Source organism: Crocodylus siamensis, chromosome 2, assembly GCF_052110815.1.
Source record: "Crocodylus siamensis isolate JL-2025a chromosome 2, ASM5211081v1, whole genome shotgun sequence".
Lineage (NCBI taxonomy): Eukaryota > Metazoa > Chordata > Crocodylia > Crocodylidae > Crocodylus > Crocodylus siamensis.
Window position 1 is genome coordinate 226,345,028 of NC_143396.1, and position 121,896 is coordinate 226,466,923.

At 44.5% G+C, this 121,896-nt stretch overlaps 1 protein-coding gene across 1 annotated transcript; it reads right to left on the reverse strand.

Annotated features, from left to right (window-relative positions):
- Window positions 1-4,716: 4,716 nt before the first annotated feature.
- On the reverse strand, window positions 4,717-121,281 carry MAP3K9 (mitogen-activated protein kinase kinase kinase 9). The gene is made up of 11 exons (XM_090033255.1): window positions 120,777-121,281; window positions 114,158-114,571; window positions 67,561-67,741; window positions 47,616-47,764; window positions 42,921-43,096; window positions 37,971-38,211; window positions 35,630-35,752; window positions 33,849-34,002; window positions 19,782-19,894; window positions 18,246-19,058; window positions 4,717-14,916 (listed from the first exon to the last, which is right to left on the reverse strand). The coding sequence occupies exons 1-11, from the start codon at window positions 121,129-121,131 to the stop codon at window positions 14,435-14,437; spliced, it is 3,201 nt and encodes a 1,066-aa protein (XP_089889381.1). The 5' UTR covers window positions 121,132-121,281; the 3' UTR covers window positions 4,717-14,434.
- Window positions 121,282-121,896: the final 615 nt, after the last annotated feature.

Genomic DNA, 121,896 nt, shown 5'->3' on the forward strand with positions numbered 1-121,896 from the left:
TAAACCTCCTGTCATATGGTAAGTGGCCTCGTTTCCACTGCATTCTCTGCATTAGATAGGGATAACGTTGACGCACAGGTTCAGAGCCATTCATACTCAGAGACACAGTGGGATCAAAGTTCATGGCAACAACTCCCCAAATCTGCAGCAAATAGTGTTACCATGGAATTTACCATAAAATCTTAAATTCCATGGTAACACTAATTTGTTCTAATATCACAAACTATACTTCATTACTGTTCAGTATAGCCTGACCCCTACCCTAAACCAACCCAGGTGCATAGAGACAGGGCTCATATTTGGAGAATACTCAGTGATGCAAAACTAATCTATAACTATTTTGAGGATGGGGTTTTGGTCATGCTTGTCAGCACTCTGGCTTCTGTTTCCATAGTGCTGCCCCGGCAACTTCACCCAGGAAGAAAAGAGCCACTGGCTGAGTTAAGCCCATCAACTGCCCCACAAATGCATAAGCTGCTGTAGCATCACTGCTGAATTGACAAGGTTAACATTTGTGGCTCCTCACACTCGTTGGCTGCAAGTGGGGCACCACTTTAGCTCCTTGATTCCTGCTGGCTCTAAAGAACACTGCAGGGAACATGTTTTGTAATCCAATTAACTGCTAATTGTAGGAAAAGCCAGAAGCCAGAGGCAGGTCCCAACAAGCAAGGACACAAAACATCAGTTTGCAGCTAAACTCAACAGCACCCTTGAAACATGACAGATTCCACAGCCTTGGACTCAGAGTTCACAAGCCCTCAAAGTGGGATGCACAGAACCCTCTTAACTAGTGGAGCTAGTAGTACAGATTGTCTGCAGCCTCAGGCCACACTACTGGTTTGCATTTACATGTTTAAAATGATCTTGCCAAACAAATGGGCTAAATGCTTTATTTTAAAATTAAAATTAAGCAGCCAGAGAATAGCTTTTGTGGTGAGGGATAAATTCCACAGCAATTTTTGCAATTCTACAGTCACAAAGCAGAGCTCAGGTTATATTAAATAAGAGGATCATGTATCTCTAAATTGGAACGCCATCAGTCAATCCCATCTTTTTGCATTCTGTTTGCATATTTTGTTGATGAATTTGCTCCTTATTAATTAATAAGGACTTAACTGAAGTAAATCACGGGCCATATAATAAGGATCCAGATTAAGCAGTTCTAAGAGGCACTCAATGTGTCGGAACATAATAGCAAGCTTCCATCAGAAAATGCAGAATCTCTCAAGTGTATTATATATACATAAAAATGCAGGAACATATCTTCCTCTGTGACCTCACTGCTTCATCCTGCAGCACATTATTACTGGAATGTCTTCCAAGATTCCAATACCTTTCTGCTCTGGTTGACAAGCCAATCCATGGCAGAGAAGGAACAAATCATTGTGATAAAAGGAATATTTTATCAAAGCCTTACCAAAAAACGTAAGACCAAACATCTTGCAGGCTCGGAAAATATTGAGGTAACCTTCTGGATTCTAGCTTCCTAGTTCTGATTTTCTCCAATCTATCCAGGACCAAAAGTGCCAAGAATACTATGACAAGAGTTTCACAGTCAAACAGAAGCCAGGAGAAAATCTCACAGAGGACCTGTTGGCATAATATCCAGTTTTGTAAGAAGTTGAGACTGGCTTTATGCACTGCTCTTTACACATCCTTTCACAGCATCTGATGAGGTAAATCCTAGTCCATGAAAGCTTTTCATATCTGCGTAAACGTATATGCATGCACACACGCAGTCTGTAAGGTCCAAATCTACTCTGTCTTCAAATAAATGTCCTGATTTCTATATTCTTAATGAGACATTTGCATCACTGCTTGCAACAGTAGTTCTACCTGTGGCAGTAGGGAAAATGACAGTTAGCTTGTAGCTAACTTTAAACTGGCCATGCCTGTGAGTGAGCCTTGGTTGAGCTATTGTAACACTTGTTCAGCTTAATTCACTCCAGTGCTTTTCTAAAGCCTATAAACTCCCTAAAACTGATATCAGCTTACACAGCCACAAGATCTTTCAAGCAAACATATCATGCCACTATTATTTTTTTCCTAGGCACAGTGGATACTGCATTGAGACAGTCTTTCTAGCCTCCCTCCACATGTAAAAAGGGTTAAACATGTCAAAATTTCATTGAAAAGCAGATTAGTGTTATGTTATTAGCTGAGTGTATATCAGAGGAGTAAGTCTAGGCTCTTTCTCCTTAATCTTCTTAGACTTGGAAAGGCTACTGAAGAGTTTCTCAAAGGAATGTGGTATTCTTTTAAATGAACAATTAAAAACATTAGTCTAGCATGCACCAGCTGCTGGCTGTTCTGAAGATGTAAAAGCCACCAAAGAAGCAAAGGAAAATCTTTTCCTGATCCTGTCCAGAATATAGCCAAAGCACCATGTATGGAAGAACTGAGCTCTGGAGCACCTCCCTGGTATACATGCAAAAATACATTTATTGCTCAGCCACAAAGTATCCCACAAGGACCATGCTTTTGTGTTGGTGGGCTGCAGTGGTGCCACAGGTGAGCTGCAAGGATTGATATGGCGCAAGGTGGGGGAATGTCAGCTGATCTCACCTTCAAGTGTTTCCACAGTGTCAGATAGCATTATGCTCACACACTGCTGTTTTGTATGCTTCACAAGCTTAGATAATGCTAATTAGGCCAAGCACAGTGACACTATCCTAGCCACACTACTTTCTGTTTGGAAGCTATCATATGCAGAGCTAGCTTGGGTAACTGCATTGCATTGCCTAGTGCAGGGGTTTTAAACCTTTTTTAATCAGGGTACCCCTGGCAGCCCTCTTTTTAATAAGTGTACACCTGGGGGGCGCGGGGGGGGCGAGTGGCCAGATGCGGGGTGGGGGTGGGGAGGAGGAGGGAGTGGCAAGCAGCCAGACGCAGAACAGGGGGAGGGGCATTGTGAGCAGCCAGATGTGGAGCAGGGGCATGGCAAGTGGTAAAGTGGCAGCAGTGCAACTTCTGTGCACATCTGCGTGGCCCTGCTTTCACCCCACCCCAGCCCTGCTCCTGCAAGGCAGAGGTGCAGAGCAGCAGCACTCCATCCCCACCCACCCCCGCATACCTTTCGAAGTACCCTCAGGGAGAAGTGTACCCCTGGTTGACAACCCCTGGCCAACTGCAAACATAGTATTGTACTCATAGCTGCTAGGCCAGGTACAGATATTACATTTTTACCAGTATAAGGGATTGGAAACTGGTCTATAGCAAAACAGAAGTTTGGTAAACACAGACTGATTTAAAAATGGTGGAACCTGGTCTAAAATGTGCCCCTCCCACCAAAGGGTGAATGTTTGTTCTGTTCACTATTGATCTAAACTACATTGCTTACATAAAACTGTGCAACTCAGATTGATCCTGCCTTAGGGGTTTTGAATGTCTGTACCTAGCCCTATAGTGGTTCTAGTTCTGGAGCTTAAGATGGGCTGTGAAATCAAAAAGGCTGAGAAGCACTGCCCTAGGGTACTAATTCTGTATGTAACTTGGTATCTCCACTGAACTCAGGCTTTTATCTGTAGTGTGCACTCAGTAATAGCTTTTGCCTTCTACAGACCTGGACAAATTTTTATCTTCACTTTAAAATTCAGATTTTTGCTGCTACAGTCCCTATTTTTGCTTCTACAGTCTGTGCGAGTCTCACTCCATTTTTCTCTACAATCTGTATTCCTTATTAGGATTACATCTCCCATGATGGTCCAAGGCTCTTCCTGGGGACTGCTGATAGTGCTTCATAGCAGATACATGGCTACAATACATTATATACATTTCAGTTTTATACACAAGCCACTTTTCTGTCTAAAAATCCACCAGCTTCAACAAAAAATGTGAGCAGTACTACCTTCTCCATTATTGAGCTAAGCAGTAAATCTCTTTATGCATTACTTGGCTACTGTGCATCCCTATTTGTATAGTTTGAAGATTTTTCAGTTCTCTTTTTTATTGCACTCCTAACACTATGGAAATACACTTTTGCTTTAGGGGTTTGGGAAATAGGACTGTCTACAAGACATATCAGTGCATCTCCATGAATTAAACTGAGGAAGAAAGTTGTATGAAATGCTTCCTTTCAGTCGAGCAAGCTGCCAGCCTGCAAACCAAGGCATAAACCTGGAATCAAAACCACATTACTTTGGCTCTTGCACTATGAGATAGCAAATGACATAGGTTCTTGAAAGGTTGCTGTGCACTAGCAGTTTCTGACAGGCTCAGTGAAATGGCATGAATTCAAAATACATTTGTTAAAGTGAATTTAAAAGGCTATTTGTCATCCTGTTTAAAGTGGGTAGCTGCATTAGCCTTTCAAGTTTTGGACATCTATTAGATTTATATTTTGACTTGGGTCATAAGTAGAATGAAGAGTAGGATGAACCTAGCCTAGTACTGCATGAACATTTGCTTTAGTAAAAACACCATACAGCTAAACGATTTGATCAAAAGGTAGCTAAAGGCTGGGTTAGCAGATGAGTTTTGAATGTTGGGATTGTAATGCATTGGATTTACAGAGCTCTGAGAGAGGCCAACAGCAGAACAGCAGGGAGAATTGCAGGTCATATTTGAGATGTACTGGCAGAGGTATGTATGTGAGCTTGTACAGACATTGCTAGGCTTCAATCCAGCACTGTCAGTTGTCTACTGTCATCAATTCCAAAAGCCTATTCAAAACTATTTGAAAAACTGAAACAAAAACTCAAACCTAAAATCAAGGACTCTTGTAACAGTTTTATTCAAGTCTGTGTGCTCTAGTGTTGAGACAAGGCCTAGATCAGCATTACACTGTAATACAATAATTTTAGCCATTGAACCAAGCCTGCTTGGCATCCTTGGTTTACAATTTACAGTACATCCAAAAGAAAGCAAAGAGAAAAACAAAATAACTCATCAACTTTAATCAGCTCTTTGCTTCATTTAAATATTGTTCTATAACATAGAATAACTTAAGACAAAAAAGAATCATAATCCAAGATACACATAATACATTGACATGGAACAGAGAAAAGAGATACAGTAGATTATGCACAAGAGTAATTGGTTGATGTGTTAGCTACAGTGAAACAAACTAGACATTAATATAATTTAACTATTTTTTAAGCCCCAAAGGATCAGAGGCAACAGCTGTGTCACAAATAAAGCTGTTTAAAAAATAAATCCAGGCTAATTTTCCCCTAGACTCACTGTTGATTAGAAGCTAAAGGAGGGCTCCCACAAATCGCTTAATTGAATATGGTATTATTACACACAAAATGAAAATTTGGTGGCCTCAATTATTTTATTTAACTCTGTGGGGAAATTCCCATTTGCAGTTTTCATTGCTTTGCTGCTGCAAAATGTATCATGGACTTTGGGCAAAAGGCCTCTCCCAGTGACAAATTAGTGAAGATCCTGGGTGTGAGAGAAACCCACAGTGAAGTCTTCAAACTGCAGAGAGAAGGGTGTCCAGGTTCCTCCATTCCCATTGTCTCCAACAGGAGGGGGAAAAAAAGTTCTCATCTCAAACAGCTGGACACAGAAGCACAGTCTTACAGAACTGAAATCTCTTTGCCTGATTCTGTTCTGTTCACTCCAGTTTAATGACTTTACTCCAGAGCACTGTATCAGAGCAGAATCAGGTCACTAAGATTTTTGCTGTTGACTTTAACAGAAGCAAGAGCAAACCTGCAGTCAAGAGATGAGGCAAAATGAAGAGATGTTCTTCATAAAAAGGGGGAGTTGAGGGGAAATATATTCCCTGGCTAAGCAGGAAATGAAGTCTCAAAGCACAGAAGAAACAGTACTTAAAAAGGACAAGTAATTTCTCTGACAAACCCTCATCTCATAAACACTCATACTCTACATATAAGGTACAGAAACTTTGCTTTACACATAAAGCTATTCAACAGTGAAGTCAAGCAAAACATTTCAGTTGCACCAGGCCCATCTTTACATATGAATGGAAATAATATGCAACAGCCCAGATAATAATGAGCTGGACCAGCAGCAGAGGAATTGAAAAGGGGACACAAGAACCTGATTAACATCTGACCAGCAGATAATGAATGTTGCTGAGCTTATCAGTCCTATCCTTGATAGCCAGGACAAGTGGTTTTTTTGCACAGGGAGAAAAAAAAACCTGAGCCAAAGTCTCAGGGCTGTTGACACTTACACAGAGAAAGAAGTGTACACCCAATGCTTCACTGCTCACAACCCGCTGGCACAGAAGTAGTGTCTCCTGTTCTGGCAAGAGAAACCATCACTTCCAGAAAATCCTGTTTACAGTAAGCACTAGCAGCTAAAGGGGTATCAGCAGGTCACTAAAATCACCACAAACAAGCTAGGAAGTGAAGAAAGGAGCCACCTTCCTAGGGCATGTGTGGCTACCTTACCATTATACTTGTCAAAGCAAGGCAGTCTGGTCCTGTACTGCTATCCTGTATAAGAGGACAAGCTTCTAAACATTTGGGTGTCCAAAAGTTGAGCTTTCGTCTCCTACAGACCTGGTCAGGTTTCAGGGTGGGCACGTGGGGAGGGGGCTGAGAGGGGAGAATAAGGAGCAATTGCAACTGCAATCATGCAGCAACCAGAAGTCACCAGTCTCTGTGCCCCAGGTGCCTGGCTGCAACCCTAAGCTACTGCATACACTTAACTTCCACAGACTTCAATAAGACTAAAGTGTGTGCTTAAATGTTTTGCTCAATGGGGACAGATTTAAACATGTGCTTAAGTGTTTTATTGGATCAGGGCCCACTGACTACCTTTGTGTCTATACAGACAGTTAGTAACCAAAAATCAGAGGAATGACTGTCTTCTAAATCAGCTTTTTACCTGGATGTTCCCCACTTCAAATGATTTGTTATTGGGATGGTGTCTCTGACAGGAAAAATTGTCTGCTGCTGCCATAAACTATACTATATAAATCCACAGGTAAGCAGGCTTAGTCTTCTTGATGCTCAGCCAAACCAGGGCCTGTCTTGGAATACTCATCCCGACCCCAAGAATGAAATACTGTTAATTTCTGGATCAATTACAACTGCAATATGTATTTCAGCCCTTAAATAAGGCTACCAGTCCCAAAGGGCAGTGGTGTCTATTGATGTCAGGGGTTGTACATATCTTCCTGCAGGAACCCATTTTAAGAAGAATGCCTTTCACTTGGAAAAGCATGGTTCAAATTCAGCTACCACATGTTGGCTTGGTGTACTAGCTAACCTCTTTCATGAAGCTGCTTTATCCCCAGACCCTATCATTCAAAAATGTTCTATAAGTTATGGCTACCAAGATAGCTTTGAAAACAGGTCTGGGGCATAAGTGATGTAGCAGCATCTCACCTGTGTTTGCAGAGCTTGGGGAGGGGGGGGGGAAGAAGTTCTGAGAAGTATTACCTGCACCATCCAGATGCAAAAGGCAACACTGCTCATACTTAAAGCATTAGCTATTTGCTGCTCATAAATACACATGAAAAAGAAGGGTCTTGTACACAAATTACTGTGTGCAACAGCTCACTTTGGATCTGAAGAGACCAAGATTGGGAATATTTTGTATTTCTTCACAAATAAGGAGCCAGAATTAAGTAGCTAAGGAGCCCTTCAAAGACGAAGGTAAGTTCAAATAGCTCATGGGGCCTAGGAACCCCAGCGAGAAATGTTCAGAAGTCATAGGTATTTTGGATATTTTTGAGGAACCATTAAACAAAACACAAGGATCTGAGAAAATGCATGCAACTATTCTGAACATGTGCTGACAAACATGTTTTAGGTCTGTGGAGTTTACTTTGTAACTGGAGCCAGGAGAAATATCAGCACACCCCAAAAACTAATTCTGACCCTTGCTGCAAAGTCACAGACTTAGGGAGGCATCAGGACATAGCTGGGGCATTTTTCTCCCCCTAGGGCCCAGCTCCCTCTTCTTTCTGCCTCGAGATGAGAAGCAAATAAATCTGTTCTTGGGAAGGTCCTAAATAGGAGATTAAAATCTCTGCAGATAAACAAGCTGAGCTATGGAAGAGGAGGTGCACACCATTCCCAAATGCTATATACAGAGAACACTAAGGCCAGTCCTTGCTCACATCTTAGCAACCAGTGCTTAAAATTAGCATGAGTACAGCACTGCAAAATCATGCTGTATAGGTGCAAAGTGTGTGGAGTACAGTTTGTCTGAGTGCAGCTGTACTGGAAACTAACAGCCTAATGTAGACAAAACCTTAAAAAAGCATTTCTGGGTTGTAGGGATATGTCCTAGCATTAGACTATTTTACAAAGCGTCAAAGGAAGCAGGCCTAACAGTGTCCCCCTATGGACATGATTTAGATTCCAATTTCCTATTTGTCCAGGTGACCCACCAACTGCAACTGAAATAGGTGAAATTAAACAAAAGTCCACTTCAAACCACCATTATAAATCCAGTGTTTTGTGCATACATAATACACCATACCTTCCTAATGGTTGCTGAACTGGGCCACCTGCTAATTGTGGGCACTCAGATACTACAGTGACAAAAACATTAGGTAGATTAAGAGACTAGTATTGTATGCAGAAAATGTGTTCATGGCTGTGTGAAGTTCTGGTTAGAAGTTAGCCGGCTAGCATTGTTTTAACCTGTACATTTATGTATCTTCATTGTGAACAGCAATAATTATCATCACAGATGGTAGGACTAAGGGTAATCAGCTCCCCCAGAAAGAGCTGAATCTGTAATAAAAGCGTATTCTATGTGTTGAACGTTTATGATAAACTCTGGCAATTATTTGCTGTGATGAAATGAGTTTGTTTTTTTTTTTTTACACACATGCATGTACACACATACTCTTGTGTTTCCAAATACACTTATATAAGTATATGTACCCCACTTCATGCTTATTTTGCAATCAAGCAATTAATTTTGGGTCAGTTCTTAATATTATTAAAAGTGAGTTACATGGTTAAAAACCATGATAATTTTGAGGCTCTAGTAATGGCAAAAGCAACTTAAATCCTAACATAAGCACATACATTCTGTTTTATTCAAGTCTATAATGCAAAATATCTGAGACCAAATATAATGTTTTTCTATCTCTGCTTTATAGCCCATACTACTCTGTTGCTCACTAGTGCAGTTTTCATCCAACCCACTTTTGTTTCTTGCACTGAGCCCTATATATGAGAAAGCAAAAAAAACCCCACCTAACTCTCTTTAAAGATACAGCTTTGCCACAAACTAGAAAGTAATCGGTAACTTCCACCTGCTTCTTATAATAGCAAACATGATCATTTCCTTGTTAATTTGTCTTCCTTTATCTCACCTCTATGTTTTTCCTACCTCCCTTTCCTTTTCAAAAATCCCTACTCGGGAATGTCTTCAGATGTAGGGGTTATCTATTACGAGCTTGCAGAGTTACCCCATACCCGTTTTGGGCCCCAAAGGATTATCCTAATACCAATAAATAATAACAAACAAACACATGAAGATGAGGGATATATATATATATTTCTCATTTCAGTGGCATGACTGTGTGTGTGTGTGTATGTGTATATATATATATATATATATACACACACATATACACACACACACACACACACACACACACACTGAAATGAGAAACTCTCACCACAGTCACAGAGAAGATTATGTGCACTGTTCAGTAAATAAGAAAGTATAATATCTACAAGGCAAGTATTGGATCCGACATGCTTAAAATTACACACAGTACTGAAAACCAGTGTAAGTCCTTTCAAAAATAAAAACCTAGACAACAGGTGTGTGAAATAAAAAAAATACCTTGAGATGCAGGATGCACCTAAAACACACAGCATGTGCTCTTTGGAGCACACAAATTAGCCCAAGGAATCCACACTCAGTAGAAAAGTAATGCATTTGGGACCAAAAGATGATGAGAAATCTCTTCCCTGTTCTGAGAGCTGAGCTTCTCTTATCTATACCCAGAGCAGCTGTGGCAAAGATTCCCCAGAGAAGGAAAAAAAGGGAAATCTTATTACAGAGCTTCTAAGAAAGCATTATGGTTTTCTGGTCACTGCAGAAAACCATAGACAGCCTGTGACTGACTTTTTTTTTTTTTTAAATAAAAATAAAGTAGATATAATTTGTTTTCTAAAAAGTCACACTCATCTCTCACAGGACTGGCAAGACTGCTGAGAACAGCTGAACACAAGAGAAGACAGAAGTTAAAGTACACTGCAACCGCAGCACATAGCATATTACTACAACACTTAAAATCAACCGCATTTAGTCTCCCAGTTTCATAAAATACACAAAGTGAAAAAATAAGAGCTGAGACTGCTGGATACTTGGGACTGCAGGAAAATGTCAATGGCCTCCCCCCGCCTCCCCACCAACACCTACACTTTTGTGAAAATGTTCTTCTTACTAACAAGCTCCAATATTGTACAGTAATGACCCCAAACACTGAAGAACATTAGAGCAACAATACATGTTTTAATTAATTCTAGTATGGGTGGGGGACAGCATATTGCCCACCATGGCCATCCAAGGGCCCACCATAAATCTTTATTACATCACTCATTTGTTGCCGTTCAAAAACAGAAAGGATTTAAAAAGCAAAACAGCAAGTCAAATTACTCTTTATCACCTCAGTGTCCTCACAATGAGGATTCATAAATTTCCACAAACCCTGACGTGGTCTAGTTTCCCCGCTTGCAACTGTGCTGCGGGCTTACATTCTCACTAGTGGCAATCTCCCTTGGGAAGCATATCTTGTAAGTGACCCTCAGTAAAGTTTGAATTGGTCACTCCTGTTCTACTACAATACTGTAAGTCTGTATTTAAAAGGGTATTCTGCGTGTTGAAGATTTATGATAAACTCTGACAATTATCTGCTATGATGAAATGCGTTCGCTTGTTTTTCACACATGCAGGCGCATACACACTTGTGTGTGCTTCCAAATACACTTGTATGAGTATATGTTCCCCACTTCATGTTTATTTTGCAATCAAGCAATTAATTTGTGGTCAGTTCTTAATATTATTAAAAGTGAGTTACACTTTTAATGGGGAAGGAAATCAATTATTTTTAGAACAGTGTAAGACCAGGATCAGTGTTTTTCTTCATTTACTAACACAATATTGGGTTTTTAATTTGTGCAGAAAAAATGAAAGGTAAAAGAAAAACATAAAAATTGCCTCTGCCTTCCTGTCTCCTTGTGGTTCTTAGCATTTGGTACTTCCTTCTGAAGTGTAGGGAATCAACAACCTGAACAATGGACAACAAAAAACTTCAGGGCGATACAACAGGGTGATGGAGTTCTTCCAGTTCTTAATTCAGCAACCCACATCTCCAATTTCATATATTATAATGCTATAAAATAGTGAGTGTGTGTAAGGAAAGAGAAAAAGTGCATGAGATTCACAAAAACAAAACAAAACACAGAAGATGCTTTGAAAATGTCAATCAATTCCTACATGACAATTAAAAAAAGTGGAGGGGAGATTCTTGGAAACATTCTTTGCAGCACTTGCTGCTGCTATGGGAAACATCAAAATTTTCCTTTTCTCCTTCCTGGACTCCACAACATTTTACACCTGAACAATTTTTTACTCCAGTCTTTTGGCATCATTTTTTTTTATGGCTGAGGGGAAATTAATTGTGGTCTTTCCCCTCCTTTGCTTGGCCTGCAGCATGTGTATTACTCAAATACCAAAGAACTAATATATTTATAAGAACAGCAGTTTTCTATAAAGATGCTCTGCCTCTCTCTCTCAGTCTTCAACAACACTATTACGGTGATACAGTACTACTCTGCTACTTTTAATACTGAGAACAAACTCACTCTGCAAAATGCAGAAAATCATGATCAGAAATATTACTGGGGATTGGTGTTTTTCCAGCAGTTTAGCATCTAATGAATGGCAGTGAAGCATACCCTGGAGATCTGGGGCACCCCAGCTACTAGCAAGTGGGAGAAAGAGCAGATTAGCAGAGGAAATAAATTAATTGAGAATGAGAGAAAGAGAGGGATATGAAAAGATTAGGGAACAGGAACAAAGTTAGGACCTTGGCTTAAATAAGATACCTTTTCTTGTGGCCTTCAGGCTTGAACTGTGCCCACTGACTCCAATGACAGCAGGCCCTGAAGATTACATTCCTGACTTACTAGCATTGTCAGGATGAGGCATTCACTGTGGCAGCATGTTAAAAATGACTCTCCAGGGTGAAGACATTTGATCTGATCCTTGATGCACCTTCATCTATCCTTCCCAACTCCTTTTTCTGTAAAATCATACAGTTAGTGCTAATGACAGATGCCCTATTGAGAGTGCTGGCTACCTTTGATTAACAAGAAAACTGCACACCATCTTCACCAAGGAACAATTACCTTCTGGGGTACAGGAAGTTCCCTCTCCATGGCCCATTCAAACTTTAGCCACCATAAGGAGGCAATGCAATACATTAGAATATATTAGAATAAATTAATTTGTGTTTTCTATGTATTTATAGACTTTGGCTTACTAAGTATTGGACAATGACTCTTTAGCTCACTTCACAAAGGCCAGTCAATTATCAGCTCAAATAATTTTCTCTCTACAAACCTGGGCTGAGTTGAGCCAATAGCTAAGAGATGCAATATCCCATTATATCATCTACCTGGATAGCAACATAGATGATTTTTGGGACAATGTTCCTTTCTAGACTTTTTGCTCTGCAACTTTTTAAATGACTGGTATTATACTTCAGGTGGACAACTCATCCTCTTCTGATGGATGTAACTTCTTCAGGAGAGATCACAAAATGGATCATTTTAACCTCCAGTCACTACCCTTTTTGCACAGCTTCCTATTAGAAACCTTCAGTTTGTTTCTACAGAGTAACTGAAATTAATTATATGGTTTCTTTTTTTATAGTCTCCAAAGCAAAAAAAACAAAGATGGACAGAGATGAGTTGAGATGAGGCAGAGGGAATGCTTGCAAAACTGAAAAGATTAGTCTGTACCCATTGAACACAGTAAGTGCCAAAACTTCAGAGTTCCTTTTTTAAAATAAATACCTTATCCCTAAACTCTAAGGTCTTGTCTATCCTTGCATACTATTTACCCAGTAGCAGCAATGGGGGCAAGAGCACTGATGTTAACAATGGAGCATGCAATGACAGACAGGAGCAAGCAGTTTTGCTACTAGCAAGGGTTCATGAAATGGTTGTAAAAAAAAAAACCCTTTGTCCCTTATACACTAAGGATAAAGAGAATTGCAAACATAGACACACCTTAGTTTTGTGATCTACTCCAGGATAGGGATTTCTATTACTATGAAGCTAGAAGTCTTCCTAGACATTTAACAGCAATAAATGTTTTATGATTTATAATCCCTAGTAAAGTCATGGTGCCTTCCATCCAAGTACTCAACTACTATGTATACATCATAAATGCCTCAACCCCCCAGCCTGTGAGGTAGGTATTAATCAGTGTTACTTAAAAATGGGGAAAACTAGGAAGGAACAGGTTAAATGATTTGCCCAAAGTTACATGGTGAGGCACTGAACTAAAATAGAACCTAGAAGTTCCAATTGCCATTGCTATGAGCCAACCATTAGACAACGTTGCCTTCAATTTACACGTTCGAAATAAGGGTCAAACTGTGCATCAAAACAGTGTGGGGTATTAAGCCATGGGGCCACTCCCTTGTAAAACAGGAGAAAATTAAAAAAGGGCTAGGGAGGAAGGTGCAAGGCAACAGATACAACAACTTGTTTCTGCAACCCAGCACATCTTAAGAAGGAAAGTCCTTCAGCACTCTTCCCAGGTTGGGGCAGAGCTTGAATATGAACCTTGGATATGGAGAAAGATGGCGGTCTCTGGAACTAAATCTTAAACAATAAGAAAGTGGGGACAATCAACCATGCCATACCCTCTTCACTGCTATCAAAGCAGGGGTGCATCTTGTATCTGTCTGCATGAATCAATGCCTGTGAGCGCACACAGGCCAGGTACTGTGTTCCAGCAGCAGGGGAGTGGTGATTCCTAGAGCAACCCAGCAGTAAGAATAAGTTTCAGTGAAGGTGACCTCTCCAAATATTTACCATTTGTCCCTCCTGACGAGCCTGGGGAAAACATCAAACACTGGCATCTGCTGTGGTGTAATACTTGGGTTTTCAAAATACCAGTTCATAGTGGGGTTCTGATATACTGCATGTATCAAGTTCTACATGGACAATAAACAAAGACTTTGATTGGATAATTTTTGCTTACTGCAGTTTCAAACTGCAACAAAAAACAAGGAAGACTACAGAAAAACCCCACGGCAAAAGTCAGCAGCTTTGAGTTGCCAAGTTACATTGAACTTCAGACATAAATCGGGCAACGAGACAACACATTTTCAGTAGAGGCAGCACCATGATATGATCTCAGTAGCATCCCTCCACTTCATCTGTCTTCAAAGTGCATTCTCAGTGCAAAAAGTAGAATTGAATCTAAAGGGGCTTACCGCCCCCTAATGGATTTCATGCTAAGACCAGAACTCTTGTTTGAGTTCATATGCTGCAGTGTTATGTGTGTCAAGTTCACCTCTGCATAGCGGAATAGTGCTGTCCTGGCTCTGCCCCTCAGCGTCTATGTCCAACAGTGTTCGCTCCTCTACAGAAAGACCCACCTGGAAAGGAAGCAGAGCAGGAAGTCCTGGCCTCTCCTCTACAGTGCTGCTACTACTGGCAAAACAGGAGTCCAGGTTGCTTGGGGTATCAGTACTTGAACTATTGGCAGAGGATTCACCCCTGGCATGGCTGGGTGACACAAACCACCAGGGGTCAAGCCGCTGCCGATTGGCTGAAGGACGTGGTCTGGGCAGGAACTCCAAAGTCTTGGGTCTTTCCAGCGTAGAGTCCTCCTGTGCATTCCAGCGTCTTGGGGTTGGAGGAAAGACAAGGTTGGGGTCTGGCAGACGGGGAACCTCATTACGATCTCGGCTAGGACTGGGGGTTTTTAATGCTCCTATCCAAAAGAGAGAAAGACAGCAGAAACATGAATTAGTTGCAGCAAATAAATGACTCCAGCTCATCTGATTTTACTGTATGTAGAAAGTAAATGAATATCTAAAAACAGAAGGTTTGCACTCAAAATTCGAAATCCACTGAACTTTAAGCTTTAACGCTGTATTATTTTGAAATGAGGGATCAGTCTCTTGGCTTCTGTACAGCTTGCGACAGGCTAATGAGATGCATTTGCTTCACTGCCAGATTATGAGCAGAGCACAAAGGTTAAGGGAGTAATCTCTGTCATTTCCGGACTTTTGGCTGTTTCACTCTACAGTTTCTCTACAGATTATAATCAATGTAATCTCTCGTCATAATGATGATGTATACGGCCAAGCATCCCAAAACAGATTTTATTTATCAGTAAATGAAGTTCTCCAACTAGCTAATCCAAAATATTAAAAAATGTTGCAGGAGTTTTAAAGACAGGGTGCCCAACTGGTAATGCATACTCCTATCAGTGTACCAAATGAAGAGAAATTGTATAGTTTGACATGTCTTTGTACAAAAACGTGCAGTGCAGGCTACAAGAAGCTCCCCTTCACAATGTCTGCAGTCATTCTTCTCTCCAGTACCCAATCCACATTTTTGAAGGGCAGTGGCCAATGTGCATTTCTGTTGTCTAGAAAGATGTGATGCTGGACAGAGACTTTGGTTTCAGAATCTATAGTCTGACGACCTACAACTGAAAAGGAAGGAGGGATAGAAACAGCAGACTTAAATGGCGTTACACATCATTTGATAAGTGTTGGATCCACCTAGGGTAGTTCAACACAATGAGATGGGTAATGAGGATGCAGCCATCGTCTCACAGATGTGGTGGGGTATACCCAGGATCCTTCCAAGTGGCTACTCTTCCCTTTAAATAGCTTGTATCACCTCAAGAGAGGCAGGCATCATACTGGGTGTCTCACATGCGTTACAAGGAGCTTATGTATCCTTATATTAACTGATGAACCCTTTCAATACCTTAGTCAACACTTTTCTTTCCAAGACTACTTCACTATTCATTAAAATCTCAGAAATTCAAAAATTCCACATCCACACATGCTTCTCTATCTGATTCTTCTTTTTTAATTTACCTTTTAATTTTCCACAAGGACTGTTTTTATAAACATGAATGATTGCAATAACCCATGTCTCATTACTGACTATAGTTCAACAGAAAAAAAACTGCACACTGCCAGACCCTTAACCTATCTGCATAGGAAAAACTTAGGGCTTAGCCTCAACACATGAACTTTGGTGTATAACTTATAGCAGTTTTGTAGTCCGGCATTCTGAGCAGAGAAGCCATCAGCTCTCCCAGATATCCACTCCAGTAGGCACTATTACAAAACCTGACCACTAGATGGCAGAAACATTGAAAATGCCTTTTTGCAGACCCAAGGGTTACCCTAGAGTAAAAATGGAAACACAGGGCACCTATACACATGCTCTGGTGTGGGGAGTGGGGTGTTTGAATTACAGCAGCTCTCAGGAGCCACTCTAATTAAAATGCCCGCAGGGTCTCGTGTATTTAGCTCTCTGCCTTTCAAAATGGTGGTGGGGGTGCTATAACTAAAGCTCATTCAATGAGCTGCAGTTGAAGTGCTCCCCCTGCCATTTTGAAATGCAGGAACACTTCAGCATGCTTGAGCATTCTGATTAGGAGTAAAAATGCAAACACAGGACACCTATACACGTGATTAGGACTTTCTAGTCAAAATGTGTCAGAGCACATGTAAAAGAGCCCAGAAAGTCTAATTTCCCCTTTGAATTCTTCCAGGGGCAACTGCATACTGGATTTCTATAAGTTACACTGGCATGGAGTGCTATGTTATAGATGTATTCATTGTGTCCCAGCATAAGATTGAGTTATCAGTCATCAAATCAGAGTACAACTCTCAATCCTAGTCTTTCTTCCTGAACTGATATTTTGGGTATATTGTGGAGGCCAATGAAGGACTGGAGGAACAGAAAATCTTGCAATGCTCAGCATGATCCTTCTGACCAATGAAGATATAGAAGTGGAATTGGCACATTTCAAAAACAGCCTCAGGCCTGTTCTTCTCTGGATTCTAGACTAGGGATGTTCAACCTGTGGCCCACAAAGTCACTGCATCTGGCCGGCAGGGCTCCCCATAGGTCAAAATATTTGGCAGCAGGGGAGTGGTGTCGATAATTATGGCCACCCTCCCCCCGCCAAATCCCCAAACCCCAATACCTGCATGACAGGTCAGAGTCACGCTATGCTTCCTTCCCCCACGGGGCTGAGCCATGGTTCTGCTTCTGGATCAGGGCCCGCGCATGCCCCCGCTTCCCTCCTTGTGGGGCGGGGTTGGGGCCTGACCATGCCCCCCTCCTTGCAGGGCCAAGCCATGACTTCTTCCCTCCTGTTGGGCTTGGGCCATGCTCCCTTCCCCCTGCGGGGCTGGGTTGGATCCTGGATGTGCCTTCTTTACTCCTGTTGGGGGCCTAGCCATACCACTTCCCTTGCAGGACCAGCTAGAGACTGGCCACACACCGCTTTCCTCACAGGACTGGGCCACATCCCTTCCCTCCCTGTGGGGTTGGGGCTGGGCCATGCCTCCTTCCCCAGCAGAGATGGGCCATATCTCCTTCCCCTGCAGGGCTGAGCCATGCCTCCTTCCCTCCCACTGGTGCCCATGCCTCCTTCCCCTCATGGGGCCAGGTTGGGGCCTAGCCACATCCCCTTTCCCACCCCATGCCAGGCCATGCCCCCTTTCCTTTCCTCTCCAAAGGGCCAGGCCATGCTCCAATCCCCTGCAGGGCTGTGTTGAGCCCAGCCTGCATCCCCCTCACCCCCAACCTCTGTACAGCCAGATGGTGCCCACACTCGATCAGGAGCACAAGCTGGATCTGGCACATGGGCAGACTGGGTACTACCAATCAGTCCTGCTGGGCAAAACGGTTGGGCACCACTGTTCTAGACTAAAGGTTGGACTGAAGGTGCAAGAGTGAGATAACTGAACACTTGTGGCAGAAGTGGAATCCTTGGGAACAAATACGAGAAACATTTCTTTGCCAACTACTTTTTGCCTAAAAACAGCAAGCTAAGACACAGAGAACTCATGCAACTTCCCCAAAGTCTCATAGGGAGTCAGTGGCAATATTGCATGGGAAGCAATCAGTGTATTTCAATTAATTTTTTATGTAAAGATTGCACTTAAGGGTCCTTGGCATGGACCAGCCATTGTGCTAGGTGCTGTACTAACAGAATATTAATTTGTTTACTTTGTCTGGCACTTATCCTAATGATAGCAAAGAAAAATATAAGAAACTTACCTACTCCCAATGCTCCTGTTAAACAGTTACTGGAAGGGCATCCATTAGCAGGGCACCCATTGGCAACCAGTCCAGCTGCTCTGATGGCTCCATCAGAGGGAGTCCGCCTGTGTCCTTGCTGGGTATGGGAAGAAAGAGTCACATGCGTTGGAGTCAGAGACTGGTTACGGTCTTGCTTGAACCTCTCAATCTGGACATTGACCAGTGGGTTGCTAATTACTGGTAAAGGAGCCTTGACTGTCACAGGGCTGACAGGCATTTCATATACCACAATCTCATCACTGTCTGAACGCAGTAGGGACCGGGTAGAGTTACATTCAGAAATAGAAGACAGGGAAAGAAGGGTCAGGGAGGTGGATGGCTCGCCCAGCAATAACATGGGCTCATCCTTCTTGAACAGCTTCCGGGAAGGTGGGCTGGTGCTCCTGCGTGGGCGTCCAGCCCGCTGGAAAATACTTTCCCGCTTCTTCTTCTCCTCCTTGAGTGGTTCTGGTTCCTCCTCAGTCAGCAACTGACACTTGCCTGCTTCCAGCAGGTCAAAGCCTAGCCCTGCAGCAGCCAGTACTGCCCCACAGCCAAGCAAGGCAACCTCATACCGCTTATGCTGAGAGCCACCCCGTTTGAGGCTGTTTGTGGGGGTGAGCTGGGGGGTGCTTGTGGCAGAGTTCACAGGTGTGGATTCCTCATTGGCATCACTAGATGGGCCATCCCAGTCTTCGTTCTTCTGGAATGGGATGCAGAGGTATGATGGGCTGGGCCCAGGCGAGTGGTGCACTTTGCTCTCTCCATTAGCACATTCGTTGTCTTCATCTTCTGCAAAGCAAATGGAAAGTGTGTTTTAGACTGGCATAACTTTTTCACTGAAGAATATGGGATAATTACAAAATGTCTTATAAACATAAATGGTGTTTTTGCTCTGATTCTTTCTCCTTCGTATGCATTGCAATCTCATCTAAAGCACCAATTGTACAACCATAGCCAAATGCCAATAGTTTCTTCTCTCTAACATAGCTAATCAAAGATGGCATGTAGCTGGATTTAAACTCTCAAAGCTGATGCAAGCTAAAAATCACTGCAAAAATGAAGACCAGATGAGTCACATAATTCTCATCCCAGCTGGAACTGAACAACACATAAGGACATGGCCAGAAAAGGGAGAAACGATAAGGAGCCCTCCTACAATATTTCTGGTAAGTAAAAGTATAGTCAGTCCCCATGCTGCCATGCTCCCATATCAATTCCAAAATTCCAACATCAATTATCAATATTTTTACCAGGGAAGATCACACTAAGTGTAAGAAGTTCAGAGCTTCCACAGAGAACAGCATGACAGCTGAGAGGCTTGGAGAGACTCTGTGAGCAGCAGTAGCAGAAAGTGAGGGATGAACACATACAGAATATCCAAAAGGAGAAGGAAAGCTACTTATAGAAATACAGTGAAATAGAAAAGTCACCAAAATGAAGAAATCCTGGGGAGGAACAGAGAGGCTCACTCAAATGTGTGCAGAGGCAGTGGTGAAGGTGACTCGCTCTTACCCATCTCAGCTAGGCTTGTGAATCCTGGAAAGGCAGCTGCTGTTCTCTGGACCTTCCCAAGGTTTGGGGCACTGGATGACCACTGCTTGTATCCTTCCACTAGAGCCTTCAGGCTGGAAAAGAAAGACAGGAAAAATACAGCACCCATAAGAAACTTCCCTTTTCTTCTGTGTTTACATTTAGTGCTACTCCATTTTGAGCTGTGAGTATGGGACCCTCCATATCAGTTTAGATCAAGATAATGTCTTCCTCAGCCAGACATTTTACAATAATATATTTCTAATAAAGAAAAACACAGAAAGGGTCTCTCCTAATGTACTACAACATGGCAGGCACAGGGACCTCTGCTGTGAGCTAGAGCTCTTTATTGAGGCAGAAAGTTACAAAGTACCATTTTTGAAGGATGGAAGCTAGAGAAACTAAGCAAAACTTTCAGGTCTCTTACTAAAATGCTTGTTGTTGTTATTTCATAGTAGGTGTGATGATAAACTGTGAATAAAAAAAATGAATTGTCACCAAGAATATTTCAATGCAAAACACAAGGCAATACAGAAAATCACTGGCATGAAATAGGATGTGTCAAGTCATGACTTCTTTGTCCATTTAAAAATTTCCCCCTAAACATAGTTTTAAAGCAACTATTTAATGGTAGTAGTAGTTATATATATAGACCTGAGGTCACTGCGGGACCCCTGGCACGGCTTTACAAGCACTCATGGTGCTCTGGTGTGGTGCCAGAGGACTGGAAGAGGAGCCAATATGGTTCCCATCTTCAAAAAAAGGAGGAAGGAGGACCTGGAAAACTATAGGCCAGTTAGTCTTACCTCAATCCTGGGTAAGCTTTTTGAGAGAATTATCCTGGCACACACCCACGAGGGGCCAGCAGGAGAGATTATGCTTAGGGGCAACCAACACAGGTTCATTAGCGGCAGGTCCTGTCAGACCAACCTGGTGGCCTTCTACGACCAGGTCACCAAATCCTTAAATGCAGGGGTAGCAGTGGACGTAGCCTTTCTGAACTTTAGGAAGGCCTTCAACACTGTCTCTCACCCCATTCTCATTAAAAAACTGGGGGACTGTGGTGTTGACACCTACAGAGTCAAATGGGTCGCCAACTGGCTGGAGGGTTGCACCCAGAGAGTGGTGGTGGACGGGTCATTTTCGACCTGGAGGGATGTGGGCAGTGGGGTTCCCCAGGGCTCGGTCCTCAGGCCCGCACTGTTCAACATCGTCATCAGTGACTTGGACAAGGGGGTAAAAAGCACCCTGTTCAAATTTGTAGATGACACTAAGATGTGGCGGGATGTGGGCACACTAGAAGGGAGGAATAGGCTGCAATCGGACCTAGACAGGTAACAGGGGTGGGCGGATAAGAATAGGATGGGATTCAACACTGACAAGTGCAAGGTGATGCACCTGGGGAGGAAGAACCAGGAGCATACCTACAGGCTGGGGAACTCCCTTCTCGTTGGTGCAGAGGTAGAAAAGGTTCTTGGAGTCATCATTGATTCCAAGATGAACATGAGCCAGCAGTCAGGAAGGCCAGCCGCACCTTGTCACGCATCCACAGACACATCTCAAGCAGATCCAAGGAGGTAATCCTCCCCCTTCTATGCGACACTGGTCAGGCCACAGCTGGAGTACTGCGTCTAGTTCTGGGCGCCGTATTTCAAGAGGGATGTGGACAATGTGGAGAGGGGCCAGAGGAGGGCCACTCACATGATCAGGGGGCAGCAGGGCAGGCCCTACAAGGACAGGCTACAGGACCTGAACCTGTTCAGCCTCCGCAAGAGAAGGCTGAGGGGGGATCTAGTGGCCTGTTACAAACTAGTTAGAGGGGACCAGCAGGCATTGGGGGAGTCCCTGTTCCCCCAAGCACTACCAGGAGTGACAAGAAATAATGGTCACAAGCTGGCAGAGGGTAGATTCAGACTAGATATCAGGAGGTGCTACTTCACTGTCAGGGCAGCTAGGATCTGGAACCAACTTCCAAGAGGCTAAACACCCTGGGGGTGTTTAAGAGGAGGTTAGATGAACACCTTGCTGGGGTCGTTTGACCCCAGTACTCTTTCCTGCCATGGCAGCGGGTCGGACTTGATGATCTGCTCAGGTCCCTTCTGACCCTACTAACTATGAAACATGGTACACCCTGGAATGATTACGTTAACATGAGAATAGCCAATGCAACCTTACAACCTGCAACTTATTTTCTCTTGCCTATGGGCAGAACTAATTTTACCTGGGGAAACTAACTCAAAATAACCTACTTGGGGGAATTTCTGAAACTGAACTTTTTGTGGCTTAAGCCCAGCCCTTTTGTCCACCTATATATGCTGATGCTCAGTGGTTACCTCCTTGCGCAACTGTCTAGTCAGTACAAATGTCAGTACCTTGACTAACAACACTTTTTGGCATGCCAGCAGTCAGGAAGGGTACGGCCACCCATTAACTGCTTTGTTATCTGGTCTTAGATATCTGAAACAGCTCTTTCCACACCATTAAATAAACCCATCACAGCTTTGGTGGAAAGCTATGACATAGCAAGGCAAATCATACACTGAAAGAAGAAATCTAGTCACTGTCATACATCAAGCTCAGCAGCCTCACTGTATTACAAGTCTAAGGATTGTGACCTTTTAAGAGACTCCTATGATGGTTGGGTAGAACTGACTGTTAGCAGTGGGTCAGAAGCAATGGCTCCAAACAGTTGCATTATGGAGGTGTCTCCTAGTTATCCCTCTCTTTTAATTTATTTATGAATGAACACCAACTTGTTCCTGAAAGCTAATTATGGCTCCTCAGCTGAACCCATAAATAACACAGAATGTCATTATCTGACCTTACCTGGGCCTGGGAAAAGTATCTTAATAGTTATTGAATGAGTTGGTAAAGCTGGTGTGTACCCAGTTCTGTTGCTGACCTGTATGATCTTGGGGAAGTGACATAACCTTTCCGTGCTAATTTCTCCAAAATGGGACTGGGGATAATGACCTACATCTCTGAGTTCTCATGAGGTTCAATTATTGCTATAGACACAGGGCACTTCTACAGCAATTCTATTCCAGGATTTTGAAAATATTAGTATTATAGATTTTCTTGTGCAGGTGTGCACACTTTATTTAATCTCCAGCTAACTAGAATGCCCTCTCCTCGTCACTGAACAGAAGATTGCATTATTGAAGCAAAGTTACAAGTCTATATTTGCTGCTGCATGTAAATCAGACTAACTGTAGTTAGTCTTCTCAGCCTCTTGAAGGCTCAGATCACCCCGGGCTTAGTTGGCTACCACTGTATCTCCTGTAACCTAGTTACATTCCCCTCCTCACCCCCATCCCTCTAATGCCAGTCTCTCGCTTGTGCGATATGCATTTCCCTACCAGCTTTGTCACCTTTTTTGGATTCACAATCTAAACATTTACTAATAAAAGTCCATCTATTCTTATCAGTTTAATTGATGAAAAGACGGAGCTTCCACCAGGTGCACCTAGCATTCTATTGTGCCCTCTGCAGCACCAAATACAAGGCCCTGAAGCTCCTGAAGAACCACCACAAGGGATGCAAAGGCCACGGAGCCAAGAGGAGACCTGGCACGCTGGTGAGGTCCACCGCCCCGGACCGTCAGACCCAGGCCACGGTGCGAAGACCCACCAGACCGACCACCCAGCCAACAACCACACTGAACCAGACCTCCAGGGACACCCTGACGGAGGGGCCTGCCCCAGGGACGCCACCATGCAGGTCTACGCCCAGGGATCCTCGACCAAACGTGACACCCCGACCAGGCAGCCCTCCTCCCAGACCCCCGCAGCCATCCGATGCTCCTGATCCACTGAGGATCCCAGAGCCACCCAGAGGAACCGAGCTGCTGGGAGCTTCCCAGCTCCCAAGTGTGCCAGGATCTCCAGGTGCAGAGCCCTCTCCACAGCAGAGGATGCCCACCCCATGGCAAACCCTCTGGCTGGAGGAGCTCTCCCAGACTACCACCCACGAGGCCTTTGAGGCTTCAGTGGCCCAGCTCACAGAGGAGCTCTCGGCAGCCGCCTGGCCCAGCCAACCCCAGAGGGGCAACAGCAATGGACTGATGACACGATGAGAGCACAGACTGCAGCCACAGAGGCGACCCAGGCGCCAGCGCTATGACCCAGCGGCAGCCTCCCGGATCCAGAAGCTGCACTGGGCCAACCGTCCCAAGGTGGTGAGAGAGATCCTGGAGGGACCCTTGGCTTCTGCCAGGTTCCCCAGGAGACTCTGTTTAATTATTTCAGCAGGGTCTTCAACCCCCCAGCAGAAGCCGCTGTCCCGTGCCCTGTGACTGTCGAAGCGCTGACCCCCATCCCCCTGGCAGAGGGGTTCGAGGATGCCTTCATACCACAGGAAGTGGAAGCCTGCCTCAAGAGGACCAGGGACACCGCCCCTGGCAGGGACGGTATCACGTACAGTCTCCTCAAAAAATGCAACCCAGGCTGCCTTGTTCTTTCTGTTCAACAGGTGCTAAGAGTTCCAGCACATGCACGCCATCTGGAAGAGGGCCATGACAGTCCTCATCCACAAGAAGGGAGACCTGACCGACCTGGGCAACTGGAGACCGATTGCCCTATGCTCCACCATCACCAAGCTGTACGCCAGCTGCCTAGCAGCCCGCATCACTGACTAGGTAGTGACCAACGGGGCTGTCAGTCGGAGCCAGAAGGGCTTCATGTCAATGGAGGGCTGCTATGAGCATAACTTTGCCCTCCAGATAGCCCTGGACAACGCACGGAGGACGAGGAAGCAGTGTGCCGTGGCTGGACATCTCCAGTGTCTTCAGCTCCGTACCCCACCACCACATCTTCGGCACCCTCCGCAAGCTGGGCCTACCAGACGGTGTCATCGACTTAGTGCAGAAGCTCTACCATGGATGCACCATGACCATCTGCACCACCAACAGAGAGACCATGGAGATCCCCATCCAGTTGGTGGTGAGACAGGCTGCCCCCTCAGCCCCATCATCTTCAATTTAGCCATGGAACCACTCCTTTGGGCCGTGGCAGGCAGCCCTGGCGGGCTCAACCTGTACAGCCAGAAGTTGAGCATCCTGGCCTACGCCAATGACATTGTTCTCCTCGCCCCCGACACCACCCAGCTGAAGCAGATGCTGGACATGATGTCTGAGGTGGCCAGGTGGATGGGCCTGCGCTTCAACGTCGCCAAGTGCACCTCCCTGCACATCAACAGCAGGCAGAAGAGCTGTGTCCTGGACTCCACCCTCACAATCAAGGGCCAGGTGATGACGCACCTGCGTGACAGCAAGGCCTACTGCCACCTGGGGATGCCCACCGGCCACCAGGCCAAGCAGACGCCGGAAGAGACCATCAACAGGATTGTGCAGGACACCCACAAACTGGACTCGCCCCTGCTGGCCCCCTGGCAGAAGAGAGACGTGGTGAACACCTTCCTCATGCACTGTGTTGCGTTTATCCTGAGAGGCTCAGCAGTCCCCAAGATCCTCCCTCAAGAAGGCGGATGCCGAGATCTGGTGGCTGCTCAAGAAATGGCTGCACCTGCCACTAAGGGCAAACAATGAAGTCCTGAACATCCCCCACCGGCAGGGAGGTGCCAATGTCCCCCACATGGGAGACCTCTGCGACATCGCAGTGGTCACCCACGCCTTCCACCTCCTGACCTGCCTGGACGCCACAGTAAGTATCATCACTGCCAGCGCCCTCGAGGAGACCACCCGCAAGAGGATCTCGAGACAGCCGACAGGACACAACTTGGCCACCTTCCTCAGTGGCTCGTTGGAGGGCGAGTTCGGCAGAGATGGCAGACACTTTGCCTCACTGTGGAGCCGAGCCCACACTGCCACGTGCCGCCTCAGGAAACTCATCAGCTGTGCCTGGACCTGGACTGAGGAGTGCCGGGAGCTGCGAGTCTCCCTGCAACCAGCCCCACATGCCGACTGCATCACCTTGATGCCCCGCACGAGGACCTTTCTGGAGAGGTTCCTGAAGGACGTTGTCCAAAACAAGTACGCCAATGACCTGAGGGCCAAACCTGACCAAGGCAAAGTCTTTGATGTCACCTCGAAGTGGGACTCCAGCACATCAGGAGGTGCTACTTCACGGTCAGGGCAGCTAGGGTCTGGAACCAACTTCCAAGAGAAGTGGTGCAGGCTCCTACCCTGGTGGTTTTTAAGAGGAGGTTAGATGAACATCTTGCTGGGGTCATTTGACCCCAATATTCATTCCTGCCATGGCAGGGGATCGGACTAGATGATCTGCTCAGGTCCCTTCCGACCCTAGAAACCATGAAATCACTTCGTGTCCAGTGGGAACTTCACATGCTTTGCGGACTGGCACTTCCTCCACCATGCCCGCCTCAACTGCCTGCCTCTCAACAGGGCCGTCTGCTTCGGCCACTGGGACAAGAGATGCCGACGGTGCAGCTATGCAGTAGAGACCCTCCCCCACACGCTGTGCAGCTGCAAGCCGCACACCAGAGCCTGGCAGCTCCGCCACAATGCTGTCCAGGACCGTCTGGTGAGGGCCATCCTGACCACAGCAGGGGAGATCTCCATGAACCACACACACTGTCTCGGGCTGTGAGAGGCAGATGTGACCTGACATCGCCATCATGAATGAAGAGGCCAAGAAGGTTGTGATCATGGATGTAACCATCCCCTCTGAGAACCGGCGCCAAGCTGTCATGGACGCCCAGGCTTGCAAGCCAGAGAAGTACTCCCTGCTGGCCAACATCCTGAGGTGCCGTGGCTACAATGTGACGGTTGACACGCTCATCGTGGGAATGCTTGGAGCCTGGGACCCCAGCAACGAGAGCATCCTGCGTTCCTGCCACATCTTCCACCACTACACCAAGCGGATGCACTGCCTCATGGTGTCTGACACCATCTGTTGCTCCTGTGACATCTACATGGAACATATCATGGGCCACCACCAGTATTCCAACCCCATGAGATGAATCGCCGCCAGACCAGATCTAGAGGGGACCGCCTGAATCCCACCTCTGCACCAGATGGACTTTAACCTTGAGAGGATTCTTCAGCAACGGATGACCATGCTCCACCAAGAGAGGACCCCCACAATGAGACTCTATATGGACTGAGACACTTTCTTTGAACCACTTCCTCCACCATTGCGGACCATTGTAATGGGTTTGTGTGCATCCATCCTCTTTCTCTCTCAGCGTCACGAACCCCCTCCCTCCCTTTCCTCCTCCGCCTCCCCCCACCCTGGGCTTAGTTGGCTAACATTGTATCTCTTTGTAACCTAGTTGTGTTCCCCTCCTCACCCCCATCCCCCTAATGTTAGTGCCTCACTCGGGCGATATGCATTTCCCTACAGGCTTTGTCATCTTTTTTTGGATTCACAATCCTAAACATTTACTAATAAAAGTCGATCTGTATTACCCTGAAGCCATTAATATCTCCAATGCACAGGAATGTGTTTTAAGTTGCACTAAAAGCAGCCTGTACCAATCTCATTTGTTTTGAGAGATCATCATTTTCCCTACATTAATCATTCTAAAATGTGTGCTATATAGTATCCTGCACTTATATCCAGCCTGCATAGCACTGACTCTTACTTTCCAATGGAAGACCTCAATATAACTTGATAAGAAGGGTGTGGCCTGGCCATCTGTAAAAAGGCAAAATTTTGTGTCATGCTTCATTCATCCAACATGCTCTGTAGTTATGTGGCAACCATATCCTTGTAACTTTAGTTACATTTAAGTGTCCCAGACATAAATTTCTAGAAAAAGTCCCACAGAAAAGGAGACCAATAAAAGGCGGATACAGGTGGTAACTGCAAGGAAAGAGCAGTGGCACTGTGCTCACCCTAAGGTTAAATGAAAAGGTCTCTAACGACATACATAAATGACAATTAGGAGGTTTTTCTCTCTCTCTCAAACTGTAAAAATGTGGGTTAGATTGTCAATGTGCAGTTAGTAAAAAGCATACATGGTGAACAATGCACAATGTACGCTCAACTTCTCTTTAAAGCAAAATATCCATAACGATTAAAAGGGTATCTTCAGATGTCCTTCATGACATAGCAGGATATCAATTTCTGCTTCTCTATGGCATCTTGCTAGACAGTGTTTCCCCTCACAAAAAAAGCATAGAATGAAGGTTCAATGGCACTAACAAAGAGAGTTTCACTTCGAAGGTCAAGATGAGGAGAGGTCTGTATAATTCTATGACTGCTAAATTTGACATGGGGTCATAAGATTATCTTCTCATCCTTTCATTCTTCACCATTCATTCTTCTTTCCCCTCAATCAGAACCACTGCAACCAAATGTTCTTGCAAGACTAACAAGGAGAATGCTGTACATTACAAAGGCCAGTAGGGTGCACTTGAAAGCCATTCAATATACATCTTCCACTCTTACAGCACAACACTGAATCAGTTATACTCTGCTTGAGGTAAGAACAACTGGAGTCATACTTGAAAGCACTAAAAGCCAAGCTACCGGTTCACCCTAACAGTATTAACTATTCATTTGGAAAGCTGTGGATTTTTCAGTAGTCCAATTTGGGCTGATTAATCGGCAGGGTGTCCTTGTGTTTATTGAGTTAGATACTAGAGTTAGTAAGTTTTTTCTCCTCATCCACCTTCCCCAACAAAAAGCCTACTGCCATTTCCTAGGGATTTGAGAGTTGATGATACTTCATTTTGTCAGCAAATTGCCAAAGTATAATTAAATCCTTAAGTAACCTTTCATCTGTAGAGGGCTTCTCCAAGAGCATGCTGTCCCTTCACGCTATGCTGAAGCATTAATACAGTCCTGACTCAAATAGAAGACAGCCTGTTACTGAATCTCCAGTGGCACTTCCTATGGCACCAATTTTCTACTAATCAGGCTCAGCCCTTCTTGGCTCATGAGATCTGAAGAGATGACGGCTCAGAAGCCTGTGGCTACCAATCCATGCATGTTACCTTTAGTACAACACTACATTAAAATCATAAACACTAACCCAAATGCTGATGTAAAATATCTATCTTCAGGCAAAAACAAAATTTCCCATACCACTTGTATCACCAGACTAAGCCCGTGTCAGTGTTTTCTCTGATTTGGGTCTGAAAGGGATAGGGGAGTATTTCACATGCAAGAAATGAAGGGCACTTTTACACATGCTCCAGGAGTGGGAGAGGTGGCACTTTAACTACAGCGGCTCCAAGAGTTGCTCTAATTAAAGTGCCACTGCATCTTCTGTATCAGTGGCCCCATACTTAAAAATGGCTTGTTTGACAGGCTTTAGTTCAAGGGCCCCACTGCGTTTTTTAAGCATGGGGACACTGATACACAAGACGCAGGAGGTTACTGGAGCATGGCAATTGCCACGCTTCAGCAGACTATTAATCGAGTTTGCTCCAACACGCTGGAATCTCAGCATGTCAGAACAGCCTCTGCAGCTGTGTAGAGGTGCCCAATGGGCTTCCAAAATACTTCTAGATTAATTATCACAGTATCACAGCAAAAATGTCATGACACTGGTCGAAGATACAGTCAGCCTTCATCTGTTGCTGATGGTTCAGTTTATCAACCTGTTGTTACTGAATGTTGCATATCACTGGAAGCTGTAGACAAGCTTTAGAAGGGCAAAGGTCTCCATGGAAACCCTGGCCCCATGCTATCACAGCGCAACTGCTTCTGGGGTCTCCATGGAAACTAGCCCCACTAAGCAGGCCGGGACTGCCTGGAAATGGAGTCTACTGCTGGCTGGATCTGGCCCCCGGACCGGACTATGTCTGCCCCCGTGTTACAGTGAAATTGTAGCCATGATGGTCCAGGAATTGAGATGCAATGTTTTTGGAGGTGATACCATTTTATTGATCCAGTGTATGAATGAACACATTTGAAAGCTTATCTGACTTTATCCCAAATATGCAGTTGGTCCACTAAAAGATATCACCAAAAAATCCTTGTCAAATCCTTGGAAGAGAAATGTTCCCACTGTCCCTACAGAAGGACCAAAGATCAAATGGTCCACAGAGACTAAACTACATTCTCTTGTAATGACCATCTTGAAACACATTGATAAGGCAGTGGGGAGGTAGTTTCCAGTCACTATCCATGCCGTCTCTGTAAATAAAGGAATTCATTTTCCGGAGTATCTGTATTTACTCTATAAAAGACAAGGCTTTTGCTCACTCATTTAACATGGGGGAAAAAGCCCCTTGCCTTGCAATCGAGCATTGGGGTAGGGAGGCAGCAACAGGGACAGGAAGCTGCTGCAGCTAAAACTGGAGCCACCGCTGAAGCTGCAGCCTGCCTCCCCTGCTGCCTCTGCATGCCCTGCCACTCCTTCCCCAAATCCCCTAGTCTCACCCCCTCTTCCCCTGCCACTTATCCCTCTCTCTCCCCCTCTGCTGCACTCCTTACCTTTGCTCCCCCATTGGGAGACTCCATACCTGCTGCAGCCTGGGGCATGGAGCACTGCTGTAGCCTGGCTCTGTGGCTGCAGCCTGGCCCCATAGCAGCAGCACAGAGCTGGCACTGCTGCTCCAGTCCCATTCTGTAGCAGCTGGGGGGAATGAGTAGGGGGTAAACAGGGATAGGAAGAAGGGGGGGGGTGACCTGAGGCTTTGGGTGGCAGAAACGGCATGGAGAAAGGGAGAACAGGGGAGTGACGAACTGGGGCAGTCTAAGGCTGTGGGGGTGGGGGAAGCAGGCAAAGTGGGGGTGTAGTAAGGAGCTCCTGTGGACACAACCAGGCACCCCATTTGGTGGAGCAGTACCCAGCCACCTTTTCTGGCCCCCTATCCTGACCCCCTTTCTTTTTCTCACCAGCCATGCCTTTATGTTAATTGAAATATTTTTTGACAGGCTGTCTTTAAAGAATCTTATCTCCCTATCCTGTCCCCCAGCCCTGAGTCTGATAAGGCTGCATAGGGCTTTGCCTCTTCTCTCTTTCTCTTGTCCCTGCCCTTATTGCAAGGGGGTGGATCACCAGCCCTGCTGGGCTGTAGTCCATCTTAGTCCTCCTCCTTTTTGTCTAGGCTCCGAGAGTCCAAGTTCTGGTCTCTGAGCCCCCAAAAACTTAAAGGTAAGTCCAAAAAAAAAGGAAACACAAAAAAAATGTGTGTGTGCTGGGTCTGATGTTCTGTGGCCTCCTTGCCTGCCCTTGCTGCCACCATGGTCCATTGGGTGTTACTATTGTCATGGGCAGGAAAAAAAGGGATAAGAAAAAAGAGCAGCCAACAGACCCACACTGGGCTCTCAAGAGCCTGTGGCCCTGGCTGTGCTCCACCTTCCTGGGCTCCTCTGGTGTCACCAGTTCTTACTCTGGGCACACTCAGCCAACACTCAGGGCTCCTCAAAGGTGAACATAAAACCACCTTTCAGTTTTTTGTACCCCCTTCCTAGGACCTTCCAAGACCCCACAAAAAAGGCAAAAAAAGAAAAGAAAGTTCTCAGTATTTTGTGGGTGCTTGTTCCTCTGCTCTGGGTTCACAGAAGTGCTTCCTTTCAGGCATCAGCTCTCCTGGCTGGATGGGTTTCTGCCCTTGCCTCTCTGCGGGGCTCTGTCTCCCTCCGCCTCCATGGCCACTCATCTTCCTCTGGCCTGGGCAGAGTTGTATCACACAGCCCCACCCACATGGACACCTGACTGGGCTTCCCACTCCCGAGGTGCAGGTATGCTCAATCTCTTGATCTCTTCTCCCAGCTCTGCAAGTGTAAGCCCCTGGCCTGGCCACATCCTTTCTCCAGGTCTCTGCTTCCCTTCTCTACTGCCAGCTGCTTGCCCTGCTCCTGTCCAGCTGGGGCGTCTGTTGACGGCCTGTGTCTTTTCCATCCCCCGCTATTTTGGCTGGGTCCCTCCTTACAGCAGGCAATCATTCCCTTTTCTAAGCTACAATGGTTCTGGTCTTAAAGGAACCCTGCTGCCTTTCCTCCCCTGGCCCCCTCTTCTCTGTAACAGGGGAGTAAGTGGATGGGTGGGGACAGGTAGCAGGGGGCAAGCTGCCTGCCTCTCTCACTGCCTGCTCCTTACTATCCCCCACATGCCCTATCATGTTCTACCTTCTATTGCGTCCCACAACCTGTCCCCCACTGCCAGCCCCATTACTGCCCCCTCATCACCTCTTCCCCACCACCTGCAGTAATGGGGAGAGACAAATTTAACAAGATCGTCCAATAATTAGATTCCATATGTGGAAAATTAAAATAAATTTATAAATTTGCCATATGTAGAATCTAATTATTGGGGAGATCACCTTGTCATCCTTGTATTTGGGTATATATGGTAATATAACAACATCTTTCACTTGTATTTAAATCCATGGGGAGGGAAATGTTGTAAGTGCCTAGGCCTTTTGCTGGAAATTAGAGAGACTATCCACCTTTTCTACCCTTACCACTGCAAAACCACATGAAAGGATAGGGCAGGTCAGTTCCTTAAAGTGAAGTTAATTTTACCTGTTCACTTTAAAACTGAGATGTTGTCTGCCTGTTCATATCTTTCCACATGGATTCAGTAAGGTCATGGCATCATGCAGAGCAAGATCTAGAAAATAATGATTGTTTTGCTGACTGGGCAATGCATATATGATGAGTTGCTGCTGCTCTCAGAGTATCCCAGACTGACAGACTATTCAGGGGGAAGAGGGCTGCAATAAGCTGTACTGACTCAAATTACACGTTGCCCATCATTGGTATTATCTTTTTAGTTATTTATTTTGGCACAAATCTTGAGGTTTGCTTGAGGAAGGCCAGAAAGAAACTGAAAAGTACTCTGCAAGCTTTGCCCACAGGATTGTGCCACTGCCCATTAATCCTGGCTAGTAACATTCTTGCTGTTCCAGTTGCCAACCCCCTCCCTCCACCCCCCTACCCCCCTACTTTCTGCCAGTGCATCTTGAACCTTACTTCCTCCATCACACCTGTAACTTTTTCCACAAAGGAAAAAGCACTGAGTTTATATGATGATGTATTACAGTGAAATTCAACATCATCAGTAATGTTCCTGTTTAATTCAAATTTATATAAAGCCAGTCATGGAAAGACAGTGTGATTCTTTACCCTTCTGAAGCCCTGGCTCCTTGCAGGGGTACCAGCATGGTCCAGAGTCGGGGCACAGCCACAACCCACAGCCTGCATGCCCCTGCCTGGAGCATGCAGGCTCCAGATCACAACTATGCCCTGGCTCTAGACAACGCATTCACTATGGAAAGATCCCAGCCCAGCTGGGAATCCGGCCACTGGCTGGATCTGCCATTTTGCCCACCCCTGCTCTAACACAAAGATTTGACAGACAGACAGATTAATTATAGGTGAGCTATATCCTGTGATATTTTCCCCTCTACCAATCTGGGCTGCATTTGAACTAGCAATCTAAACGTGAAGGCCTCCCAACTTATGAAACATATGGCCGGCCCCTCCTTTCTTTTAATCATGTAATTAAAAATATACTCTAAGCTTTGAAGCAGCACTGTAACAGTGCCAAGGTTAAGATCCAGGTACACAATACTTACAGAAGACTGTAGCTAAAGAGTAAGAGTCAACATCATTTCTGCAAGAAAGTTCCCCCAAGGATTCATTTACTGAAAGAATATGCATACTTTTTAAAGGCTGAAAAGAAGCCTCTGTGTGGTTGTTCCAGGCTCTATTTAATAACATCACATAACAGAAGAAAATAAGTATATGAAGAGTATATAAATGAAGGAGGACGAGAAACAAGGCATATTCAGAAATTGGATAATAATTCCCTACAGAAAGTTAAGGTTCAATACCAAGAGAAATTAGACAACATCCACAAGTTACTACTTGTGAAACAGTTTTCCAAAGTTATATAGAAGATGCCTCATTGTTTAAAACTAGAATGAACAAAGCACTGGAAACCTTACCAGAGGGAATGGTCCTGCACAGAAACCCTGAAGATGGAGTGTGTGCTACTTTACATATTTTCTTCTCTCTCTAATGTCTATGACACTATGAATAAACATGCCATCTCAAAAGTACAGTAGGCCTGCAGGCCAGTGGGCAGGATTTCTGCCAGGCAGCCTTCCTGAGAAGTTCTCTCAGCAGTTTTAATGGTTGGAAGACTTTACCTTCTCCCACTTACCCATCTTCTCCTGCAGCTAACTCCTTGTGACAAAGGGAACTTGGTCCCCACGTGCGGCCTTTCTTTTTATGGCCTCTCTTCTCTTCCTCCTCTCCTTCCTCCTTCTGAAGGACAGAGCTGCGCCCCCAGGTTTTACTGCTTTCGCAAGGTGTCACTATAGAAACCAATAAGAGAAGAAATGTGGGCATACGGGGCAGAAAAAACCCCCCAAGATGCTGTGTATGCTTTCTGAATTGCAATGCAGCATTCTTTCAGCATAGGTGAGAAGAGGAGCAAGGCAAAATGCTATAGTTTTCAAGGAAATTCATGATTAAACTTACTACTTAACCATCTACCTGAAGAACGTGAAATGCACACCAGCATGTGAGACTTAGTATCACACATTCTAGCATCACAACACCCATGTCAGGCAAGTAAGTGTTATTACTACATTTTTAGAGGGGGAAAATCAGGGACAGAAAGATTATACAACTTGCGTATGGTGACAAGAAATCTGTAGCAGAGTAGAAAATAAAGCACAGACCCAAAAACAATATGGCAAAGGCAACAGCCACGTAAATTCTCTGCATACTGTCCTTCTACCATGCTTCAACTCTGAATCAAAAACGATACCTCTAGAAATGAGAACAAGGCAGATCTTCACATCCTATTTAATCCTCAATATCTCCTTGGAAACTACTAATATACACAACTAAAGGTACCTGTACACACCATAGGTTTTAATCCTCATTAAATTAAATAGGTTTATAAAAGTTAAATGGGCATTGCACCTGTGTTTACACACACTAGGTTTTCAAATGAAATAAGCCTTGGAGCATCACATCTGTGTTTATATACACTAGGTTTTAAAACAAATTAAGGTGGGTCCCTGGCCAATGCTGCAGGAGAGTGGGACACTCCAGCACTGTTCCCTACCCCCTGGCCTAGGACCCTCCACTCACTCCATGCCCGTGTCCTGCTATGCAGCTGTGGCAGCAGGGAGCTGGCAAATCACACAAGAAAAAAAAAAGAAAAAACCAGAAGTAATTTGAAAGTGAAACCAATTCAAAAGGATGAACTACAAAAAAGTCACATCACTATCTGGTAGACAAAGAGGCTCACTACATGTCTTGAGTGCCTTTGTGTTTGCATGCAATGAATCCATGAACGAGATGATTTCATTCCTGGCAAGCCAAACTAAACTACATCCAAGGAGTTTTAGTTTAATGCACAAGAAAGACTTTCAAAGCATTAGGAAATTCCACTTGTGCAAACAGACATGCAGTTGCAGTGTATCAAAGGGCAAAAATTGTGGCCTGTACATAAGCCTTGGAAGCTCAAACCCATACCAGCCACTAAGCCATATTGCTCATTAACTCAGATTTTCTTCATTTCCTGACTGCTTATTTGGAAATCCCATTCCCATATCAATTACCATTATTTTCTTGCATGCTATCTACCAAACAAATTTCTCTTTCAGCCAAGCAGCCTGTCCACTCCAGAAAACCTGTCTGAAGTCACAGACCAAATCTGTAAGTTTAGCTATAACAAATATTTTGTTTCCCATAGGAATACTTTTCCAATGTGATCAATTAGCAAGCTCTCAGGAACATGAGTAAGGAAAGTTCAGTCCTTAAGGGAAATAAACAACCCTTTTTTTCCACCTCATTCCCATATATCATGAGGCAGCCTCATTTAGGAAGGCTTATACAGGTCTTGCCCTAAGGCAGCACCCCAGGACTTTACTGCTGCTGAACATATTGTAAATTCTCCAGGTTTAATGATTATAGCAAACTCCTTACACTGGATGGCCCGGAGCCTGGGAATGATGGTAGGACTAGCCGGGGGACTGGAGCAGCTACTGATCAAGCTTTTCCTTTTGTCCATGGTTGGAGATGCTTGCACGGTGAATTTATGCTGGAAATCTGTTTGAACACACACATGCACACAAATAGGTTAAAATATTAATGAAATAAACAAGCAAAAAACCCTCCAAAGTATTTCATTTTTGGTAGTATCTTTGAAAAATGACAACAGCTTCAGAGATCTAATTCTCAGCTCATAGGTAGAAGTGTATTTTTTCAAGTACACAACCATCCAATCTTTTCAGTCCCCAAGTTTGTAATTATGCCACCTGATATACATCATACAAGCTTATGTACGGAAACATATGTCTATCAGGTGGCTAAATTTTATGTCTACATATAAGCCTGAAAGCTTGTCTCCTATCTGCCCCAACAATATGAGTTGATCCAATGAAAGATATTATCTCACCTCACAAATGTTACTTCTTTCATCTCCCCGGACCATCACAACTACATCAATAACACTACTCCTGTATCTGTTTTTGAAAGTGAAAACCTTGTCATTTTATTTCCCAAAAAGCCTTATAGGACAAGCAAAAACTCCAGCAACAAATATGTAAAACCCTAAAGAGAGTACTATTAACAAGTAATATAAACTAAAAGTACTCTCCACAACTACCTTAGGCGACATAGAAAATAGTGCAGTGTGTGTTAAGAAACATTTCAAAAAGCCAAAAACCCTGGGCAAATTAAACAGGAATAAACATAGTTTTCAGTTTCTTGCCAACTTTGACCTGTCCAGTCTAGTCACACATATAGTACCCACACCTCTCATTGTGGATGCGTTACTTATATTTGACAACCATCTTGCTCTCGTAACTGTCTCCAGTTGCTGACCGATTGTATTACACTTTCGTTAGAAGTGTGCGAAGCCGGCCCTATTCCATTCGGATTCAGATGCAGGCTGAATCAGGGACAGTGATTCAATTCTTTGATTTGGATCACTGTCCCTGATTCAATTCGGCCAAATCCAAATCTGAAGATTCAATGCTGATTTGGAGAATCAGTGATTTGGACACAGTCACATATTTAAAAGTTTTTTTCTACATACATTGAGGTACCAGATGTGGCTCGTGATCGCTGCAATGCTGGGGCAGATGGAGCATCCCACAGGAGTGAGGGGGGGGCTCTCCATGTGCTCAGCAGCAAACCCAGAAGCAGACCGGAAGTACTTCCCATTCACTTCCAGGTCTGCCAGGGAGCGCATTGGGGGTTCCCCCTTGTGCTCCCCCCTGGCTCAGCGATCAGCCACAGGGGGATCCCGGGTGCCCCCCCAGACCTAGGAGGCACCAGCCACCAAGCTGGAGGGGTGCAGGGGGCCCCCCAGCGTGCTGCCTGGAGGACCAAGAAGTGGACAATAAATGCTTCTCATCCACTTCCAGGTCTGCTGCTAAGTGTGCTTGGGAGCCCCCCATACTTCTGTAGGACACTCCATGTGCCCCAGCATCACAGCATTCATAAGCCCCAACCTAGAGTTATGTAGAAAAAACATTTAAAGCTGTCTCTATGTCCGAACTGATTTGGAGAGTTCTGATTCAATTTGGAGAGATTAAAGGGTCTCCTGATTCGATTTGGAGATTCAGCCACCGAAACGGGCTGAATCTCCGTTGAATCAAGTCAGGGACCGAAGCTTCGCATAGCCCTAATTTTCATCTATCCTGAAAGAATAGAACTAAAATCTAAGTCTACCTTAATTTCTGTACAAACATTCATTAGTAGTTCATCTTCTTTAACTGCCTGAGGCGACCCTTAGAGTTGCAAGGTAATTTCCAAATCTAAGTTTCCACAAACAGTAGGGCAATGGCAGCTCTTGTGATCCTATGTACATTTAAAATCATCTTTATTTAACTCTAAGACTATTCCAGAGTATGTTGCCACCGTTTTCAAGTATTTTCCTTAACAAAATAGAGCATTTGGAATATTGCAGTACTGATTGTTGCCATGATGAGATCTTGCTTTTTACAGCAAACCTCCTTGATACCACCATCTGGCTTGGGACCACGCAAAGGGTAACATTCTCTAGCATGTCACATGTTTTTCCAGGTGCATTTTTCACTTTGGACCTCTCGGCAGTGTTATTCACTGTATCCTCTTGCTGCCATTTTCCAAACTTTTCTGTAGCCACTGGCCTTTAATTCTTTGATGCCAAGGGGGTTGGAATTTCTCAGAGCACATCAGGTGACCAGCAGCATTTAACACAAAAGCCATAGGCATAAAGGAGATCTCAGATTCACTGGCCAGTTCAGTAGCACCCATCTGGCACTGCAGCACCACTGACCTGAAGGGAGGCTGATATGATTGCCATCCTTCAGCTTGAGTCGGTGCTTCTTGAACTTTCCCATGCGTTTCTTCACCCGAGGCTTCTCCTGGCACAACTGGTGGATGATGATGTTGAGCTCTCTTTCCAGGATGTCGATTTCACGTTCTGCTAGCTCCTGCTCCCGCCGCCGCAACAGCTCCTCATGGTTCTTTTGCTGGACTGCAGCACGGGTCAGCTCCTCCTCCCATGTACGTAGCTCCTGCAGGGAGATGAGGGAAGAAGAGGAGGAAAAAATTGATAGGCTACAATCAGGCATTCTGGCTCAGATCAATATACCTTTGAGGGCAAACAAAACTGACAGTGGTTTGTATCTACCTCATTTCTGTACCCTTGTTCACAGGCCCAGAGTGAAGTGATGCAAAGACTGAACTTCCCTCTGCCCCCTTCAAAATTCTCCTTCCAGTGCAGGTTGTCCACTCTCTGGTTGGGCAGTGTGGGAAAAGCTTGTTCTACTGCTGACCAGACACATCAGCCAGCGACTGATCAGAAGGCTTCTGTTTCTAGAGGGGTCAGCCAGGCATCTTTCCAACAGCAATACATTTATTTAAAATGAGACAAAATTCTATCTTTGACAGGCTACGAATCAGCGTTCCTTTCAACTAGTATAAAACACTTCAGATAAAGCTCTTGTTACATTACAAATGCTTAAATTAGAGAAAAATCTTTCAAGAAACAAAGAAAATTGAAGACTAGAGTATGTTTCAGACATGAGCCTGCTCTGTCTCTTAAGCCTGAGGCTGACTGTAGGACTGGATATCTGACCTGACCTTTCAAGTCTGACTAGCATCATGACCTTAAAGGTGTCAGAGAATAAGTCTCAGTAAAATAAATTGTCTGCAAAATGATAGTACGTTCAGATTTTCCAAATCAGGGAAGAAGAGGGAGATAAACCTAGAAACATCTAGAAATCAAGGAAGACAGACAGAGGTGACAGGGAAGGAGACCAAGGAAAGGGGAGCTGATTTGTCAGTATATCCATCTACTTGTTCTCCTGCCCAAATCAGCATCTGCATTTATTTCATAAGGAGTTTCAAAAAAGTCTAAAAATAATGCTATCTCAGGCCACATAAGATCTAGGAAATCAGCTATACCACAAATAAAAAAAAAAATAATCAAGGGAAGGGAGTGTTTGTTCTGTCTTTTTTTTTTAAGCCCCCTTTAAACTGAGGTCATTCCTACCAATCTGTGCCAGAAGTATACTCCTGTACACATACAGAAGTTAAAATGAACTTTTCAACCTTTTCCTTGCCGATTAAGTGATTTGACGGAAAGTAATTAATAGAGATTTCAAAATCCACTGCTCTTCTCACTGCACTCCTTCCTTCCTATCACAAGACAAACACATTCAGAAACCAGAGTATGTAACTACAGTCGGTCAATTTCACTCCAGGAGGTAAAATTTGGAGAGATTAAAGTTAAACTCCTTACAATCTGAAAGCATTCTGTTAAGTAGGTTTCTTGAAACAGATTTTTGTAACTTCACTGTTTTCTGTGATACAGTTTGATACACTTTATTTAAAAGGGAAATAGTCTTAATATAGTATTTTTCCTTAATGTTGCAGAGAAATGTTACTATTACTCATGTAATGGTAGTACCCAGAGGCTATACTTGGGGAGTGTCACATTTCTAACACAGTGAACTATGCCTAGTTAGACAGTCCCTGCTTCAAAGAAATTACCAATGTAATAAAATGTAAAAACCCATACATTTATCTATCCCAACCATGCAGTTTGTCCAAAAAAATACATCACTCACAAAAATCCTTGCCTGTATATATAAATTATTTTTTCTTTATCATCAATGTTGCTCGCTTGTTGTTTGCTCATCATCACTCACTTGGACACTGATAAAAATCAGACTACAACCTCTTTCCTTTTCTGCTTCTGGACAGGGTAGCTTTCTGGTTTTCCTGTACTATTCTGACATTGTTGTACTGAGGGACAACACAGCACTGAAGCAAGAGGCCTATAGGAAGACAGTTAATTAAACAACAAAATCCTGAAGGCAATTCTATTCAAATTAAGATTTTTGTTTGTTTGTTTATTTAAAACTCCTTTTGTTTCCTACTTCTTAAATCTAACTTTTGCTCCTAAAACAAGTTGATTTTTAAATGCCAGTTTAGTTTTAGGCAAACTCATTGCTCCCTTAACCATAATTAGGGTAATATTCTGGAATCATTCCATTGCCTTCCTTCTCTCTTTTTAAAAATTGAACATTGTATGCAGACGTTCCCCAAGGGCAGTATCAGAGTATCTTCAGGTCATGCTTTCTTTCCACAGCAGGTATAAAGGAAAAAGACTTCAGCCCTATTCATTGAACTCCAGGCATTGGGCACTAATATTCCCCATCCTTCTAGCCCTGTGCTGACTTCATTTCCAACTGCAGTTTACTTGCTATCCCCCAAGACTGTTTCTATATCTGACTGCTGCTACCCACAATCACCCACTAGCTTCCTTACAATTATGAAAGGCTGCTGGTGTGTTCCAGGAAAATTACTGAGAGGGTGGAGGGACAAACGGGGCAACTGTTTTGATCATTTCAGCTGTGGCAGAGACAAAATAAAAAGTATAGGGTGGGAAACCCAAAGCATCTGTGCTTTTCGTTTCTCTGACCAATCTTCAGTTTCAGTTACAGAGTTCCAGCTATGAGGAGAGGGCATATGAGGATACAGCTGCTTCTACCCAAACTTCTTCTGGTTTCTCCAATGGTTATTCCCTTTTTTGTCTTTATTGCTGCTCTTACAACATAAGACTCTTTCCACAGACTAGAAAGACAAAAGTTTAAAGACTCTGTGTGTCACATTTTCATCACTAACACAGTAGGCCATACAGTGGTTGTGGTCAAATCTAGTATATTTCAAGCTCACATGACCACCTCACAAAAAAGCCTAGAACAGCCCTACAAAAAAGCCTAGTGTGGTACTAACTAAATCAGTCCAGTAAGAAACTAATATGATCTGCAACAGAGAGGTAAATACTTTCACTGGCATGACTAGGTTAAGAAAAATTTAAAACATACATATACAGACATTTGGAAAGGTTCTAATTTATATATAAGGACGGAAGCTGTGTCTAAGCACTTGGAGGAGGAGAAGGCGATTAGGAACAGAGACTATAGATTCAACAAGGGCAAGTCATGCCTTATCAACCTGATTGCTTTCTGTGATGAGATGACTGGCTTTGTGAATGTGGGGAGCCCAGTAGATGCGATATACCTCAACTTTAGCAAGGCTTTTGATATGGTCTCCCCAACATTCTCACAAGAAAGCAAAGGAAATATGGGCTGGATGAATGGACTGTAAGGTAGACAGAAAACTGGCTGGATCATCAGGGTCAGAGGGTACTGGTCAATGTCTCAATGTTTAGTTGGCAGCCGGTATCAAGTGGCGTGTCCCAGAGGTCAGTCCTGGGGCCAGTTTTGTTCAATATTTTCATCTATGACCTGGAAGGTGGGATAGAGTGCACCCTTAGCAAGTTTCCAAATGACAGCAAGCAGGGGGAGTAGTAGATATACTGGAAGGTAGGACTAGGATTCAGAGAGACCTTGACAAATTGGAGGATTGGACCAAAAGAAATCTCATGACCTTCAGTAAGGAGAAGTGCAAAGTCCTGCAAGTAGGACAGAACAATCCCATGCACCAGTACAGGCTGGGGACTGACTGGATAAACAGCAGCTCTGCAGAAAAGGACCTGGGAGTTACAGTGGACAGTAAGCTAAATATGAGCCAACAGTGTGCTCTTGTTGCAAAGAAAGCTAATGGCATACTAGGCTGCATTAGCAGAGGCACTGCCAGCAGATCAAGGGAAGTGATTATTTCCCTCTATTCAGCACTGGTGAGGCCACACATCTAGAGCAGTGTGTCCAATTTTGGGCTCCTCATCACAGAAAGGATGTAGACAAATTGAAGAGAGTCCAGAAGAGGGCAACAAAAATGGTGAGGGGACTGGGACACATGTCTTATGAGGAAAAACTGAGGGAACTGGGCTTATTTAATCTGGAGAAGAGAAGACTGAGAGGGGATTTAATAGCAACCTTCAACTACCCAAAGGGGGGTTCCAAAAAGGATTGAACTAGACTGTCCTGTGGTGGCAGATGAGAGAACAAGGGGCAATGGTCTCAAGTTGCAGCAAGGGAAGTTTAGGTTAGATATTAGGAAAACTTTCTCACTAGGAGGGTAGTAAAATACTGGAACAAGTTACCCAGAGAGATCGTGGACTCTCCATCCTTGCAGGTTTTTAAGACCCGGCTAGAAAAAACCTTGGCTGGGATGATCCAGTTGCGGACGGTCCCGCTTTTTACAGCTGGGGATGGTCCAAGGGGTTGAACTAGATAACCTCCTGAGGTCCTTTCCAACCCTAATTTTCTGTAATTCTGTGATTTTAAGCCTCATTCCATAAGTAGAATCAAACTGAGCTAGCGACACTGTGCTCCAGTTTTTATGCTTTAAATTAAAGTCTGACCCTTATGCTTGTGATTCCAGGATTGAAGCATGAATGTGGCCTAACCAATACCGTGATGTTTGCTCGAGTTTGAAGATGGTATGAAATAATGGAGAGGTATGATGCACCTCTTCCATTTTACCTGGATATTAACGCCGAATCCTAACAATAGTTTATCAGGATTATTAATTAGTTCACTGCTGATTGACATATAAAACAATGGAACAGAACTTTCATGAAGACATTCTGCTCAATAGGTAACTGGAGTTTCATTTTGGTGTTAAAAATCAACAGAATTTAGGTTATAAATAAAACATAAAACACTTCCGTCTGTTTTCTTTGTAGTTAAGCAGCTATAGACACATATTAAAACTTTCAAGAAAACATCAGATAAAGTATACTTAGGCTGTAAAATTGGACAAGATTACAGACCAAAATAGCCTGTGGGGAATGTATTCCCCTGTTTACCTTTTCTTTGGCCCTAAGTTGGTCAAACATCTCTTGGATCTCATGTTTCCAGTCTTCTTGCAAGGAGTGGAAAGAATCTTTGGGCATTTCAAAGAAGCCAGACTCCTCTATGGTGGTGAGTTGGTCTAAGATATTGGCAAAAGATGGCCGTGAGTGTGGGTCAGAGTTCCAACAATCTAGAACAAGACAAAGGCAGACAAATGTTGAATACCAGAATTAATAATGAGGGTTGAGATGATGCAAGTAGGGAAAATAAATACTTCCTATTATTTATGTTACCCTGCCTCTTCATTTTCACACTTGCCCTTTATCTAGCACAATTAGGCCATGAACTGTTTAGACAGTAGGTACATGAAATAAATGAGACTGACCTGTTTTTTATCGAAAACTACATTTCCAAATCTGTTAAAAACATTGCATACATTTTCTAAATGCTTTAGTTTAAATTGTAAATGCTTATGCATTTCACTGTTTGATGAGTAGGAGCGGCATCAGCCCAGCTAGTGCAAATTTCTTTTGCATATAGCTCTTAACACTATGTTTTTATAGTTAACTCATCTAAAAAGTAGAACTTAGGTTAGCCTGAGTATCTCTGGCTACACTGCAAAGGAGTGCACAAGTTACCAGATACTCACTGGTGCTTTATTCTCACATGTATGTCTCTGGAATATCTGAAGCATATCTCACAGTTCTTTGTGCTTCAGTGGTAAGAATTTGCACACACCCCCATTCTCCTCCACCGTTAGCGGCACCTCCTTTCCCTTCCCATTCCCTACTCCTCCTCCTGCCACTGCTGCTGTCCCTAGTTGATCTGGGTATGAAGGAGGCTCCAGATCACCTCCTGCACCACTCCAGTTAGGTAGCAGAAGGAGCTGGGCTCAGCCAGGGGCTGTAGGCAGGTTCTTCCACCCTGCCCAGCTCCCACAGCGCTCTCTGCCAGCCTGGCAGTGGGCTCAAGGACAGGAAGCCTGACTGTCACTGCCCCTGTTGCCCCTGGCTAAGCCCAGCTCCCTGTGCAACCTAGCTGAAGTGGTGCAGAAGTGGCTCTGGAGGCATGGAACAGCAGCAGTGGTGAGTGGGAGAGAAGGGGCCATGCACAGAGGGAAAGAGGCGGGGAATACCAAGAGCAAAGGGAGGGGGATTCCTATCCAATGCAGGGACTTTAAAAAGTCCCCAGCTGCTGCTCCCACAGTGTGGTCTACCTGCGCCAGTAGAGGGTGTAACTTGGGAATGTGGGAGTAAAACAACCTCTGCAGCACTACACCCATACCACACTTAAAAAACCCTGGATTAGCCCACACGGGGGCCAGAAACTGTTAGCTAGAAAATCAGGTTTAATGGAATTCCAAGTTATAAAAGTATGAAGAGCATACTAAAAAACTACACTTGTTAAATGGCAGCTTTGGAAAGTCTTAAGAAGTGAAACCTAGCTATTCAACTGCTTCACCTCACCCTTATGTCTACCTTCAACAGATGTCAATTTATCACTGTGTATTATTTCCTAGTGCTCCCCTTTATAGGTTTCTTTTGCCTAAATTGTATCCTATTCTTTTGACTACTGCAGAACTCCTGCAGAACTCCTGCACGCCAGAATCTGATAATCAATTAGATAAGAAATGCCTATCCAGAAACTTAGAGAAACAACTTCATCCACCCAAATAACAAGGCTGTAATATAAAGGGCCTGTATCTATATAACCAAACATCCCTTCTAACCAGTAGCTGGTGGGGCTGAAACACAGCCTATTGCATAGCCAAAAGGAGTTAAGAATATTTGTAGGACATTCTTAAAAATTATTTATAAGATATTTCTGGAATAAAGTATTATTTCAAAAATTCCCTTTGGATTCACAGGATACCATTGGCCAAATTTATCCTTGCCGTAAATGTCACCTGCATGAATCACTGTATGGATGAACTTGAGCTCGGATATCTTTACACATTTGATTCTTTAGGATTTTCATTTTGCATGATTTAACCATCCTGATTTTGATACTATTGGGATTCTTTGTTCAGGATTCTGAGATTGCGTGCATCATGATGTTGTTATCTCAAAATCTGATCCAATCCTAACAATGACACAAGAAGGAAAAACAGTTTTTATGACTTCCAAGTTGCTTCTCCTATATAAAAATGTTTAGAAATGCTTTGGAGAAACCCTGCTGCTGACCAATTAGTGGCAATAGGCAATACAGATAGATTTTTCAGTAGCATAATCCCTGTCCTTCTACCCCAGGTTTTAAGCATGGCAAAGAAAACATGACCCAGCATAAAACAAAGTGCTGCAATCAGCCAAACGCATGAATGACTAAAAAGGATAACTATGCAGGTGGCCTATAGCATTTATTTTCCCAGGCCTAGATCTGCTATTATTTCCTCTAATGAGGACAGTTGTAATATACAAATCTTTTCTATGAAGAGGGCAAGTTCAGCTTTGCCACCTCAGCAAAGGCCACCAGAGCAGTAATTCAAAAGCAAAATCAACACTCGGGGAACTAGAGTTCACCATGAACAGAAATGGCATTTTTGGTAAACAGTTTTGGTGAAGGGGAAAAACAAGAATTGTTTTGCTTTAATCCCTTTTAATCCTTCCTCCTCCCCCCCCTCCCTCCCATATAAAGATAGGCATTCAAAAGTGGAATGGACAATCACTCCATGTTTGGGGGTTCAAATTAGGTATATGCTTTTACATAACCCTCCACAGTTTTAGAAGATGCTATTTCCAACCTCATCAACATTCATGTTGCTTTATTTTAAGAAACACTGAATTACTTCTTTTTGGAAGCCTTGCCATTGTGAACTGCACTGAAAACAGCTGTTCACTGTCATATCAGTAGCTCTTTTTGACAGAGTTTACTGCATCATGCTGTTTGTGCTGTATGCTTATATAGTAGTCAGACAGAATGCCCTTTGTTTCATAGTGTTCTCTTATGCCTCTCATGAAGGGATCTGTGAACAAACTGCCCTGTTTCATCCTTACTGGCTTTCAGCATATATTTACACTAGCCCCCAGCACGATATACATCCATCTGCCAAGGTGTTCCCAGTTTCATAATAAGATGGTTACTGAAGGTTATATATTTATAGTAGAGTAAATCTGTATGTTGGACCTTTAGCTACCTGGGGGTTAGTGATCTTATGGATCAGTGTTTTAGGAAAAGACTGCCAGAATTTTAGACTTTTAATTGAATCTTATAATCTATCTCAGGGGTTGGCAACCTACAGACTCTGGGCTGGATCTGGCTTGTAGAACCATGGAACGTGGCCCAGAGATGTGGGGTGTCGGTAGCATTCAGCAGGGTGGAGTGCTTCAGCTATGGGTGCTTTCCCAGTACTGCTGCAGAGACAAATATGGGCTGTGGATGGGTCCCAGCACTTGCCCCTGATCCACAGTGAGTCATTCTGGCCCACAGCCAGAAAAGATCACCTACCCCTGACCTATATCAAAGGATAATTATGGGAGTCAGACCACATCAGCCAAATTTACCAACCCTGTCACAAACTCACTGCAAAATCCTGATCATGTCACTGTTATTCTACGCCTCAGTTTCCTTTTCTGTAAAGTGAGAAGTAAAGTACTAATGGCAGACTCTAAGAAGATCACAAGGTTTAATTCTTTAATATGGGAAAAGATGTTGAGACCCTCAGTTATAAAGACACTGCAGCAAAAAAAAAAGACAAAACATTCTATTGACAAAGTATTAGGAAACAGGTCAGATCAACTGGCTCAGGGGACATACAAAGAGCTAGAAAGAGAGAGGGTCAATTACCTCCTTTATGCTCCACAAGGTAATTCATTAGTTCATTGTTAAAACTATAATGGTTCATTAGCTCCTATGACTGCATTTGGTACTTTTATTAATAAATGTAATTTATCTTTGGACATGGATTATGCAAAAAAGAAAATCAATGTCTGATTGAGCCTATGAAGCTTTCTGTGATATAGCCATGTTTAAAATCTCTTCTGAAAAAGTGAGTACTACCCTATCAACGAACATAAATCAACTATTTCCCTGTCACTGCAGTGACAAGGCATTAGCAGTACCCTCATCTTCCGTGATTTTATTTGTAGCAGGTTATAAGGTGCTCTTGGTGTTTAGGGTGCAGTGTTCATTGCTAATTAGAATCACGGTGCAAAGCAGGTTTGCTTTTAATAACTGGCAATTCTGATAATTGGATACAAATTAAAAAGTCTGTGTGGACATCATAACCATGCATGCTCAGTAGTCACCAGCTGTTGCATGGTAGCCAGGCCGTCTAAAGCGCGCGCACACACACACACACACACACACACACACGATTCCAATAGCCAGCAGAAAAAATAGCTTATATGCACATAGTATGGGTTCAGATTTTGACGCTAATAACCAGATGAGCTTGAGGTAAAAATGCAGAACCAGAATATGATTTCAATCATCTCTAAATTTAGATGTAGAGTTTTGGTGTGAATTCACCTCCATTGTTCAAATACAATGAAGACTAAAAAGACAACAAGAGCTCCCTATGCTCTTCATAAATGCTCCTGTTAAAGCAGCTTTCATTTCTGAAGCCTATTGGCTTTACAGTAGTCATGGCAGTTTGTTAGTCTCACTTCCGCAAAAGCATGCTTCGCTCATTAAAGCCATCTAGATTCTGTGATCAGAAGTGTATGAGAAATAATATATATACCGTCTTCCTTGCTCCTATCTAGTCTTACCTTCCATGAGTTTGGCAAAAGGTTCTGGGCACGTGGAAGGGATTGGAAGGGCGAGTTTATTCATGGCAACACCATATGCTACTGCTAGACCATCGATTCCTCGGAAGGGTACTTCTCCTGTTAGCAGTTCCCAAAGCAGCACACCATAACTATGAGTCGAGAGACAAAGACAGAATAAGTATTTAGCTTTAATAATCCCTCTATTGATCTTCAAATAAAATACAGCATGAGACATTTATTTAACCAAGATTGTCTTACAAAGTATACTAAATAAATATGACAATTTAAATCATTGCAACAAACCCAGATCAAAAACTGAAAGCAACTAACACAGGCACGTCTGTAGACAAACCACATAATTTGGGGGACAGAGGTAGGTTTTTTTGCTAAATTTGACTTTAAAAAAATCAAGTAATTTGAGGGTTGAAGGGTTATAATTCCTATTCTTAATTTTACATTTTTGGGAGGGGAATCAGTTGATTTTTCTAAAATCTACAAAATATTTAAGTATAATTTTTGCTAAGATAAATTTATACACATCACATGCACCTTCAGTGCATGTTACAACAAGGTTCTTCATTCGGAGTGTAACTTAACAGTATTATTAATCTATCCCACAGCAAGCATGGAGGAGAGGGTCTCTGATAGATCTGGAATGGGGTAGAAGAGAAGGTGGAAATGGCATTTGATGCAAGGCGATTAATTCCCAGTACTTAGGGTTTTATATTGGCAAAATAGCTGACAGATAGCTTGGCTTAACTGACTGGTAGTTCAAGACATAAAATAGCCTCAGTGGGAAGGTATCAGACCATATGGAAAGCACCAACCACTCCTTCCATCCATAATTTTGCAATGTTAATTTGTTTAGCAGTGGAGATGAGCTGCTATAAATAGAATCTTTGAACATACATGGTCTCTGTGAGTTTCCTGGATTAATCTTGGCTAAAAAGATCCTTACTCTTGAATCCTGAAGTCAACAAAAATAAAGAATCTGTTATTAATCATCAGTGCCTGGCTTGGAAAGACGCAAGGCCAAACCTTTGGATACAAAATTTTATGTACCTATGAGCTTTCAAGCTTTGCCTGGGGCCAGAAACAGAGTACTAAGAAGGTCAAGCGTTACCATTCTAAATAAATAAATAAACAAATATACAGAAAAAGCAGCTAAAATTGTTCATCTGAACTGACTGGGCCAACGAGAGGCAAAGTGCTGCTCGACCTGGTACTGGCTACGGGGGACGACCTAATTGGTGACCTAGTGATCGATGGGAAGCTGGGTGACAGCGACCACGAGCTGATCACCTTCACCATCCGCCGTAAAGCTGGCAAGTCAGTCAGCAACACAGAAGTCCTTGACTTCAGAAAAGCCGACTTTGACAAGCTCAAGAGGCTTGTCGGTCAGGCCCGTAGGGACCGTGACCCCAGGGAGATGGGAGTTCAAGAAGAGTGGTTGCTTCTCAAGGAAGTGATCCTCAATGCACAAGCTAAATCTATTCCAACATGGAGGAAAGGCAGCAAGAAGGCACAGCAGTCCCCCGGCTCTCCAGGGACCTAGCGGACCTCCTGCGGCTAAAAAGGAAAGCCTACAAAGGATGGAGGACAGGATTCACCTCCAAGGAGGATTGTTCTGCACTGGTCCAGTCCTGCAGGGAGCAAACCAGGAAAGCCAAGGCTGCAACTGAACTCCAACTAGCTTCAAGCATCAAGGACAGCAAAAAGTCCTTTTTCAGATATGTGGGGAGCCGGAGGAAAAGCAAGGGCAATGTTGGATCCCTGCTAAACCAGATGGGGCAACTGACAACTGACGCCCAGGAAAAAGCCAACCTATTAAATAGGTACTTTGCGTCAGTCTTTCATCAGTCCCGTGGGACGCCCAAGCCTGCTATGGGACAGGGAGATCCGGGTGATGGGGATCCCCTACCCTCCATAAATGCTGACCTCGTGAAGGAACACCTTGAGAAGCTGGATACCTTCAAGTCAGCTGGCCCTGACAATCTGCACCCCAGGGTACTCAAGGAGCTGGCGAGCGTCATAGCTCAGCCCCTGGCACGGATCTTTGAAAGCTCCTGGCGCTCTGGTGTAGTGCCCGAAGACTGGAAGAAGGCCAATGTGGTGCTGATCTTCAAGAAAGGGAGGAGAGTGGATCCGGCTAACTACAGGCCCATTAGCCTGACTTCTATCCTGGGGAAGATCTTAGAAAAGTTTATTAAGGAGGCCATCTTTGATGGACTGGCCCAGGCTAACATCCTAAGGGATAGCCAGCATGGGTTTGTTGCGGGTAGGTCTTGTTTGACCAATCTCATTTCCTTCTATGACCAGGTGACCTATCACCTGGACAAGGGAGAAGAGATTGATGTCATGTATCTTGACTTCAAAAAAGCCTTTGACCCATGATCACCTCTTGGCCAAACTGGCCAGTTGTGGCCTTGGCTCCACCACGATCCGCTGGCTGGGAAACTGGCTCCGTGGTCGGACCCAGAGGGTTGTAATCGATGGCAGTCACTCATCGTGGTGCCCTGTGACAAGTGGGGTCCCTCATGGCTCTGTCCTGGGACCCATCCTGTTCAACATCTTCATTAATGATGTGGACATTGGAGTCAGGAGTGGACTGGCAAAGTTCGCCGATGACACCAAACTTTGGGGCAAAGCATCCACGCCAGAAGATAGGCGGGTGATCCAGGCTGACCTGGACAAGCTCAGCAAATGGGCAGACGAGAACCTGATGGTGTTTAACACCAATAAATGCAAGGTTCTCCACCTTGGGAGGAAAAACCTGCAGCATCCTTATAGGCTCGGCAGTGCTATGTTGGATAGCACTACAGAAGAAAGAGACTTGGGGGTCATCATTGACCACAAGATGAACATGAGCCTGCAATGCGATGCTGCGGCTAGTAAAGCGACCAAAACGCTGGCTTGCATCCATAGATGCTTCTCGAGCAAATCCCGGGACATCATTCTCCCTTTGTACTCGGCCTTGGTGAGGCCGCAGCTGGAGTACTGCATCCAGTTTTGGGCTCCACAATTCAAAAAGGATGTGGAGAAACTTGAGAGAGTCCAGAGGAGAGCCACGCACATAATCAGAGGTCAGGAAAACAGATCTTACGATGACAGGCTGAGAGACATGGGACTCTTTAGCCTGGAAAAGCGTAGGCTCAGGGATGATCTGATGGCCACCTATAAGTTTATCAGGGGTGACCACCAGGATCTGGGGGAACGTCTGTTCACTGGAGCGCCCCAAGGGATGACGAGGTCGAACGGTCACAAACTCCTGCAAGACCGTTTCAGGCTGGACATAAGGAAGAATTTCTTTACTGTCCGAGCTCCCAAGGTCTGGAACAGTCTGCCAGCGGAGGTGGTTCAAGCACCTACATTGAACACCTTCAAGAGTAAATTGGATGCTTATCTTGCTGGGATCCTATGACCCCAGCTGACTTCCTGCCCTTTGGGCAGGGGGCTGGACTCGATGATCTCCCGAGGTCCCTTCCAGCCCTAATGTCTATGAAAATCTATGAAATCTATGAGTATCTTAGCCTTCAAACAACTTAGGATGGATTAATGCAGAGAAACATTGTGATTATAATACTGGATAGCTCAAAACAGATTACCATATTTACGCGAATGTAAGACAACCCTGATTATATGATCGTCCAATAATTAGACTATATATGGAAAATGTATACATGTTATAATTTTCCAGGTACGGAATCTAATTATTGGATGTTTGCCTTGAATTTGTCCCCCTCCCACAGCTACAGCTGGGGAAATAAATCTGGCCTCTTTGACCGCTGCCCTCTCTGCCCCCACAACCCCATCTTTCTGCAGCCCCTTCCCACTCCCTTTGCTGTCTCACCTTGTTCTCCCTGAACACATGGAAGTGAGGGGGTCTCCAGGGAAACTGGCCACAGCGACGCAAGAAGGGGCTGCTGGGAAATGGAGTCCAGCTGCCGGCCTGATCCACTATTTTGCCCATCACTGAGCTAGACTGTTCTCAGTGGCGGCAGATGACAGAACAAGGACCAACGGTCACAAGTTGCAGCAAGGGAAGTTTAGGTTAGATATTAGGTAAACCTCTCTCACAAGGAGGGTAGTAAAGCACTAGAAAAGGTTACCCAGAGAGGTGGTGGAAGCTCCATCCTTGGAAGTTTTTAAGACCCAGCTAGACAAAGCCTTGGCTGGGATGATCTAGTGATGGTCCTGTTTTAAACAGGGGTTAGGATTAGATGACCTCCTGGGGTCACTTCCAACCCAAGTTTTCTATGATCACCTTAGAACTATGCAGTATAGCCAGTACTAATCTCTACAACATAGCATCTCTTGATTCACTGAATATAAAGGTCTTATTTGATAACCTTTTTTTCCAGGCAGGACTCTTGATTTGTTAAGAGATTTAAAAGCACAAATCAACCAAGCAACAATTTAAACTTATTTCTTTTTAAATTAACAATCAAAATATTACAATTTTTTAACTCTAATGTGAGGATACTTTAAAAAAAAAAAAAAGGAGCAAGATGATCATTTTCCCATCCAAATGTTGCAAAAACAGAGCATGCAGCACAGTTATTTATATGGATCTGTACAAAGACGGGAGCAAGTGATGAGAAGTTAATACCTTTATCTTTAATAGAATTTAGTCTGTCCAAGTATTTTACCATGTTCAGTCTTCACACATCATCCAAATGATGTATTATTCATACCTTCATGGATGTCTACATATTCCCATCCCAGCCCCAAAAGAAAATACAAGATACAAGGGGGCCATGAGGAGAGGGATCTAATGGTGGGAGTCTACTACAGACCCCCCCCTATCAAGAGGAGGAGCTGGACCAGGAATTTTCAGGCCAGCTCACAGAGGCACTTAAGGCAAGGGATGTAGTTGTCATGGGTGATTTAAATTACCCGGACATCTGCTGGGAGGAACAGTCAGCCAGGTCACACCGTTCCAGGAGGTTCCTGGCCGAGATCATAGAATCACAGAAGAAGGGTCGGAAGGGACCTTGTAGATCTTCCAGTCCGACCCCTTGCCTGGACAGGAGAAAAACTGGACTCAGATGAGTCCAGCCAGGTAGGCATCAAGCTTCTTGTTAAAGACCCCCAGGGTAGGAGCCAGCACCACTTCCCCTGGAAGCTGGTTCCAGCTCCTAGCCACCCTAACTGTGAAGTAGTTCTTGTGGATGTCTAATCTAAACCTACTCTCCAATAACTTGTGTCCATTATTCCTTGTTATGCCAGGGGCTGCTAGGGGAACCAGTGACCCTCCCAAACCCTTCTGGTCCCCCCTAGTGAGTTTATAGATGGTCACAAGGTCCCCCCTCAACCTTCTCTTGTGAAGGCTGAACAGGTTCAGGTCCCGCAGTCTCTCATTGTAGGGTCTGACCTGCTCTCCCCGGATCATGCGGGTGGCCCTCCTCTGGACCCTCTCAACGTTGTCCACATCCCTCCTGAAGTGGGGCGCACAGAACTGGACACAGTACTCCAGCTGTGGCCTGACCAGTGTTTCATAGAGGGGGAGGATCACCTCCTTGTCCCTGCTAGAGATGCACCTGTGGATGCATGACAAAGTGCGGTTAGCCGTGCCAACCATGACCTCGTATTGTTGGCCCATGTTCATCGTGGAGTCAATTATGACTCCAAGATCCCTTTCTGCCTCTGTGCTCTCAAGAAGGGAGTTTCCCATTCTATAAGTGTGCTGCTGGTTTCTACTGCCCAAGTGCAGCACCCTGAACTTGTCAGTATTGAAGCGCATCCTGTTTATGTTAGCCCACCCCTGTAACCTATCCAGACCTTGCTGCAGTCTCTCTCTCCCTACTAGTGTGCTCACCTCACCCAAATTTTGGTATCATCAGTGAATTTAAACAGGGTGCTTTTCACCCCGTCATCCAAATCGCTGATGAAGAAATTGAACAGTGCAGGCCCAAGGACTGAGCCCTGGGGGACTCCGCTGCCCACTTCTCCCCAGGGCGAATATGGCCCGTCCACCACCACCCTCTGAGTACAACCCTTGAGCCAATCTGCAATCCATCTGACTGTGTAGGCATCAATGCCACAGTCGCCTAGTTTTTTAATGAGGATGGGGTGGGAGACGGTGTCAAAGGCCTTGCTGAAGTCTAGAAAGACTACGTCCATGGCGAAACCTGCATTCATTGCCTTTGTGACCTGATCATAAAAGGCAATCAGGTTGGTCTGACATGACCTGCCCCTAATGAAACCGTGCTGGTTGCCCTTGAGCATCATCCCTGAAGCCAGCCCATGACAGATGTGCTCCTTGAGGATCTTCTCAAAGAGTTTCCCTAGGATTGAGGTAAGACTGACGGGCCTGTAGTTGCCCGGGTCCTCTCTCTTCCCTTTTTTGAAGATACAGGACCTCCACTTAATTCAGGAGGTGCACAGTCCCACCAGAGGAAATGCCCTGTTGGACCTGGTCCTTGCCACAGGCAATGACCTGGTAAGGAGCCTCCAGGTCTTTGACCACCTGGGGGATAGTGATCATCGCTTGCTGGAATTCACCATCTAGCACAGGGTGTCAAGGGCCAGCAGCAAGGCGGTAGCCCTAGACTTCAAGAGGGCCGACTTCAACGAGTTGAGATTAGTGGGAGAGGCGCTGGGATTCTCAATGGCAGGGGAACTCAGCGCCCAAGATGAGTGGTCATTCCTCAAGGAGACGATACTCAGGGCCCAAGGGGTGACCATCGCAACAAAAAGCAAGGGGGGCAAGAGGGCCCAAAAGCCCCCCTGGCTCACCAACGGTGTACAGGAATGCCTAATTGCCAAAAAGGTGGCATACACCCGGTGGAAGTGGGGGTGCTATTTCCAAAGAGGAGTATACCTCCTCCGCTCGGGCCTGTAGGGGGGCTGTCAGGAAAGCTAAGGCAGACCTAGAGTGAGGACTAGTGTCCAAAATCAAAGATAACAAAAAGTCCTTTTTCAAATATATAGGGAAGATGAAGAATGCACTGGGAAATGTGGGGTCCCTGCAAGATCCTCTGGGCAATCTGGTGGTTGCACCAGAGGAGAAAGCAGACCTCTTTAACCAATTTTTCACTTCTGTTTTCTTGGGCAGGCACCGGGACTTCCCCACTGTGATGCAAGACGGACTCGAGGGGAACGCCTCCAGACCCCAGGTTGGGGAGGACTGGATTAGAGAGCTTCTGGAGGGGCTGGACATGTTCAAATCAGTGGGTCCAGATGCTCTCCACCCCAGGGTGTGGAGGGACCTAGCAGGGGTTATTCCAGGGCCCTTGCCACAGCTTTATGAATGCTCATGGTGCTTGGGCCAGGTGCCAGATGATTGCCAATGTGGTCCCCATCTTTAAAAAAGGGAGAAGGGAGGACCCAGGCAACTATCAGTCTTACCTCAATCCTAGGGAAACTCTTTGAGAAGATCATCATGGAGCACATCTGCAATGGGCCAGCCTCAGAGATGATGCTAAAGGGCAACCAGCATGGTTTCATTAGGGGCAGGTCATTTCAGACCAACCTGATTGCCTTTTATGATCACAAAAGCATTGGATGCAGGTGTTGCCATGGATGAATTCTTTCTGGACTTCAGCAAGGCCTTTGACACCGTCTCCCACCCCATCCACATTAAAAAATTGGGCGACTGTGGCATTGATGCCTACACAGTCAGATGAATTGCAGATTGGCTGAAGGGTCGCACTCAGGTGGTGGTGGATGGGTCATATTCACCCTGGGGAGAAGTGGGCAGCGGAGTCCCCCAGGGCTCGGTCGTTGGGCCCGACCTGTTCAATCTCTTTATCAGCGATTTGGATGACGGGGTGAAAAGCACCCTGTTTAAATTCGCTGATGATACCAAAATTTGGAGTGAGGTGAGGACACTAGTAGGGAGAGAAAGACTGCAGCAAGACTTGGATAGGTTGCAGAGGTGGGCTAGCAAAAACAGGATGCGCTTCAATACTGAGAAGTGCAGGGTGCTACACTTGGGCAGTAGTAACCAGCAGCACACCTATAAGATGGGAAACACACTTCTTGAAAGCAGGGAAGCAGAAAGGGATCTTGGAGTCATTATTGACTCCAAGATGAACATGAGCTGACAATGCGAGGTCATGGTTGGCACGGCTAACCGCACTTTGTCATGCATCCACAGGTGCATCTCTAGCAGGGACAAGGAGGTGATCCTCCCCCTCTATGAAACACTGGTCAGGCCACAGCTGGAGTACTGTGTCCAGTTCTGTGCGCCCCACTTCAGGAGGGATGTGGACAACGTTGAGAGGGTCCAGAGGAGGGCCACCCGCATGATCCGGGGAGAGCAGGTCAGACCCTACAATGAGAGACTGCGGGACCTGAACCTGTTCAGCCTTCACAAGAGAAGGCTGAGGGGGGACCTTGTGACCATCTATAAACTCACTAGGGGGGACCAGAAGGGTTTGGGAGAGTCACCAGTTCCCCTAGCGCCCCCTGGCATAACAAGGAATAACGGCCATAAGTTGTTGGAGAGTAGGTTTAGATTAGACATCCGTAAGAACTACATCACAGTTAGGGTGGCTAGGATCTGGAACCAGCTTCCAGGGGAAGTGCTAGCTCCTACCCTGGGGGTCTTTAAGAGGAGGCTTGTTGCCTACCTAGCTGGGATCATCTGAGCCCAGTTTTTTCTCCTGCCCAGGCAAGGGGTCGGACTGGAAGATCTACAAGGTCCCTTCCGACCCTACTTCTATGAAAATGGGGGGTTTTGTGGCCTTTATTCATGCAGGATGACTAAATCAAATAACAGTAGTTTTAACTTTTGCTCTGAAGGAAGAACATTGTGGTCTGCAAACACGGTCATGATTTTAGTTCACAAAATTTGTAAGACTAAATTCTATTGCAATTTTCTTTTCAATTTCAGGTGGGTCTTGGTTCCTTGAGAGATGACAGAACTTTACTGTTCTATGTTACAAGCCATCAGAACCACCTGAATTTCTATTTGAAATTATGCTTTAACAAAATTGTACTTTTGGGAGCTAGCAGTATGTATGGTGGCATCTAGAGTGCCTGCTGGATGCTTTGTATTTATATCTAAAGTACAAGTAAACTGACATTCCACCATTTCAATTTTAATACTTTGATAAAATAATAATATCTTTGATAAAAATTCCAAAAAGGCATAGAGGAAAAATGTCTATTAATATGATCCTTTACTGAAGGCTTTCATGAATGCTGAAAATGTCAATAGGGAATGGAGGATGTCAAGCACTTGTCAATAATTCTGCAGTCTTAGAAATCAATAATGACACCTCAAGGTGTTCTACTGGAAATAAAAGCCCTCTGTCATCTTTTCCTGCAAAAAGTTTGCTCTTTGCTATCAGGGAAACTACCTGAAAGATGCCAGTATAATCTCTGGTAGTCAGGGTAGGAAATTTCATGCTGAAATAGGATGATATGGGATCTTACATAAATATGAGTTTATTTTTAAGAGAGAAAGTAAAAAACATGTGCGTATGAGTAAGTTTTATTTAGATATTGTCCAGGTCTATATTTTCCATGCTAAATTAAGAGAAGTCACGGAAACACATGACTATGACTAGCACTGTAGTCTTTAAAAAAAATTCTAATTTGATGGAAATACTCCTGCAGGGAACCATGAGCTAGCAACAGAAAAACATACTACATTATCTGTAGTATACCTGTAAAAGCAAATAAAATAGTAGACGGAAGTAAATTCCAGACTTGGAAGGAATGTGGGATATCAGACATTTGAACTGTCAGCTGCTGTACTGGGTATTCAGATATTCATAGATGTAGGGTCGGAAGGGACCTTGTAGATCTTCTAGTCCAACCCCATGCCCTGGACAGGAGAGAAAACTAGGCTCAAATGACCCCAGCCAGGTAAACGTTGAGCCTTCTCTTAAAGACCCCCAGGGTAGGAGCCATCACCACTTCCCTTGAAAGTTGGTTCCAGTTCCTAGCCCCCCTGACTGTGAAGTGGCGCTTCCTGATGTCTAGTTTGAACCTAGTCTCTAACAACTTGTGGCCATTATTCCTTGTTACTCCAGGAGGCACTCAGGGGAACAAGGTCTCTCCCATTCCCCGCTGGTCCCCCGCTAATAGGTTTATAGATGGCCACCAGGTCCCCTCTCAACCTTCTCTTGTGAAGGCTGAACAGGTTAAGGTCCCATAGCCTCTCCCCATAGGGTCTGCCCTGCTGTGCCCGGATCATGTGACTGGCCCTCCTCTGGACCCTCTCAGTGCTGTCCACATCCCTCCTGAAGTGCGGCGCCCAGAACTGGACACAGTACTCCAGCTGTGGACTGACCAGTGTCAAACACAGGGGAAGGATCACCTCCTTGGTCCTGCTTGTGATGCATCTGTGGATGTACGACAAGGTACGGTTAGCCCTACTGACCGTGTTCTTGCATTGTCAGCCCGTGTTCAACTTGGAGTCAATAATGACTCCAAGATCTCTTTCTGCCACCATGCTTTCAAGAAGGGAGTTCCCCAGCCTATAGGTATGCTGCTGGTTCCTACTGCCCAAGTACAGCACCCTGCATTTGTCAATATTGAATCCTATCTGCCCACCCCTGTAACCTGTCTAGGTCCTGCTGTAATCTGTCCTTCCCTTGTAGCATGCCCACCTCACCCCAAATCTTGGTGTCATCTGCCAAATTAAACAGGCTGCCCTTCACTCTGTTGTCCAAGTCGCTAATAAAGAAATTGAACAGTGAGGGCCCAAGGACCGAGCCCTGGGGACCCTACTGCCCATTTCCCTCCAGGTTCATAGATTTCATAGACATTAGGGCTGGAAGGGACCTCGGGAGATCATCAAGTCCAGCCCCCTGCCCAAAGGGCAGGAAGTCAGCTGGGGTCATAGGAACCCAGCAAGATAAGCATCCAATTTACTCTTGAAGGTGTTCATTGTAGGTGCTTGAACCACCTCCGCTGGCAGACTGTTCCAGACCTTGGGAGCTCGGACAGTAAAGAAATTCTTCCTTATGTCCAGCCTGAAATGGTCTTGCAGGAGTTTGTGACCGTTCGACCTCGTCATCCCTTGGGGCGCTTCGGTGAACAGACATTCCCCCAGATCCTGGTGGTCACCCCTGATAAACTTATAGGTGGCCATCAGATCACCCCTGAGCCTACGCTTTTCCAGGCTAAAGAGTCCCATGGCTCTCAGCCTGTCATCGTAAGATCTGTTTTCCTGACCTCTGATCATGCGCGTGGCTCTCCTCTGGACTCTCTCAAGCTTCTCCACATCCTTTTTGAATTGTGGAGCCCAAAACTGGATGCAGTACTCCAGCTGCGGCTTCACCAAGGCCGAGTACAAGGGGAGGATGACGTCCCGGGATTTGCTCGAGAAGCATCTATGGATGCACGCCAGCATTTTGGTCGCTTTACTAGCCGCAGCATCGCATTGGTTGAAAATGACCCATCCACCACCACTCTCTGAGTGCAGCCACTCAGCCAATTTGCAATCCATCTGACTGTGTAGGCATCAGTGCCGCAGTCACCTAGTTTTTTAATGAGAATGGGTTGGGAGGCAGTGTCAAAGGCCTTCCTGAAGTCCAGAAAACTACATCCACCGTGACCCCTATATCCAGTGATTTTGTGACCTGATTGTACAAGGCAATCTGGTTGGTCTGACAGGACCTGCCCCTAATGAAACCATGCTGGTTGCCCTTGAGCACCATCCCTGCTGCTGGCCCTTCACAGATGTTCTCCTTGATAATCTTCTCAAAGAGCTTCCAAGATCAAAGTAAGACTAACGGGCCTATAGTAGCCCGGGTCCTCCCTCTTCCTTTTTTTATTGAACATAGCTACCACTTATGATATTAGCATAGGGCAGGGGCGGACAATTATTTTGGGTGGAGGGCCACTTAATGAGTTTTGTTGAGCAGTCAAGGGCTGCATGGGTAGCCCTGCTCCTTGATGGATGCCCTGACGCCTTGTCACCATCTCGGGACTGGAAGTCCTACCCCTAACCCCTGACCTTTGCTACCAGAAGTCCTTCCCCTTGCCCCTGAAGATACTCCAGGGAGGGTTGCCATCTTAGAATCAGGAAAAAAAAACCATACACTAAAAGTAAAAAGGCTACTATAATGTTTTTAAAGTTTATTATGAAAAATATTTTTGTCATGATTTGCATTTGTTTACTGTATATAGAGGTCTGATTGCATAATAACTCAAAGATAAATTCTTAGTCTTGTATATTGGGGGGTATCTGTATGGTGGGGCATGCGTGTGGTGGGGTGTGTATGGTAGGGTATGAGGGTGTATGGGTGGATTGTTACAGGCATTTGTTATATTGAGGGTTGTGTATATGTGGAGGGTTGCTGGGCCAGGGTGTGTGGGGACCTCCCAGATTCCCCCCATGGTGCTGCAACAGCTAGCAGGGGTGCTCATGGCACAGGCACCTGGTGGGAGACAGCTCTGACCAGTACTGCACATTGCAGAGAGGAGCACAGTTTCCACCCAGCCACCTATTGCTGGCACTCCCTGCCACTCACGGGCAGCCCCTGCACTCTCCAGGCACAGGAGGGAAATCCTACATGCTGGGGCTAGCTGCCTTCCCCACCCCACATGGGAAGGCACCTGGGGCTTCCCTCCCCTGTGGCACAGTCCGGCAGGGAAGGTAGCAGGCTCTAGTACCTGGAGCTTCCTTCACATGCCTGGAGAGTGCAGGACCTGCCCATGAGTGGCAGGAAGTGCCGGTGATACAGATGGTCGGGTGAAGGCTGCACCCCTCACTGCAATGTGCAGCGCTGGTCAGAACTGTGCCCTGCCTGGCACTTGTGTCCTGAGTGCCCTGCCTGCTGCTGCCGCCACCACCACCTGCCAGGGCTGTGCACCAGGGGGGAGAGTGTCGGGGGAGCCCCCACACCCCCCAAACCCACATGCTGCCTAGCCAAGCTCCATGCTGCCGGCATCCTCTGAGACATGGGCTTCACACTGCCACCAGCCCCAGCCCCATGCTCCTGCTCAGATGCAGCTCCACCCCCCACTGCTTCCTTACTTGCTGCCTGGAGCCAGCAGGAGACCTGGGAAGTGGAGCAGGTCCCCAGGGGCTGCAGTAGTGGCAGCACCAGCCCTCCCCAGAAGCCGTGTCCTGGCTGGGCTGTGCCCTTTTATCTACGAGGGTAGGAGTGAGGCGCAATAGGGCAAGTTTGGGGCTGTGTCTATATGAGGGCGCCTCATTCCTACCCTTGTGGGTGGAAGGGCTGGGTGGGTGAGGCATAATTCATTAGGGGATGCCACGCGCTGGATGAAAGTGCTTGGGGGGCTGGATCTGGCCTGCAAGCCGTATTTTGCTTGTCCCTACCATAGCGTGAAGTATCCCTGAAACAGGTATTTTCAGCATCATACTGACACATCAAATCAAGTACTTAATTTAGTAGTTTCATTTCTTGAAGTGGAGCTTTTATCCCCTGCTGTAGTTAAGGAAAGGCTTGACAATAAAACCTTATCCCTGAGCTGACCCTCAGAACAGCTGGTATACATGTCTGCAGTAACGTGGTATTTCTTGAACCAGGTAGACATATTTCTCTGTCAGATGAGTCACAAAATTGGTTTGTACTTCACTGGATACACTAGAAAACGTATGATAATTAGGTCCTACTATGCTAAAACCTTTGAACATGAGTAGTCCCAAGCCTTTTCTGGACAGGATGGCATAGACATTTAATAAATAGATATTGAGTCAGAAGTACTCTAAAATATTTTGCGAACTCTCAGTATTATTTCATTCACCACTGAAATATTTAGTAAACAAAGTAGACATGATAAGAGGCATGATATAACACAGACATTTAACAACTTCCATCAGGATGTCTATATCAGAGCTGATATGATTAATATAACTGTATCAGGTCATGCAATTTTACAAGCCAGAAATACAGAGGTTAAAGACAGAATGCCCCTTTGTGTCTCTTAATACTAATAAAAAGAAGTAATCTGATTCTCTAGTTTCCCTGCAGGAGCAATTCCGGAAGGAGCAGAAACAGATCACTGATATACTACTCCACATAACACCTCTTTCACCCACGAGGACAACCAGAGGGAAACTTACTAAGACTTCAACAGCCTTACACTTCTGTAGCTGCTCCTACCAGTGCTGTCAGGAAAGTCCTATAGACAAGTAGGACACTTCTTTTGGTGGGAAATTAAAAAAAAAAAAAGTAGGTGAGAGACATTTGGGATTCTAGTAAGTGCAGACTCAATTTAAATACTTGCAAGAAACACGGTTATGATTTATGGTTCCAATCCCATCTCCATCTTTTCCTCAAGGTGCTGAGAATGCCAGAGAGGCAACATGCTCAGTGTCTGTCTAGCAAGGGAAGCTGCTTTGGAGTTAAACAACTACTCTTATAACTGGTGATGAGGCAGCAATACTGAGAGACTCTGGAAAGATTACCTTCCAAATCCTCTGAAGAAAGCTGATGATAAAGCAGAAGCCAGAGCCAGAAGTAGTTAACACACCATGAATTAAAAAAAAAATCAAATGGGCCTCCCCATCCTTAAAAAGAAGGAGAAAGAAGGGGAAAACCCCATTTATTTATACTGCATTCCATAGTATTGTTTGGATTTTAATTACAATGGCAGCCATGTGATACTGACTATACAACCAAGTCAACTGACACTTGTATGAATAATTAACAATGTCCTAGTGATCCACTAATCCTTTAAGCCATTTAACATCAAATTCAATCCTACTCAGTGGATTTCAGACACTAATTTCCCTTCTCCCTCTTTCTTTAAATGTTATTAATACTCCAGCTTCCTTTTCTGCACCCCTCAACAGTCACCATTTCACATGAAAAAGGAACTACTTCCTCAAACTAATTTTCCCTCCCTACAGGAGGGACTTTGACAGCCAAGTTAGGCAAAAGGAATACAGTGTTTTGAAGCTTAGTTTTTCTACCTCCCTAGAAATAAAAATATTTTACCTCTATAAAGAGCCTCAATTTATACAAATACAGATTATAACTTAGTGCTATGAATGGTATTGGACTATCTATTTATCGATAAAACATGTGTGGAATAAACAGATACAGTGCAATATTCCCCCAAACCACCCTCCACCAGTAAACGCCTAACCACTGGCAACTGACCTGGTACTACTGATTCATTTCATGTAGGTCATTCATAGTCCATAGATGGCAACTATTTTCAGCCATAACCAACTTGGACACCCTGAAGACAACTGTCTCAACATCCCATACATAAACCCAAATCATCTAGATCTACTAACTCAGAAATTCTAAGTGATTCCACTATTTTTTTCTCATACAGATAAAAAATTTAAATACTGGGTAGCTAATTGGTGCTTGGATTCTGGGCAAGTATCTTATGACTATTTAAAAGTAAGAGCTCAGGAAATATCAATTAAGATATGATGGTAATTGCATGGCATGGTAAAAGAGTGTATTTCTTGTAAAAAAAATTTTTAAATTATACATACATATGTGTATTTCAAAGAGTGGGATACACAGTTATCAGAAATTTCCATGAGCCAACCCTTGCTTGCTCCCTTCATTTCCAAACAGAAGAAGCCTTGCTACACTCAATAGTGCCTACTGTTCTTGCACTTATCACTGATGAAAGCTAAATCTCTATAGAATGTGTTTACTCTGAAATTCCCCTATCCCTCCAAAAAAATCCAGTTTTGAATGGTTCCTAAATATAGTTGTGAGAGTTCCAGTAGCTAGTGGAGAGGACCCTTATTCAGAGAGGCAAATTGTGGTAAGATTCTATAAGGCAAAGGTAAAAAGCTGAAGTAATCTGCTACACATCATATTCATACTTACCTGACACATGGCTACACATGAAAGTTGCTATAAAAGCACAAATCATTATATCATTAGCAGAAAGTATTATATTAGTGGCAGAAATTACTCCCACAAGAGGATGTAGATATTCATTTTCCAAGTTTTTAGGATCGTGGGTGGCAAAAGCACAGTTAAGCAATTAAAGGACTCAGAGCCAAGCTGTATACTTCAGTGATGCTGATTTACTGCAGTACATATGCAAGTTGTAACCTCTGTGCTTCATTTGTACCCTCTGTAAAATTGAAATAAATACCCACTTAACTCACAAGGATATTATTAGAATTAAGCATCTCTACAGTGGGTGTAGTAAAAAAAAAATATCACCCGCAAAAATCCTTGCCTCTTGCATTTTCCCTTGACCGTCACAGCTGCAACATCACCCTAACTTTATAAGGATTCTGAGCTTTTACTGATGAAGGGACAATGTTTTTTGAGAGTAGGGCTCCCCCTATACTATGGGAGGTATGCATGCATATGTGTGCACAATACCAGCGTGGGGCCTTGGTCTAGAACTAGGGCTCCACAGTATATCACAGCACAAATAAGAGTAAGGCATTTGTGTTAAGTGCAAAGTACTGTTACTACCAGCAAGACTAACTGGGGCACTAGTAGCAGAAACCACTTTGTGAGAACATTGCAGTAGGTTCAGGAACTCCCATCCAACTGTAGGAGCAGCAGGGCCAAGAAATCTAGCTTGTTTTAAGATGGCTCTTAATACATTTATGAAAGGGATTAAATGATGTGGTTGCCTATGATAACAAAGTAGAAGATTTGATGACTTAAGAAGTCCCTTCCAGTCTTCTCCAAGTACTGCCTATGTATTTATCAAAGGACACAAGCTGGGTAAGATCTGTCAAAAGACCAGGTGTCCCCATTAAACTAAGACCTTTTAAGGAAATGATAGAATCTTAAGAGAAGCACACAGCTGATTTTGTGAAGCTGCACAGATTAATTGAAGGGTTGTTAATTAGTCAAACTGAACTCACCAGTCACCAATTTGACAGTCATTAGTCAAGAGCCTGGGGTGGACAAGGGAGGGGCAAGTCTAATAGGATAAAGAAAGGTTATCCTGTCAGAGATTTCAGCTGCATGCTTGGGTAGCAACAGGATTCTTTAAATGCATCTACACCTGTTTTTGAAAAGCTTAATGCTTTCAAATGTGGCACTGACAAACACTGCCTTGGGAGATACTTCTCCCTCTGTACATCCATCTCAAACGCCACATGGCCATGTCCCAATGTCCAACTCCACCACACACTGTCAAACATATTTCAGTTCTGATCAAGGATTAAGAACACCACAGAAAAACAAAATATTCATAGCCTGTAGAGATACAGCACATCACAGTTCTTATAACACTAACAACCTCTTCCAATTAAAGAACATTACTGACAGCCTTAAAAGAAAGACATCTTGTTCTTAGGAGAAAAGGCACTAAAGCCAAGGTATATGAACCAAATAAAATGGGAAGGGGAGTTTCATGAAGGAGAATAATGTTTCCCAAAATTATTAGGGGCTCTCAAAGTGCTTTACACACATTAAGGCCTAGACGACACTGAGATTTTTCTGTACAAGTGTAGCAGTAGCTTTGGCTTTGAATAGATGGAAACCTGTAGCATTGGCATGCCCCAGCATAACTTTCCCTGTATTGAAACTAGGATGAATCGTGCTGCTGCTGCCAGTCATTTAATACTAGTGCACCCTATCCGTTCTAAAGGCTGGCATCAGTGGAGTTACACTGAGGCAAAAAGACCTCAGCTGAGAAGCATTAAGCTTCAAAACATCCTGTTATACAGGAAGAAACTAAAGCACAAAGTTAAAGTGATATGTACGAAATGAAGTATTCTTGAACACTGGAAAATTGTATGCACTCGTTCTGTTTTTTTCTTGCTTAGACTACACCCAGGATAAGAGCCCACTGCTTACTTACAGCTAATAGAATTGCTCTGTTACCTCAAGGGGTAGTAGTTTTTAATCTGATGATGAAGGCCCTGGGCTTTAACAATGACTGCTGCAATGTCTAAGACCACAAATTCATCCCTCAAAACAATAGAGCATGTTTTTTGGACATCTCTCCCCAGTTCCCTGCTTTAACAGCTGGACCATTCTCCCACCCTTGAATAAAACAGGGTCCTCTCTGTCTTCTAAAGTAGCCACAAAACTATAGATGTTAGTTCACAATATGTAGCAAAGACAGTTGCCAATAGGCCCATGAGAAGCAGCTAGTATTCGCTTTGGATTCAGATTCAGCCAATGCGGGGGACAGTGATTTGATTTGGTGATTTGAATCACTGTCTCAAACTGATTCAGCCGAATCCAATTCAGAGATTTGGCTGCCATTAAGTCTCCGAATTAAACAGGCCTCATCCCCCGCCTGCTCTCCCAGCACCGTCAATGGCTGGCCCGCCCAGCCCCAGCATCCCAGCACTTCTTTTTTTTAAAGCTCCTCACTTACCCAGTGCTGCCAGGTGGAGAAGCAATCCCTGCTGCCCTCCACTGCCCTGTGCTGCCCCCCCAGAATCCCTGACAGCTGATGCAGCTGCTGGCAAGTGCAGGGCTTTTTTTCTTTTTTTTTTTTTTTTTTAAAAAGAGCTGGGAGGCTGGGCCCAGGCAGCCATTGATAGGGCTGGGAGAGCGGGCAGGGGATGGGGGCTTGTGGCAGAGCCACCCATCTAGGATGGGGCAGTAGGGGGAAGTGGGCTTCTCTCCCCTGCCTGGCAGGAGCCAGTGAGTGTGAGGCTTTTTTTTTTTTTTTTTTAAAGAGTCAGGATGCTGGGGCTGGGCGGGACAGTCATTGACAGGGCTGGGAGAGCAGGCAAGAGTTGGGGGGCACTCAAGGGGGCTGGGGAAGGAGGCAGGGGATGGGGCCCAACAGGGGTTCCCCCATTTCCCTCCCCCCCTCCTCCAACCCACTCCCCCGCTCCCTACTTACCAGCACGGAGTCCATGTCCAGCTTCCTGTGGCGGTGAGCAGGGACTGCCCAAATCTCTCTGAACTGATTCGGAGAGCTTTGAATTGATTCAGACCCTTTTATTCTCCTGATTCGATTCGGAGATTTGACCAATGAATCAGGCCAAAAAATCTCCTCCAAATCGAATCAACACCTGAAGCTTCACACAGCCCTAGTTACCAATAGATTGCAAATAGCTGGAAAACTTTAAAACAAGAATGCCCAGCAATAGCAATGTTAGAATTTCAATATACCTCTCTCCAGCAAAATTACACTCAAAGTCCATCTTTTTAAAATCATGCACTATTGTATTTGAGAGAAAAAAGTGGATCACTGCCCATTTGAACTGCTCCAGCTGCAACTCTTGAAGACCAACTGTACAACCATAACAGCAGTAAATGCTTATCTAGTAAACAAAGTTAAAGCCATTCAGCCTTGTGCAGTCAAGAGCAAATCTTGTGCAGTATCTGTAAGTGGTAACCCTATATCACTTTCTATCATTTTGAAGCAATCTACTAGACTCTAGATTTATTCATTCTCCCAGTAAATTTACCTGACTTTCTTAAATTCATTTACTTTGCCCATAATGGCTTCCATTTAAAACAATCAAAGTGCTTTAATAAGAGTTATGAGAGATCAAAGTCTTAGTTTCACCCATAATCAATAGTTAACATCTAATTTGATTACTGAAAGTATGAAACCTTACACAGATTTAGGAAAGGAAATGTGGAATACTATGCTCTGGTGAAACTTCAAGGAAAATTTGGGTAGGTAGAATGTAAATACCAGAACTGGAATAACTTGAAGCTGACTCCTTTACTCTTACAAAATCTTGGGGCCTTTAGTTAATCACAACTGTATAACACTCCAGTCTTCTGTCATATTAAAAAGGCAGTAGTTAACCAAATAACTGAATGGGGCGTGATCTTGGTACTATAGGAGTGGTGAGGGTCATAGAAAGCTTAGAAGAAAGGCATGGAAGGGGTAAGCTGAAATCCTTGAAGGAACAAGGATTTGGAGGATGCAGGACCTCGCTACTTTGTACAGATCACATTCTGGATTCCCAAGCTCAAAGACAGATAAGGATATGGAAGGGTGGAAAGCCAGGAAACATAAAAGCTCTACTAAATCAGGAACTGTGGTATTCAGTTAGCCATCCCTGGTGTTTCATTAAGCACAGTCCAGTGCATCTGGGAGTTCCAGTTAACATTTACTATCCAAGTACTTAGTGCCAAATCAGTACCTCCACACATCACTGCCTTTGGAGAACATGGATGAGCGGATGACCTCAGGAGCCATCCAGGCATATGTCCCAGCAGCACTCATTTTGGTGGTTTTATGCCATTCTCTGGCCAGGCCGAAATCAGTGATCTTCAGTATCTTGTTGCTCAGATCTCCATTTTCCACCTTCTCGAGTATCAATACTAGAGGAGAGGGGGGGGAAAAAAGTGAAAGGCATGCATCACGTGGCTAGGATTTATTCAAAAAAGAAGGAAAAAAAAAGTCTTCCTGCGAAGAGAAGCCATTTCCCAACTTTAAATCTTGCCTTGACTTGCAGCCTGTCACTCAACACATTATCATCATGATTTTTAAGAGGTCTTGAATTGCTGTATTAATCTGTTGAGGAATGAACAGCTGTCTTCTTACTAATAAACAGTGAATATAGCCAAAATATAAAAACCAGGTTGTTAGGCATGGAAAGGGCCCCAACCTGAAATACTTGCTCAATTTTTATTCAGACCTTAAGTAAACTCTCATGTAGATAAATCTACTGTTCTACGTGAGCAAAACTGAACAAAAACTTCAGAAAGGACCTATAGCACAAGTCAGAATAATCAGTTAGTGTCTAACATTCACTTCTGGGGTGCTAGAGATGCAGGGACCTTGATTTTTTTAAAACTTCTATTTAAGCTATCCAAGGAACACGTAAACTCAGCATAACAGTTTAGTATAGTATGTACTGTAGCATTGTTCTACAAAGCAATCCTCTGAGGAAGGGGAGTGAACCACTGTAGCTTCTAGAAATCCAAAGAAAGGGTAGGTGTGATATGCACCATCCTAATTAATCTTTTCTAAGTAAACCAATCATTGCACCTTTATTGAATGGGTTAGAACAGTTTCTTATCAGAGATGACCATAAATGTGGACACATGATTATAATTAATATGCTGGAGTGGAATATACATTCTGATATTAAAGTTAAGATTTTCAAATGCAATTAGTGATCATAACTGCTTCAATCTTAGATGCCCAACTTGAGACATTTTAGAGAAGCCTCTGTTACTTTAGAGAAAACAGATGCTCTGCACTCTCTCAAAATCAGGCCCTTTAAATGTCCTATTATTGGGAGCCTCAAGCTTTTAAAAGTAATAGTTACAGTTTGGCTGAGTAGATATGCTACATCTAATGCATCACAGTGGAGTGCCAAGATGGAACAAAGGTAAAGAATGAAACAACAGGACTACAACCAGTTAACACTTCAAGTGCACGACTAGGGTAAAGCTGTAATACAATTAATTACATAATCAAGTTGAAAGCATCATATATCTCAAGTGCATTTTCACCATTAGCTCTGGGTAGGGCCTACCATATTCTATAGAATTTGATACTGATTCCATCCTTTACATGAAACTGTGCTCCAGAATCTTAAGGTTTTTACTTATAATGCTGGCAAATAAAATCTTAAAAGCCAACTGAATGTAAATCAGTGCAGTGCCTTTTCAAGTCTGCAGATACCTCAAAATAATACCTTGACAAGTTTGAACCACTCTATTCATCTCAGCAAGTTAACTCTGAAATTTAAAGATAACAAATTTAACAGATAATATTAAATGTGTCACTGTTAATCAGTTTAGTCCAAAAATCCAGCTAAAGTGGTCATTCTACAATTTGAAACCAACTTCCATGACCTCTCAGGTGCCAATCCTAAGAGCCAAACCCTTCTTTTTTTTCTGGCAACATCTGAGCTGTGATTAGGCATCAGTGGCAATATAAATATATACCATTTGAAAATGGAAAGTTTGTGAATGGTAAAAGCTAATCCAGATTTAATATAGTCAATACAGTCCCCGTCGTATTCAATATTATTTATTTACACAATTATTTTAAAGCATTTTGATTTGTATTTTAACTTAAGCTGCCAAAGTTTCTACTTGATTACAAAGGCAGTAAAAAAAAAGAGTTGCTGCTAAAGAATTACGCTCAGCTTGCTACAATATACAAGAATCCTTGTTTGTGCTCTCTTGCTCTGCCACTACTGCTGTCATTTACATCAGCGCTAAACAGATGCCAAACATTTCTACTCTGCCTTGGTAGCATCTTAACAGCCCCTTTGTGCTGGTGCAATGATGTAAAAGAGAACAATGGAAGATGAGGCAAAAGTATGCTGCTAGTCACAAAGTTGCTGTAGTTGCAGGGGGCAAGAGGCTAAGACCTTTTTTTTGGTCATTCAAAAAAAAAGAATCAAGAAAAACAAATCTGCATTATCAGTCTGTCCAGCAATGAATCATACCATACTGTAGCAGACAGTGGTAAGGTATGAGCATGGGCAGATCTAGGATTTTGACATGTTTCTCCAGTTAAAAAAAAACTAGAGACTTTACTAATATGCCAAGTGCCTAAGACTATATTATTCAGTTTAAGATCAAAGAAAAATAAATACAAGTTAACTGGAACTTAATTTGCTATATCATGTATTATATATACAAACACAATAAACTAGACAAAAATTATCAAAAGATGTTGTTTCATTAGTATAATCAGTAGGATAAAATGTATATTCATTTTCAGATTCATAAAACAAAATCTAGCCTTCCTAAGCATCTTGAAAATGCATCCAGTGAGTCACTGAAAGTTACTTCCACAGCTGAGTCAATGTTTTTAGCTAAACTTAAAATCAGTCTGCAGAGAACTGAAATAGGAGTTAGATTACCAGAAGCAGCTAAGAAACAGCAAAATTGCAGGAGAAAGAGAAGTTTGATTAATGGATTATCAAAACCACCTGTGGAACAAAGGGTTTTGAAGGAATCAGGTATTTCAGTGCTTTTAGACCGTGTTCCATGGATCCCTGAGGTTCCACAACAGATCGTCAGGGTTCCATAAAGAGATTAAAGTGGACTGGGAGGCGATGCGCTGCCATTCCTGGACTGGGATGCCTGGCTCCATGTCAGCTCACACAGCCCATGGAGCCAAGGTAGGGGTTCCACAGCAGAAGAAGAGATAAGAAACCATTCTGTGACTTCAGGAAGTTTGAAAACCACAGAGGTAGATTACAGTGAGCCATGAAGTCAACTAACTCACTCACTGCTGCCTGAATAGAAATGTTATTGCTGTCAGGGAGTTGCATTTAAACTGTGAGGGGATTAGGAAACAAAGGGTGGTACAACTGAACAATTCCCCCACCCCAGTCCATTCCTGAGTATGAAAATGTTGTCATTATACATCTATATTTATTCATTATTAGGACTGTCAAATGATTAGTTGCGTGATTTAAAAAATAAGTCGCAATTAATCATGATTTTAATCACACAGCTAAAAACTCACAATTATGTGCAGCAGGGCTGTGGGGGCTGTGGCTTGGAAGTGAGAGGCAGACAGACAGACACACACACACACAGCAGGTAAGTCTGTGGAGGGGGAGGAGCAGATGCTGGGGTGAATGGGAACCTGGGGCCTGGAGCGGGTTGTGGGATGGAGCTATGAGTGCCTGGTCCAAGGCTGTGTGCACCCCTGGGGGAGGTGTGGGGGAGCATATGCCCTCTGGATTTGTGCACAGGGTGGAGGCAGGCTGCCCACTGCGGGCTGAGGCTCTGCACCCTGATGCCTTTTCCCCGGGAGCTGTGTGACACCGTGTTGTACCTCCTACCACCAGGCAGGCAGGGGACGCATGGCACAGCCAGCGTGCAGCTCCTGGGGCAAAGGCTAAAGGGCACAGAGTCCCAGCCTGCAGCAGGCAGTCCACCTCTGTTCCATGCACAAACCCAGGGGGTACATGCCCCCCATACCTCCCCCAGGGGTGAACACAGCAGAGGGGAGTCATCCCCGCTCCGCACCCCCGGACAAGCCACCTGCAGGTCTATCCCACAACCCACCACGGCCCCCCATTCACCCCAGTGCTTGCCCCTGCTCCATTCCCTCCCTCACTATGAGGGCCTCAATCTAACTCTCCCCCACCCCAACCTCTTCTGTCCCCCCTACCCTTTCCCCTCCACTAACTTACCAGCGCAGCGGTGTTCTACATGCAGCATGCAGCCTGCAGCTTCTCGTGTGCGCGTGTGCACCCTGTCTCCTCCTGCTGCAGCCAGTTGGTGCCCATGCTTGGGCTGCTCTGCAGTCCTTTGCACTGCCACTGCTGGCCAGAGATGGCAGAGTGGAGCTCCAAAACCACATGCGCAATGAACGCATTAAAATACATTAATAATTAATGCAAGAACCAATTAATGTGTTCATTGTGCATGTTAACTGTGATTATCTGACAGCCCTATTAATTATTAATATTTATTAACGTGTTTATATTAGCTCCTAAGAAAGTTAGGTCTATATTGTCAAAAAGAATAGTAGGAGAGAGAGAATTAAATACAAGCAGATAATCACTCAAATAGGATTATTCCACAACTAATTGTAGCCACATTAAAGAAAGAAGCACAACTTCTGATGATGCCTAGTTTATAACTGCAGTACATATTTGGAGCAAGGTCATTATAAGCAGGTGTGTTAAAAAAGAGGGTGTGGGGGGAGAGGTAAGACTTAGCTGAGCTAACTGAAAATTAGATCTCTTCAGGGGCGTACCCAAAAGGGGTGCAGTGATGCAGTCTTACCCCTTTTGACTGTGTTGCACAAGTTTTGGGCACTAGGGGGGTCTGCCCAGAGGGCGATTGCTACTGAAGCCACTTATCTCCTCCTCTCCCCTGCTGATGAATTCAGTGGGAATGGGAAGGAATGGTGAAGAGTGGCAGTGTTTACTACCTGGGCCCAAGTTGCCTGAAACCTGGAGCTCCAACTAGCCCCAGCCCCAATTAGCTGGGGAGTCAAAAGCTCACTGCTCATGAAGAGCTCTGGCAGAAACCTGCATTGACCAGGCAAAGAGCTCAGAGTTCACCATACATGTACAGCCCAGCCTAAGTGGAGAGGATGCAATCTCTTGCCCCATCCCTGGATCCGTCAATTGATCTCTCTCTTGGCAAAGGGCAAGTTCTCACTTATAGAACTTATTCAACTAAATGAAAGTCATATTTTTGGTGGATCATTTCTTCTGTATGCTTTAGACTCCCTTCATGTGTGGGACTAGTTTGCAATGGGATAAGTATACTTTTCCATCTCACCGATATCCAAATTGCAGATTGTGTAGAGGCCAAGGATGAAGCCACAAATGAAGAACAGGCTCAGTGGGACAGAAACTACCATACATTGCTTCTGTATTTCTTATTAGCTAACAGCATGGTTAAAAGTAGAACATCACTGTTATGAGCTTTTCAAAGGTTTTTTTCCTCCAGGCATAAATTCAAATTCATTTTGTAATGGCACATTCTCTAGAAATTGTGGTCAGCTCCTGAGTGGGGAACCAAGATAATCCTAGTAATGAGAGAAAAATTTTTAGACTGTTGCTTACGTCATGCCTTTTCTGAAGACAGGAAGAAGTTTCTTTCATATTCTGCAGAAGTTCAAGAAGTGTTGGTGCTAGAGGGCTATTTGTTTGGGAAAACATCATATTAGTAACAAAGTACTTGCACAGGAGGGGCCAACAAATAACTCTGATTTTCATTTTAAAGTAGGTCCTGGGATGGTGACCCTCTAATAGGGAGACAGTAGACGCTTCTAGCTGGATTGCTTCTGCTCTTGGAACTTTACAAACACCTTGGAGCCAAAGCCACCATACACTATAAAGCAACTCTCCAGATTTGCTTGGTTATTTCATTACTTATAGTATTTCACTCAAGCCCCCAAGAGTACATGATCCTGAGCAGTGGTCCCCCAAAAGGGCAGCGTTTGGAAGACAGTAGCTTGTGAATGGAATTTAGGCACATACATACAAGTGTCATCGTCTCTCTGCTCTGTCCTGGAGCAGTGAAGAATTTCTAATGGAACTACAAAAAGTTCTGGAGGACTGCTAGCTTAGAACCAAAATAAATTAATAAATAAATAAAAGTTCTGAATTAAAACTAAGGCAAATTTTCAATTTCCCATGAAAAAAGTCTTTAAATACTGATTGAGAAAAATCAGTGTTTTGTTTTGACATTGTACTTTTGTTCATTTTGACATTTTTCATTAAATGAAAATTATTTAAATTATATATATTATTATAATGAAGTCGAACCAAAAAAAATGGCTTTTTCCTAAAAACGTCATGAAGTCAGACGTCCCACAAATCACTTCAATTTCAATGAAACTGATTCTTTGCAATGGAATACAGCTCTGTCAAAGATCTTTTTGATCAGTTCTATTTCCGGTAGTCAGAGCTAAGGAATAAACTCCAACAAGTCACTTACTAATGTTGCCAAATGCTCCATTTCCCTCCTGACTCCAGCGAGTAGGAGGAGGCTCTGAAGGCTTAATAAAGTGCTGCTCCACCCCTCTCTTTCACCTTGGGTTTCACTGAAGGCAAAGGCTTGAAACTGAACAGCAGTGAAGTGTCCTTTCTCACTTGTTGATGGGCATGAAATAAAGCTAGCTAGTGTGGAACTAAATGTTCAATTTGTCCTGCTGAGGTTGGAAACACATATCACTGAAGTCACCATTAGTAGTAGTAGTAGCAGCGACTGAGGCATTCCCAAGAAATTGTGGTAAGTTTTTCTCCTTGGTATCCCCAAGCAGTGCCTCTCTCTCAGCTAACATAAATTGAGGTAACAAAAGTAAATAGCTTACCACCTGAATGATCATTACCAATGGAAAAAAGATCTCAAAGATACATCCACAGATCTCTTATGGATCCTCACAAAGAAGCAAGTACATTTCAGGACATCTGTCTGGGTTCATTTTTCATGGGAGCCACCATTCCCTCAGGAAATAGTCAAAACAGTCTAACTACTTGAAATTTGAATCCAGTTATATATCAGCTTTAAAAAACAGAAGTAAAGTGGAATTTTGAAATGGAAAAAAATCACACTGTTTTGTTAAGCAATATTGCAAACCTCTGCAAAAGAGCTTAATGATCCCTTGCTGCAAGCAGAACAATGGGCAGGCTCTTTACAAAGAGGATCACATTCTTGTCCTAGTCACCTCTACAGCCACAAGGGAGAAGTGGGCATCATTGTCAGGATATATAACCCACTCAGCCTGCAAGTCATCTTAATCCTGTTGCTTAGTTTGCAGAGGATTCGGAAAGTTACCTCAATTTGAGTTTAACAAAAAAAATCAGTACTGAGACTTTATGTTCAAGTAGTTTTCTTTTTTTCACATAGAAAAGATAATGAAATGCCAGAATAAATGCAAGAGAGGACAGCGTAAAATTTCAGCCTATGCTCAGATCTCCGGTTCCTGTTTCCATTTTCACATACAAGTCACTATATGACTCTTTCCTTCCTCCCTATGATTGCTCAGCTTCATGTTCCTACAGGCCAAATCCAAATCACCAAATTTTACAAAGTAAAGTAACCCTGAATCCCTTCACAGGCCGTCTTCAGCCTATTTAGCAAATTTAGTATAGAAAGACTGACCCTACCTCCAATTAGCTTATGATGCCAGTGTCCATAGCCCACCCACATTGTCCTTCATCCTTGGAAGGAGCTCCCTGTAGACATCCGTAATACTTACTCTCCTTTACTGCGTTGTGTACAAAAAATTTAACAGACTGCTAATATATATACACTACAACCACTACCTATAATCCTGACCAATACTGTCTCATGGTTTCTTTGTTTTCCTTTATCAACACCTACATGCTCTCTGATACATTGATTTTAAGCTGTCTTCAGAAGGGACCATCTTTTTATTCTGTGTTTAAACTGCCTAACGCAATTTGGTTCTAGCCTATAACTGAGGTCCAGGTGCATAACGAAGAATGGGCCACCAGGGCACTCTGTAAGTGCCCACCTGGAGTTGGAGAGAGAGGGCAAGAACAGCAGCTGCTATCACTGCCAGGTCAGCTGGCACAGCCATAGCTGCAGCATCCAGCCCAGCTCCTGCCACCATCACTGCTGCCCAGGGTGCAGACTCTGGCTGTTATGCCTCAGTTAAGCTCCCTAGGCGACAGGACAATACAAATGAGCAACAATTTGCCTATCCCAGGTCATTTATACCTGGGATAACCACAAAGCTGTTATAAATGCATCTTTCCATCATTTTATAGCACTGTTCAGTAAACTTAGAAAGCAATCAAGAACAAGGAGATGATTTCAGTGAAACACGAGACAGAAAGCTTCTAAGCCTTCCCAGAAACGGTGATTTTCTTAAGGGTTGTCTAATAAAACCTAGACTGGGAACACTCACATGGGGCAAATGCACCCACCCACCCATTACAAATATGAACAATCTATTAACAGGAAATTTGTCCCCTGCCAGACTATTAATTCAACAGAACCAGGATGAAAACTAGACATAGGAAAACAATGGCAGTGTTGAGGTATAAAACTCTTTTACTCTCCCATTTTTAAAGAAGGACCTGGTTGTCAGCTAAGATACTAGGTATAGGTTTCAGGCACTTTGAGAACAGGGAGAGCTGACTCAGCAGAAACATTCAGCATATGTTAGTTATCAGTCACCATCAGCCTGCTTCAGCATAGTCTAGGCAAAACCCCTTCTCTTCCCAAAAAGAGATGTCTTGCTTATTAACACTTGCAACAATTCCAGCTCTCTCCATACAGGCTGCTGTGAAAAGGGAGGTCAAAGGCTTTAGAATATTAAAAGCAAAAGATGAACTGCAGATGTGGATGGTGAGATAGTTTATAGGCTTAAGATTTAATCAAAGTTAAAAGAATATCAAGGCTGCAAAGTCAGTAGGTTTTATGATAAAACATCCTTGTTTTTCAGACACATGACTGAAAAACCTCAAACAAATTCCGCCGCATGCAGCAGCGTAACCAGGGGAGGATGAGCAAGCCAGCTGCCCCCAACACCAGCTATGAATGGGCCTCAGAATTTCCTATGCTGGGAGTCTTCACCGTGGCAGGGGAAGCCCTGCATTGCCCCTTCCTAGCTACAGGATCCAAGCAGCATAGTGCCACACCAAAAACTGTATCTGGAGGACAAGGGATTAGTGAAGCAAGCAGAATAGTACTACTCCCCTCTTTTCTGCACCTGTCCACCTGCTCCTGGAGTCTTTGCCAAAGCACGCACAGCTCTGCTCCCAGTGTGTCCATCCGTAATGGAGGAGAGGGAGTTCAGTGAGCTCGCTACACCTCTGGCTGCATGCAATATACCCACATGCACAAGGTTCATCAGTTGGGTTGGAATATATTGGTTCGTAGGGGAGACCTCTACTGCTTAAAGTGAGCAACTGATGTTGTACTAAGTTACTATTTTGTACATAAACTGCTACTAGAAGTCAATGAGACAAGCATGTCACCAGTGGGCACCACAGCTTTTTACCAACAGCAAAAGATCAAGACTCACAACCCCTAAGTTCTATTTTGGATTTTGGAAGGAGCATACTCTGCAGGAGAAAAAGTCTTTTACTCCCATTTCCACTCAGCTTCCGCTTCAACCCAACTGTGTCCCATCATCCCCATTCCCTTATTCAAATCCCAAATTCCTCACCTAGTCCCAATCCCCAACCCCACAACTCCGATTTCCAATCACCATCCCCATCCTCTTATCAAACTTCCTGTTACGCACACAATCAACCTCCTTCAGCCTCCACAATGCAGTTTTCCACCCCTCCTGCCCAGGTCTTAATCTAATCCCAGTCTTCTCACCACTCATCCTTTGCTCCAAATTGATTCCCACCAAATCTCCTGGGCTAATTAAGTCAGAAGTAGGAGTCAGGCAGCTTTCCTTTCCATATCATCCAGAAGCCAACAGGAACAATAAGGCACAAGGAATGCTCCCTACTCTCAGCTCTCTTGTTCACCTGCACCGGAGCCAGAAACAAAAGCTTGCGAGCAAAGACCTTATTCCCTGCAGATCTAGGATAAAGCGTACACAGTTGCTCTGTGTGAACGGTGGATAAACAATCCATTCAGTGCATGGGAACACTAAGGCAGTGGTTTTCAAACTTCCTAGAGCCGTGCAACCCTTTTGCATCACTTCTGCTGCTGAACCCTTAACCCTATCTGAAAGACTAACGCAGAGCCAGGCATCCTGGTCCCACAATGGCAGGATACTGGCTCCTGGCCCACTCCACCATTATCACTAATCTCTTTGTAGAGCCCCTGATGATCTATCATGAAATCCCAGGGTGCCACAGAACAGTTTGAAAACCACAGTTCTAAGGGACTGGTGGACAGACTGATCCTGCAGAGAAATTAGCCATCAAAAACTTTTATGTTTTGTAGATAACTTTACTGTAACCTTCCAGGGCACAAATATTTACTAAGTTAAATATATGGAAGAAAGAATTAAAACCAAAACCAAGTTGATGCTCTTGTACTGTAAAAAAGAAAGAAAGAAAAAAACAAGGAAAATGCTGCTTTATATATATTGGAATATATATATAAATATAGGTTCCTTTTCCAATTATATCATATTTTCTGCTTGATCTATCTCCTTACCTTTATTTTCATTTTCCATATTAATGATAAGAATAGCTTTACAGTGTTATCAGACCCTTCCATGCAAGCATGGAAACATCAACTATTACAAAAATGTCTTGATTCAGTACTGGTAAGCCTAAATGGCAATAGGAAGTAACAACTGTCCAAGCTACTTGTTGGCCCAGCATCTCACCTAGTGACTTAGAAAGTTAAATCTAATGACACTGTAACAGGGACTCAGACAAGAGCCCTGTTACTTAGAAGATCAGGTCAAACTGACCTAATGGTAAGCTCGGCCAGGTAGGGGGAGTTACACATCTGGGACATGACAAGCCTGCTGAGTGAGGCATAAAACCAGCGGCGGGAGACGGACTGATTGCCTTCGGGCACAAGAAGAAGAAATAAGGAGGGATGGACTTCTGGAGAGAAAGAAGACGACTTACCGGCTATCTGGACGGACTCTGGGAGAAGTGAAGCCCTGAGGTACGTGGCAAGTTGGTGGGGAAAAGGATCGCTTTGCCAAGAATCCTGTCGGGTGTCAGATCCCTGAGGGATGTGGCAGGGCAGCAGCAAAAAAGATTCTCTTGCCAGTAAACCCCGCTGTGCCAGTGAGTATGGGGAAAAGTGGAGATGCCAGGTGGCGGATCTGCCAGGACTTCTATGAAGAAGGGATCGTTACCCCTTAAGGGAAGAACGGGGGAGATTGGGGTAAACCCCAAGTCTGAAATCCAGTGGGATTGTGGGATTTGGGAGCAATATAACAGATTGTGAGGGAGAGTAGCTAGAGATTACTCTCAGGATTGTGCACCCACAGAGAATGAAGAATGCAGAGTGTATGCTGCTAATGAGATAATTAGTGGCAAGGAATCCTTATTAAGTAACTAGTCCGAGTAGTCCCTGATTGTAACTCCAATTACTTTTGCCAGTGAAGCAGTTGGCAAGGGCTCTGTTATCTCACCACTGTTAAACTGGAAATAAAACATACACCATGAGCAATTGACACCAAAGTGGCATTATTCTATCCAAGAACCATGAAAAAGCAGTAATTTCCTTTCTTTTCTCTTTCATTCAAGTCGTGACAGGCAAGTCTAAAGGAGAGATGGGGATAAGAGCAACTATCCCACTCACAGACACACTTCCATATTTATCATATCAAGCAAATACAGTTAATTCACAGACTTCCTTAACTAAGGGCCTGTCCATGCCAGCTTCCAAGCATGCTTATAAACTTGCTAAATTCACAAGGAACTGAAGACACTCAATACCACACAGAGGCACACTACAGACAGTTTTGGCCTTACTTACCCGCTAATTATTTTAAAGCTAATATCCCATTCCAAGTATTTATTAAAGTTCAAACTGATAAATAAGTTTGCATGTAACATGCTCGAGGCAAAGATTTTTCACTGGAAGTAGTAGTAGAAGTTTGAAATCTTTTGACCTTCATCTGCTTTTCAGGAAGATGCAGTAGTAAATATCATTAGGTATGAATCATTCTTCTTAGAGATATATTTTGTATGCATTCAACTGTAAGCATACACAAACCCCATATGTAAGATCAGATTTTTCTCGACTAGCAACATCTACTTGAACTGCTGTATGAAAGCATAAAAGTTGGAAGCAGCTATAGCTCACCCTCAGTTCTCTCAATTGAAAGTCCGTGTTGCTGAGAATTTCTGAAAACAGGAATGAAGGGCAAGTCATGGGATTAACACTACACCGTCTCAAAGAACCATAGTTCCCATAGAGTAACTGTACTTTCTTCTCTAAGCACATATCAAAGTGGATTCCAAAGTAGATGAATGACACACAGTGCTCTTCCTTGATGGTGGGAGTACAGAATGCAGTATTGTTGTCCCTAAAGCCAGCATCTGACCTGACTGCTATAATTAAGTGCATAATGGATTAATAAAAGTACGATGAGCAGTTCTTAGCCTGGCACATTTTTTAAGTAGGTAAAATACATTGCCTGTACTCTAGCAAGAATGTGCCTTACATAGTTAGAGAAAGAGGTCTGTCAGCTATCTGACAGAAGGTGGAAATAAGCTATGTGATTCACGTTCAGATTCTTTTCAAAGAAAGAGCTTGCTCTTTAGAAGCACCAGATGTGAGAAAAAAGGCTCTCTACCTGCATATAAAAGGCTGAATACTTTTAATGTTTGAACAAGGGTCTAGAGCAGGTGTGCTCAACCCCCAGTCTGTGGGCCACATCTGGCCCACAGCACCATGTCATGTGGCCTGTGAGGCTCTCCCTGGGTCCAGATATTTGGTGATGGGGGAGTGATAGCACCACTCCCCTCCTGCCAAGGTTCCAGACCTGGGCTCTGTGTGCTGGATCAGGTGCCTGATCCCAGGGCCCCATCTTGGCACATGGAGGCAGCACCAGGCCCAAGACCCAATCCCAGTGTGGGAGGCCAGTGTCAGGCCCCAGGGCCTGATCCTAGTACATGGAGTTCTATCTGGTCTGTGGACCAGCCCCAAGCGATACTTGTGGACCACAAGGCCAAAAAACTGAGCACTATTGTTTGAGAGAGATTCAGAACATGGAAGAAAAGAACCTTCACTATTTTCTATTTCAGAAAACTTAGCATGGTAATGAATTAGTTTGGGTGGAATTCTAAAACCACCAATCACCTTAGGTCAAAATATCTGGTATATTTCATAATTTCCTTGTCCATGAAGAAAACTATGCAGGACTGTCCTGCCTTAACTGCTTAGAGCTCACCAACTGCCCATGATGATGTCATGATCACAAGAAAAGCCATCTTGCTTGTGAAGCAGTGTACTGAACACAGTGACATTCATTCAAAAAAAGGTATTTGAGTTTTATAAGGATGACTTGAAGTCCTATATGATACTGCAGCAAAGTGGACTTTAAAAAAGTTATGCTTTAAATCCTGCTCCTGAAAATGTGGGGTTAGTCTTAGATTTCTAGTACTAGAACTTCCACAGGAACAATATTTTTTGAAGTTTCTAAAACTGAGGCCCTTTTCTATTTGAAGGAATCAAATTCCTGCTCTATGTAAGAACTGACTGTCCTTGTAGGAAGCAAATCTCATTTTCCTCAGCCATCCAAAATCCAGGCCATCAAATTCAGGGATTATTGGGCTTATTATTTTAGGGTGGTTTGTGAGACCATGCCCAGGCAGATCAAAAGATGCATAGAGGCTTCTAAGGAATCTGCAATGGATCTGATAGCCAGAGTCATTCCAGCCAGTACTGCACTGTCCTAAGGATCAAGGTCTTGCCCTGTCACATCATGAATACTATATTTACTTGAATATGGGACAAATTCCCCACTCCCCCTCAACTGGCATGAAGAATAAAAGGCCCCTTATCTTATAATTGCATACAAAATAATCTCACTAAATACACTGTCTATCATTAAGCTGTTGCCAAAAGCAGCATGCGCTCAGAAATGGAAACCAATTATGAAGCTGATTAAATACAACCAGCGCTGAGCATGACTATAAGACAAATTGCCCACATTGGGAAACATGCTGATAGGAACCTTTTTTTTTCCCTGCACCGGTCCTGGAAGCACTGTAATACCAGGTCAATGCATGGAGTGGATGGAGCAAGCTCTGGTTCCACCACCTAACACCAAAAAGAATCTCCTCAATATAGACCTCTTATGGAGGACATATCAGAGACAATCACCTGCCCTGGGGAGCCCGCCTACATAGTCACACTGCTTCCCTTGCCAAGTAAGTATTAAGTGCAGTCACCCACAGCAGCAACTCTTTCTCAAATCATGGTGAGCCACAACACTGCATACTTTTTTATTTCCTCTTCACTTCTACAGTTGAGCTGTGCCTTTCTTTCCCATTTCCAAAGATTTCTGTTTCTTCAGCAGCCTTTATTGGAAGGCAAACTTCAAGAAACGAGGCCCCAAACAGTTCACCCAGAATCCCTGTCACCTCCTCTCTCAGCCTGCCACATAAAATTGGTGTGGCCCTGCCCTTCACGAGGTGAAGCCATATCAAGCTGCCCTGCACCTCATCTACATATAAACCTTGGAAAATCCCAGGACTTGTGACAAGAACACCAGATTCCAGTCATGACTGAGGGCTAATTAGTATTACCATGTGGATCCTCTTAGGGGGATCTCTTATCTGGAGTACACACTTATACTGAGCAGTGCTGAACTGTGGGGTCACCATGGCTTGAAATGTTGTTGACTCTGGTAAGTCTCAGCCCAATGAACTATGTGGTAAACTGAACTAATATCATGCATATTTTGTACTATGGATAAGCAGGTGTCGAAGTGCTACTCAAAAGCATGTTTATGGAGTACCTGTGGTAACACTGGCAGCAGTTTCAAAAAAAGAAAGAAAGAAAAAGGGTAATGCATCAATTTTGCATAAACTAAATGCATGGATACTATTAGCAAATTGCTACAGCCATGTTTAATTTCAATGCTATTGTTTTCAAATTTGCTCCTCACTTCCATGTACTTAGGGAGAGCAGGGTCTGACAGTAAAGAAAGGGAGGGAAGGGCTGCCAGGGGAAAAAGTTGTTGTGGAAGCAGAGAGGAAAGGGGCTACCTGACACCACAGCTTTAGTTTCCCTGCTGTAGCGGTGGGAAGGGGACAAATTCAAGGCAAACCTCCAATAATTAGATACTATACCTAGAAATTATAGCAAATGTATACATTTTCCATATCTAGAATCTAATTGTGTTGGGCTGTCTTAAAATCAGGGTCACCTTCTATTTGAGTAAACATGGTATTATACTGGGGGGACTGGGGATGGGTAGGCAAGAGTATAGAAATATAGAGAATATTGAAGAAAAGCACTCAGCAGAGGGCTCATGCCTCCCTTAGAGCAGAAATTCAGCATGTGGCACTGTCCCATGTCAAGCAAGTTTATAGGATGACTCCCTTGGTAATGGGATATTGAGTCTAGGGTGGATTTCCACAGAGACTACCCAAAATGACTACTATATTTCTGTTTGGAAAGTGCACTAGATTATTTTAATCTCTAAAAAAACAAAACACAGTCAAACCAGTCATGTCCCCACTTCCAGAATTTGGTGTGTTCCAGGCAAAGAAATAGATGACCCACACATCCTTGTTTGTCTATAATACGCATTGGCAATGTCCACTAGTCAAGTTTCGCACCTCAGACTTCTACAGAGTAAGCAGGAATGTTATGAAGTTACTTGGTTCCAGACTGTTCACGTGTAGCATCATGATCATAGTGTTTGCAGATCACATGCCTTGCATTTAACTGTGGTTCAGGTAGGCACTCCAGCCTGTTTCTGGTATGTTTCTTATAAGAATCACTGTAAAGGAGAATGTCCACTGCCTCTCACATTCATTTGATCTAGCCGCCAAGTGAGCTCTCAAGACCCAGGGCAAGACTGGGTCTTTTTCTTTGACTCATAATGCCTAGATGGAGAGTGCACTGGCCCCAGCAACCAATACAGAGAAATCTGTCAGCAAGACCTAGTAAACAGCATGTATGTACATCCAACATGTAGTCTAATAGCCCTAGACAAGTTCATATTCCTCCATTTTGTATGAAGGCCATATACCAAACTGAAGGGATTGAAACTTGTCCTCTGGCAGGTAAAATCTTCCTGATGAATACAAGAAACAATTTATCATACTTTACAAGAAGTCCTAGTTGGGAAAACAGAGAAAGAAAATGTGATCAAAAGCTGCTTGAGTACTTCCTATCGAGACCTACCTCAGATCAACCAGACAGTTATTCAGATACAAGTCAACATGGATTAGATGTCCAATCATCGTTTGCTGGCAACCTGGTTAACTCTTGGTACCAAGAAAAATATAAAAGCATGGAATCTTGTATTGGGAATGACTGGTAACTACCCTATATTGCAGGCTCTTTCTATGAGCCAGACAAAATACAGAAGTCACAAGCCAGTGTTGCATTTGAAGAGATGAAATTATTTAAGTACACATTTGTTGAACGTCCCCAATTCTGGTTAGGATAAAGATCCTCTCTTTCCTTTTTTCAAAAGGATGAAGTATTTGGAGCTTTCCATATATACCCAAGGAACATTCTCCATGTCTTGTGGATGAAACAACAAGGTCACTTCTGTAATATGAGAAGAGTCCATTACAAAGGATAGGGAAAAGAGGGAGGCATAGGATAGAGGGAGGAACTAGACAAGGTAATAATATCCATCTGTCTAATAGTAATGTGTGTAATGTGTGGGGGAAACGGACAAAGGTCTGGTGCAGGTCAACCATCTTATCCAACCTGCTACTGTGTCAAAGGAGCACACTACATTACCAGGGAAGAGGGCAGCTGTCATACTTATTTCTTATATACTTTTGGTATAAAATACTGTATATATAAAGTAGACTGACAGCATGTATTGTCTCAGTTTATGCTAAGGATGGCAAGGCTTATGATAGCAAAGGATAGATGTAAATCCTCAGAGCACATGAGTTCATCAGTCATCTGGTAAATGTAAGGTACTTCCAGTCCTCTCATTAAGCCCTAAGGGGAAAGAAAGTCCTTAAAAGATATCTCTTTGGATGCCCTGTTCTTGGACCTACAGTACTCAAAATTTCCATTTCAGCCTGCAAGTGTCTCTTGGTCACCATCTGGATTTCCTTAGTTATGTCCCTGAGTCCTTCTTTACTGTCATGAGAGAACTTGACAACTCTATTCTGCATTAGTCATACTCAGCTGGAAGGGTGTGGCAGTTAGCCAGTACAGTTGTAGTAGAAATGCCAAGGGAACATCTTCACAATGGGTCCATCCATCTAGGGTCATCTCTGACTTCAACTTCCCTTGCAGACTCAAGACAAGTATGTAGCCAAAACCTATGGCTGTGTATAGTACAGATTAAGCTCTAATTTCCAGAGCACACTTTATTTTGGTCTGTTTACATGCATAGTGCCAAACTGAAAAATACAGCAGGAACAATTAAACAACAAAAAACAAAACCCTTGGAAAACAATATCTTGCAGAAGATACCATGCACCTTCAAACGCATTTTCCAGTTGGTGTTACTGTGGCCACTATCTGCCTCAGTTTTCACAAGTCTGGTAACCCTTTGTTAATGGGCAGCACTAGAAGTTAAAAAGGTGTCAAATAATTTGAGGAGCTTTTCTGAGATGATCAAAGTCTCAGAGTTTCAGCATAAGAAGTTCCTGGAAAAACATTTAAAAGTCAACCAGTCCTAGTACTAATTTTGAAGATAATACTTCATCTGGCAAGGAGGGAAGCCAAAGTGCTGATAATGTAGCTCCAGGTTCCACTCCTTTGTTTTTTTTGCCTTTGGTGTTCCTGCTAGGAAGGCTGCTAAAGAGAAACAGTAGACCTGGTAGAACTCAATTTCTCAATGTCAAGCAAAGGTAACCTCCCCCAAAGAGCCCACAGATCCCATACATGTACTAGTGCAAGTAAAGTCTGCTCCTTCTTGCCCATTCCTCAGCACCATATAAGTCTTTCTGGACTCCTGCCAGTATTGATATTAGGCAGCAACATTTTTGCTGTTTCTACACTATTTCCATGGGTTAACTGAACAACTGACCAGTTATAGACATACCTGGACCTTTGTATATTAGTAAAATTGTATGTATCCATTTGTATGTAAAACTCCACCTACTTTCACAAATGACCCTTAATACACCTATATCAAGATCAATTTCTTCTTTGTTGCTGTAATTAACAAAGTGGTTTAATGCAGTTGAGGAAACATTCCTTTGAACATCTTTCCATAAGATAGTATTAAATATTCCAATATAAATATTACAAGCATTTTAATTTGTTAAATTTTTCTTCTATGTAATCTAACTTGTTTCACTTGCAACATATGCCATCATCTGCCATGTCAGCTTTACATCTGTTACTGATTACCCTAATCAGTCCTAGCCTTTTTTAGTAAATGCCTCTCTCTCTTTCTCTCTCCTTCCTTTAATTTTCTCAGGTCCATTGACCCTTGCCCAACCTGTAGATATTTTTTTCAGTTTTTGTTTTTTTGTTGTTGAACTGTTCGCTGCTTTTCAATTTGACACTATGCATGTAAACAGACCAAAATAAAGCACACACTGGAAACTGGAGCTTAACCTCTACTATGCATCATGGGACATTGCCTTTGAAACACCTAATAAAAGCCTATTCTGATATTTGGGGTTTCTTTTAAATCCAGTACATGAGTGCTGACTGAATGTATTAACTATTAATGCTACCTTTGGAACTGCTGCATAGTTTATGATCACTGCCTATCCGAAGAACTACTACAGAGGTTTATTCACTGTGTTACATATTAGATTAATTATCCAGTATATCAACATACTCTGTTTTACACACTGTGCAAATATTTACACAGCCCTTTCCAGCTTTGAGCAGATTCCAAGTCATTAACGATACCAACTAGAATAAAGCCATGAACAAATTCCTTTCAACATTCCCTAAGCCTGTAAAAATAATAGAAAAGAATTTTTAGCTAGTTATGGTACTCAGCTAGTACATTAGACCCAGATTTCTTTAACTTTACTGCAATGATGATATTAAGATATAAATTACTTAAAATGTATCTAGTCTGCTATGAAATTATTTCCCACTCACAAAAATAGCTGGAAGCAGACAGGCCTGCAAAGATTCCTGCTCTCCAGATCCCATGACAGCTAAGCACACAAGAGATTGCTTGTGTTCCCCCCCACCCATCTGCCTCCAACCATGGAGCATAGAGGGAACAAAGTGCTGTAAGAGGCCAGAGGACCATCCAACCCCCCTGCCACACTTTGTAGAACAGGTAGGCACATGTAACAGGAAGCATTTCAAAGTAGTTGCTGTTTCTTCCAGGAATATTTTTGAAGCACTTCATAGGCCACGTACTTCTATCCACTTCACATCTGAAACACTTCAAATGTTGTATCTGTCCAGGCCCTAAGACTGCAATTATTTTATAAGAGAAAGCCACACATGACGTAGGGAGCTAATATGCTAGTGAAAAGATATTTTTACTCTGAATAAGCCATTTGATATGTTCCTCTTTCCCCACTCCCACCTTTTTTTTCTCTCTTTTTTTCCTTTGCAGGTGATTAGAGTCAGCAGATGCAAATCAAGGGGCTGTTTCCAAATCAGAACTGCAGTTCACACACAGGACCAATCTCTTCTTTAGGCAACGGGATCAAAAAAGGAAACGGTAAGTAACCAGATTTTGCTAACTATTCACTTTACTTTTGTAATGAGGTGAGACAGGGAGGAATTTTCTACCTGTTCTTGTACTGGTTTCTTTCTTCTCTATGGCAGTAGGTTCAGTGCGATTTGGACACTTCAGGATTGCTTCCCACTGAGTCCCTTTTCCTCTATAGCCAAGGGAGTAAGGTTGGCATGCTCGATGACAACTTTGTCTGCTTATGGCTTTGCAGAACATAATGATACCTTTATGACTAGTGGTAGAAAGTCTGCCTTATGTTTCCTGCTGGAATTTTAAATCGCATCAGGTGGTGGCAGGCAACAGACTGGAGTTTTGGCTTCAGTGGCTGGGTTTGAGAAGGACCTATGACAACAGTGTTGCTGTGGATCTAAAAACTCTTCTCTGGATTGACAGTGGTCCTTTTAAATTTCTTTGCTATAACCTGAGACTCTCCAGCAGTTAAAGTCTCTTTCTTTCTGGTTCAGTTGCACCTTACTCAATGCACTAAACATCTCACATGCAATAAAATTTCTCCCCTGCCTAATGACTAGAAGGGGAGAATTTTCTCTCTACCTCACCATTCACAAAGCAGCTGCATTTGCAAGAGTGGAGAGTGCCTTTTCTGTCAGAAGGCTCTGCTGTACCTTGAACTCTTGGCATGGCCTGAACTGTTGTGCTCAAATTGCAAGTGTCACAACATTCAAGCTGAGAATCTTGTTGTGGTCCAGATCCATGAATAATTAGTAATTAGGCTGCAACTTAATTCAGAGTTTATAAAGGTGTAAGTGAAAAGATGAAAGGACTTCTTGGAAGAATGGAAGGTTAGGTAGAGAGGGATGCCTTCCTACAACCACTAGTCAGGTCTAGTCCCCTCTCCAATTCACTCTGCATCACAGTAAACTTTTTCCATACCAGACTACAAGTATTGCTACCTGTTTCTTTGCTTGTTTTAATTTTCACTTTCTGTTTGGGTATTTATTTATGGTGCACTATAGAAACAGTAGCTTATTTATATTATCATTTATCACTGTTCTTCTTGACAGTTTGGCTACAAAGCAGATGTACTGAAAGCTTGATAATCCTTTCAGAAGTAAGGAAATTCCCTAACCTAGCTTTATGTGATAAATTTACTCCTTGCTTACTGGTACAGCACATAGCTCTAGTGCTCCAGAGTCTGCACTGGCTTGTCATAGTTTTCCAGACAAAATTCAAGGAGCTGATTTTGACCTATAAGGCCTTAAATGATCTGGGCCCTATGTACCTAAAGGATCACGGTCTTCCTTATTCCCCATTGCAATCCTTCAGGTCTGTCAGTACTGTCAATGTGCCCTGTCTCCTTGGCAAAAAAACATAAGAGGTGATTCTCAGCAGTTGTTCCTCAGCTCAAGAACTTCCTTTTCCTTGAGGCCCACCACAGCCAGACCTGAATATCTTTCAGAAAGTCTGTAAGACATTTCTGTTTGGGCAGACATTCAGCAGACAAAGCCAGTCTGGGATACTGTTCAGGGGGTTCTACTTTGTGCTACTTCTACTTGCTTTCTAAGTTTGTCTGTACTCCTGTTCACTTTCCTGTTTTATCACTCATTTTGTTCTTAAACTGTTCTTAGGAAAGGTGGCATATAAATAATCATTCATATATATAATTCTTTTGTTTTTGGAGAGCTACAAACTACAAGGCTGCTAGAAGGAGCTGAAGCAGGTATGACCAGAAACCACTAGCATGACAAGCTGCTTAATTTCCCATGGGAAATTATTTCCCATTCATAAAAATAACTGGAAGCAGACTGGCCTGCAAAGATTCCTGCTCTCCAGATCCCATGACAGCTAAGCACCCTCATATACATATTGAACAGGAGGAGCAACAAGATGGACCTCTGCAGGACCCCACAGAAAAGCCCCTGAAGGGATGCTGAGTACTAATCCATCATCACCCTCTAGGTTCTCCCTGCTAGGAAAGGGAGGGACAAATTCAAAGTGGTCTTGCAAATAACCAGCAGGACATATAAACACTTCATCAGCATCTCATGGTAAACTGTATCAAAAGCCATCGAAAGATATAGTAAGATCAGCAGGGTACAATTTCCCCTGTCAATCTCCAGGTGAAGATCATTAACCAAGGCCACAAGCACAATCTCTGTCCTATCCCCAGGATGAAAGCCTGACTGAGAAGGGTCCAGGAATCAGATGACATCCAGATACACCTGGATCTGTCAGGTGACCACCTATTCAATGACCTTCTCCAAAAAGAGAGGTTGGAGATAAGGTAAAAACCAGCTGAGGAGTCAGTATTAAGTGATGGTTTCTTGAATAGGGGCTGAACAGTCACAAGCTTAAGGATGTCCAGTACCCTGCCTTCCCAGAGGGAGGCATTTGTCAACCCCCATCAGCAGTGGCCCCAATCTGTCCCATCTGACTTTTACCAGCTAAAGGCTGTTTCTGCTTCAGAGAAAAAAAAAAAAGAACTTACTAACAATGCACCTAGGGCTATAATACATGTATATTATATACACCAGCTAACTGTAAACACTATTGGGGGTGGGAAAAAAAGAAGGCAAGCAATCCTACCCTGCAGTAAGGTCTGATCAAGTACCTAAGTGTTCTCTCTCTTTTAAATTTATCATTTAAATCTTTTCCAAATTTTACTGAAAGCAAGCAATAGAAGTGTTATTTTATGTTAGGAACAGTATTAGAATTAGTGTCCCAATCATAAAGTACTTTTAAAAATTACAGTGACATGGTTACTAGAAACAGTCTCTCCACCTATCCTCACTCACCATGTTTCTGGGGAAAATGAAGCAGCTGGAAATAACTAAAATTATGTACAATACCACTATATTGCAAATGTAAATCCTTGTATTTCTCACAAGAACTATTAAACAACACTATTTTCAAGCACACCTGTGCATCAAGGACAGCATGTACTTCATAATAGTACCACACTGCTTGACAATTGAATCCCCATTCCTCCACAGCACCACCCACGCAGAGTTCATGGGAACAGCTTGATCAGCATTCCCAGCTCCTCTGCCTGGAATGTACATTCTCTCAGAGGCAGGAGAGCAACTGCAATAAAGTCCTACAAGGCAGCCAGTCTCTGGCATCCTCCAGCTTGCAAAGTCACTATAGCTCATCTACCTGTCTGTGATGTTCTTTAAAAGTTTGGCACAAAAACCAAAAAAAACATTAGCTAATGAAGCTCAAACTGCCATCTAACTGGGAGTTGCTGGCAAGCATCAAAATAAAACAACAAAAAACTCCACAGTGCAGTCCATGAGGTCAGCAGAGAGCATACAATAAGAAGAATGAGAAATAGCAAAATCTAGGAGAGTGAAAATGGTTTTATACAGACTGGGATACTTTTCTTATTAACATTTTGAGTGCTGGCAAAGCTTCTGGGAGACAGGAGATGCATTTCACATCTACACATCTGAAAAGTGCATGAAGTAAGACATACTTGGAAGGCAAAGAAATGAGATTAACAACACAGCTGCAGAGTGGAAGTAGGCAACTTTAAAAAATTTAACCACTTAACTTGACCATGCTATGGGGAACAAAAACACTTAGCACTTACAGAAGGCTATTTGCCCAAAACCATACTGTCACTGTTGGAGTTAGAACTCTATCACCATCAGTCACTAGACTTTGTTGCCTCACAGATCTTTGTATAGCTTAACCTTAAAATAACTTTTCTACTCAGACATGGCAACTGGGACATTTGTAGCTCAGTTTTGCCAAGCAGCATGGAATGAAGGATATTATTCAGTTTCATGATGGCTATTCAGAAACTTTGGGAAGCACAAGCTACAGACAAGAAGGACAGGCACTGAAAAACAGAGAAGATAACTTTTTTTTGCCTGGGGAGGAGCAAAAATAGGCATTGGCCACCTTGTATAAGCCAGAAAGTTCTGAGGTTGAGTAGGAAAACAGAAATATTTTCTTTTTTTACTAATTTTTTTTTTTTTGGCTCGAGGAGAAATGGGGCTGATCAGGCTTGAAATCCTTCATCAGAAGCCTAAGAATTCAAAACCATTTTCCTTCCCATAAGCTTGCGGATCCTTCCCCTCAGCTTCTGCATCTTCCTCCAACCCTAACAGCCTTCCAACTCCTCTGCTCCAAACTAGAGCAGATGTAGTCAGAATTGTACAAGAGAGGGATTCAGATCTGTTGTGGGGAGGGGAAGAGAATAATGCATAAATGTGCGTTTCCTTCTGGGGAAAAAGTAAAGGATTTGGTCCACTGTCTGTGATAAAAAGGGTTACAAATCTTTCCCTGCTTTAAATACTTCAGATCTAGAGAGTCTCTTAAAATAGATGATAGGGTGTAGAATCTGTGTTAAAGTGAACTGTATTGGATGGTTACTAGGGCATAACTGCTACAAACTGTATTTTGAATTTTTCTCCTGACTAGCCTTTTGTACCCATCAAAAGGAGATGATCATGTCTAAAGTATTTCTAATACACCCCTGAAATGGGAAGTTGTGGTGCTCTGGAAAACACAGGTTTTTTTGGTTGCTAGGTATCAAAGAGAATACTGGTTAAAGATTCTTCTACTAAACCCTACCCAACATGTACAAGCACAAGGTGGATAGAGAGGATTTTGAAGGATTTGATGGGCTATTAAAAATATATATATATATCATCCCATCACAATGCTATGAAATTAGTCTTCTCTTCTTCCCATTACTGAAAGATCATACATCAAGAAGGGGGGAAGCCATAAATGGAATCTTGATGGTAGTATGCATATAGTCACAGAATTATAGAAATTAGGGTTAGAAGAGACCTCAGGAGGTCATCTAATCTAACCCCCTGCTCAAAGCAGGTCTATTACCAAATCTACCATCCCAGCCAAAGTTTTGTCTACCCGGGTCTTAAAAATTTTGTGCCACCTGAGTGAGAAAAGGTACTTAGAAATGTTGCAGAGTTCAACCCTGCACTTCCCAGAAGCAGCCTTCACAATTTATCCATTTCAAGAATGTGAAGTATGAGGAAAAAAACAGACCAATAATGATATCCAAGTGATATAGTATTAGAGTATTAACTTGGGTCCCAGGCTGGATTCTTGGACCAGAGATTTTCCAACTTACCTGCCTAAATGCTCTTCACCTCAAAAGTTTCATGCCAAAACACTAACATGCTTTTTCTGCAGCTGGCATTCATAGTACCCCTAAACAGATCATTCTAGTGAAACTCAACTGACATGGGAGCTCAGCAAGGGATTTGTGTTTTGGGCAGTGCCATAGGCCTCTGCTCAGCTGTGCGTATCTGACTCAGTGTGGCTATTGTTGTAAACAATGGACATACAGTAATGAGGACAAGAGATTACAAAGAAAGGAAGGCTAACATTGACCCTTTTTGACAGGCAGAGTATGTAAAATTATTGCTGAGGTTGAACACTCACTGCAGATAGGAACATTAAGCACTTCCTTGTAGATATCTTATCCTATCCCGCAAGTAGAATAGCACATTGAGGCCATAGGTACAAAGGAAGATGAGAAAAGCCTTGTCAGATGGCAATTTAAGCATCAATTTGCCTACTTTCTCCCATTTAGATAATTTGAAAATACCAGGGAGGGGGAGAAAAAGGATGCTATGAAATTTAGTCAGGACATATGAGTGAAAAGCATGGGGTGGTGGGGAGAAGCTAAGAGAATTACCAGTGAGCGATTCTCCCTTTTGCAAGTTTGCCCCGGCTTCAGTGAGAGACACATGGGCGAAAGCCCATCACACCCCTGTTGAGCCCAGGGACCCCTAGGACCCCCCAGCGGGACCCTGACCCGGACCCCCAGTGCAGCCGGAGGTAAGTGGGGCCCATGGCAGGGCAGGAAGGGACCTCAACCCAGTCAGCTGCAGGACAGCTGAGTGGAGCCAAGGAGGGACACGCCCCCACCCCTCTGCCCCTACTTGGCCCAGTCCCCAGGGAGCCAGGCACCTGGTCCCAGCCAGCACGCGCAACTGAGCCATCCCCCTCTGGCACTTCGGAGGTCTCCACCCAGACAGAACCCATGGTTCCAGGCTCCACGTACACGGAGCCTCTGGCTCTTGGCTACGGGGGCTGCCTGGCATGGCCACCTCCCCTTGTGAGGTTTGCCCCACTTTGGAGTCTCTGGGGTGCCAGATAGAGGAGCTCCAGGCCACAGTCCAGAGACTGCATGCCATCAGGGATAGCAAGCAGGAGATAGACTCCTACTGCCAGGCCCTTCACCCCCTGGAGGCTGAGGGTAGATTAAGGTCACCTTCCAGGACAAGGGAGGACTCAAGGATCTCCCATACTGTTCAGCCAGGGGGTTGGACCAAGGTGGTCAACAGTCTCCAAGCCTGCTGCACCAGGGTCCCCTCCCCTCTGGAGCTTTGCAACAGGTGTGAACCTCTTGCAGCCCCAGTAGAGCCTGCAGAGCTGCCAGCTCCTGCAGACAATGGAGGCTTACTCACAGCTACCATCCCTGTTCTCTCTAAGGCCACACGCAGAATGGTCATTGTGGGAGACTCCCTCCTGAGGGGGACCAAGGGTGCAATCTGCCTCCCTGACCCCTTAGTCTAGGAGGTCTGCTGCTTCCCAGGAGTCCATATCTGGGACGTAGCCAAAGGATCCCAAAGCTCATTTGGGCCACCAACGACCACCCTATATCCCTTATCCATGTGGGCATGAATGACATGGCTTGGAGCAATCCCAGCCAGGTCATGAGAGGTTACAGGGCTTTGGGAGCGGGGCTTAGGGGGCACAGGTGGTGTTCTCCTCAATCCTCCCGAGGGCTATGGGCTAAGGAGGGAGAGGAGGACTGAGGTAGTTAAACAAAGAATGCGGCGCTGGTGTCATCGTGAAGGCTTCAATTTCCATGATCACAGTCTACTCTTTGGTAAGTGGCAGTGGTCTGCTGGGAAGAGACGGCCTCCACCCCACTGCACTGGGGAGGAGGCTCTTCTCAGCCAGACTGGCTGACCTGCTCAACTGGGCTTTAAACTAAGCCTGCTGGGGGATGGGGGGACTACTGCCACAGCAAGCCCACTGGGCAGCTTTTGCAAATCCAGCAGGCTAAGGTACTCAAGGGCACCCACTCCTACCCCAGCCCCAGAACTATGTGTAGGGAAGACTAGGGCCTCCAATGGGACATTTACATGCCTGTACACCAATGCCACGAGCTTGGGGAACAAACAGGAGGAACCAGTCCTCCTGCTAAATAAGAATGACTACGATCTCATAAGGATATTGGAGACCTGGTGGGACTCCGCCTATGACTGGACCACAAGTATAAATGGCTTTACCTTGTACAGGAGAGATCATGTAGACAAAGTGGTAGGAGTCTATTACAGACCTCCTAATCGGGATCAAGAGCTCAACCAAGAATTCGCCAAAGAACTGGCTGAGGCTGAAGTCTCCTGGTGCATGGTTGTCACAGGAGACTTCCACTACCCAGACATCTTGTGGGAAGAGCACTCAACCAAATCTGAACGGTTGCAAAGCTTCCTCACGTGTGTGGATGAGCTCTCTCTGACTCAAGAAGTCTATGGACTGACAAGAGGCAAAGCGCTGCTTGACATGGTACTGACAACAGGGGATGATCTAATCAGCGACCTAATGACTGAAGGGAAGCTGCGAGACAGTGACCATGAGCTGATCACCTTCAGCATTCACTCTAAGCTGGCAACTCGACTTCAGGAAAGCTGACTGTGATGAGCTCAGGAGGCTTGTTGGTGAGGCCCTACGGGACCACACCCCAAAAGGGAGGGGAGTTCAGGACAGGTGGCTGCTCCTCAAGGGCACAAGCAATGTCTATCCCATCTCAGAGGAAAGGTGGCAAAAGGGCACAACTGTCCCCTTGACTCTGCATGGAACTTGTGGACCTCTTGAATCTCAAAAGAAAGACCTATAAAAGGATGGAAGACAGGATCCACCTCAAAGGAAGAGTATTCTGCACTGGTCTGGACCTGTAGGGAGCAAACCAGGAAAGCCAAGGCTGCGACTGAACTCCAACTGGCTACACATATCAAAGACAATAAAAAGTCCTTTTTTAGATATGTGGAGAGTTGGAGGAAAAGTAAGGGTAACATTGGACCCCTGCTAAACCATATGGGTCAACTGACAACCAACGCCCAGGAAAAAGCCAACCTGCTTAATGAGTATTTTGAATTGGTTTTTCACCAGCCCCAAGGGATGGCCCTGCTCAACACAGTATGGGACAGCCAGGGTGAGAGAGAATTGTTACCCTTCATCAATGTAGCCCGTGTGAAGAAACATCTTGAGAGGCTGGACACCTTCAAGTCACCTGGCTCAGACAGTTTATACCCCAGGGTACTTAAGGAACCGGCAAGCATCATAGCTCAACCACTCGTACAGATCTTCGAGAATTCATGGCACTCAGGTGAAGTGCCCGAAGACTGGAAGAAGGCCAACATGGTGCCTATCTTCAAGAAAGGGAGGAAAGTAGATCCAGGAAACTACAGGCCTATCAGCCTGACCTCTGCCCCAAGGAAGATCTTGGAAAAAATTATCAAAGAGACCATTCTTGACAAACTGGCTGATGGCAACATCCTGAGGGATAGCTAGCATGGGTTTGTTGCCGGTAGGTCTTGCCTGACCAGTTTCATCTCTTTCTATGACCAGGTGATCTATCAATTGGATACAGGAGAAGAGATTGACGTCATATATCTTGATTTTAAAAAAGCCTTTGATCTGGTGTCCCATGATCATCTCATGGAAAAACTGGTGAACTGCGGCCTGGGCTGTATCACAGTCCAACGGCTGGGGAATTGGCTCTGAGGTCAGACCCAGAGAATGGAAGTCAACAGAAGTAATTCGTTGTGGTGCGTCATGACCAGTGGGGTCCCCCAAGGCTCCGTCTTTATTAAGGACGTGGACATTGGCATCAGAAGTGGACTGGCCAAATTCTCTGATGACACCAAACTCTGGGGTAAAGAATCCACACCTGAGGACAGGATGGTGATCCAGGCTGACCTAGACAGGCTCAGAAAATGGATGAACAAAAACCTGATGGCATTCAACACTGAAAAATGCAAGGTACTCCACCCTGGGGGAAAAAACCTGCAGCACGCTTATAGGCTTGCCAGTGCTACGCTTGCTAGCACCACAGCCAAATGGGACTTGGGAGTCATGATTGGCTACAAGATGAATATGAGCCACCAATGCAATGTCACAACTGGTAAAGTGAGCAACACTCTGGCTTGCATCCACAGACGCTTCTCAAGCAAATCCCAGGATGTCATCCTCCCGCTGTACTTGGCTTTGGTGTGGCAACAGCTGGAGTACTGCATCCAATTCTGGGCTCTACAATTTAAAAAGGATGTGGAGAAGTTTGAGAGAATTGAGAAGAAAGACATGCACATGATCAGAGGGCAGGAGAACAGGCTTTATTATGAGAAGCTGAGAGCCATGGAACTCTTCAGCCTGGAAAAGCACAGGCTCAGGGGGGACCTGGTGGCTGCCTATAAGTATATAAGGGGTGAGCATCAGGATCTGGGGGAATGCCTGTTCACCAGAGTGCCCCAAGGGATAACAAGGTCAAAGTCACAAACTCCTCCAAGACAGTTTCAGGCTGGACATAAGGAAAAACTTCTTTACTGTCCGAGCCCCCAAAGCCTGGAATACACTGCCTCCAGAGGTGGTGCAGGCACCTACTCTGGACTCCTTTAAGAGGCATTTGGACATTTATCTTGCTGGGATCCTTTGACCCCAGCTGACTTCTGTGATCTTCTGAGGTTCCTTCCAGCCCTAATGTCTATTAAACCTATGAAATAAGTTTCCCTTCATGCAAACAATTGAAACATTCGGTGCAGGTAGACAATATGCTTGGTGACACTTCTGAGTGAAATTCTGGCCATTTGAATATTTTAGCATTATGCAGGTTTCCAATACAAATGGCTCAGCAACAGTCAAACTAGGGATACACTGATAGATATTTTGGAGGCCAATACAGAGAGCCAATTTTTAAGGAGGCATATTGGTCAATACCCATCTGATTTCTGATATAGCAGAGTCCAGCTAGTAAATCTGTTGTGGTGAAAGGGGAGGGGGAGGGAAGGGGCATAGGAGGCAGATCAATGCCTACCCATGGTAAGGGAGGAAGCGGAGCTGGGCTGAGGTAGGCACTGCCCTGCCGGCAGGGCAGGCACAGTATGGATCCAGCAGGGCAGGCACAGCTCTTCGAAAGGGCGGGGGGGGGGGCACAGATCCCACCGCTGTGTGCCAACTGTCTGGTGGCTCCTGCCTCTGCTCCCACCACTCATCCAGGAGCACATGTGCCCCTGGATCTGCACGGGGCAGAGCAGGGTGGAGGTGGCACTGGAAGGGGCTGCGGAGGGGCTGTGGTAAAATCTGCGGTGGTTAGAGCCCCCCAGTAGCCCCTCTCCCAGAGCCACCGCCACCTGCTCCAAGCACTGCACAGGCCCTGGACCCAGCCTGCAGCTGCAGCCCACCTAGCCTGTACAGATCCAGGGGCACACCCCCCACCTCACCATGTCCTCCCAGACGAGCAGCAGGAGCAGTGGTGGGTATCACCAGATGTGCCACAGATGAGCAGCGTGCAGTGACAGGAGCCTATCCTCTCCCAGATGAGCCATGGCTCCATCCCATGTCTGCCCCATCCCAGCTGGGAAGCGCCTACTCCAGCTCCACTCCCTCTCTCACCACAGGGGGTGTTGATCTGCCCCATTACACCCTTCCCTCCCCCCTCCCTTCCACCACACCAGATGTACCAGCTGCATGCAGCTCTTCAAGCTTCCGGGCTGTGCTCCTTGCTGCCTGCATGCTATAGCTACATGCACACATGAGCATTTATTGGCCAAATTATCAGCTACTTCAGGCCAATTTCTGATACAGTCAATTTTCTTTATATCAGTGCTGATCTCATATCAGACTAATGTATCGGTGCACCTCTAAGTCAGACCCAGTAATGCTGCAACATGGTTTCAATAATCTTATGCCATAAATGACCAAGCTGACCAAACAATCAGGCATGCAAACAATGCCTAGCTCAAGAACATCAGTTTTACAGGCTACTTCATTTTTATTGCAGCCTTCAGAACATAAGTTTAGTGCACTTTCAAAGCATTCTGGTAAAATAAGAAAACTTGCATGCCTTTTTAATATCCAGAAAGTACAATGACTCACAGTGCAATGGAAAGCAAATAAAATGATTATATGCAGAAAATTCAAAGCACTCAAGATAGATTTCAGCAGGGAACTGAAACATGACCTGATTGGAAATAGTCATCTATTTAAAATTTATTGGAAAATTAAGAGAGTAGGTCCCTGAGAAAACTGACCTGGAAGAAGAGGTGTTGTTTGGAGGTTCCAGGATGCATGCTGAGGAAACAGAGTACAGCTACAAGGAATGAAGTAGAATCACTTCTGCCTTCTTTGTCTTTGGAAATCCTTGGAGTTAAGTGGGACAAGGGGAGCACTTTGTGTTTTCCCTCAATGCCAAGGGTATGTGCTCTGGGCTTAGAACTACAACTAGGATGAAAAAACTGTACTACAAGTTTGCATTGGAGTAAGTGAAGAGATGGTTTTCTCCAGCAACAAGTCAGATGGAACAAGAGAGGACTGAGAAACCACATAGAAAGCTGAAGCTGCTAAACACTGAGCTAGTCTATTACAGTATTTTCTATGGTTTGCAAGGAAGTTTCTTAACATCCAACACAAGAGAACACCATACAATAAAGGGCACCTCCCTTTCAGATTACATAAAACATAGGCAAGCTGAGATGACTCTTCTGAAAGTGGTTCCAGAACTGGAAAACTGGCCAGATGACCTAGAACTTTTAAGAAACTGTTAAGAACAGAAATAACTTTATTAGCGATGAACTAGCCAATTGCCTGTCAAGAATGACAGGTGGGAGGGTGTGGGTGGGGACAGAGGCCTGTGGCCAGCTCCACCCCCCCTTTGGGGCCAGGCCCACTCCCCCTTTCCCCCACTCCACTGCAGGGCTGGGCCTGGCCCCACACCCTCCCTGCCACTGTTATAAGCCTGGGCTCACTACTCCCTGCACCTCCCCACCATTGTTTTGGGGCTGGGCCCACCAGACATCAAGAGGGAGCAGCATGGGAGAGGGAGGGAGTGAGGTCAGTAGTGCTGGCAATGGCCCCCCTCTTCTGTCTGCTCCAGTGCTGCTGCCTCCAGGAAGCAGGGCAGGGGGAGTGAGGCCAGTTGTGCTCCATCCCCTGTGCCCCCACCATCATGGCAGCACTCCGTCATGCTGCCACCTCCTGTCTAAATGCTGTATTCACACTCTGATTGGTTGTTTTTGTCAGCCAATCAAAGTGCGAATAAAGCATTATGGGCAGACAGGCAGACAAATAAAGGCTTTTATAATATCAGAATGTTAAAATGGAGTTACAAAGTTGAAGGGGAGAAGGAGATATAGAGACCCAGACAAGGGAGCCAAGACCCAAACAAGCATGGAGGCTGCTCCAACACAGTGGAATTCTAACGCATCAGAGCAGACTTGATTAACCAAGTTGGCTGGTGCACAGCAGCTGTCATGTTCCAGCAGCCTCCTGTGTCTTGTGCATCAGGCTAGGGACAGACATTAAAAAAGCCTGAGCCTGAATTGATTTAATTTTTGCAGGTTAGTCTAACCTGGCTAGGCTGAATCAGTTTGTAATGAGACAGACATCCTCTCTGGACTGAGAAATGCAGGCACATGCCTGCAGTGTCTCAGGCCAGAAGCCAGGGGGCACTAAAGTAGCCCTCCCTTCCCTTCTACAGAACTGAGCTGAGGGGGAGCAAGACCAGGCCGTGGCAGGCAGCTCCAATTAGGGAGGGGTCATCCACCCCCTCCTTACTCCTGACCAGCCCACAGCACTTAACAACTCCTCCTCAGCAGGGAGTTGATAACACATCATCAAGAAAACAAAAGCCTCTCTCATTAGTTCAAGCTCTTCTTAAACAACTTTTTCCAAGGAGGGAACAGAGGGACATTATCAACTGACCTGTTGATTAGCTCCAAAAAGCCCTAAGCGGACACTGTCCTGTCTGCCTTACACAGACACCTCTCAGCATTAGCTAGCATACCACATGCTGGCTATGGTCAGTGCTGTGGGAGAGGGGAGGGGGAAAATCATTGCTTGAGCAGGGAGTGGGAAGTAGGCGGGCAGGGCCCAGGTAAGCCAGGAAGCTCCTGCTGTGCCTGCCATCTCTGCCGGAGCTCCAGCCAGGGAGCAGAGGGGAGGGACCAGCCCACTCCTCTGGAGCAGAGAGCACCACCCAGAGCTGAAAGGCAACTGGAATACTGGGGGACTCTGGTTTAAGTTAAACCAGGAAGGAGTCTGGGACAGACATTACGTAAACCAGTTTGACTCAAATCAGTTAAGCTGATACTACATTCAGTCAGGTTTATCTCAATGTTGCAGTGCACTGAAGTGCCTGCTCCTAGAGAAGGTCAGGCGTTGGTTGCTAGGGCAACCACAAGAGTCAGCTGACCAGAAGGGGGCAGGGCCTGGCCTATATAAACAGCCCAGGCTGAGGCTGTAGGCAGTTCCCCTCTGGCAGTTGAGGGGGATGGAGCTCTGCAGGAGCAGGCCGAGTTGAGGAGCCTGATGGCCTGAGCAGCTTCTGGGTGAGGATACCAGGCAGAGGAGCCCCTGGCAGGGATGGAAATGATGATTAGCCAGAGGGCTTAGGGTTTACGTTTTAGCCAGGAGGCTTGAGTTTGAGTTGGGGCCGACTGGCTGATGGTTTTGTTTGTTGTTATACCAGAGGACTGGGTGAGGCTGTAGGGGTTGCAGGAGGCCTCATGGGAGCTCCCCAGTAGCGTGGGGGTTCCTGATTTTGGAGAGGGCGCTGTGTTTTGGTGTGTCCCGACCCCGGCCCCAGTGTGGGCTGTATCGGGAGGAGCCCAGTGTGGGTGCAGGCGAGAAGCCCCAGTGGGGTGCAAGACCCGGAAAGGGGGTCTGGAGACCAGGCACGGCTACGGCCACCTGAGCCTCGACTGTGGGGACTCACGCGAGCAAGGCCCCCAGGGCAGGCGGGGAATCGCGCAAGCAAGACCCCCAGTGCAGGCGTGAGCACGAGAACAGAAGCCCCCAGAGGGGGCGCACAAGAATAGAAGCCCCAGGGAGGGCACACACAGGCCCCAGTGCGGGCAGGAATCGCGTGAGCAAAGCCCCAGGGAGGGCAAGCGTACTGAGAGAAGCCCCAGGGAGGGCGAGCGTACTGAGAGAAGCCCCAGGGAGGGCGAGGGCGCAGAGAAGGGCCCCGGTGGGGGCTGCCAGGAGAAGACTAGCCTGGAGGGTGCCCGCAAGGGCGCAGGCTATAGTAACTGACTCAACAACATCCGGTACATCTGAGAGGCTTGGGGTGTGGTATAAGGGGTGGTAGGAGCCACGCATAGCCCATAAGGCTGGGTGCACCAAAATCCATCTATACAGAACAGGGGCCATGATAAATAAGAGCACCGTGTCCAAGGGGACAAATAAAGGCAGCCTCCCTTATAATACTTTGATCAAAGATGTGGCGGGGGAGAAGGAGGGAGCTTGATTGCCAACTTGGCACAGTAGGGGGCGCCAGGAGAGATCACGGCCGCTCCTGGGTCCCCACCCTGTGACACTCAAACAGGTTTCAGCCATTTTCAAACTGGTTTATGTGCACTGAACATCTGTTTTGTTACAGGTTTAAACCAGTTTCTGATCACTTAAACCTGTTATGTGTAATATCTGTCCCTAGCCTCAGTGTACCTGTGCTTAAAAATGGCAGCAGGGGCACTTGAACTAAAGCTCATTTGACAATCACCATGCATAATTTTGCTTCAGAAATATCTAAATGACCTTTTTGAACAATTTATTCTCTGTGATCCTGCATTTAGAAAGATTCTTTAAAGTATAAAAAGTGATTACCAGGCTTGGACCTAAACCAGGTTTGGGCTTATCCATGCATGCTACATGGATGCTCTATCATTAGAGGAGAAGACGCCTTCAACACTCCCTTCACCCATACTATGCCATTGGTTTCAGTAGACCTGTATTTTTCACCACATGTGAATTTAGACCAAAAGGTTAAGCATTGCTACAGCCTGAATTTAACTGAACACCTTCTAAATTCCTCAAGTTGGAAAGAAAAAAACACAGTGTGAGCACTGAGTCAGCTAGCAGATACTCTTCTCCACTCAACCTCTTCAGCAATATTAAAAAAGGAAAAAAAGTCTGCCTTCATCATGGAGGCAAAAGCATTTTAATTATCAGGTGTGTGAGAGTCCAGAAAGCCATGAAGCTAGCCAACTGTCCTGTTCTATCAACCTGAAGGATGTGATTGATGTGACAGCACAGCAGTTCTTGGATTTTAAGCTGTACTGCATAGTAACACTAAAGAGCTAATGCATAAATGGGGGATGGAAGGCATCTAGAGCCATGATATATTTAGATTTGATCCCTTTCACCTAGCCAAGCTAAAAAGTAGTCCAACAACCAGTCTGGTACAAAATACATCTCAACTTAATATTCAACTTTCCAGAGGAAAAAAAAAAAAGAAAGAGTCGCTCATGCGTGGTTCAGACTGAATCCCAGGCACCTGGTTGCTTTGGAACATCCTTCATGTTTAGGCTCAGATTAGCCTACTCTTCATAATCAGTTAAGTGCTTCATGGAAAATAATTACAATCCAGAAGCTCAAAACTCCCCCCAAACCATAATAATTCAAAAGCACAGATACTATAAAGATATTGTAAAGATACAGATAGGAATTGAGATAGCAAAAGCCAGGCAAAAGAACTGAATATGAAAGTGGAAACACATGAATGATATTTCATTAATCATCTCTCTTAGGAGATTTTATGATGGTAATAGTTTTACAGGCTTATTACAATGGCATCTATATACACTATGACATAGCAGCTTCAGAAGGAACCGACTCAAGATTGAAGTATAAAGGTGAAGTCAAGATAAAATTGTTGCTTTTTGTTTTTTTTAAACATGCTTTTCTACTGTATAGTCTCTCTAATTATCTGTAGTATAAGGTCACTGTATTTGGGTTCTTTCACCAAAGGCAGCCTCTATGGTAATTGTGGAATTGTAAAAGCCACTCAAAAACTTGGTTTTAAAAAGTCAAGGTTATATTTTAGTACAAACTATAAAACAGCAAAAGCAGTACACTTCATTCCATTAAGCAAAATGCCTATGAAGAGGCTTTGTAAAATTTCCACAGCGGACCAAACTACAGCCAACAGACATATAAATTCCCCACTCTTTTCTCAAAGATATGCACTACAGAGGATACTGATGAATCCCAAAGCAGAGAGTAAGCAACAATCTGATAAGATTACCTCTCCTCACTCCCATCTATTACCAAAGAAAAACAGTGGATTCTGGGAAGCAAAAAGCATCCCGATACAATGGAATGGATTTTTCCTCTCTCTTCTCCCTACCCGCTCAGTCTTTCACACAAGCACATAAATAACATGTTGGTTCAAGAGAATCAACAAGGGTACTCAGAATATAGGAAGAGAGAATAGCTGGAAGGGTCATTTGGCCCCTACCCCACAGCACTATTTCCATGTGTCCTTGTGTCTCACTGCTCCACTAAATGACAGTTGTCATTAGTTCATCATATACCAACCAGTTATCACACGGTGACATCCAGAATAGTGTCATAAACCCATATTTTAAAATTAAAGTAACACTGTGCAAGGGGTGTTTTCTTAATAGCAATGAGATAATTGAAATATAACCCTCCCAGTTGTCTCTGTGATATCTATCTAGCTCTGTAAACTCTAGCTTTATACTGGTGACTGACAGCATTCCACAATCTCTCTATTACACCCCAATGAGATCTCAGATTAACAAAGCTAAAACTGCCCTCACATCTCAGAAAATTAGGCCACTAGACACATTTAACATAGTGTTTCTCTTACAATTCTTTAAATGCTGGTAACTGAATTGCTCACTGACTGACTTCTGGAGTCCAGAAACAACAGGAAGCATGAGTTTCTAGTTGTTAACACAATAAACAGAAGCCTGGGCTACTGTGCTGCACCACATCAATAATATAAGGGAACAAGTGAGGCATGAGTCTCAGACGCTACTAGAAGTACTGGAATGGAGTGGGGGAGGGCACCTCCCCTCCTGTCTCCCATACCCCTGCACCAGCTCCTGCAGCAGGGAGAGCAGATAAGCAGTCTGTCCAATGCTGTGCTGTCACCACCCTTTTTTGCTGCTGAAAGCTGGTCTTTTTTGGCCATTTTACACGCATGCCATTGGTGAAAAAAGAAGGGAACATCTTCACCAGCAACAACAACAAACCTATGGTTGCTGCCCTTCACCATGCACTGCCATCACTCCATGTGCCGTAGTGGCCAGTTACTGGGCAGAAGTAACAACAGCCCCCAACAAACCTATACCCACTCCCCCATGCCACCCAACCCCTCGACAATATACAAGCGTAAGACTTTATTTTAAGATATTGTGCACTACACAAACGCATGTAAATCAGGACAAAACTATGTTTAAACTCAAATTAACGAATAGTGTAGATGTTTGATTTTTAGCCTATAGATTTGGTATTTTTCTGGTTCTAAGATAGCAAAACCCCTTGTTGAAAGGCATTTTTCCGGGGGCAAGGGGAGGGACTCCTGGTAGCAAAGGTCAGGGGTTAGAGGCAGAATTTCCAGTCACAAGATGGTGACCAGGGGCAAGGCACCTGTCAAGGAGTGGGGCTACCAATGCAGCCCTCAACAGCTTGCCAAAAATAAATAAGCAGCTCTATGCCTGAAATAATTGCCCACCACCTAAGGGGTACATGCGGGTGGGTGGTGATGAAGCGCTGCCACCCACAACCCCATACTGCCGCGTCCTAGGAGCAGGGCTGGGGCCAGGAGAGGGCAGTAGTGCCCCTCTGTGGGCTGCACAGGTGCCACCCAGCTGGGGGAAGTTCGCACATGGCAGCGGTAAGCAGTGGCTGCCATCATTCTATGTCCAGCTGCGTAACATGCTCCCCTTCTCCCCTCCTCCCCCGCTCCATGTCCGGCTGCCTGGGGTTCACTTATTAAAAAAGGTTGAAAACCCTTGCTTTAATGAATTATTTTTTCCCCCTTACCTTCTTTCTGCTTCTTCCATCTATTTCCTATCTCTGTCTGTTTGTCAAGAGTCTGGCCTAGAGACTTTAGATAGATTTAGTTTATCACTGCTTCATCATTATTAATTTGGCAATACTGAGAAACCCAGTCTGCTTTCCAAAAAACCTACCAGAGTGAATCAGTGCAACTTAGATAAATATTAAACTAAGGAATAAAGATGACTCCAGGAGTGAGAAGCCAAATCATGCTCTGTGCCCTTAGAACACAATCAAATAGAATGTAATCAAACAGAAATAGCTTCCCTATTCTGTGGATGCTTTTCTTGTTCTGAGAAGATGCACCTTCCACAAATATGGGAACTACCACCTAAAGTTGACTTCCTCATCCATGATAAATGTATCCAATTTCAGAGAGCTTGGCCGACAGGGAAACGACTATAAGAATGAAAGTTTCCTCTAATCTGTAGATTTTTCCAGTTGTTTCCCATTTCATAGTTTCATAGTTGATAGGGTAAGAAGGGACCTGACCAGATCATCGAGTCCAAACCCCTGCCATTGCAGGAAAGACTACTGGGATCAAACGACCCCTAGCCTCCTCTTAAAGACCCCCAGGATAGGAGCCAGCACCACTTCGCTTGGAAGTTGGTTCCAGATCCTAGCCGCCCTGACCGTGAAGTAGCGCCTCCTGATGTCTAGCCTGAATTTACCCTCTGCCAGCTTGTGACCTTTATTCCTAGTCACTCCTGGTAGTGCTTGGGGGAACAGGGACTCCCCCCAATGCCTGCTGGTCCCCTCTGACTAGTTTGTAACAGGCCACTAGATCCCTGCCCCCCCCCCAGCCTTCTCTTGCGGAGGCTGAATAGGTTCAGGTCCTGTAGCCTGTCCTTGTAGGGCCTGCCCTGCTGCCCCCTGATCACGCAAGTGGCTCTCCTCTGGACCCTCTCCATGTTGTCCGCATCCCTCCTGAAGTGTGGCACCCAGAACTGAACGCGGTACTCCAGCTGCAGCCTGACCAGTGCTGCATAGAGGGGGAGGATCACCTCCTTGGACCTGCTCGAGATGCACCTGTGGATGCATGACAAGGTGTGGTTGGCCTTCCTGACTGCATCCCCACACTGCCAGCTCATGTTCATCTTGGCATCAGTGGTGACTCCAAGATCTTTTTCTGCCTCTGTACTGATGAGAAGGGAGTTCCCCAGCCTGTAGGTACGGTGCTTGTTCTTCCTCCCCAGTTGCATCACCTTGCACTTGTTGGTGTTGAATCCCATCTTATTCTTATCTGCCCACCCCTGTAACCTGTCTAGGTCTGATTGTAGCCTATTCCTTCCTTCTAACATGCCCACATCCCCCCACATCTTAGTGTCATCAGCAAATTTGAACAGGGTGCTTTTTACCCCCTCGTCCAAGTCACTGATGAAGATGTTGAACAGTGCAGGCCAGAGGACCGAGCCCTGCAGAACCCCACTGCCCACATCCCATTTCCATGTGTTTAAGTGTTAAAAGGATTTGTTTGGTAATGCACAAACAAAGAAAACTACTGGCAGAAAACTTCCAAATTCAACTTAATGCCAGTGTTAGAACAATAAAAACCCTGTGAAAACCTTCTCTGCAAAGAAAATTCAGGAGACCAAGGACGTATGCTGCCCCCTGTTCTGCCACAATTGTTCGGATAGTGAATGAGCATATAAACAGATAAACTTTCTGGGTGATCTTAGTCAAGTCAGTTAGTTTCTGGCCCTATTTTCACATCTGTCAACTGGCACTTTTGCATTGCATACTATTGTGAGACTTAAGTATGGAGGGTATTGAGATTCAATGAGGAAAGGTGTTACAAAAGTAACTACTACATAAAAAATAAGATAGGCTTGAAAATACAACTTTAATATGAAAGGAATAATGGACCTTCCACAAGAGGATTTTATTTTTGCTCAGAGAAATCAGACCTTCTGTTTGTTCAATTTTGTTTTATCGTTAGTTAGTTTTACTCAAATTATTTGTACAAGTATAGAACTACCCCAGATGGACTCTGCATTTGGAATATAAAATTTATAGCCGACATACGAATTAGCATTTTAATATTTAACCAGAACAGTTTTCAAAATTGAGTTAACATCCCCTGGATCATGGGAAAGCTACTATATTAAGACTAGAGGTGCACTGATACATTGGTCCAATATCGGATCAGCACTGATATAAAGAAAACCAGCAAATTGCCCATCAAGAATGATGGGGGGAGGGGGTTGGGTAGGGACAAAGCCCCGCGTTAGGGCCCCCGCTCCCCCTCCTCCCCCCATTCCTTGTCGGCCCTGCTCTACCTCTACCCCCTCCCGGTGCTTCAGATCTGACCCTGCTCCCCTCCCCACCTCTGATCCAGCCCCGCTCCCCCGCACTGCCACAGGTCTGACCCTGCTGCACCCCACCCCGCTTCAGGTATGACCCCCACTGCACCCCTCCTCCAGCTCCACTTGGCCCACATCCACCTGCCTCCCTCCCTTCCTGCTGCCTCCCCCTTCCTGCCAGCTGTTCTGGGGGGACGTCTGGACCAGGCTACCACCTTGATCCCCACCTTTACCCTCAGGCAGGAAGGCAAGGGGGAAGCCCTTCTGCTCAGGTTGCCAGGGTGTGTTCTCCGCTGCCAAACTTCCCCAGTAGTGGCACAAACTTCGGCCTCCACAGCCCAGGCCACCTAGCCAATTGCTGCCTGCCCCCTCGGAGGTGCATGCACAGTTGGCCAGAAGCATTACAGACCGACAGAGAGACAAAGCCTTTTATTATATTAGAATTGAGTGCATCAGAAATCGGCCTGATGTGGCTGTAACACGGCCACTAAACGACCATGAATGCAGTGCAGTACATAGGCAGTGAGGAGCACAGCCCAACAGCTTGGAGAACTGCATGCAGCTGATAAAGTCTGTTGTGGTAGACAGGGAGGGAAGGGGCATGGGGGCAAGATCAAGGCCCCTGCGGTGAGGGAGGGAGTGGGGCTGAGACAAGCAGTGCCCAGCCAGGCTGGGGCTGCACTGGGCTCTTTCTGGAGCATGGGAGCTGTGCTCCTGGCACATGGGGGCTGTGCTCAGAGCAGGCAGTGGGAGCACTGGAAGGGGGCTATAGCAAAATTTGGGGTGGCTGCAGCCCCCCCCCCCAAAAAAACCCCTCCCAGGGCCACTGTCGCCTGCCCCAAGTGCAACCCCCACATGCCAGGGGCACAGCCCCAAGTGCAGCCTCCATGCCCAGAAAGAGCCTGGCACAGGTGCAGCCTGCAGATGAAGCTCCCCACCTCCTACCCCCAGACAGATCCAGGGCACATACATCCCCCCACACCCTCCCAAGGTGTGCACAGCAGTGGGAGCCACCGCACCCGTCACAGACGAGCCGTGGCTCTAACCCGTGCCCCACCCCACCCCATCTGGGCAGTGCCTGCCCCTGCCCCACTGCCTTCCTCACCACAGGGGTGCTGATCTGCTCCCCTCTCCATCCACCACAATAGACTTACCAGCTACACAGAGATTAACTGGAAATCAGATTGGTATCAGTTGATATGTCATCTCCTTAAAAATCAGCTATTGATATCAGCTCCCAAAATCTATCAGTGCACCCCTAATTAAGACATTACTCTTCCAAAACAGTAATACTGAAAACTTGTCTCAGAGGCACAAGAAGTGCCACTAGTTTAGACAATCAAAGGAGAATAAACAAAGGAATAGCCAAGGTGAAGGCCCTGAGTGAAACTTTTCCTATTTGCTGGCATTTCTTAAACACATCCCTGCATGCAGACAAGGATAACATTCCTCATAATCCATATTGCAACTGATTTATTGATCACAGTGTGGACAGTAAATACTTCTTCCAATAGAGCAGAGCATAGAAGAAAGACCATCGTACCCTGCATATTATTAATGATATGATACCATGCATGGATGAACCAAGTAAACAGATAATGGCAATCTCCACCATGCCACAGCACACAGAAAAGCCTGTCTACAACATTTTTCATGATGATCAGACATATCTAAAAGTTTCTCCCATGATTTCAACCACAGTTCAAAAGTTATACTCAGCTTTATGAACTGAGCCAGAACTGATGAGTCATCCCCGTGCACCCACAGGATCTGCAAGAGGTATACTCTAACCACCCAGACTTACTGGATAGAAGTTAACATTCCTATCTCTTCCCCTACTTTTGGGTGACAGATTGAGATCAGAAGCACAGACTCAGATGGCCATGTAAAACCATCAAATAGCCTCTCCTTGTATAAAAACACTGATTTTTTAAGGTGTATTGACAGCAGGGATCAATGGTGTTCTGGCATCTTTCATCAGAAGCCTGGGAAAGTTTATTCAGCTGTTTATGTAAACAGGAAGTGACAATGCAGACCTCCACATTGGTCTACCAATGAGTCTTAATCATGCCCTGAATGGAGCCATCTGTAGAATGGCTGGGTGATGATATGATTTCCACTTCTATTCGTTACTTTTTCCCTGTGCCAAGGCTATCAGCAAAAGGGTCAATGTGTCAAGCTAACACCAGAAACCTGGAACACTGATTTAGACTACTATTTTGTATAGACCCTCAGAGAGCAGCAAATTTCATTCTTGGTACCCTTGGGCTGTATTTGAACTACTTACCTAGAAATAAAGTTTCTATTCTCAGCATCTTTTTTATTTATGGAATGTTTTAAATTGCTGGGACAGATGTTCTGAGTGACAGTCAGTTTTATTTGGAAATTTCGGGAAAGAGACATTCTATACATGAAATACACATAGATTTGACAATTGTGGGAAGTCTTCTGAAAGCTGCAGTTTTGAAGATGGGATTTCAGACTTAGTTTGATGCTTTAAAAATAAAGTAGGGAGGAATTTCTTTTGGATTCAAGAATTGAAAAGAAAATATCTCCTGATGAACACACAGGTCTGAGTCACAATATTCAGGCTCTCTCTCATTCTGTCCCACTGCATGACCTTGATCATGTGCTTAACCTCTGTGCTTTAGTCCTACTTTCTAAAAAGAAGATAGTGACTTTTGTGAAGTGCTTTAATATCTTGGCTGAGATGCATCTGGAAAGAACATCCCACAATGCATTGCAAAGAAAGCCACACTTTGCTGAAACAGTCAAACAAGCGCTAGTATCCCCTGCTGCCTCTCTGCAGCACCACTTAACTGGCATTATTCCTCGAGCTGTGTTTGCATCTTGAAGGCTGATGTACAAATAGAGAAATAAACAAAAGCAGCCATGCTAATTTCAATATTCCAGTAGAAACAGAGAAGGGGTAGAAGTCAGGAGTGGTAAGTAGCAATTTTTAATTCCTTATTCTGGGTAAATTCTGAACCTCTTTGGAACAAGATGCAGTACACAAAGAGGAACCACATCTCTTCACATACCAGACCAAAACATCCATCCTGACTTTTCTCCTAAGGAGACAATGGATTATGTTCTCCCTTCCATGTGCAGACATAAGTTGTATTAAAGCTGTTGTTGTTAACCAATGAGCACATTCATCCAAATGAAAGAAAAAGTGGAAGCTGGCAAAGTAGATTTCAAGTCTGACCTACTGCAGATGAGCCAGAAGTAGCTTGGCAGCAGAACTTTAACATGTCTCCAAAATGTAGCCCAAACTCAAAAAATGATGCCCATAAAAGATTAGGCTTGCTTTATAACATAGTTTACAAAGCAGTCATCTGTCAGGTGAAAGCTACTTAAAATGGGCATCAGTGTTACAGAGCGCTTTTCCTCTTCTCACCAGATATGTATCCAAGAAGGTCAAGTTTCAAAAAGTTAAGACAATGGAATGGGGAAGGAAAATGTAGGGGAGAAATGGAGCTTTCCTATATGGGAAGTAAAAATAAGGAATGGTGTCTACCCTGTTTGCTAAGGAGCATGGAGGGTGGTTAAAATCTATTTTGCAGGCTCCAAATGAACAGCCAACATATTCAGGACTGGACAGCTCCTGGAACCTGTAAATTCAGGCCCCCTTCAAGATGGAATTATATTCCCAAAGAAGTCAAAATCCAATCTTCTCAAAACCTTTACAGGGCACAGAATAACACTCCTATTCTGAAAGACAGTCTCTCCAGTACTTACCAACTATGCTTCCAAAGAAAAGATTTGCCAATATTCTAAGCCAGGACAATGTGGGAAGGAGGGGAGGATGGTCAATGGTCCTGGGACCAGACATGACACAGGGCCCCAATCCTGACAAAAGGGAGTGGGCAGAGGCAGTGCAGGACCCACTCCCAGGACACAGTGGTCAGATGAGCCCACATAGGGCCCAATCCAGGCACACAGGCCCCATCCTGGTGTGTGGGGTCCAATCTGGCCCACAAACTGGCCCTGCACCATCATCTGGCCCACAGGGCTGGAGAGGTTTAAGTTTCTAAACCTCTTAATTTTTAAAAGAGCCCACAGTACTTACAAAGAGCCCACACTACTTACTCAAATATGAATTCTTCCTAAAGGTGCAATCTTCACAAAATCATGTATGTATCACTGAGTGAAGAAAATATCACAGATTTGCAATAAAGTCACCAATCTGACTTATGTCTTTGATGCCAAATACTTCTGGGAATAAGCATTTTATTTACATATCCAGACAGCAGAGTACACATGCAAGCAAATTCTTAACATAACCAGCAACCCTAATTCACACCATACAAAGAACAGTTTCTATTTGGATAGATAAGTTAGAAAATAAGCACACAAGCTTCTATAAACAGTAAGTGCCAAGGCTTTATCTGCATTACCACTCTTACAGTTTTTTGTACATCTAAACTGGAGGGAAACAAATAAAACCTGCTTACTTGAAACAAACCAAAACTCCTTGCCCAACATTTTGCTTGTTTTACAGCTGTGTTACTACTGTCTGCTGTTCTTGCTGGGTTACAACAGAAATTCCCTTCCCTGGCATTTCCCTACTCCTTCTGAAGATATCCTTAGCACTTCCAGTCTTTAATGGAATTTTTCTCAGCAGGACCATGTGCCATGGCTAAACACTGGGCGCATCTACACAAGATGCTTACTGAGCAGTAGCCTAATAACACTGCCCAGTAGCATGCCAGTCAAAAACTGTGCTAATATGCTACTGCACAGTGTTATTAGGCTACTGTGCAGTAAACATTACAAAAAAACCCTGTGTACTGCACAGTAACTGTAGTTACTGAACATTTAGTACTTCGTTAAGCAAGTCCTAAGCTAAATGTGCAGTAACTACTATGTATTAATGAATTCTTAGCCTCTCTGCTCTCAGTGATGACACTTTCATCGCTTTTCATAGCCTTCCACTGTCCATAGCCTTGCTCAAATATCCCCACTCTGTCCTTCTCTTTTTCTCACATGTTGCTTTCTTCCAAAAGAGAGGGTGGATTGTAACAACATACACAGCAAACTCCTTAGCTTGAATAACTTAATCTACAGTGGAATAGAAGTTAAACACCATTGATTTATTTTGACAGGAAACATTTATTCTTGCTGTTCACAATATGGATGATATCTAACTGGGTCCAGTTAGACTATGACATTTTGCTTTTCTGTCCCTCTAGCTAGGTAGCTGTCCATGCATGGTTGAGGTGCTTCCATTCTTGTATATCTAGAAATGCTTTAAGTATATTTTAGACTGAGCAAATTAAAGGTAAAGCAAAAAGGCATGTGCGGGGGGAAGAGTCTATGCTTTTTATGCTCTTTTGAACTTTTGAATTGTCATAAGTGTTTTGCAAATATTGAGTGATGAAGTTTCATTGTTTCCTTGTGTTATAAGCCAATGATGGGTTTTTTTCCCCTTTTTAATTGGGGAAAACCATCACCAAAGAAAAGATTAGTAAGCACCAGGCTAAAAACATGAAATACATGCTAAACATGTCCACCAAGACAAGGGAATATTTTTACTATAAAAATTAAAATTGTCTACCTTAGAAGAGAGAGAAAAATGGGGGGACAATAGCAATATATAAAATAATCAACAGTAGAGAAGACAAATTAAGAAATTCTTTTCTCCATGTCTCAAAACACTGGACCAAGGGCAAATTCAGAGCAATTTGTTTGGTGACAATAATAAAAAACAAAACACTTTGTCATACAATTATTAATTTAGCTGTATAACTCATTACTATGGCATTTCACGGAGGCAAAAAAAGAAAGAGTCCAAAATGGATTCTTTATAAAGAGACCATCTAGTGTTATAGTTGATGTTAACAGATCCTGGAAGAAACATTCCAAGCTTAAACCTAAAACTAACTATGAAGTACTCTTTGCTGCAGCATTAGCATGAGGAAGAGCAGCAACACTACAAAAGAGCTGCAAAGCATTGCTAATTCCAGAATGAGCAGCACTCAAACTTCTGCACACATCCCTCAAAAGACACGCTAGCTCAAGTTTAAATTAAAGCAGCCCTAAATTCAAGTTAGAAACCTGAAAGTGCAGGAGAATCATAAGCAATACTCAAAGTTATGCTTAAACTAATACTGCAGTCGAAGTTAGCCCTGATGAGGTATCAGGAAACTTGAGGCTGAGGGCAGTTTTTCCCACAGTTGTCAAATGTGATGCAACACTGGACTAAATGGAATACAGGTTTGATTCAGTATAGCAATGTTTACCCAAAATTTATTTAATCTGAGGAACACTTCCCTTAGGTTTAACTAGACTCATTATCCTAACAATGAGAGGAAGGGTTCATTGGCATTTTAAGTTCAGTGGGACTTTTCTACACACTGTTATAGACCGATGTAACAATAAATATTCACTTAAGTTGGCATAACTATAGTATACACATTAAATTACCTTAAAGTACTACCGAAACACACCACACTCCAAGCCTCAAACTATTGGAGGATTTTGCAAATTTACTGCATGCAGCCAACTTCATAGACACATGCAAAGCAAAGCTGTTCACACATTCCCTCTGGAAAATAATTCTATATTCTATAACAGATTTATTGCCATCTTGACAAGAACTAAACTTCCTTGTAACACTTGATCTGGGAATTGCATTAGAAGATACAGTGGTTCACAAAGGATCTTAGACTGATACTTCCCTCCGAAACCCCATCTCAATATGCTGACCTCTCAAAGTATAGTACTTACTGTTGCTGGACTTGAGGTCACGGTGGATAACAGAAACAATTGCTTCATCGTGCAAGTAGTTCATTCCTCTGGCAATCTGGACAGCCCAGTTCACTAGTATGTCTGGGGGAATCCTTTTACCTGACAGCACCCTATTTAGTGACCCTCCACGGGCAAATTCCATGATCAAGCAGAGGTTGGGCTCCCTCAGACACACCCCCCTGAGGGCAATGATGTTGGGATGCTTTAACATGGCAAAGAGCTTGGCCTCTTGGCGGACATTCTCAATGGTCACACTGATGTCCTCATCAGGGTCATAGCGAGCTGCCTTGACAGCAACCTCATCGCCTCCCCAAATAGCTCGATAGACTTTTCCAAAGCCTCCGATCCCGATGATTTCTTCCAAAACCAGCTCTGAGAAGTCAATCTCCAGTACTAGAAAAAGGTGTGTGTGGGGGAGAGAGAGAGAGAGAGAGAGAGAGAAAGAAGGGAAAAAAATACATTTTAAAATTATTGGGAAAGATTATTCAGCCTCCACCAGAACTGCATTATAAAAATCTGTGATGCCTAATGACACTCTTACAAAGTAAGTAAACCCATATTAGAAGCCATAAATGAAGTGTTCATTAGAATCACCCCTAAACAATCTGAATGAGAAGACAGCTTTGTGTATCCTCGCTGCTAACTAAGAAACCATCAAGGGTTTGGCAATTTCTTTTTCAAAACCATTTTGTACACTTTGGTGAAAGTATATTCCATTTTCATATGAGTTTCACTGGACTTCACCTGAGAAGTGTGTGATACACTGCTGGTAAGATATCTACATTATATCATAGGATACAGTCTATTTGTTGATGTCAATTACATATCATGAGTGGCAGGGGCAGAGAGAGGGCAAAGGTTACATTCCTGTCACATACTGGGGACCTAATATACATTGATTATAACACTGACTTGTAAGGTGAAAAACAAATGAAAAAAAAAGCTCTTTTTCTTGCATTTGATCATTGAGCCCATTTACTTTTCAATTGCCACAGATGTGATTTCATTCCTGTTAGACTCCAGTTTGCTCTCCCACAATTCCATAGTTTTGCAAGGCTGTCTTGTACATCAGCAAAATTGTCAACCAAGTTCTGATTTTACTCAGGATTAAGTGACAAACAGATATATTTACACTATGCAGAGTTGGTAATGGGAAAAGTTATGTTTGGATGAATACTTAGCAAAACTTTAACAGAAATAATTTAAAAAAGCAGACAGAAATAATTAGAAAAGCAGTGTGTCATAATTTTTAAGTTTACCCAATACCTTAAATTTTATAAACTACCTCAGTAGACTGGTGGTTACATGGGATTGCCCAATAATTCACAGATTCCCAAAACTTAATTTAGCAGATAAACCAGCATCTGGAGCCCAAGAGGTGGTGGGGTGAGGGGGGTAGGCCAGGGGGAAGAAGAAGCCACTACAACAATGCACAGTTTATGCTTATAGATGGTCAAAAGGAGTGTTGCATGATGGCTAGTATATTGTATATTAAACAAAAAACCCTACACACATCATGTACCTGTGAACATGACTTGACTTCACCTGCTCTGCACTACTGGTGGGTCCCATTCCCAGTAGGACTCAACTGATGCTATCTACCCACAGCTATACAGATTACCAATTATTGCTATAAAGAAAGTAAAGGATTTAAAAAGACATATGTATTATAGAGCATTAACGTTTTCCAGTATTTGAAATTCCACATCAGAAAACTTCAGAGGAAATGGAATACCAAGTTTGCCATTAACTAACTTGAGTCAAATCCTTTTCCTTAGATCCATTGTAGAAAAGAAAGCAGACCTGCTTTTAGTGGGCATGTATTCACAACCCTGCATTATTCTAGGCTGGTCCAGCAGCAGCTAGGCACACAAAACTAAATTCAAAAGAAATTGACCACAGAGTGGAAGGGTAGGAGGACCTGAGGAAAGAAAACATAACTAAAATTTTGTTTATAGAGGTTCCTACCTGAAAAGATCCCAAAGCTGGATAGAGTTCAGGCAGTAGCACAATCATATGAGGCTAGTAAGAACTTCCCCTGATCCCCATAACTGCAAGCACTTCCACATGTTAGCTCTAAGTTTAGTGACTATCAAGTGAAACTAGAATTTTAAAAGCCCAGAAATTAGATTTGTTTTCAGTTTGGCTTGACTTAAGTCTGTCAAAAAACTAATTAACAAAACATGGATTAGATACAACCATAATACAAATATGCTGCAAACTTCCTCAGCAAATTTCTGCCAATGCACCAGAAACAATGCTCCCAACTCTTGCACACAAGATCTTCTTCCTACTGTCCTTCTCACCCCATGCAACCTTCTAGTTTGCTTCCTGCAACTTTGCCAAAAGATGATGGAAGGATACTTCACAGTCCAGAAAAATAAAGGCTTGAAGAGAAAGCCCAAGCTATATTTGTCTATCACTGCAAAGGTGTAGATCAAGGATTGCCCACAGACCACATAACCCAAGGAAGTACCCTGTGGCCCCAAGCTCCTAGTCTGGATGCCACTTCCCCCGCTGTTCCAGCAGCTGCTACCACTTGAGTCTCTGGGGTCCCCATTCCTCCTCCAGCTTAGGCTTCCTGCAACCATTCCTAGGAGCCACACTGTAGGGCTGAAGGAGCCTGTGGTAAGGTGGCTCAGGGGGACTTTACATGGCATAGTGCAGCACAGGGGCACCGTCACAGTACAACAGGGTGCCCACCATGCAGCATGGCAGAAGGAATCATGTGGTACAGCAGCACTGGCATGCTGAATCAGTGGGGGAAGTTGCCATGTGACATAAGGCCCCCAGCCACTCAGATATTGAAAAGCACTTGTGTAGACCATCTCTACCTGGCAACCCTTTAAAACAGGATGAGGAAACTGGAGTTTACAGGGTCTTTCTTATAATCACAGAGAGGTTATCATAGTTCTGAAATGGTAATGGCTCTGTGATATTCTAGCACTGATTTACATGCAAGTAAAAAAGCCATAGTTTTGTATCCTGACGCCTCTAAATTAAATCAAGCATACAACAAGGGGAAAAAAAACACTGATCAGGGCCTATGTTATCACTACAAGCATGCAAGATGTACTTCTAATAGCCATGCAGTAGCTCACTACTACCCTGGCACTTCTTCCTGAAAGAAAATCCAAAACAGAATAGTTGCCCTCTACCACCACTTTTTTACAACTGAAATTCCAGGAAAGGCATAACGTTCCCATAGCCCAATTTAATGAGAGAAAGCCAAACAAAAACATACAGTACCAGTAGATATGGTACTATAACATCAGCTTTACAGAATCAAAAGTTCAACTTACTGAAAGTGCTAGTGGTGATACTGATGGTAGGATTTTTTCATAAGTGATTTGGTTGATGGGTTCAAAACAGCCGGAGAAAGGAATAATTCATTCAAACTGGCTCTGATATTAACTGGTCAAAGAAACCGATCAGGCAATTTGGATACCAACATATACTCCTACGTTCCAATAAAAAAGGATGGTTCTGACCCATGGGTGCTGAATGGACAGCTCCTCAAGGAATGCATTTTATTTGATTAGCAGGAGTGAAGGAAAAAAATTCCTGCAGTTCTACCTTCATTTAAAAAACAAAAACAAAAAAACCCCACACTCTCCATGTCCATGTATTCTACATAACACACACAAAAAAAGAGAAAATACACAAGCAAGATAGAAGACACTACTATGGACAAGAGGCAGACAGCAGCTATTAAAAAAAATCTAGAGTTTGACAGATTCTCTGCAAGGGCGTGAAAAGACAGAAACTGCCACATTTGTATCATGTTTCATTCTGAGAACAGAGACAACCTTTGGAAGAAATTAGCCAAAAAAGGAAAATCATGTTTGACTAGATGTTCATCTTTCACAATGACACTTAAAAAGACCACTGGGTTGGTTTTAATTAGCACACATCACTGAACAAGTGAATAAAAGCTACTCATGAAAGAAACTTTGCTAGAGGTACTAACATAACTTTTAATTTAATATTTAGCTTGATGGAGATACATTCTAGCTAACTGTAAAAGTGAAGTGAAACATTAGCACCTTTTAACCATATATAATTCCCAAGGCAGTAAGAGAATTAAAACAGAAATAAATTAAAATGAAGTTGATGAAAGAGATATTGATTCCTACCGGGGTTGGTAACACATAATAGAGCCTGCAAGTCACTGGTTTAAACTCAGCCCAGACCAACAGTGACAGACTAGTTATACCACCTGATGTATGTTTATTACCCTATGTAAAACCAATTGCTTGGTTCAACTCCTAATGGATAATGGTTCATAGGACTGAAACCAGCACCTATGTTGACAGCTATCAAGAACAACACCATAAAGTAAGGGAAAGAATAGTTCAGGTTCTGAGCTCACTTCTTTAGGCAGTTTCTCCAAATTAAGATTGAAGCACAAAGGTCACGTGGTAGAGGATACTGCCTACTACTGTCCAGGCTATTCCAACTAAAATAAGCTCTCTTTACTTATTTGCCTATTGATAATGTTGCCACTCCATGTTCCCAACACAAGAGAGTTCACTATTCACATAGCAACATAAGTGGACATAGACTATCACAGAACATTTCCCAGAGTTCCCAAAGAGCCCAGGACCTCTGTGGCACAAACTCAGCAAGGAAGTGGCACAGACACGGACAAAGGCAACCAGATAATTAACTCTCTGGATACCCATACAATGCCAGCAACACCAAGGGGAAATGATTACCTTCTAACACAGGAGTCTAAAGGAAAACTTCTATCACAGGTGAACCTTCAAACCTAATTCAAAGGTAGCTACTGTTCTCACAAATGATCCCACGCAGCCTGATCAAATTGCATCACTTCCTGGTAGTAAGCTACTGCAGCATAAAAAAAATCTAATACCCAGAAACAAATCTTGGCCCAACATCAGCAAGTGTAAAGAGACTCCAGATAGCAATGGCAATGAAGTGGTGTTATATAAATGGATGGACATGATTCAGAGCTACTGAAAGGAGTATATTCCACAACAGCTCTCTGGGCACCAGCATGCACAGTAAGAGGAGAGGAGTTGGAGATCCATTGCTACATAAATTTCCATTAAAAAAAAAAAGAGGGGTACTGATTAGGGCACCAGGACTTTTGCAGCATCTCAGAAGCAGAAATGGCTCTAGGACCTGGAAAGGGCTTCTCTCTCTGGAATCTCCCTCAAACACACATAACATACTACTTACTGCATGGTTCTTCCTCCACCCTTGACAAGAAGACTAAGCCAGTGTCTCAGGAGATGAAAGCAGAGTCACTCAGCTTTCAGGATCTGAACAGTGTTAGCCCTTTCATGCTAATAAAGCCTGGACTCTCCCATAGGCAAAAGGAAGCAGTATTTAATCCCACCTATGTGCTTTTGGGTACACATGGGCATAATGAAAGTCATTTTGTTATCCTCTTTGAAGGTGCATGCCTGCCTATAATAGCAGATGCAACACAGCTCTTATTCCTTTTCTACAGAACAGTCTCACACATGCAAGACTTTCCTCAACCAAAAGTAGGTTTTTAAAAAGAACTTTCTATTGCTAGCTTTGATTTCTGACCATGAACTAAAAGCCAGGGAGAACAGCAGACACATGACCTGGCAGCAACATTCTGGAATATTTTGCTTTTCACAGCTGGAGCCAGCAGTTAATTGGTTGAGAGAGGCTGAAATGGCTTTACACTACAAAGTCAATAAAGGCCACAAACCTGCAGTGAGATCTATACCAGCACCTTCAAAGTGCCATTCAAGTCAACGAGCTTCCAAAGGGCCACGAGGCAGGGGCCCTTACATAACTGGACCCAAGCAACTGACTTCAACAGTAGCGTGGTAGGTTTTTAGGGCAGAATGTGATCTTAGGCATGTCAAGTGATAAAAAGTAGGTTGGTAACACAAGTCAGCACAGACAGACACTTCACTGTTAACACCTTTAAAGTCAGGTGGGATGAAAGACCCAATGGAGCAAGCATTAACAGTGCACTAACATTTCCAGTATGAATTAACTGGTGTGCTCCCAGTGCTCCCCCACCTGGGGCATGCTGGCAGAAACACCCACGGGGCCTGCAAAGCCCTGTGCCTTTACTCACGACACATCAATGTATCCTGTTCTTGACATGAGTTGCCAGAGCAAAAGCTGAGGGACACAGAAGCTAATTCACAGGCACTGTAGCAATCTAGGCTATTCCCACCAAAGCAAGCTCTTCCTTTACTCATCTGCCTATTTATAACATTGTCAACACAAGAGACAGAACTGGAGGATGAGGTGGAGAAGGAAGCAGAGTGCCTGGGGCAAAAAGGAAGGTGAGGTGGGATGCAGGGGGCAGTGGGGATGGCCTAGCAGCTCCAGGGATGGAAGGAGCAGTGGGGGCAGCCCGGGAGCCATGGCACCCACCACCAATTATCCCGCTGGCTCTGCACCGCTGAGATCCCCAGTGCAATTATTGCTGGGTGCCAGCGACAGGCCGAATCCCAGCTCCGATGCCCCCAGGAGCCTAAGGTCACCCCAAGATCACCCCTGTGACCTGGAGGCACCCGAGCCAGGAGCCGAGGTGGGGAGGAGGGGATCAGGGCAGAGGGAGACCCCCCCAACCCCTTACGCTGGATGGCAGGGGGCGGCGGGTAGCGGGGCCGCAGCTCCGGGTCGGCGCCGTGGCGGTGGAGGCTGCTGCTGCTCACGTAGTTACTGGGGAAGATGCCGACGCGCTGGTCGATCTGGCCCGTCCACCAGCCCTCGTCGCCGGACACGTGCGAGTCCCGGGACAGCACCTGCACCACGTCGCCCGGCCGCAGGCTCAGCTCGTCCTCGCCGCACGCCTCGTACTCGAACACGGCCGTCCACAGCGGCCCCGCGCCGCCGCCCTCGTCCTCCCCCGCGCCCGCCTCCGCCTCCGCCTCCGCCTCGGCCGCGGCCCCGGCCCCGGCCGGCGGGCTGTGCGCTGCCCAGGGCTCCATAGAGCGGCTGCTCCATAGGGCGCGCGGCCGCCGGAGCCGCTGCAGCCGGGCGCCGCCGCCTATTGTTCATGCAGCCGGGCTCGGGGGCGCCTCCCGGGGCCGCGGGGCGCCTGAGCCCCGCGCGAGCCGGCTGGGGGGGGCGCAGCACCAAGCGCCGCCTAGGCGCCGCCGCGCATCCCGAGCCACCTGACGTGCCGAGGGAGGTGGGGCGGCGACTGCACCCCGCCTTCGTCTCCTCCTCATTGGCTGCCCACGCCGTCCCTCACCGCCCTGCACTATCTGATTGCAGAGCCTCGCCCCACTTTGGCCACGCCCCCTACCGCGGGGACGGTCCCGCCCCCTCCAGGCTCGCTCGCTCTCACCGGCGGCCTCCCAAGTGGCCCCCGCCCCGTCAGCGCTCCTTTCTCATTGGCCAGCGGTGCCTTGTCCGAGGCCCCGCCCCCTGAGCGGAAAAAGACCCTCCCCTTCCCGCGCTGTTCCTTGCGTTGGCGACTAGCGAGCCCCCAGGTTGGGGGTGGGGAGGGGATAAGCGCTTCGCCGTCATTGGGCGAGCGGCACAGCAAAGGATGTCTTTTAGTTTGCCATTGGTCGAGGGGAGGTGAAACAGTGCCCAACTGCACCGTGCCCGGACCTGGCCGAGCCGCGCGCACCTGCTGCGGGAAGGAACGAGGGAGTTGTGCGCCCATGAGCAGGGGGTCACGGAGCAGAGGTGGGACCTGCATGGCTCTGTGTCCAGGGTTGCAGCTCCATCCAGACTGAAGCTCC

Bases quoted from the DNA above. Each gene is read 5' to 3' on its own strand.
- MAP3K9 (XM_090033255.1), bottom strand. From the start codon at position 121,131: ATGGAGCCCTGGGCAGCGCACAGCCCGCCGGCCGGGGCCGGGGCCGCG. The intron at 38,212-42,920 runs GTAAACAGGGGA...ATCTCCCTGCAG, and splicing joins AACTTAGGGCCAAAGAAAAG to GAGCTACGTACATGGGAGGA. The intron at 19,895-33,848 runs GTAAGTGGGAGA...TTTCTTTTCCAG, and splicing joins TTAGCTGCAGGAGAAGATGG to CCTGAAGGCTCTAGTGGAAG.